This window comes from Malania oleifera, chromosome 7 (assembly GCF_029873635.1).
Source record: "Malania oleifera isolate guangnan ecotype guangnan chromosome 7, ASM2987363v1, whole genome shotgun sequence".
Classification (NCBI taxonomy): domain Eukaryota; kingdom Viridiplantae; phylum Streptophyta; class Magnoliopsida; order Santalales; family Ximeniaceae; genus Malania; species Malania oleifera.
In genome coordinates, this window is record NC_080423.1 from 96,867,105 (window position 1) to 97,011,283 (window position 144,179).

At 37.0% G+C, this 144,179-nt stretch overlaps 1 protein-coding gene and 1 long non-coding RNA gene across 3 annotated transcripts; one reads left to right on the forward strand and one right to left on the reverse strand.

Moving 5' to 3' along the window:
- Positions 1-31,418: 31,418 nt before the first annotated feature.
- LOC131159256 (rhodanese-like domain-containing protein 6) lies at positions 31,419-85,123 on the forward strand. Of its 2 annotated transcripts, none has more exons than XM_058114002.1 (9): positions 31,419-31,629; positions 31,862-32,023; positions 33,560-33,665; positions 33,921-34,104; positions 58,112-58,193; positions 61,198-61,280; positions 80,234-80,366; positions 80,792-80,987; positions 84,147-85,123. In XM_058114002.1, exons 1-9 carry the CDS (start codon positions 31,453-31,455, stop codon positions 84,893-84,895), a joined length of 1,872 nt encoding a protein of 623 aa, XP_057969985.1. In that variant the 5' UTR covers positions 31,419-31,452; the 3' UTR covers positions 84,896-85,123. The 2 variants fall into 2 exon arrangements, with proteins under 2 accessions (XP_057969985.1, XP_057969986.1); XM_058114003.1 differs by having other exon boundaries at positions 80,795-80,987.
- Positions 61,821-63,543, reverse strand: LOC131159257 (uncharacterized). Its single transcript, XR_009137764.1, has 3 exons — positions 63,276-63,543; positions 63,133-63,196; positions 61,821-62,065 (listed from the first exon to the last, which is right to left on the reverse strand). It is a non-coding gene; the product is annotated as an uncharacterized LOC131159257 (long non-coding RNA).
- Positions 85,124-144,179: the final 59,056 nt, after the last annotated feature.

Here is a 144,179-nt window from a genome sequence, read left to right on the forward strand (position 1 = left end):
CAGAACGGCTGACATTCACCGTCATGCCATTTATGGTACCTGGTGCATTGCACGGAAGACAGATACTCCTGCGAACCCTGTTGTTCGATATTCTGGCGATAACCCGAACTATAGTTCTTCTTCTTCTTCCACTATCCTTGTCGAGAACCAGTCTGAGAACTAGAAAATACTGGCCTCTTCCTATGTTCTTGCACCACCTCATCCCCCTAGAGGTCAGCCTCAACTATGATGGATTTATCCACCAAAACAGAAAACTCTCGAATCTGCAACATACCTAGAAGCCTGCGGATGTCCTTCCTCAGACCCTTCTCAAATCTCTAACTCTTCTCATACTCGTTCAAGGTCAAATACTGTGTGAAACAAGATAACTTGATATATCTGGCAACATATCTAATGTAACGACACGAAGAATAATGATATTTAAATAATAAAGAGGGAGGGAAATGGAAACAGTAACAGAAGGAGGCAACCGACTTTGTTGACAAACACAAGGGATTCGTCGACGAGAGTATAAGAAGGTCTCATCGACGAGGGCATGTTTCGTCGACGAGGAGATACCGAGAGGATGTTTTAGGTGATTCTGAATTTCATCGACGAAGGGGAGAGCTCGTCGACAAATTGCTTCTTAGTCTCGTCGACGAGATGACGTGGCTCGTCGACGAAGGCCGAAGTATAAATAGTGTAAACATCGGATTTTTACGCAGAAAATTCAGCAAAATCCTTTCTCCTCTCTCCTCTACGGTCTTTCCCTCTTCTCTTTTCGATTCTGGCCCCATTAGTCGTCGAATCGATGATCTGAGGCCACCACGACGCTCCTGGTGAAGTTCTCTCCAAGTTTACCGTGGCAGATCGTCGGTGGGATCGAGTTGAATTTTTTCCTAGAATCAGGGTAAGGTCTTTTAGTTAGTTTTTGGCCTTTTGGCAATTGTAGGAAATGATGGAGACAAAGAAATAATGATATTCTGTTATGGCGAATGTTGTTTTCACGCTGTTAAGTAGGAAGCCCTGCGGGTGTTTGACCAGTATACCATAGGGGCTTTCCAGTAGTCAGGTAAGGGAAATATACTATGTTAGGAAACCTTTTTACAATTTCAGTACGAACTATATGTTTTTATCAAATTATTATTCAAACTATATATATATATATATATATATATATAGTTTCCATAACTTGATAATATTAATATTTATTTGTGTGACTTGAGTTTATAACAAAATAGTACTATATTTATAGAATTTGTGAATACCATGTTTATAGTTATTAACAGAAGTACCATGATATTTGTATGTTATAGAATGAAAATTTTTTTAGTATACAGTATACTTAGAAATATGCATTTTCAGTAATCTTAGAATAACATGTTTATCAGTACCATAACGCCCCGATATACAGATATTCAGACAGCAGTTCAGTTACACAGAAATTAGATTTTTAGTCAGCTTATTTAGAATTTTAGATAAATTCGATGGGGTTATGGTTATTTTAAAAACCACAGTAAAAACAGTATATTACAAGTATCAATTACCTATATAGTATCAGACCCTGATGGATCAAACAGCAGAGCACGAAACCGTAGCTATAGATATTTAGTTCAGACTGCAACCGCTTTACTTAGACAGTAAGTGGTATGAGGTCGATCGTGCCCACGTTGGGACAGGCTCTCCATCAGATATGGATTGAGGGGGCCGATCAAACTGTCGGAGTTCAGTTGACTTACCTTGGTCAGCCAGCCAAGATAGGTCCTACCTTCGGGCCGCACAACCCTGTCATGAGGGATTAAATCATAACATACAGTCATCCAGGGAAATTTCTCGGATATTATGAGTACTATCAAACTTTCAGGAATAGTAGTATTAATATGAAAAGTAATTTCAAAAAAATTGGCATGTTAAGTTATGTAGTTAATGGTTTTATTATACGTTATGTAATATCAGCATTTTCATATTCAATTATTCATACTATTCTTAAATCAAATTATTTTTACCAAATTATATGTAATAACCCGAAAAAAAATTTAAAATTTTTTCTAAAAAAAAATTAATTAATTAAAAAATTAAAATTAAAAGTAATTATTGATTAGCTAATTAGTTAAATATTATCAAATTAATGTATTAAATAAACAAATAAAGAAAATAGAAAAAAAAAATTATATTTAATTAAAATTATTTATTAGTAATTAATTAGTTAAACATTATTAACTTGAAATAATTAATGTAATTAAAATGATGATTATATATATATATATATATATGAATATATAAGGATATGGTGTGTATATATATATATATATATATATATATATATATATATATATATAAGTATATGTAAGTTAAGTTAAAGTAAAAGTAAGTTTAAAAAAATAAAAAAATAAACCTTAAGGAAGCCTGAAGCTTCCTGTGCAGATTCTGCATTCATCTTTTAGGTTTCATCTCTCTCTCACTATCTACGTCTTCGTCTGCGTCTCCTCTCTCTCTTCCCTTATTTATCGACGGATATTTGACCAATCAGGAAACGGAAGGTACCATTGGATTCCTAGCTCCATTACTGACATTTCTACTAGAGCAGATTTGTCATGGGAACGGCTTAGGCACTGCTCCTAAGGAAAGGTAATTTTTTCCTATTTTCTCAATTTTACTTTAAATCTGCTGTTAAATCGACGATCAGGTACCACCACCAGGTCCTAATCGTCGATATCGTCATTTTGACGTACGTAATTTTTCAAATGAGGTTTTCTAGACCCTACTCCAAAGCGAGAGTGGGATTTGGGAAATTTGGTAATTTGGCTAAATTTAAGGGTATATTTATTTATTTAGGAATTATGGCCGTAGGAAATATTTAAATAATATTTTATTCAGGAATAATTTATTGGAATTAGGAATTTTTTATTCAGGGTCTGGGTGAGCGCCGTGGGTATTTTTCGGGATCCTTGTTGGCGTAGTTCCAGAAATCAGGTAAGGGGAAAAATATATATTAAATCAGAATTTTTATGAATTTAATGAAAAATAAATTGTGTTATAAGTATGTGTAATTTTTCAGTATGGGTAAAATGCCAGCCGTTTAAATTATATATTTTTTAGTTTAGGGTTGTTTATTAGATATGTATATGCGAAAATGAACTGATGAAAGTGGGAAATATTTTCAGGATAATTAAGTAAGAAATGAAAGGTATTTTCAGTATATAAATATTAAATTTTGGTTGACTTATTTTACAACCAGTGTATGAATTTTATTGCTAAATTGTGTGGTATGAGAATCTGTGCAAATTATATGTTAAATGTATGAGATGCAGGCTAAGTAAGTAAAGCAATGAGAATATAATATGATATGGACAATGTTGCCTGTGTATGTTAAATGCAACCATGTAAAGGTACGACAGCTGAAAGCCGGGTTAGCAGATTTATCTCATTTCTATGTGGACTAACTGATGACAGCTAAAAGGAGTTGTGTTAGATTCTAGCGCATTTTTATGTGAACTAACTGATGATGGCTAAAGAGCGGCTGCAGTACAAAGGAATGAAATGAAAATGTTATAAAATAAAATGACAAGGAATGACAATGTAATGAAATGAAATATGAAATGTGAATGATACAAACGGGAAAGAGTCACTTAAAGTGAAATACAAGGAAATGTTAAGTTATGAACATGAAAGAATGTGAATGATTGAATAATGATGGAAAGAATGATGTATTATGATATTAGAAGTATGTATGTACGTAGAACATGTTACGTTTGGGCGGGGCACACTCTTCGCCTGAGGGTTTTCTGAGTAAGGCGAGTGCACTAGTAGTTTCAGATGCGACAATAGCTGCATAACGCACTAGGGCAGAGGGAACCTACTTGTATGGGCAAGTAGAATTCACTATCCTCAGGGCCTTTGCTAGTAAACTATTGTTAAATGTGTGAGTACGAGATCAATTTAACACTTGAGGGCTTATTGAGTAAGGTGAGTGCCCTGATATGCTTAAATTGTGACCTTTGGGTTGTTAAATGTATCATAGCAGAGGGGTGCTACTTGTATGGGCAGGTAATCACCCCTATCATCGGGAAATCTCGCGGGTTAAACATTTGCATGTGTTTGATTAGGATCAGAAAATGGTTTCAGGAAATTATATTAATGATTTGCAAATGATGAATAATATGTTATATATAGACTCATGTTGGCCACACACTGTTTTAATATATATTATTTCTTCCATTACTGAGATGTGTCTCACCCGAATATGAAATTATCTTTTTCAAGAGTTCCCTGAGATCGAGCTTAGAGAGCTCGAGATTTTATAGCATTTTTGGTTAATGGAAAAAGAAAATGGTATATTTTTATGTTAATTTAGATATGTATATTTTATGTTTTATGATTTATGTTTTAAGCTTTATAAGATATGGATGGTTGTGAAACATACTGGTATTAGTGAATAATGTTTTGGAGACATGTATATATTTGAATACTGGTGGATGATTAATTTATTATGGTTAGTAGTTAGAATTAGTAAACTCTGGTATTATGTTTTATGGAGATTATGTTTATGTTTCCGCTGCGTATATTATTGATTTATGGATTATCAGGTATAACGCGTCGGACCCGGATTAAAAGGGTTCGGGGCATTACATTATAGCTCAGTGGCCACACACTAGTAATAACATGTTTCGTCTTACTGAGCATTGGATCATCCCAGTGTTGAATTATTTTTCAACTGAACTAACTAGGTGAACGGAGCAAGCTCGCAGGTAGAGGGGTTGTTGTACTGCCCTTTTTGAGAGTGAGTATTTTTGGGTAGTATTTTTGTATGCCCTGATTTGAGTAGGGAATAGTTTTGAGGAGAACGGTGATTTATGTATAATTTATGGGATATTTAGATGTTCTGGTATTGTAATTTATGTGGTTATATTTATATATGGGGCTTTCCGCTGTTTAGGTTAATGTTTAATATTAAAATTGGGGAAAAGATTTTATTTTTTATTAGCAGGTCGTTACATCTATGCATTGTTAGGGTTCCTTGAGTCAGGCTTGAGAACTCGTCAGCCTTCGCCTCACGAGTGGAAGCTGAGAAGTACCTCTCGAAAAATACCTCCTTGAAGCAGCTCCAAGTCATACCAGATAGACCAGCTCTTTACTTCTCAAGCAAACTCACCACCGTCCATCATATTTCCGCTTCTCTTGCCAACTGAAAGGTAGAATAGAGAACCTTTTGCTGGTCGATGCAGTGCAGAACTTCCAATATCTTCTTGATCTTCTACACCCAGTTCTCTGTTACTATCGGATCGGGTCCTCCCGTAAACGTCAGAGGGTGCATACGGGTGATCCTCTCTATGGTACAACCCGTAGTAGTAGGAGAGTGCTCACGTCTCCCAACACTATTCCCGATCTCCTGCATAACCTGCCTTGTTAAATCTCAAGGCACAAAAGGAGACTCATAATTCGTAGTCCCCTCAGAACCACTATCCAAGTTGTTATCCTCGGGCTTCATTTTGAAAGTAGGATAGGAATCGGTTAGAATTCTTATATCATACATAGTTAACACAATCATTGAAAGCTAATCATGTCAACTACTACTCTCACGGGTCTAGGTCTGTCCTACCACATCGACACAAAACCATCAATGGTTTGCCGTGGTTTTATTGAAATTGTCATTCTAAGAAAAACACAGAACACCGCAAACAAGTACCCGTCTAGCAATAGAACAGCCCTCGACCTACTCTACCCATTTCCTACATCCTATACTCAGGTATGTACACAAAACTATGCCTAACCAAGTCTACAAGACCTAACAACCTGGTTAGCTCTAATACCAAACTGTTATGCCCTGAACCAGCAAATGGGCCCCAGGTGTGATTTTAGTAACCTAATCTCTCTCTGTATCATTTAAAACATACACGATACTACACTGAATGATAGTCCGACCTCATGGGGTACACTTACACCCTATACACATTCACATACGTATCCATATACATCAAATATGCAGCGAAAATATTATATCTAATACATACATCATACCATACCAAAGTCTATACATGACTAAAGTCTAAGGTCCAAAATACCATACATATCTCGGGTGTCTACAAAACCCGATAATGACAACCCGGTTACAAAATCCATACTTACATAAGCACTCTACGTAGCTAACCGACACCCACACTCTCGAACGCTAGGATGCTTGTTTCGGCTACCCGAAGGACCTGAAAAATATTTGTATATTCGGGGTGAGACACCTCTTAGTAAGGAATAAAACAGGTTATATCAGTGTGTGGCATACAAGTGTTATTTCAACATAAAACATAACATGATATAGTTCTAGTATTTTCACAATCTAGTTTAAGTACATACGATACCAAACATATGGTTAGTGTCGTCACACTCAAGCACCCCATACCCTGTAATAACCGAACCCTCACAGTGATATCGTTGCCATTACGGTGTCCACTCACACCCATTGGTGACTAGCCGAAACAAACAGGCGATATTTCACACCCTCAAATATAGAGCTGGACACTCTCGCCCACGGTATTTATTCGAGACATGGCGTTTTCCAACGGTAATTAGCCGTGACGTGGCAAAATTTCACAAAATCTGGAATAATTTTGGAACTCATGTTTCTAAACCCATCAGCGTAAAGTAATTAGCTGCCCCTAGCTATTTTACAAAACCTGAAACATTTTACATAAAACTATTTATTCCACACTTATTTGAACATATACAAATCATATCGTTTTCAATTCGAGAATACAGTTTAATACAAATACAAGTATGGTCATCTCAATACTACAATTTTATACAACATACGATTTTCCAACCGAAATAGAGAGGATACCCGAATCCCCCCATTTTTGCTAAAATAAATAACCCAGAAATCTCGCATTTTCACCTGATAGATTTTCCGAAATAAGTAGCTAAAACATACATACGATCGTAAACTACAGGTTTACCAAACCCGATTTAAAAAATAACTGATATAAATAGAATCCCCTTACCTTTTCCCAAATACCAAAATACGAACTCTACGGCTCCAAAACTACGAACTGAGTTCCCAAAACCTAAACATCCAAGAACTATACTTCACTATAATTCTTACTACTACATATATACCAAAACGAAATTGAAATCAAACCCTTACCTCAGTTTTGGGTCAAAACCCAAAAATCCTCAAAACAACTTTCCGATCCACTAAAAACGTAGGGATTCCTCATTTGATCCACGCAGTAATGTCGGATCGTTGAATCAAGGGACGAACAATGAAGAATCGAAGAGAAAAGGAGAGATTCTGCTGGTTCTAAAGAGAGAGAGAGAGAGTGGGAGAGTTTGAGTTTACTTAGCCTCTAAGCAAAGCAATAGGATATTTATAGCCCCCCTTTTACTAGGTCCAATTCATCTACGAGACGACACTTTCGTCTACACATTTCATCGATGAATCGGTTCCTTTGGCGAGAAACCTTATTCTAACATTTTACAACACATTCGGTATCTCTTCGTCGACGAGACTCTGAATTTCGACGACGAAGAGTATCAGACTCAAAAGCTTAAAAATCATATTTTTTACAAAATTAATTACGTAAGAACCCGACCTGATATATGTAGATTGACTAAATGAAAAAGGGTAAAAAAGTAAAATTAGCAGGCTTCGTCGTAAAAATATGATTTTTAGGCTTTTGAGTTGGGAACGCTGTGGAGTGTCAAAATTGGGGATTATTGTGAGCATCTCAGTAAGTCAGGTAAGGAGAATAAATTATAACAGTGTTTTTATGGAAATTATGGGTTGGAAATATGTATATGATATTTTACCTGAAATTTATTTATAATATAAATATTAGATAAAATTTGTATGGCATATGCATTATGTTGGGAAATGTTTAAATTGGGATAAATGAATTACCCTGTGAAATATGTGATATTGAAATGTGTTATGATATGGGAAGTGAATTGTGGGGAAATGATGAAAGTGAAATATGCAGGAAATGTATTTTTTTGAGAAAATGAAGAAATATGAAATATGTGAATGTGTTTTGAGAAATACTTAATATTTGTGAAAAGAGACATTTATATGATAGAATATGGTGAAATGAATCATGAACTAAGGAAGTATCATTGAAATGATAAAATGTGTTGAGAATACTGATTTTGAAATACGTATATTGCAATGCAAAATTCTGTAATATGAATATGAGGAATGTGAACATGTGAAACATGATGATAAGAAATGTGAATATGGGAAATGAAAATATTGTAATGTTAATTCTGCAATATGAAAATGTGAAATATGATTATGGGAAATGTAAATATGTGAAATGTGAATATTGCACCATTAATTTTGCAATATGAATACTAAATTGTGGGAAATGAAATGTAGAATTCTACACGGGGAATACATATATGTGATGGATGCAATGCTTATACCACATAATGATTATTGGTATGTGGCAGTGAAAACCCTGATGGATGGATCTGGAAACCCTAATGATGGGTTATGATATTGAGAGCATGGTACCATTGCTAGTGGAGTAGTGCAACCACACAGGCTCGTGGAGCATGTGGCGCGACAGTAGGCTGAGTCGTATAGTAGAGTTGTTGTGCCCCCTGAGTTCGGATCAGGGCTTTGGCTGGCCAGTCGTACTACAGACATGAGATATGTGATGATATTTGACCTAATCAGGTCGGCCAGCCACGGTTAGGTCCAGCCTTCGGACCACACAACCCTATTCATGGGGGGAAGCATGATATGGAGTGAGATCCTCAGGGCAGCCTAAGTACAAACACAGATACTTCAATATGGTGACACTCATGAGTTGGATATGGAAATGGAAAGGGACAGAGAATTGAAAATAAAAATGAAAATGGAAAATGGAAATGAACATGAAAATGGGAACAAGAATGAAACGGGAAATGAATAGTGTGAGTTAATAAATAATTAAAGTGAAGTAAAACACATCGCTTGAGGGCTTACTGAGTAAGGCGAGTGCTCTGATAAATATCAGTTGTAGCTAAACCTGAGTTAATCGGGTTAGACTACAAACGATATCAAGGCAGAGGGAAGTTGCTTGTATAGGCAGGTAAGCTTCCCTATTCTCAGGAACTTCACAGGTAAATTTGGGTTATACCGAATGATTTTGGAAATGGAAATAAATGCTTTTTTTTGAAAGCTTATTTTGCATATCTATATGATAGTAAATGTGGAATGGTATATTTTCTCAGAAAATACTAACACTAGTGTGCTTATATGTTATGATATAATGAATCTCATATTACCACACACTGTAGATAATTTTTTCCGTCTTACTGAGATATGTCTCACCCAATCATTTAAATATTTTAGAAAATTGAGATAGACCCGGTGATAGAGCTCTGAGATAGAGAGGAACAGATACCCTGTGTAGTCAGGATAAGTATTTTGAGCTAGGGAGGTTTGATTCCCCTAGAGATTTTGTGGTTGACTTGTATATGTACAGGTGAATGGTAGTACTCTGGTATGTGTATTCGCTGAGAACTGTATGTTATATTTTGATATGACTTCCACTGTTAGAGTTGGGTATGAATGTATACCCGGTACCCTATTGCAGGTCGTGGTATGTATTATGATATTAGTAGTTGGCGTGGTCGATATGTGATGTATGTGGTTATGTATTTTGTGTTTTATAGAAAAAATGGTATGTAAAATCGGGGCATCACACTGCTCGTGGTGTATGAGCAGGATGATTTTATATTAATGGTTTATTTGATTTTAGATTCATATGTTTACTTAGAATTGTGAAGTATACCGAAAAGCATGGTGTGTGATTAATTCATTAATAGTAGAATATAGATAGAATTATTAGTTCATGAATTTTGAGGACAAAATTCTTTTAATTAAGGAAGAATGTAGTAACCCAGAAAAAAAAAAATTTAGATTAATTATTAATTAATTATTATTTTAATTAAATAAATAAATAAATAAAAGGAATAGTGTGGAAAAAAATTGAAATAAAGATATATATTAAGTTATATATATATATATATATATATATATGTATGTAAAGTTATTATATAATATAAGTTAAAGTAGATATATATGTGTATATAGTTAAAGCTTCTTTCTTCTTCAATCCAAATTGAAATTTGGATTCCTGAGACTTGCTCTCTATCAGTAGCTCTCACGCCTCCTTCTCTCTCTCGTCAATTGGCTCTTCTCCACCTTTCCTCTCTCTCTCCCCTCAATTTTTCCATAAATATTCGGTCGATCGAAAATCGGAAAATACCACTAGGTTCAATTCTCCACTACTGATAATTCTACCGAAGTGGATTTGTCATAAAAGCAACATTGGCATATCTCCTAGGATAAAGTAAATTCTCACTCTTACCTCAATTTTTCTCAAATCTTAAGTCAAATTGACGATCGGACACCACCACAAGAATCTAAGGATGATTCTCTACAAGTCTAGTGGAGCGGATTTCTCGTGGGGTCATCATAGGCATAGCTCTAAAACTAGGATACGAGGGTTATTTAGAGATTAATTGTTATTTAATTATTGTAGATTTGGAAATGTTAGAATATTGGGCATTTTGGGGTTGAACTATGTAGTTAGGGTTTTTTTGGAATACAGGATTTGGGTGAGCACTGTAGGCACAATTTTGGGAACCCTGCAGGCATGGTTTAGGAAATCAGGTAAGGGGGAATAAAATTATATCAGTATTTTATTAAGATGAATCGGATATTTACAAGTATATGAAACCTAGTATTTATCTATATGATTTTTACAATAGCTTGAATACTAAAAAATTATGATTTTGTTTAAGGTTTATATTTAGGATAATTGCATATGATATTGAATCCATGTGGCATAAGAACAATTTTTCCTAATAAATTGAATATGAATTATTGTGGTATTTAGGCTTGCATATGAGGATGTTTGTAATAATTATGACATGACGAATGAATTGTTATGTTTGATTCCTGTGTGGACATGTACTGATATGTTGAATTCATGTGTGGAAATGCATTGATGCGTCTGTGTGAATTACCTAGTGTGATTATTCGTATGCATCACAATATAACGTTGGCATGAGGAGGTTGTTATATTGCCTAGATATAAATCATAATATGACGTTGGCAGGTCGAGGAGTTCATTATATTGTCATTTATATGAGGTAGGACATTGGCAGTCCAGAAAAGCTTGTTGTACTGATGTACCACGGGTAGGTCATGGGGATTGGATACTAATGAATAGTGGTGCCAGTGTGGGCCATGTTATATCCTATGTGGACGATGTTATGAATTAAATTTGTGCATATTGGAGATATTATTATAATAAGGTTATTTAGTATTCTGGTATAATGAATGATTTTTAAATCTATTCTAGTGTTATGAGTTAACAATAGGTTCTATTTAGGGTTATATTTCACAAATTTCGACAAAATTTTTATAAGAAGGGGAGAATGTAACGACCCAAAAAATAATATGCAGGTAATTATAAAAAAATTAATTAATTAATATTTATTATTAATTAAATAATATAATATAATATATTAATATATTAATATAATATGATATAATATATATATATATATACACACACACACACACACACAAACATATAAAGGAAGGAGACTTCCCGAAAAAGTCTCCCCCCTTCCCTTTTTCTCTCATCTCTCTCTCTCTCACATCACCTCTCTTTCTCTCACTTAATTTTTCTTACATTTCTTTGTCAAATTGAACAACGAACATCATTTTTGTGTCCCAACTGTACTTTTCAACAATTTAACCGGAGAAATTTCATCATCCGCACACCGTAGGCACCACTCCAACATTAAGGTAAGTGAGTTAGATTATGTCAGAATTTATTTACCAATGTATTCTTGATTTAAATTGATTATGCAAATTCAATTATTTCCATATGTTTGGACTAAATTATACTGCAGGGATTTGATTATATCGAGTTTTTTTTATTATATTTGTGTTAAATTAAATATGTGGATTATTATTATAAGAACTCGAACCTGGAAAATAAAAGAAAATAAATATAAAAGAGAGGAATAAAAGAGAGGAATAAGGTAAGTGAGCTAGATTATGTCAGAATTTATTTACCAATGTATTCTTGATTTAAATTGATTATGCAAATTCAATTATTTCCATATGTTTGGACTAAATTATACTGCAGGGATTTGATTATATCGAGGTTTTTTATTATATTTGTGTTAAATTAAATATGTGGATTATTATTATAAGAACTCGAACCTGGAAAATAGAAGAAAATAAATATAAAAGAGAGGAATAAAGGAAAATAAAGAAAAGAAAGAATTTGGGAAGTCAGAGCCCAAACTGACAATAGTTTTGCAAGCTAGAAGAAAATCGGTGTCGGTTTTGGGTCAAACGGATGAGTCAACCACAAAACCGATGACTGTTTTGTGGGAACATGGGAAACCGGTGCCAGTTTTCTCCTGAGGTGGCTCACCTATAAATAGAGGTGAGCTCATTTTTTTTTTACAAATTCAAAATCCCTCTTTTGGAGCTCTGCTAGGGTTTTGGGTTTCTTGCGTCAAAAGGCTCCTACGGGCTCCCTTGTGCTCTCGGATTGTTCTCTTCTCTTTTGGCTCGCTGGATCTCGTAGTTTCACTGATTCAAGAAGCTAGTGTTTTGAGTTTTTGGTCCATTTCAGTTCCTGTTTCAAAAACAAGTAAGAGGATTAAGTTAATGCAGTATTTTAAGGATTTTAAACCGATGGAAATATGATTTAAGTACGTTAAAATCCTTTTGAAAATCAACCGTTCAAAATGAGCTTTTTCAAACCTACGATATACGATATGATATTTTGAGTATAAATGAACGATGGAAAGCTCGGTTTGAACCTACAAACCATTTATACAGTGTTCTTCTTGTTTGCCTACGAGCTATGTTTTAAATATGGAAAATTGTGTGGCAGGTGAATACTATTTTGAGAGTTATGGAAATACCATAAATGAGAATGTCTGTGAAATATTGTATTGTTTGCGAAACATATTGGAATTGTTTGAGAAATGTAGGTGTTAGCTTTGGTGTATTCCAAAGAGTGGGGGGGGGGGTGAATTAGGTATTTAAAAAGGTTGTCCCTAGGTCAACTAATCTAACAACAACATTACACATGCCTAGGGTCTTTCTATTTAATCATAAACCCAATCAACACATGTACTGCATATAATGAATAAAGCATACAACATACATATGCTGAAAGTAAAAGTGCGAAAAATAAATTTGCGGAAATATAAAGAACACGCACGATATGTTATCGGGGTTCAGTCAACTATGCCTACATCCCCACCTCTAGCTCGCAGGCCCGAGAATTCCACTAAAGCTCACTTAATGGGTGGAGCTGCACCAATTACAACTAGGTCAATTAGCATAGGGCTGACCTCAACCTTTACCAATTCCTCTTGCGGGGTGGAGAAGACCCTAGATCAAATTCACAGGGCTGACCCCAACCTTATCCTTCCAGGCTAGATCAAGCCCCCTCAGGCCACGCCTGAAAATAAAAACAGATAAAGCTTTTTCGTACAATGAAAAGTGCTTCTAATACAAACAGATTTGTACCAAGGACAATCAATCAAATGCACGTCAATAATATAGGAAATGTAAGCTCAGTGATGTGATTTTGTGCAAGCAACACTCAACAAGGTATTATCACTAATATGCTCAAGAGTGTTCTAATCAAGCTATTTATTTGAAACAGTATATATCAAATCTCAATAAATTAGGGTTTAAAGGATGCTACAAATATTCAGACAACTCAGAATATTTTCTTCAAGGAAGTAGGCTCAGGAGTTGTTTGAAAAAATAATAGCTTGTTAAAAATAATTTGCACAACAAAATCAAGTTATAAGAATCTTTGCAATGACAATGCAAAGATCCTTAAGCTAATGAGTTTTTCCCAACACCATATTTATCAAATTAAAATCTGTGGGAAAACTCTTACTTAACTCCCCAAAAACAATAACAATCAATCAAGAAAAACAATGGGAGTATAAGCAACCTCTAATAAGCACTAGCACACTCAATAAGCTCTCACAATGTTAAGATGTATCAAGGGAATGAAGAAATGAGAGTATTTGGGAAAAAATGATTTTTAAAATAGAGAGGATTTTTGCTAATGATTTTTTGCTAATCAGATGATAATCCTCACAAATGAACCCATATTTATAGATCAAGGTGAAATTATAACCGTTTAGGACCCATAGGGAATTCTTAGAAAAGTTTAAAAGCACTTAAGAAATATTAACCCTATTTAATCAATTTAACATCGATAAAAATTTAATTAACCTGAGAAGGTTCGGTTGGCTGAACCAAGGTTCGGTCGCCCAAATAGACTGAGCTTTGAAAAGAATTTTAAAGGGTTCGATAGTCCGAGTCTAAGTTCGGTAGCCCAAACAAAAGTTAGAAACATTTTCTTTGACCTTTGGGTGCCCGGGTCTAGGGTCGGTAGCTCGAACACAATAGTTCGGTCACCCGGGGTATGATTTGAACTAAAATGCTTGGCAGCCTGAGTTGGTGAACTGTCTTTTTCAAAGGGTTCGGGCGCCCGAGGGAGATAGGGTCAAAATGTGTTCGGTCGCTTGAAGCATGGTCAAATTATTGACTTCTCAACAGTTCGGACGCCCGAGGTGATTTGTTCACCTGGGGTTTAGTCACCCGAGGTCTCTCATTTTACCATAATATTTTTCGATTCAATTCAATTTACTCCCCAGATTATGAATGATGACGGGAACTTATCTGTGCATATGTGTAGGGACCTAAGGTCTTTTCAAGGGTCATTTTGAGATAGTCCCAAAAAATCCGACGTCGGTGCCCTAATGACATTCAGTATCCTATGATCAGTCTATGGTCATGTTGAGCTTACAAAACCTACATACATGACATGTAAAGATTATTATAGACCGATATAAATTATTACATACCCAAATAATAAAAATTACAACAAGAAATAATCTTCAGGGTCTTCAGGCTTTACTTCGTGTGCCATCAATTGATTTGCTAATATAAACCTGCACATAAACTTGAAAGCTATCAAATACTAGAGTATTTGTCATTATCAAAACCAGGTGTGACCTATAAGGTCAACAATAGGGATTTTTATAAAAGGGCCAAGGGCCGAGTTTTACCAGAAGGCCAAAGGCCGAAATTTTATTCAGTGGCTGAGATTCGAGTTTTAACTGAGGGCCGAGGCCTGATTTTGTATTAAATGGCGCAAGATCAGGGTTTATAAAATGACATAATTTATGTGAAATGAGTTTAAAGTACAATTTTAATTGTTTACATTGCACGATATGCTCTAAGAACCCTGAGGACCCAGTTGTTATGAGCACGGTACCATTGTTAGAGAGAGTTTCACCAGTTGACCATGTGCGCCCACATTAGACTCGAGAGTGGTATTGGGTGGTCTAGCCGATTGACCCAGGTAAAGGTGTTACATTCCTTGGAAGTACGTACTAGGAAGTGGTAAGGCAATTAGACCCACAAGAGAGCTTGCGGAAGCTTGCTGAGATAGTTAGCAGGGAGTGACTTGGTCTGAGTTGATCCCCCAAGTTTTAGTCTAACCTTCGGGCAGCACAACTTTGACCACAAGGGTTTATACATGGCGTTTAGTTCTAGGGAGAGTCTTTTATGCATATCTGTATATTTATGTAAATGATGTAATTGTTTTCAGTACTGTTTTATACTGTGATAAATGCGCAATGAGTATACATACTATTTTCAGTTAAAAGAGATGTATGATTCTGTATACACTAAAAACGCATGTTGACCACACGTTGTTATTAACTTAATCTTTCTTACTAAGAGGTGTCTCACCCCGTTATACAACATATCTTTTCAAGGAATCCTAGAGATCGAGTTTAGCAGAACCAAGGGGTGGAGACTAGTATAGTTTCTTTTTTAGGGTGTCTACAAGAACTCTAATGTGAGTATTTTATGTTGTAAGCCGCTGGGTTTGTATTGTGGTCATAGAGACCGAGTTAGTTGGCTTATTAGTTTGAGATGTAATATGAGAATGAAAAGACCTTGATGTATGTTGATGGTTGGACTCTGGTAATAGATTATGGAGAATGTTTTATTTATTCCGCTGCATATTTTATGTTATGAGATGGTATCAGGTACACAGACATCACTAAAGTAGCACCTTAGGCCCGCAAGGGTTTGGGGCATTACAGGTGGTATTAGAGTTAGTAAGTTAGGCGGGTTTTAGTTTGGAGGCTTGGAGGCAGATTTCTTTCGATAGTATTCTGTGTTTTTCCTGAAATGACGATTTTAAGAAAACCATGGTAAATTCATCAATGGTTTTGTTTCAGGGTTGAGAGGTAGAAACTTAGAATCTAAGTAGTTACGTTAGGTTAAGTGAGTATGTAATTGTCTCGGAGTAGGGATTAAAGGTTTATATCCTTATACAACTAAGTATGTTCACATATCAAAGAGAGGGAAGGTTGGCGGTTGGCAAACCATCGATGGTTTTGTGACAGGAATTCTTGACTTGTTCTTTTTAAATTGAGAATTTACATGTCATGGTTTTCTTCATCTAATAATTGTGTTCCACATGATAAGAATGAAATATTGAGTTGGTTTCTATTCTATTTACATGATGGACTCCAGGGTAAAAGACGTGAATGTCAAGGGAGATAACCATGTGGACACATCCAGTGAGGATGATGCCGATGCTTTGGCAATGCTGCGCAGTATAGCGCAGCAGGTAAGGAAGGTAACTCGAGAGGATTTTAGAGAGCAGGATCAGCTAGCGGCTAGCAGGGGCTACATGTTCCAGCAGTTCACTCGGACGAATCCACCGGCATTTTCAAGAGGGTCGAACCCGATTGCAGTGGAGGATCGGGTTCAGGTGATGGAGAAGCTACTAGGTGTGCTATAATGTATCGAGGAGCAAAAGGTTCGATTTGCCACCTTCAAATTGGTGGGGGATGCAAAGAGGTGATGGAGATCAGTTAGGCTAGTGGAGGACCAACATCCAGGGTATGTCTTTATTACCTGGAGCTAGCCACCACCGCTTGGCCTCTCCTATCGGCTTAAAGATGGCGAAGAGAACCTTTTGCTCCTCAGTGCAACTCGGCACTGTCAGTTTCTTCTCTATCTCCTGTATCCAATTCTCAGCCATGATTGGGTCGTTACCACTCGCAAATGTAAAGGGTTTTAGGTGACTAAATTGCTCAATCGAACAACCCTGGTTCACAGGTGGGCAGTTATGTCCCTCAGGGTCCCACCTAATCTCTTCCCTGACTTGCTGAGCTATACCTCGTAGTAGTCTAGATGTTTCAATCTCATCTCTGTTGGAAGCCCCTAAATCATTATCCCCTTCAGCATCCACATCTTCACCTCTGGGCTCCATCTTGAAGATAGGACAGAGGCGAGTTTAGAATTTTCATATCTTAACATTACTGGTACAGTTATAAGGCAAAGAAACCAGTTTAACATTCAAAGCCTCAATGTAAACATCTAACACCCAATTAACCTCAATCATCAAATCAACACACTTTAATTACAATTGTTTTTTAGAGACTTATACCTATAATTCAACCATCCTAATCTTCGAGTTCTAATTTCAAGTTCTAGTTTCTCTACTTGGAAACATCACCATCGATGAATTTATCATGATTTTCTAAAACTCGCGATTGATTTAGAAAATCACAAAAGAACATCGAAGGGTTTTTCCCTCCAGGCCACAAAAAAAACTCCAAATTTCTTAACAATATCTTAATCTATCCATTCCTATCCTTATCCTAACTCGAACCTATACTTTGGTATTAATCTGTCCTAGAATCTGCAAAACCTAACAACCTAAAGCTCTAATACCACTTTGTAACGCCCCGAACCCGCCAAGTGGGGCCCAGAGTGTTATATGATCCATTCACCCATCTATGATTCTAAAATACCATTCACACAGCGGAAATAATTAAACACTCTCCATTAAAATACGAGAGTTCTATTCTATACAACTCAAAATGTGTATCCATTCACTTTATATTGCATAACCAGGCATTTAAACATAACCTTTATATATTTCATATCTTACAACTACTTAAAATATCAAAAACTAAACCCCGCCCTAGAGCTTGCTAAGCTCAATCACCTGAAGGACCTGAAAAATTAATAATTTGCTAGGGTGAGACACTTCTCAGTAAGGATGGAACAAATTATAACAGTGTGTGGCAGATGAGTTTTAGTGTACATAAAATATATTTGTTTGTTAATTAACAACAGTATCGGCTAATATACTTATATATAATATACTCACACATACGTAACCAATATTTATAGCGAAGGTTCCCGAAGATTGGGGAGATTACACTCCCCTTTGCTCTGATGCTGTTTGTAACATTGCCCTTTTTAATTTGGGTGAGGCTATAACTAATATTTATCAGGGCACTCACCTTACTCAGTAAGCCATCGAGCGCAGAGTTTTACTTCACCCTAAATATTTATACATTTAAATTCACATACATATATCCACACACACATTCCTGTCACATCGACATAGGATACTCGATAAGTTCACATCCACACAAGATACTACACAAGTTCACATCCAGATAGAATAAATGCACAAGTTTCACCACAATCAACCTTCATTGCTTCATTTCCCAATGACCTATTCATAGTATATCAGTAAAACAAACTCCTCAGGCCTGCCAATGTTTTATCCCATTTATATAAATGACGATATATCGAACTCCTCAGGCCTGCCAACGTTATATTGTGATACATATGAATAACCACACAAACAATTCATCCAAACATATCAATTCATTCACCACAATAATTACAACAAGTTTATTATGAAAAGTTATTCTCATGCCACACGGTTTAAGTGTTAATCATACTTTTACATACTGTAAATAATTAACATACCCCACTCACATTGTTTTTTCGCTGAATATAAATTATAATAAAAAACCATTGTTTTCAAATGCCTAATCCGTTAAAAAAACATACATATATACACAGGCTTATATACTCAAAATTAATCGATTCAAATTTAATAAAAAGCTGGTATAATTTATTCCCTTTACTTGATCCTGGAAATATGCCTAAGACGAGCGGAGGATGGAAACCCTAGCTTTATGAAACCACCGCCGAAACTATTTCGGCAACCCGAGAGAAAAGAGAAAGATGCTCGGGAAGCGAGAGCGGCTTCGGGCGAGCGTAGAAGTGAGAGAGAAAGAGATTTGGAACTTAGAGAGAGGAGTGCATTTTTTTTTGAAAAAACAGAGACCTAACATCTAGTTATAGGTAAGTTGTCCTTGCGTGAAACTGTCGACGGTTTCCTGTAACCATCAACGGTTTGCCCTGTGTCCCCCTTTTTAAAAACTCTCGGTAGTATAAACCGTCGACGATTTTCTAAGAAGGCCTGAAACCGTCGATGGTTTAATGCTGAACCAAACCATCTCCATCCTTTTTCTTGTTTTCCCTTTCCTTTATTTATTTTCCTTTTCTTTTATTTATTTTTATTTTATTTTCTAAGTTCGGGTGATTACATAAACACTCAAATCTAGTGGGCATTTATACATTTTGATTAAGCTAACTACTCTCATATACTTGCATTGTTTGATCTTGATTTTTGAGAGTAAGCTAAAGTATTTTCCATTATTTTTTTTTGATAAATATTATTCGGGAAGAACTCCTCCTTGCTTGTGAATCTTGGCATCTTTATTGCAGGATTCAAAAGCTTGCTTTGTGCTCTTGATAAAAATATCATTTGCAAGTTTAAACCCTAATATCTATTGTTCTTGATATTTGATAAAATATTTTGAGATATTTGCTTAGGGTTTTTAAAGCACCTTTGATTATTTATTTATTTAATATACTATATTGAATCAAAGGTCCCACTCTCTCTCTCTCTCTCTCTCTCACACACACACACACACACACACATTCTTGAGAGTTGACATATAACTTCACATTAGCATCTCTCACATTATCATATAATTGATCTGATTAAGAGATATACTCGATATACTCACTTGAGCATTAACTTTTATCATATTTGAGTGCATTGGTTGTATTGTACTTATTGTGGTACATATCTGCTTAGTGTAAGAAGCATCTCGATTGTATACAAATTTTATATTATCTTATTATATTCTAGGAGAGGCCTGAGGGGGTATTGATCTAACCCATAAAGATTAGGTTGTAAAGGTTGGGGCCACCAGTGTGAATTTGACCTAGGGTTTCCCTTACGCAATAAGGAGAGGGTGTTGTAAACGGTGTCACTCCACTCGTAAGTGAGCAAAGGTAGTGAATCCTTCTACTTGTGAGATTGAAGCGGGGATGTAGGCAGTGTTAGCCGAATCCCGATATCATACTGTGTGTCATTCTCTCTTTTCCTTATACTCTTTATATTTCCGCACTTTGATATATGTACATATATGTTTAATTATTTATTGCTTTGATCATTCTTTATACATGCTTTGAATATTGTGGGTATTGGAATCTGTTTAGAAATACCCTCGGTTGCAATACACTGCCTGTGGACTCGAATTAAACCTATGAAAGTTTTAAAATTCCAATTCCCTTTTGAGAATACACCAATTCCAACACAACCAGTTAGTCTAGTCTTCGGACCGCACAAATCGGTCATGGGGGTTAAACGTGACGTTGCCAAAAAGGAGTTCTTTATACATATTCGTGTATTTATGTGATCATGATCATATGATAGGCTTAAATTATGATTTGAATGAAATTAAGTATATTTGTTTATATGTGGTCCGCTGTTTTACAAATGCGGGTGTAAGAGTTAAATTATTAAATTAAATATTTACAAATGCAATTTTTATTATAATATAATTATTGAATATATTTTTATATTGTTAAACTCATTTTAGCTACACACTGATAATAATCTAGTTCTTACTTACCTAGAGGCGTCTCACCCAATTATTATTATTATATATTTCAAATACCTTGAGGAGCATAACCGAAATTAGAGTAGCGTAGCGGAAGTGCAGATGAGATTATAAAGAGCAGTTTAGATTAAATATTAAATTTGTCATTTTTGTATATTTTAGAATTTCTAAGCGTGAAATTTGTGCATATTGGAGATGTTGTTATAATAAGGTTATTTAGTACTTTGGTATAATGAAATTGAGGTATTCCGCAGTATAAAATTTGGGTCGCTACACTTGGTATCAGAGCAAATTTTCAGTTCACCACACCCTGGGTCATCCAAGCCATTATTATTTGATTCCTTTCAGATGGTCACAGTCAAAGGATGATCCACAAAAGCCGTTCGATTTTTGGCAGCAATAATATTTAAAAAAAATTATTTTTGGGTAGTTATAGGTGGTTATGGATATCTTTGGAGTATTTATAAGTAGATATAAAGGTATTTTTAAAATATAATAGTAATTATAAGGAGATTGTTAGAATAATTATGGATATTTGTAGAAACATTTTGGAAATGTTAAAGTTCAGAACGAAAAAAAAAAAATCTTTTTTTAATAATAGAGAAAAATTCAATAGAATAGGATTTTCTATAAAATTGACTTATAGAAGAGGGTGGGAAATTTTTTTTCATGTTTTATAATTTTATTCTCGAGAATATTAAAAGACCGTCACCTAAGGGGTTGTTTGGTATATTACTATAACAAATTACAAAAAATGAAAATAATGAACAAAAATAAAAAAAATCTAAAACTAGCAACCTATTTGGTTAATATTTATAAAATTTTTAAAAATAACAAAACTTATTTAAAAATGTTCATTTTCATTTTTAAATTAAATAATATTCTAAAATTTTTTTAAAAAATTATAAAATTACAAAATAATGGACATTACAAAATCCTATAATAAAAACAAAACTTATTACTTATGTAACGTCCTCAAAATTTACACCATTTTTTTTAACATATATATATATATATATATATATATATATATATATATATATAACCATTCCTACGCAGTAGATACATAAGTCATACAACCATTTATACCATACAATACCATAACTTTGTATATTCAGACCATAGTCATATAAAACAACTCCCTCTAGTATCACCTACCCCAAAAATACAAAATTCTGTCACAAACTCACTCTATAATTAGGGTAACCAAGTAATCTCTCTATCCGCAAGTCTGATCTGCTCGCCTAACTGGCTCACCTGAAAATATGGTAAAGTAATAGGGTGAGACGACACTCAGTAAGTGGAAATATGCTATTACTAGTGTGTGGCGATCGAGTCCTATAACTATAATAATAGTATTTAAAACTACATGATCTGATAAATCTGTAAAACACATATATCACGTGTATAATAACTTAAAATATTTGTATCATCTGAACTTTCCATCATTCATACTACTAATATCATACTATATACGACAAAAACTGTAAAACTGTATACATATACATATACATAATTGTGCTCTTTCCCTGCGACTTTGTATGTCATGATTTGACCCCTCATGACGGGGTTGTGCGGCTCGTAGGCGGGACTTAACTCTGGTCGACCCTCCAGGTAAGTCATCATACTCTACACTACCTCAGCCCGACCAAACTGCATCCACTCCTAAGCTCGGGACTGGCTGCTACCTCGTCAAACTAGCCCCCTCAACCCAGTGAACTAGGGAACTGCATCCTCTCTGAGCACAATTTGACGGTACCTACACACTATCTGAGATATGTGGTTGCACTCTATTCTGTATATAGCAACGGTACCGTACTCTGTAAACTGTATCTGTCTGTAATCTTTGCATAGGGATCTGATACTATATACATATACTACACTCTTTTTACTATTTTCATTATTTTTCCAAAATAACCATAGCACAATTAATCTGTACTGTAAATACTGTAATATCTGTAGCATCTTGATGCTATAATTGTATGATCTGTTTGTACTTTCTATCTGTGTAATCTGTCTGTATACTCTGAATGTTATGGCATTTAGGAAAACAAAATATTCTGTAATTACTATATATACTGATCTGAATTAACATCTATATATATATATATATATATATATCTGTGAAACTATCTGAATAAAACCGTATACGTTCATGCATTTTCCTGTATAATATATGTGAATATCTGGCTATATCTATATATTCTGTATAACATCATATACTAGGAAAATTGTATAAAATTCTACATCAAATAATATCTACTCAGGCCACACATACTTTATAATCTCATATTCTGTAAAACTACCTAATAATTGGTATACATGCAATTGTAAAATTTCTATTAGCATAGTCAAATCTCCTAGCATAGCATATTTCCCTTACCTAGTTTCTGAAAAGCCCCTATAATATGCTAGCCCTACACCCGCAGGGTTCTCCACTCAACATCCTGAAAACGACATCCCCTAGAACAAAACATCAGTATTTTCCTACACACAACATTTCTTATAACTGCAGGGAAAACATATTCTGAATAAAACACCCTACCCTAAATTTGGGATGAATTTCAAACCACTTCCACTAACGATCAACTCCAGCAATCTTGCAGAGAACTTCACTAGGAGCGTCGTGGTGGCCTTAGATTTTCGATTCAACGAGAAATGGGGCCAAAATCGAAGAGAGAAGAAGAGGGATGCATTTTAGAGTAAGAGAGAAAGAGGAAGATTTACACCAAATTTTGCAAATTAACCCGGGTTTTCACTATTTATAGCCTCGAATTCGTCAACGAGACACGTCATCTCATCGACGAGTCCTTTAAGAAGTTCATCGACAAACCTTCTCTCCTCATTGACGAATTTTAGACCTCCATAAATGCCTTCTCAGTATATTCTCGTTGACGAAACCTATCCTCGTTGACGAGCTTCTCTTGTATCCTCGTCAACGAATCCCCAGTGTTTGTTGACGAGAACCCTTCTAATTCTTTAGGTTATTACCTTCTCCCCTCCTTATAAAATTTCGTATTTACTATATGTATCATCATCTATCATCCTATAGAGGCAAATGGTCTACTTTTTTTATTACTTACCCTCACTTATGGCGGAGGAATACCGTGGTTACAATCTAAGTTATGGGAGATTATACATATAAAACTAAAAGACCACCTACTGACTAATTCAATACATGTACTTGCAAAAGAAAATATAACCTATCTACTTATAATTTACCTGTTTACCACTAAACCTCTTGAAATAATTGCAGGTATTTTCGTCCGATTTCATCATCGAGTTCCTGTGAAGCTTCTTTCATAGCATGGTTCCTCCAAAAAACTTTCACTAGCTGAATTTCCTTCGTGCACAATTTCTGTGTCTTTCTGTCTAAAATATGTACTGGTACTTCTTCATAAGCCAATGAATCCTTAAGTTCTATCTTTGCATAGTTGATGATGTGGGATGGGTCTGGGACGTATTTCCTCAACATGGCAACATGGAATACATCATGTATTCTAAACAGAGCTGGCGACAAAGCTAGCCTATTGGCAACTAACCCTACTTTCTCTAGTATCTCGAAAGGACCAATATACCTAGGGCTCAACTTGCCCTTCTTTCCAAATCTTATAATTCCTTTCAAGGAAGCTATCTTCAAGAATACCTGATCCCCCACATCAAATTCTAGTTTCCAGAAGCAAGTATTTGCGTATTTTTTCTACCGACTCTGTGCTGTATTGATTCTTTCTTTAATTAGTCGGACCTTGTCGGATGCCTGTTGTATTATTTATGGACCTAAAACTCGCATTTCGCCTACTTCATCCCAAAAAAGAGGAGATCGACACCTCCTACCATACAGTGCTTCGTAAGGTGTCATGCCGATACTAGCCTGATAGCTATTATTATAAGCAAATTCGACTAACGGCATAAACTGAGTCCAACTACCTCCAAAGTCAAGCACACAAGCACGAAGCATAGCTTCTAGTGTTTGGATCGTCCTCTCAGCCTAACCATCTATTTGGGGGTGAAACGCAGTGTTGAATGCTAACTGTGTACCCATAGCTTCCTGAAAACTCTTCTAAAATCGTGAAATGAACCAAGGATCTTGATCTGAAACTATGGATATCAGTATACCATGGACATGAACTATCTCTCGAACATATATCTCTGCCAATATATCCATGGAGTAACTGACTTTAATAGGAATGGAATGAGCGGTCTTCGTCAGACGATCAACAACCACACAAATTACATTCAACCCCTATAGTACTGGTGGTAACCCAGTAATGAAGTCGATAGAGACGTGATCCCACTTCCACTCTGTAATAAACAGTGGCCGCAACTACCCTGGTGGTCTTTGGTGCTCAGTTTTAACCTGCTGGCACGTCAAGCACTGCTATACAAATTCGGCTATCTCTTTCTTCATTCCACTCCACCATAAGTATTCTCGCAAATCCTGATACATTTTAGTGCTACTTGGATGTACGGGGTATAGGGATCTGTGAGCCTCCTCCAATATAGTTCTCCTGATCTTAGTATCTGCAGGAACACAGAGCCTAGTACGGAATCGCAGGGCTCCGACATCTGATATGCTAAATTCCACACCCTAACCATCACGCACCCTAGCCATTACCTCTGCCAAGTCTGCATCATTACTCTGAGCTGCTTTAATCCTTTTGTATAGCGTAGGCTGAACCACTAGACGGGCAATGATTGTCTAAGGACTCTCCTCTATTAACGCTATGCTGAGCCTCTCCAAATCCATCAAATATGAGTGCTGAATCTCCATAACTGCTAGTATGGGTCCCACTGACTTCCTGCTCAGAGCATCTGCCACTATATTTGCCTTCCCTAGATAGTAACTAATCGTGCAATTATAGTCTTTAACAAGCTCTACCCACCTTCTTTGCCTCATATTCAACTATTTTTGGGTGAAGAAATATTTCAGGCTATTGTGATCCATGAAAATCTCGTACTTTCCACCATATAGGTAATGCCTCCAAATCTTGAGGGCATACACCACTGCAGCTAACTCTAAATCATGGACAGGATAATTCTTCTCATATTATTTAAGTTGTCTAGAAGCATATGCAATCACCCTGTCATGATGCATCAATACACACCCAAGACCATTCAATGACGCATCACTATATATTACAAATTCATCCTCCCCTGATGGAATAGATAATATCGAAGTTGAAACTAATCATCGCTTTAACTCTTGAAAACTCTGTTCACAATCATTGGTCCAATCAAATTTTACATTGTTCTTCGTAAGCCGTGTTAATGGACCTGATAGCCTAGAGAAGCTATCTACAAAGCGCTGGTAATAGCCTGCCAATCCTAGAAAACTCCTGACTTCCTAAATATTTCCCAGCCTTTCCCAATTCAGTACTACTTTTATTTTACGTGGATCAACTAATATACCCGTCTTAGAGATCACATGATCGAGAAAGGTAATATGTCTTAACTAGAACTCACATTTCTTGAATTTTGCATACAATTTCTTTTCCCTCAATATTTGCAACACCAACCTCAAATAATGTTCATGCTCCTCAATACTCCTAAAGTAGACTAGTATATCATCAATAAACACAACCACAAACTAGTCTAAATACTAATGGAACACTAGTTTCATCAAATCCATGAATATTGTTGGTGCATTAGTAAACCCATATGGCATCACCAGGAACTCGTAATGCCCATATCTGGTTCGAAATGCACTCTTCAAAATATCTTCTGCTTTAACTTTCACCTGAAGGTAACCCGACCACAGGTCAATTTTAAAGTAAACCTGGGTCCCCTGGAGTTGATCAAATAAATCATCAATTCTAGGGAGAGGATATTTATTCTTAACTGTTAGTTTACTTATTTCCCTATAATCGATGCACAATCTCATTGTTCCATCTTTATTTTTTATGAACAAAACTGGCGCTCCCCAGGGTGACACATTGGGCCTAATAAACCTTTGTCCAGCAATTCTTGTAGTTGATCTTTCAATTCTTTTAACTCGAATGGAGCCATACGGTACTGTACTTTAGATACAGGTGTAGATCCCAACAATAGATCTATAGTAAACTCAATCTCACGGTCAGGCGGCAAAACCAAACAATTCTTTTGGAAATATGTATGGAAATTCTCTCACTACTGGTATGTCAGCTTGTCTCAATTCTTCTTTTGGCAATTATTTTATGTATGCGACATGCCCTTGGCAACCACCTTGTAACAATATCCTCACCTGAATAGCCAACACCAGCTGTGGTGAGGCACGTACACGTGAACCCACAAATCTGTACTCTCGTTCATCTAGGGGTCTGAAAATCACTTCTTTATGATGGCAATCTATACTGACATGATGAGTTGCTAGCCAATCCATGCCTAGTATCACATCAAACCCTTGAATATCAAGGACTACAAGATCGGCTAACATCACTCTCTCCTGAATACTTACTAGAAAATTCTGAAGCACTTTCATGCATTTTACCACAGATCCCATCGGCGTACCCATAGATAATTCTACATCTAATAGCTATGTCTCTACCCCAGTTATTCTGACATACCTTGTTGATATAAAAGAGTAGGTGACACCTATATGAAACAAAACAACAATTTTATATGGTAAAGCAATAAAGGTACTTGTAACCACGTCTCCGACTGTCTCAGCGTCACCCGGTGTCAACGCATAAACCCTCGCCGGCGCGGTATTTCTATGCTGATCTCCGCGGGGCCCCTGTTATCCTCCCCGAAATGGCCTAGGAGCTGGTACATAACCTGGTGGCATCTCACAGGATCGAGCCACATGAATGGATCTCCCATAGCGATAACAAACATTCTCCCCCAGTTGGCACTCACCAGGATGTCTCCATCCACATCTAGGACAAATGGCAGGAAGTTGTCCGTCCTGAAATCCACCATGCTTTACCATCTGTTTCTGGCCTCCGCCAGATCTACCTCCTCTCTAAGGGCCTCGACTAGGACCCACCTGAAAACGTGAGGGCGCAGTCTTCTTCTTTTGACTCTGTGTCTCAATCTCCCTAGGTAGACTCTCCTCTGCTATAATAGCCCTGTCAACCAACTCTACAAAATCCTGGATCCTCAGTACCGCCACTTGCCTATAGATATCTCACCTCAAGTTCCTCTCGAACATTTTGACCTTCTTTACTTCATCGGGGACAATATATGGGCAAAAACGCGAGAGCTCGATAAATCTTGCCTCATACTGTTGGACTGTCATCGATCCCTAGGATAGACTTAGAAACTCCTGTACTCGAGCCTCTCTGATTGAGGCAAGATAGTACCTATTGAAGAACACCTTCTTGAGTCGAGCCCAGGTCATCGACACTAGTATAGCCCTCTGCTCCTCCAATAGCCTGGTAGCTGTCCACCACCTCTCGGTCTCCCTCGCCAGTCTATATGTAGCATATAAGACCCTTTGCTCATCGGTGTAGTGAAGTACTGTTAAGATCTTCTCTACCTCCTACACCCAATTCTCAGCAACTATAGGGTTAGCCGCTCCAAAAAAGGCTGGCAGATTCATCTTCATAAATTTCTCCATGGTACATCCCTGAACTGGAGATGGACCTCCCTGCTCTCTAGAGCTCCGCGTTATCTCAGCCATAACTTACTGAGCCATACTATGGAGCACATCATTTGAATCTCCATCCCCTACACCAGAAGGACCTGCTCCATCATCACCATTGGCGTGAGTGCTACTGCCTCCTGGGTCCATCTTGCAAATATGTAGAACACCGTTTCAGAATCCTATTTCCCATACAGACCTAACTTATTCAACTAAAACTTCAAATTCTCTATTAACCATCCCTCATAATCCTAACCCCAAAATCCAATCCTACAACCCAAACACACGACTCGTTGATAGTTTACTATGACTTTCCTGAAATCGTCACCCCAGGAAAAACACAGAAACTACCACGAAATCCTGTATCCAGATCACAGAACAAAACCTCAAATTCTTTTTCCTATATTCCGGTATTGTTTCCCGCTGCACTTTAGAGTCTACAGAACCTAGCAACCTAGACTCTGATACCAAAATGTAACGTTCTCAAAATTTACAACATTTTTTTTAACACACACACACACACACATATATATATATATAACCATTCCTACGCAGCGGATACATAAGTCATATAACCATTTATACCATACAATACTAGAACTCAGTATATTCAGGCCATAGTCATATAAAACAACTCCCTCTAGTATCACCTACCCCAAAAATACAAAATTTTGTCACAAACTCACCCTACAACTAGGGTAACCAAGTAACTTCTTTATCCGCGAGCCTGATCTGCTCGCCTAGTTGGCTCACCTGGAAAAATAGTAAAGTAATAGGGTGAGACAACGCTCAGTAAGTTGAAATAAAATATTACTAGTGTGTGGCGATCGAGTCGTATAACTAAAATAATAGTATTTAAAACTGCATGATTTGACAAATTTGTAAAACACATATATCACATGTATAGTAGCTTAAAATATTTGTATCATCTGAACTTTTTATCATTCATACTGCTAATGTTATACTATATACAACAAAAGCTGTAAAACTGTATACATATACATATACATAACTGTGCTCTTTCCCTGGGACTCTTTATGTCATGATTTGACCCCTTATGATAGGGTTGTGTGGCCCATAGGTAGGACTTAACTCTGGTCGGCCCTCTAGGTAAGTTATCATACTCTACACTACCTCAGCCCGGCCAAACTGCATCCACTCCTAAGTTCGGGACTGGCTGCTATCTCGTCAAACTGGTCCCCTCAACCCAGTGAACTGGGGAGCTGCATCCTCTCCGAGCACTGTTTGACAGTACCCACACACTATCTAAGATATGTGATTGCACTCTATTCTGCATATAGTAATGGTACCGTGCTATGTAAATAGTATCTGTCTATAATCTTTCCATAGGGATTTGATACTATATACATATATACTATACTCTTTTTACTATTTTCATTATTTTTCCAAATTAACCATAGCACAATTAATCTGTACCGTGAATACTATAATATTTGTAGCATCTTGATGCTATAACTGTATAATTTGTCTATACTTTCTATTTGTGTAATTTGTCTGTATACTCTGAATGTTATGACATTTAGGAAAACATAATATTCTGTAATTACTATATATATTGATTTGAATAAACATATATCTATCTGTGAAACTATCTAAATAAAATTGTATACGTTCATGCATCTGCCGGTATAATATTTGTGAATATATGGCTATATCTATATATTTTGTATAACATCATATACTGGGAAAACTGTATAAAATTCTACATCAAATAATATCTACTCAGGCCACACATACTTTATAATTTCATATTCTGTAAAACTACATAATAATTGGTATATATGCAACTGTAAAATTTCTGTTAACATAATAAATCTCCTAGCATAACATATTTTCTTTATCTAATTTCTGAAAAGCCCCTACAATACTCTAGTCCCACACCCACAGGGTTCTCTACTCAACATCCTGAAAACGACATCTCTCAGAACAAAACATCAGTATTTTCTTACATATAATATTTCTTATAATTGTAGGGAAAACATATTCTGAATAAAACATCATACTCTAAAGTTGGGATGAATTTCAAACCACTTCCACCAACAATCAGCTCCAGCAGTTTTGTAGATAACTTCACTAGGAGCATCGTGGTGACCTCGGATTTTCAATTCGGCGAGAAACGGGGCTGAAAATGAAGAGAGAAGGAGAGGGGTGCGTTTTACAGAGAGAGAGAGAGAGAGAGAGAGAGAGAGAGAGAGAGAGAGAGGAAGATTTACGCCTAATTTTGCAAATCAACACGGGTTTTCACTATTTATAGCCCTAGATTCATCGACGAGACACGTCATCTCGTCGACGAGTCCTTTAAGAAGTTCGTCGACGAACCTTCTCTCCTCGTCGACGAATTTTAGACCTCCACAAACCTCTTCTTGGTATCTTCTTATTGACGAAATCTGTCATCGTCGACAAGCTCCTTTTGTATTCTTGTCGACGAATCCCCTGTGTTCGTCAATGAGTACCCTTCTAATTCTTTGAGTTATTACAACTTATGTTATTTAATTGTCATATTTTCAAAATTTTACTTTAGAATAAAACTTTTATTAGACATAACAATTGAAAAATAGTTAAAATATTTTTTAATTAGCTTTATTATTATTTTTAAAATTTATGTATATTTTTATTTTAACTATATTTAAATTTAAATGATCATTTAGTTTTAATTTTAATTTAAAAAATGTGTATAAAATGAATGATTTAATTTAAAAGAACTATTTTTGGATATTAAGGTTACAAAAACAGCTAAAAAACACAAAATTTATTTTTTATTTTTTTATAAATAGAGAAAAAATTAAAAAAAAAAATAAAAAAAAAATAATAAAAATAGAAAATAACAAATTAATAATCGTTTTAAACATGCCCTAAGATTTTGTGCATTTGGGGCATGGATGCGTTGAGACTTGAGAGATGTGGGCCATGTGGCTGACCAAATGCCTCTGTAGTCTTTTTGGTAATTTCACTTGCCTAAACGATGCCGTTTTTCCCCCGCAATTTTCCCCACTTCAACGGATTCATGTCTCTGCTGCTGACATGTTTTCAGCATGGCGAGCGTCGAAGAACGAGATGGGGAAGAAGAACAGCACTACGGCATCCTTCTCTACTACAAGTACGCCCATGTTCCTGACCTCGGTGACCTCTTCTCTTTCTACGATTCCAATTGCAACTCACTCCGCCTTCTGGGTCGCGTCCGTCTTTCACCTCACGGCGTCAACGTTACCGTAAGCTTTCTCGTACCGTACGCGTTTCTATTATTTTTCTTTGGAAAACAACGATGTCTTGTTTCCTACGCGAAAGATTCAGAATCTTTGAATAATCTTCTTGGGTTACTCTTCCTAGTAATTAGTAACTAAAGGGCATGTATAATTTCCCGTTTAAGTTGTTTGATATGTTTTGTGAATTTGTTGTTTGCGTACTGCATCTTAATGTTTTAGAAATTGATGGGGTGATTAGGTTGGTGGGAAGTTATCGTCCTTGGAGAAACACATTGAAGCAGTCAAGTTGAACAGTTTATTCGAGGGGACTGATTTCAAGCTTGCGTCTTGTCATCACCCCTTAAATGATAAAGTTGCCAAAGAATGCGGATTCACATCTCTCTGCATCCGGGTTGTCAAGGTTACTGCAATTATCCTTGCAATTGTCATTATTCTAGTTAAAGCAACCCCCAATTCTTTATTGAATTTGTTTTGTTTTGTTTTGTTGTTTTTTTTCCCCCCTTCCATGGACATTTATCTGTTATGAATAATTTGAAGTTTGGGTGGTGGGCACTAGGGCAATCAAGGCGAGTTTAATTCAACTCTTTTCAATACGTGTGTGCTCTTTGTTAAAAATTTTTCTGTCATTGTGGTTTACCGAATATTTCTTTATACATTGAGAAATCCATCTCTAAATCTCTAATTAAGTATGGCAGCAAAATATTATGGTTTTGTTGCTTCATGTGCATCTCTTGTAAGTGATCACTTTAGAATCCATCCTTGGCTACCGTCTCAATTTTCTTTGTGTAACTTAGATTCCCAAAATCCCAAGTACCCATGTGGATATACCAATATGGTTAGGTATTTATTGGTTACTGATTCAAGAACAGGCATTGACATTCATTGTATCTATAGCTCGATAACTTATTATGCCCTAGAAGATGTCATGTGCAATGCATCAAGAAAAGATGTATTTATTTATTGTTTGATGGAGAATGTAAAAAAGATGAAAACACTTTGTGGTTATGTTAGTAGATTTTTTTTTTTTTTTTCTCCATTAGACATGGAAGGTGTTTCAGAAACTTCTATTAACTGGGCATGATCTGGTCGTCTAGTCTTTTGAAATACACTTGTCATTTATTTTCTCCCTCAGTGTAGATCTGAACCTTGACCATTGACTAGGGATAGTCCTTTTACTTGCCGGAAAACTGGCCTTGAGGTGCCCATTTAGAAATTTATTGACTACTAATTTTAGTCTTTCTTTTCTTGTCATCCTGAAGTTACTAAATTGCATTTTATGCATTTTGTTTTACTCATTAATGCCATTTTTGGTTGTAAATATCTGATCTTAATTAAAGGTGTCTAAATGACAAAGACTTTTAAGGAGTTTCATGCAAAGTTTTCTAAATCTGATAGGACTCATGTGTCTGATGCATACTCTTGAAGGTACTGTTTTTTCTGAACCTATCATGTGTGTGACTGCGCATATGGGTGTGCATTTGTGCGGCTGTGCTTGTCTAGACCATACCGTTGGCTATATCCATCAGTTTTTCCTCACAGTGAATGTTCTCTTATATTTACAGCATTGGCCGAGTAGAAACTATGTTCATGTCTTCTAACTAACATTGCTGTTTTTTTTGTCAATGCTTTACTGAAGTCTGAATTCGTCTATACAATTAGATGGTCAATGGGAGAGACACTTTTGTCTCATATTTTCAGAAACAGTGTTGTTGCTCATAAGCACTTGTTTGTTATGGCCTTTCAAAATTTCTTTATTCTTTTTGCTGTTTTTTGGACTTTGGAGTTAGTATAGCAGTACTGATTTTTACATGTCTGCCCTACCAAAGCTTGAGCGTCTTGACTTTCAGTAATCATGATTGCAATATGCTCAAATCCTTGATTTTCTGATATGGTATTTCTTGTGATATTACTAATACAGATTTTGCTGTGTGCTCAGGAATTGGTTACTTTTTCTTCTCATCCTCTGTTGAAATCCCCAGAAATTTCCAATGCTGGGAGACATCTCTCAGCTACTGAGTTCCATTCTGTTCTTCAGAGTGCTGGTAATTTATCTTTTTGTTTCTATGATTCTCTTCTTGTTAATTGGAGTTATCGTTTGTTTGTACTAGTCAAAAAAATGATTTATAAATTTCAGTTTGACTCATTTCAACTGTAGATCATCATATCAAACTACTTTGTGGCATTTTGTTAATTTTTTCCCCCTTTTCCTTTTTGGTCACTCACTCACTCTGGCTATCAATGATGAAAAATTTCAGAAATTGCAATAGTTGTTTTTCTTTTATGGATACATTTTGTAGGTGATATAGAAAAAGCGAGTCAAAGACTCATTTTATTGGATGCAAGGAATTTGTATGAGACAAGAATCGGAAAGTTCCATACTCCATGCGTGGAAACTTTGGATCCAGGAATCAGGCAATACAGTGATCTACCTTCCTGGATAGATGATAATTCTGAGAGGTTGCGAGGTAGTCATGTCCTTATGTAAGTACTCCTTTTTTTGGTTTATTATCTCATGACTTGAAAAAACTGTCTAACCAGTTGTTGATGCATTGTGCTTGCTATTTTAATTATGAATGATACTTGTGCATATTTTTGCTTGGTTATCCAAAATGCATGCTTTCTTTCTCTCTTCCCCACTTCGGGGTTCTCCCTTTGTTTTCTCTACTCTACTCCTTAGAAATGATGCACAGCAATGTGGTGTTTGGTTGACGAATTCAACACCATTGACTATCAAAATCCCAGGCAGGGCTGCAAATATGATGAGCCGAGGTTTTTCATGTTTAAGTTTGTTCATTAAATTTTTAACCGAGCTCAAGTTCAAGACAAACTCATATCAACAGAGTTCGTGCCAAACAGCCCTTACTATGTTGAAGCTTATTGCTTAAACTTTTAATAAAAATTTAGAGGTTTGAGTCGAGCTTAAACTGAGCTTGAATATACTTAATTCACCAATGTTTGCTACTGAATTTTGGTTAATTTAAATACAAAGGTAAGCTTATTGGATAAATGTACGAAAGGAACATACATAAATACAAACATGTAGTGATTTGGTGATGCTATGATGTTGACCTCCTTCTATTGCACTGGCAACTGCAACTTCTAACTTCTTAGAGTGAATGAGTTTGCAACTCTTGTGTCTTAATTCTCAATGCTCAAAGTAAAGAGTTTGGGTCAGGCTTGTCAAATTTGAAATTCAAGAATTGGGAAAAGAGTGAAAAATAAAGATCAAGAGAGAGTTAGATTAAATGGGTTGTAAATTGACATCTTTATCTTTGCTCGTATTTGGGCCATAAAATGAATCTGCTAACTAGCTTTTAAAAATGCCTAACCCAAGCCTATAAGCGAGCCCAAATGAGCCTATGAATGGACAAATCACAAGCCTATATGAGCAGACCTCAACTTTGTCCAACTTAAGGATACTTAGGAAATAAATAATTGTTTTATCTAAGGTCTTAAATTTCAATTTTGACGCAAATTTCGAAACTCCAAAAGTATGGAAATTTCGACGGAAATTTTTATTTCAATGTCAATTTTGATTTCTATTTGAAAAGATAACGGAAATCAGTAGTGAAGCATGAAATTCTTTGTGAAACTTTAGAAATGGTTAACAGACATTATAAAAGTTTTAGGACTAATAAATTACAAGTTAAATACATCTATGTTGTGTATGAGGTGGAAAAGTTGTAATATAGTATGTGTATCAAACATATTTGTAAGATAATGTGCATTAAACATGTTCAGTTAATACAAATGAATTTCATAAATCATTTGAATATTATTTATTATACAAATAATGATAAGTTAGACATGAATGGTTGAATAAAATGTTGCTATAAGTTTATTTTTTCATATAATTTCAAAAGCACTTGTTAGTCTTTTGTTTCGATAAAAATAAATTAAGAGAGAAATTTCATTTCACTTCTAAATCTCTCATTTGAATTCCGGGGAAATTTCATTGTATAGTTAAATTTTGACAAGTTTCTCTAAAATTTCAAGATTTTGATAAATTTCGGATGATTCGTTAAGATTTTGACAGAAATTATGCAAGATGGAAATCGATTTCCATTTCAATTTCGAGGGTGACGGAAACCGGAAATTTCGACAATTTCGTGGAAATTTAAGACCATGATTCATCATAGGAATAGACCAAGCATGGGAATCCCTCGTCCCAAAAATCTATCAATAATATGCTTCACAGGAATCCTATATTCGTGAAGATCTTGTGTCTTAGTTATCAATATTTTCCTTGAATCACAATGTTAGAGTGTATCTTAGATGTTGCAAACCAAATGCGACATAAGAGCTCTCAGATCTTGTAAGTCTTTGTGTTATTGGTTAATGGTCATTTAGTGCTAGAGCTGTGTGTTTGTAAGTGTGAGCTAGTAGCCTAGTAAGGGTATGATGGTCAGTCTGTAATTTAAATGAGACAATATAAATAGAGAGGGAGATGTATGCTGTGATTTGGTTTTTCCGGTTAACTAAAACATTCTTAATACAGTATCGGAGCATGGCCTGAGGCTTAAACTGTAAGTGTTGCAGCCACCACCAAATTGAGCTTTAAACCTCACAACCTTATGCATAGGCTTGAAACAATTTTGCTGAAAAATATTGGATGACACTGCCAGGACAGAACCATAAAGCTCTGTGAGATTTTGCAAATTGATTCCATGTGCCTCCATGCGAGGCTTCATCAAGCCTCATCTTACATCCAATTTGTCCCCCACATGTTTTGGATCCCTCCATAACCATGATATCAAGTTGTGGGTCATGGTTCAAAGATCAAACCATTTTAGTTCTTCACTTGTGACGCTTTGTTAATGCAGTTAGAGGCTATTTGTCACTGATAGCTGAGTCATTGGGGGCTGTGGCAGTGCCGTGTTAGTGTGTTTGTGATTCGTTTCGGTTGTTTATGTTGTTAGTTGCCGATCTTGTTTGTGGGTGTTGGGTTGGAGTCCATGAACCCTAAATGTATGTTTCCCTTGTTACTGCTGTAGGATGACAATCGTGAAGTTGAATTAAAGTAACTACATAGAGTGATCTAAGGTCGTCATGATTTGTTTGACAGGCCAAGTTTGAACCCTTGTTTTAGTTTGGGCCCAGCAACGACAAATGGAAAGAAGTATTGGTTCATGAAGAAACACTGATGGATTATGGAACTGTATGGAACCAGTAGCATGGGTGGAGATATATTCTAGTAACATGACTCATATATATGCTCTCTCTTGGAGTACTTTTAGCTAAAAGAGGGAGACATGAATGTCAGAGAGTACTTCGTGGAAATGAAGCATAGGCATGAAGAAGTCAACATTTTGAACTCATAATGGCCAATGCCTGTGAGATGCCAAAGCTGAGGGAGCATATGACAAACCTTTGGGTTCGCACATCCTTATAAGTTGAGTTTGAATTGGTCCAGTCCTATATTCTTATTCTTAGTGAAGTGTTTACATCCTTTGCTGACATTTATTCTTGCATACTTGATGCCTCCCTTAATATTTGTTAGAAGATAATATGTTATTTTAATAATTAGGTTGTGTTAATGGGGGTAATTTTTGTCCTTGAGACTTTATTATTATTATTAATATAAGAGGGCAGATCTGGAGCATGTTGACTCCTGGAAACTGCTGCTCAGTTATTTCCTCTTTTTTTCTCTTCTTCTCCCATTCTCTTCTCTCCTTCTTTTCTTCTCTCCTCCATTTCTAACATTACAACATGGTATCAGAGCATTGATCTCCTTCAAATCTGATTTATTTGAATTGCTTTTGATACTCTGTTTTTTGCTTGTTTTTCCTTATCCTTCCCTAATCAGTCCTCAAATATGATTTTCTGGTTGGTTTGAGAGCCGTTTAAGGACACCCTCCCATGGGTTAGGTTGTGCAGCATCCTTGGCAGCAAGTTGTGTGTTCATGGTGATTTGCTGATGTGAACTCAGTTATACTCTGTTTCTTGTATGTGGTTGCTGCTCCTCTTATCACTCTGTTGGTGGGTTGCTGATGATGCTGTTTTGATGACGTGTATTTGTGATTGATTACTTGCAGTCTTGTACTGATTGCTGGTTGGTTTCAATTGGGGTTCAAATATATACTTACTGTTCATCTTTGCCCATGTTTCCAGTTGCTGCCAGCCGTAATGCTTGGAGCTGCTAGCCTACTACCAGTTTGCTTATTAAAGGCCTGCGGTACTTTGCTGCAATCTGTCCTGTTCTTGGTGGTTAATTCCCCCTAGGATATTGTAAGCTTAGTTTTGTGGTCATAGCTGCCTACTGAAGTTCTGAATTTTCTGGATTTTGGAGAGTTTGAACTGTTGTAAGTTCTGGTTCTTTTTTGAAGTCCTGAAAGTGTTATTTGTGTTAGTGTGTGCTACCTAACTGCTCAAGCTCCTTCCTGCGATAAGTCAGCTGTGGATACTACTTCTAATTATGGTAGGGAAAGCTTTGGAGGATGAGGATGAGGATGAGGACGAAGACGAGTACGAAGTTTTGGTTGTGGTTGTGCCAGTGGTACGAGGAGTTTGTCATGACAATTCTTGCATTTGCACACGTTGTGGCAAGGAAAATGATACCATTAATTGTTGTTGGGAACTTGGGATCTCCTTGAGAAACCAACTTGGGCCAACAAGTCTCTTGCAAAAAGGCGATTCTACTATTGACACTATAAACGCACCTAGCGATCCAAGGTTGCTCTTGTTGATGGTTCAGTACACCAATTTCTAGTTTTGGCACTATTCTCTCAATTCCTTCTATTTCTCTTTCGTCTGTGTTATATGTGCCTAAATTTCTCTTGAACCTGCTATCATTTAGTCAATTGACTAAGTCTCATAATTGTTCTATGACATTCTTTCTTTGTTATTTAGGATCTCCAAATGAAGAAGAGGATTGGTGGAGGGCTTGAGAAGGATGGTCTGTATTATTTCAATGGTGGTCATGGTGGGTCCAATTTTTGTCATATAGCTTCCTCAATTTCTACTCATGCTGTTTCTATTGATTAGTGGTATGGTCATTTGGGTCATCAATTCCTTCAAAAACTATGAGTTTACCCTATGTTTAAGTTCGTTTCTCGTTTTGAGTGTTTTGTAAGTCATTTGGGAAAGCATATTAGGACATCTTTTCCGTATAGATTCTAAAGCCAAGTCTCACAGTAAATCATTGTTTTCTCTTATTGATTCAAATATTTGGGGTCCATGTAGAGTCAAGAATTTAATTGGTCATCAATATTTTTGACCTTTGGATGATTTTTATCTTATGACTTGGATTTATTTGTTAAAAGATAGGTTTGAATTCTTGAATGCATGAATTCTTGAATGCATTTACTCAATTCTATGAGGAAATAAAAATTTATTTTGGCATTGGTAGTCAAAATTTTCAATCTGAGAATGCATTTGAATTTGTTAAAAATAAGCTTCAGTCTTTTTGCTTAGCCAAAGGGATATTCATCAAACATCATATGTACATACCCCTCAGCATGGAGTACTTGAATGCAAAAATAGACATTTACTTGACATAGCATGGTCTTTACTCCTTCATATGCATGTTCCTAAAATCTTTTGAATCGATGCTCTTCTTATAGCCTATTTTTTTGCTCAATAGGATGCCCTCAAGTGTTCTAGGGGGACAAATTCTGTTCTTCATCACGTACCTAGAAACATCCATGTTCTCTATTGTGTGTCGTGTCTTTGAGCGCACATGTTTTGTTCATGTTCCATATATTAGTCGATAAAAGTTCTCTCTTCGTGTTGTTGAATGTGTCTTTGTTGGGTACTCGTGAACTCAAAAAGGGTATATATTTCAAAAAGGGTATATATTTTATGATCCCCACAATCATAGGAAATATGTTAGTGCCGATGCCACTCTTATTTTTATTTTTATTTTTTTTTAAAATTTTTTATGAGGGGACACCCTATATTTCCAATGTCGGGTCCTACTTGGATGAATCTATTTTGATTCCATCAACGATTTATGGTCCCCCCCTCTTGTATTGGCCATCCTGTTCCTACTCTTATCCCTCTCAAAAAATCTTCTACCCCTCTTCCAAATCCGTTTGTTATTGATCCAGAAAAACAATTGAAGGCTTATGAATGATGGAAAGCAAGCACAGACAGCCCAACCACTGTGTAGACACCTCCTTTGCCCATCTATGGATAGTTGGATTTGCTCATTACTCACCGGAAAGGTACTCGAGCATGTGCTCAACAATCCTTAGTTGCTTATCCTATCGCTCATTATGTTTCAGTTCTTCACCTTCCTAGTCCTATGCGTTCTTTTGCATTGTCTATTTCCTTAGTTTCTAACTTTCTATACTTTCTTTGCATATTGAAGAACGTGCTAACCTTGGGTGAAGCATGCAATGGATGTAGAAATGGACGCCTTGACCACTCGAGGGACATGGGACTTGGTGGATCTTCCTTCTGATAAGGATTTGGTTAGGTGTTTTAGGCTCTACACCATCAAATGTCTTCCTAACTGCTTTATTGAATGGCTTAAGGCTCGGTGGTTGCCAAGGGGTACACCCAAATGTATGGTATTGATTATTTTGGGACTTTCTCCCAGAGTGCTTGATTAAATTCTGTTCTTGTATTGATCTTATTGGCAGTTAATTTTGATTGGCCTTATATTAGTTGGATATGAAGAAAGCCTTCTTGTATGGAGATTTACAGGAGGAGGCATGCATGGAGCAACCTCTTGGGTATGTGACTTAGTGGGAGGATGGTAAAGTATGTAGGTTGCATAAGGCCATTTATGGTTTTACAGTCTCCTCGAACCTGGTTTGATAAATTTAGTGTTAAAGTGCATTTGGCTTTATTTAGTGCTACTTTGATCATTCGGTTTTTGTCACAAAATGGAGACATTTGTGGTACTTCTAGCAATTTATTTTGATGATATCATCATCATTGGCAGCAGCCATAGTGGGATTGCAAATGTTAAGTAGTGGCTTCAAGAAAAAATTTTCAAATCAAGGACTTGGGTATTTTGAGTTACTTTCTTGGCATTTGGATTGTACGGTGTAGGAAAGGATTGAATCTATCTCAGCGAAAGACGAAAGTATATATTGGACTTGGTAAGTGAGAGTGGTGCGTTGGGAGCTATCAGATGATACTCTTATGGATCCCATTGTGAAGTTGTCTAGGGATGTTGGACTGGGCTTTGAAGACAAACGTCGATATAGGCACTTGGTTGGCAAGTTGATCTACTTGACTATCACTACAACTAATATATCTTTTGTAGTGGGGATGGTGAGTTAGTTTATGGAAAATCCCAAACAACCACATTGAGATGCTGTTTGTAGGATTTTGCAGTATCTCAAAGGCTCTCCTGACAAAGGTTTGGTATATAAATGTAATAGAAATTGTGAGATTGTGGGATACTCTGATGTAGATTGGATTGGATCTGTTGATGATTGAACGTCTACTACTATATATTATTTTTGGGAGGTAATCTTTGTTACTTGGCGTATCAAGAAACAAACTACTATAGCGAGATCTGGTGGAGAAGCGGAATATCGAGCTATGGCTTATATTGTGAGTGAGCTTATGTGGCTGAAGTCTCTTATGTTAGAGATAAGATTCTTGGTAATGAAGCAGTAGATGTATTTTGTGATAATCCAGCTGCCATTTATATTGCTAGCAATCCAGTATTTCATGAGAGGACAAAGGACATAGAAATTGATTGTCATTTTGTGAGTGATGATGTGTTGAAGAAAGTCGTGAGGACTCCTTTTGTGAAATCTGTCAAGCAGTTAAGCGATGTTCTCTTGAAGCCTTTATTTAGGCCCACCTTGTCTAATGTTTGTTACAAGCTGGGGTTAGGTGATATTTATAAAACTCTAGCTTGGGGGGGGGGGGGGGGGAGTGTTAGAAGAGAATATGTTATTTTAATAGTTAGGTTGTGTTAACGGGGTTATTTTTGTCCCTCAGACTTTATTATTATTAATAGTATGTAAGAGGGAAGACCTGGAGCTGTACGTTGAGTCCAGGAAACTGTTGCTCAGTTCTTTCCTCTCCTTTTCTTCTCTTCTCCGCTTCTCTTCTCTCCTTCTCTTCTTTTCTCCTCCATCTCTAACTTTACAACTGTATTCATTCTTAAGTTTTGAGTTTTGATGCTCCAAACTATTATTCTGAGTAGTTTGGTTTTGTTTGTGTTTTTTGTCTTTTTTCTTTTTATACAGGTGGTGGTTCTGACTATCATTCAGTAGTAGTAGAACTTCTCTAGGTGGTTCAAGTAATTGTGGAGGAAGGAATAAGGGATGGATGTGGTAAAGATACGCAACACAGGTTTAGTTGTTGGGGATGCGGGTGTCATACAATTGAGCAATAGTAGAATCGTCATGGAAAGTCCCTATGTGTTGCCAATGCAATCACCATAAGTTCCACAGTTCTACCCCTAATGGTTTAACCATTGGCATTGTATTATATCTATTTCAAATTTTCAAAGGAGGAGTATTCCAAGTTTTTGAAGTATCAAGCATCCCAAGAAGCTTCTTTTCCCATCGCATCTTTTGTGGTCGTGTAACCCTACAATCTGTTTGTCATGATCAATCTGCTGCTTGATCATATGGCATGTATAACCAACCTCTTTTCTGCCTTTTGGCCTACATTGCATTACTTTCACTAGTTAAGGAAATATGGACAGTAGAAGATCCTACTCCTTTGGTTTCCCTTTCTTCATTTGTTTTTATGTTCTTTTCCCTATAATCTCAAGTCCATAGTAAGATTACAAAATCAATGAATGGTTTCATAACTTTCTTTCTTCATTTTGTTGTTATTTAAGATTTGAATATGATTTGTGAAGGGCATGGGGCTGATCCACTATGAGTTGATATCTCCTTCAATTGCTTGCGTTGCTGCTGTTATACCACTTCAAAACTTCAAAACCGCTGTTTCTTGTCCTTTTTTGGACAAGTTAGAACCATAGATTACTACTTTTTAGTTTGGATATCACTATTGTTTGCTTCCCGAGTTAATAAACATGCCTTTCAAGTTTCATGTTAGTTTGTTATGATGTTTGAGGTCCAAGTTGTCTTGCATCAAAGTTGGGTTTTAGATTTTGTTATTTGTCAATGACTACTTGATGATGACTTGGCTTTATTTGATGGAAGTTTCTTCTGAGATGTTTAATTTCTTTTGTGCTTCTTGTTATTGTGAACACCATGACAATTTATCAAAAATATAGGAGAAAAGTTTCTCGTTTTGTTATCCATCGTATGTATGTGGGCGGTGTTTTTCTTTTTGGGTTGAAAGCAAATTTCGTGAAAATTAATTTTTGGCCTTAAAAAAATTCAATTTTTCATACATTTGGGTCCAATTATTAATTGGTTAAAATTTCCCTACTTTTGATTCAAAAATTGCGTTAGGATCTGGGATAATCTAATTAGTTGATTTTGAAGAGTTTGAAAATTAGTTTCGAAACGGGGATTAATTGATTTCTAAAAATCTCAGTTTTATCTTTAACCTCAAAATCATTTTGAAAAATTAAAATTACAATTTTTGGCTCCTAATCTTCCGAATTGATAAGTTTATTATGAATCCAAATCATTTTCAAAAATTAAAATTCAAAATTTTGGGTCCTAACTTCCAATTTGATAAGTTTAATATGAATTCCATTGATTTCAAGTTATCTGATTTTGGAAAATTTAAATTTATTCCTTTAAGTTTGGAATTAATATTTAATCAACCATTGAATTTAAGGACTAAGATTATTCTAATATGGACAATCTAAATTAGCTTGTAAAGTTTTTTAATTAGATTCAAAATGGACTATTTATTTGGATTGGAATTAAAATTAGTCAGACCCAAACTAAGACCGAAATCAAATTCATACTCAAATCTAAAATTCATATCTGAACCTACACCAGAAATCACATCCAAGTCCATACCCAAATCAGAAATCAAGCTCAAATTAGTCCATGCTCGTAACCAAAAATGAAATCATGGAAATAAATTTTTTTTTTAAAAAGAAGAAGAAATGGGAAGAAAATAACAATAGAGTAGAAGTATTGCTCTTCATCCCCTTGCACACATGAAATCGTCTTTCTTAACGAATTACCAACCCATCCTTCACTAGTAAGGAACTCCACCATCACCTTCTCCAATCAACTTCCTAGGATTTGTCTATGAATAGACTTGGGGATGGAGAAAAAAAGGGAGACAAGAACTAGAGGGGAAGGATCCTTGCACCACAAAATTAAGAGAGCGAGGAATACATATGATCCTTTTAACAAAATCAAAGCCCAAAACTCATGCAATTAGATTCACAAAAACCAAATCGAAGCAAAGAGAAACAAAATGAAAGCTTCATTAATATGAAATTCATAGACCCAAACCAAATCCTTCACAAAAAAATTGATTTTTGCAAAAAAAAAAAAAAAAAAAAAGAATAAAAGAAGAGAGAAGAAGGAGAAGAAAACCAGAGCTTATCTACACAGCAAAGTCGCCATTGTGTGTTGCTGACGAAGCTCCGTTGCATCTCATCATTCGCATCTCCATCATCGATGCATTGCCATCACTGTGTGTCATGAGCCAAGTATTTCACACCTTTGTGAAGGGCCGTGTGTTGCCAGCTAAAACACTCTTACTTAACTAGCTAGCCAAAAGTTTACCATGATTTACCAATAGAACACATTTATAGCAGTTGAATGAAACATAAGTGGAAGTAGTAAGCAATTCATGAAAGTAGTGGCAAGCAAGAGGTAAACATCGAAGAAACGTAATTCATTAAAGCAACACCTTTGTTAACCACGCATATCTAGCGAGGGAGGCAAGTAGGATACATTTACAATGACTAGTGAGTTTTAGAGATTGATGAACACTCATCCTCCCCTAAAGAGCTTTATATGCAAATCTAGCTTTAGCACTAGGAAACATTAAACTATCTAAGGAGTTATACTCCCATTTTTATCCTAGGACAGATATACCTTTAAGAAATAAACCTACACTAGTATATAAATGATGGTAATCCATCCCACACACATGAGACAAGCGGTCATAGGCAAGCATAATGCTGTGAACAAGCTTGGATCGTGACGCTTCCCAACTTATGCAGTCGACGTCCTCATAGACTTTGACGTTAAGTACTCTTCAACTTTGTCCATGAATGGTTGCATATCTTTCCCAGAAATCCAGCTGATTTATTTGTCTCTAAGGCCTTTCTACTTCACTAAGAGCTCATGCCACTTCTTCTTTGATGATGTGAATTCTCTGTTTGCAAGGATGACTTCAATTTATTTTTTGTTAGGTTGCGTTGTCTTCATTGATGCTTGGGTTGGCTGACTTCTGCCTAGATCTTCGGTGTGGGCATTGCATGGCTTGAGGTAACTAACATGAAACACGAGATGCACTTTCATCCAAGTCGGAGGGTTAGTCTTATAAGAGGCCTTCCCAACCTTGGCTAAGATGGGGATTGTTCCTTTGTATTTGCGAAGTAGTCTTCTATCTAGACCTTGTAGTGACCTGATCAATTCAGGATTAAGCTTAATAAGCACCAAATCACCCACATTGAAGTGCCACGGTCTTCTCTCTTGATCTGCCTACTTCTTTATCCACTTTGAAGCTTTCTCCAAGTAGGCTTGGGCAATCTTTGCCTTTTGCTTCCATTATTTGGTGAAGATGTATGCTCTAGGACTCTTTCCTTTGTATGGTTTGTCCACTGTGTGAGGCAACAATAATTGTTGGCCTATAACAAGCTTAAAAGGACCCTTGTTGGTTGTTGAGCTCTGTTGGGCATTGAAACAGAATTGAGCCACATCAAGTAGTTGCATCCAATTCTTTGGTTGGCGTTGATGAAATGGTGCAAGTACTATTCTAGTAGCCATTTGAATATCTCCGTCCGTGCGTTTGTTTGTGGATGATAACTCAAAGAGATGTCAAGTTATGAACTAAGGATTCTAAAAAGTTTTGTCTAGAAGTTGCCGGTTAATCTTGAGTCGTTGTCATTGTTTATGTCTTGGGGAACACCCCAATATTTCACAATACGTTTGAAAAACAATTGTGCCGTCTTCTCTGCTGAACAGTATTTTGGTGCGTGTATGAAGGTACCCTACTTCAAAAACCTATCTATGACCACGAGTATAGACTCAACATCTCCCACGTTGGGTAGGTTGGTGATGAAGTCTAGTGAGACACTTTCTGACAGTTTGGTTTGTATTGATAGTGGCTCCACCAACCCTTGAATCATCTTTTGCTCCACCTTGTCTTGTTGGTAGGTGAGACAAGTTTAGGTGTAATTGATCACATCATTATGTATATGCGACCAATCATATCTTTGCTTTAGTAGTGCCAAAGTGCGATGCCATCTTGGATGTTTGACCTAGATGGTATCATGACACTCTCTCAGCAGTGTCTTCCTTAGAACATCAGCTTGTGGCACAAAGAGCCGGTTATCATGGGTCATCAACAATCTATCTTCCATTAAGAACTGCGTGCTTTGCTCTCTTCCGTTAGCCTCATAAGGTTCTAAGCCACTGGATCTTTGGCAAGGTTCTCCTGGATGCGCTCCAACATTGTTGTGGTAATTGTACTTATCGTTAAGTGAGTTGCCATCTGTTCAGCCGCTAGCGTAGTCTTCCTGCTCAGTGCATATGCAACTCGGTTCATTCACCCGCCTAGTGCTCAAATGAGAAATCAAACTTTGCCAAAAATTCCTGCCATCAGCATTGCTTGGGCGATAACTTTGGTTGTGTAAAGAGGTGGCTAACATAAGAGTTATTTTTTTTTCACCATGAATCTCGATCTAAGTAGGTAATGTCGCCACACGTGGAGACAATGGATCACCTTCACCGCTAGCATCTATTTCTCTTGAGCTGTGTACTTCCGACTTCACTAAGCTTATTGCTCTCATATGCAACAGGATGTCCCTCCTATAACAACACTCCTTTAAGGGCGTAGTTTGATGCATTTGTCTGTACCGGATCTCTCATCATGGCATCCTTCAAGTTTTCAAAGATTTCTTGGCAATTTTTTGTCCAGTTCCACCCTTGCCTCTTTTTTCATCAACTCAGTTAAAGGAGTAGTTCTCCTTGAGTACTCCTGCACGAACTTTTCATTGTAATTGGCAAGACCAAGAAAGGAACGCAGCTTCTTCACTGTTGAAGGGATCTTTCAGTCTTGAATGGCTCTTACCTTCTCCATATCTATTTTGATATGACGTTGTTCAATCATATGTCCAAGGAATTTTATGCTCCGTTGAGTGAATGAGCACTTCACTTTCTCCGCATACAGATTGTTCTTCTTTAGCCCGTCGAACACCTTTGATAGATGCTTTTTATGTTCTTTTAGAGTTAAATGTAGACAATTTAGTTAACTAGGTATACCATGACAAACTTGATGAGGTACTCAGAATGTTGTAGGCGTATTCATTAGCCCGATTGGCATCACCAAGAACTTATATGTTCCTTATGGTGTTACACAGGTCATCTTCGGTCCATTCCCATCTATTATCCTCACCTAATAGTAGCCTGACCTCAAGTCAATTTTGGTGAAGTACTTTGTATGACTCAACTGATAAAATATATCTGCAATTAGTGGAACATTGTACTTGTTGTACATTGTCACCTTGTTGAGCGTGTGGTAGTCCACACAATTTGTATGCTCCCATCATGTTTCCTCTAAAACAACATTGGTGCTCCAAACAGTGCTTTGGAAGGACATATATATTCCACTTCCAACAATTTGTCAAGTTGTTTTCTTAGCTCTGCTAACTCTGGAGGCGCTATCCGGTATGACCCCTCAGCAAGTGGCTTCAATACTTGGAACAACTCGATCTCATGCTCCACAATCCATTTTGGAGGCAAGCTGTGAGGTAGCTTCTCTGGCATTACAACTTTGTACACTTTCAGCACTACGTGGATGGTCGTAGGCACCTACTCTTGGCCTATTTCATCTACCACAAGCGTGGCTAGATACGTTATTTCACCCCTCCTCAATCCTTTCTTGAGCTGCATAGTAGAAAGGAACTTCTTGTCGTCGCCTTTCTTTACAACAACTTGTGCCATGCAAGGGTGCTCTCCTGTCAAATAAAGGTTGCTTTTGTCTAACATTGTACTAAACATTCTCAGGAAAGAATTGGGTCTTGACTTTTCTCTTCAAGTCCACCCATATGAATTAATGACACAACGTCCATTCTCACTCTCATCGTACTTGGTAAGTTACCATAGTTTAATGTCACAGACCAAGTATATGGTTGCAGTATTCATTTTCATCTGTTATGAGTCTGTCCTTATAGCATGAAAGTACTGCTCCATATGACCATATCAAACAAGAAGTTTTCCAACTCCTTGGCAGCATGGGCATCCCTAAACGTTTTGGGTTTTGGAACCTTGGTCCTACCAAACTTCGGAGTGTTAAGAGTTTCCTATAGCAAGAACCATCAAGTTCACCTTTGCAGTTAGATCAAACCATCTAAGCCTGCAAGGTCTTTACTATGTGGTGGAGGCCCTTTGACAATTCCACCATGAAACTCTATTAATGCTTTTGTGATCCCTCCAATTTATCAACATGTTTAGCAAGTTGGTTCGTCTCTATGGCCACATTGTTGGTTGTCTCAACCTGTGTTGCTAGCATCTCAATTCTTTTGATATTGGTTGGCATGATCTCTTACCAAAGCTTCACAATCCCACAACAAAGGCAATTGAATTCATGCAACAATTAATCGAGAAAGTGTCTCCAAAGAATTAAATGCCATTTTTCTATAGGAAAAATATATCTCATATCTCATGGCATTTAATGCTTGCAAGACACCTATCCTATATATATTTATATGGCTAAGTAACACCTATCCTATATATATTTATATGGCTCTGTATATGTACAAATATATATATATATATATATATAAATGTATTATATACATATGTATGTGTATATATATTCATATATGTATATATATGTATACGTGTGGATGTGTGTATATATGTATGTTCCTATTATGTATGTGTGTATATATTAATATAAATAATTAATATATATATGTATGTATGTATGTATGTATGTATGTATGTATGTATATCTATCTTTAGGTGGGTCTGTGATTTTATACATGTGTATATATGTACATATCTTTATATATATATGGGCGTGTGTGTGAGTTTTATACATGTATATACGTGGGGTGCACCCACACCCACACACACACATATATATATATATATATCCATGTACTTATCTATGCACTATATCTTTGTGTCATTATATATATGTGGATTTGTGTGAGTTTTATACATATTTGTATACGTGGGGTGTGTGAGTTTGCACACACACGCTCACGCACACACATACACACCTACATACACAATTGTGTATTTATGTAAATATGTGTACCCATCCATGTATTAATTTCCCCATTTGTTCCTTAATCCCCCTAACATACTAGCTTACTTCTTCATGACTTTGCTCGGTTCCTATCATTCTACTCTCCATTTGCTCATCCATAATTCTAGATTGACGTTGAGTATTGTATGGATGTTGGAGGATCATCCCAAAGGGCTCTATTGTGGAGAATTTTACACAACACTACCCTTTACAGCATTGAAGTATACTATTTGAGCAAACACTGCATTGTTGGTGTACTTGAGTTAGAATACTTATGACAAATGTGATGCATGAAAAACAAAAATAACTTTGCCAAAGTTATGAAAAATCCCAGAATGACCCCATTTCATTCATAGCAGATTCATAGTATATTGATGAGTCCAAAATGTTTTGTAGTTTTCCAAAAAGAAAACATTTTCTCTCATCAATAAATGTAATAGAAACAAATTTTCCCTATATACTTAGTGGAACAAACCGAACCATCATAGCTCTTGGCACACTTCACTAAGGATCCTAACAATCTCTGGGTCAAAATATCTCTAGCTCTATTGGCAATTCCCCTAGCTTGTTGGATGAACTCATACATCTATTGATCAAGTATTTGGAATTTCAACTTCTAGTATTGTGTCCTCTATATATGGAAGGACTTCCTCGTACATGGTTTCAAGCTGGTTATATAAGATTTCCCATTATCTCAATCTACCCATAAGGGTCTATAGGACCTGAGTCTTTTCTTTGTTTTCTTTCTCGGAGATCTTCAGAAGTTCTTTTTTAAGTTCTACCTCATCTTGAAGCCTCCTCACTCCCTTGCTTAGAGCAAAGATTTCTCCTTTAGTCTATAGGTGTATTTCCTCTCATTGTCTGGCCATTGGGATACTAACAGAACCTTTGCAAACTCGTGTAGGTGCCAAGAATGAGTGCAAGTTTAGTTAATTATGCAACAAAAGGTTGGGTCAAAGGCCTTCATTAATCCCGTCAGATTCTATTAATTAGAGCTATTAGTGGTACTCCTAGGATTAATACCACCCTTTAATCCCTAACACATGACAAACAAGTAGTCAAACCAAACGATCACACAATAAAGCGGACGAAAATTAGGGTCTGCAGTGAAGGATGAAGCTTCTGTTCCAACCAAAGTAGGTTCCGAATTATGGGGTTGTATCTGAGGCTCTATCCTTTCCTAGGGAAGAGAGCTAAGGTTGTGTATGTGTGGTTTAAGTTCTATATTCTGTTTATGTGAGGTTCCAAGAAAGCTTCCCATCCTCCACCATTACAAAGCTCAGAAATGTTATGACCTTAGCAGAGTGATTTGCGTGCCCATTCGGAGACTTGCCTCACGGGAGCTAACGCTACTACACTCCTGTCTAATCTTAGATGGTAAAGCTCGAGTATAGGACTAGTGCGAGTTTGTGCCTAATAAAGGTTTGAATCCTCACCCAAAACCATCACTTGCATGTATCACATACAGTCATCATATTACACAAGCAAACATATAGAATTGCAGCGGCATGTAAATAATGCAAAAAACTAAAATTATTGTGCACGACTAAAGAAAATAGAGGAAGTCATATATGATTATTCAACATATCAAGGAGAATTATACAAATGCAAGCACACAAATGCTAAAAATCTAGAGAAATTAAGGGTGGGTCATTTTATTTAGTTTTGGGATTACAAAAAGTCAATTAATGGATTGACTCTAATATCCTTAGCAGAGTTGCCTAGTTATCACAACGTGCCGACCGTGAGAGGGGGCCTGATCGCCTCGACTCGAGGATGGCGAGGGCTTAGATTTATGTTTTTGTTTAGGTCAATGGAGTCGCTACTAACCTATAATTTTCTTATCTAGGTGGGGTTAGATCACCTAATTACTACCAATTAAATGGTCTCTAGGCTGAACATATGGACCAAAAAATTGATTGTCATAGTTTGTGTAACTAGAGTCAGGTTCGGGAGTTTAGTTATGTGAGGGGAAGGCACTAGCACTCCTTACGCACCCGTCCTATAGTCGGTTTCTAATTAACCTAAGGTTATCCCAATATGAATCCAAGTGCCTTTAATTACCTCATATTGGGTGATTTACTAGCCTTTCAATATTTTCCTTTGCACCCATCTAAATGTCGTTTAGAAGTCCAAAGTTCAGCCAAGAAAATGGGTAAAAAAAATAGATTGAAAATGCTCCCTTTGTTTCTGAATAAAAGTTCAAGATTTTTAGAAAATTTTTGAGATTTTTCGGGCAATTTTTGACATCAAGGGGTATTTTGGTCATTTTTGAAAAGTTGGTAGCATTGTTTGAAATTTTCAATTTTTTGTTCTTTTTCTTTGCGATTTCTATTTTGTGGAATTTTCTTTTATTTACTGCTTTTTTTATTTTATGATGATGAAAGAAAGATAAAAAAAAAAGAAAAAAAATAAAAATAAAAATAAGCAAACAAAAACAAAAATGTATGAAAGGGTCTCCTCTACACTTAAGTTGCCGACTTAGTAAAAGATTTAACAACATGCCAAGCCAAAAGTTAATAGGAAGATTTCATTAAAAATAAAACACATGCACACATGCATACTTAAAATATATGTACAAAAGAAATCCCAATCAACTGTTATATTGTACACACGTATCCATGATTCCACACACGTTTATATAGATACGTAAGGATAATAAGGATATAGTACATATTGATATATTTAACTATTTATATAAAAACTCACGCACCCCCTCATGTATATAGAAATATGGGTATAATACATGGATAGGTACACAAAAATACATAAATACAGAATTGTGTATGTGTGCGTGTGTGCAAACTCACAGAGCCCACATATATAGGTATGTATAAAACCCACATATATAGAGTGATACATAGATATATTGTGTAGATAGGTATATACATACATACATATATACATACATACAATATATACTCATGCACACACACATACACGTGTGTGTGTGTGTGGGTCACGTGTGTCTGTGTAAAAACTCATGCACCCCACGTGTATACACGTATAAAACTCACAGGCCCCACATATATGAAGATATGTAGATATATACTAATGTATAAACTCACACACCCACCTAAATATAGATATACATATATATAATATATTTATATATATATATATGTATAATATCTACACATATATATAATTGGAATATACATATAAACACACACCCACACGTATACATATATGAATACACACACACACACACACACACACACATATATATATATATATATATATATATATCCGTAAACACCCACTCACGTATAGAAATATATATATTTATATGTATACATAGCTGTATAAATATATACAGGATAGGTGTATTGCAAGCATTAAATGCCATGAGATAGGAGAGATGAGATATATTTTTCTTTTAGAATAATGGCATTAAATTCTTTGAAGACACTTTCCCATATGTCTCTCCAACCTTTTTTCACTGCCATAAATAATTATTTGAATTTTCCAAAATAGCCCATAAATTAAAATATCTTTTAATGGATATTAAAACCCAAAAAGAACAAGAGTCTTTTGGACTCTTCGTTAAGGCAAAGAAAAAAAAAGGGGGGGGGGGGGGGGAGGATAAGGGGGCAAAAGGTTCATGTATAGCAGAGAGAGAGAAGGAGAAAAGGGGAAACACCTATAGGCTTGAGGGTGGTGCGATCGGCAACAGTGCGATGTATCATGAGCGAAGCTTGTGCAGAGCATTATGCTTGCTTGTGACCGCTTGTCTCATGTGCCTAAGATGGGTTTTCATTATGTATATACTAGTGTAGGCTTATTTCTTAATGGTATTTCTGTCTGAGGGTAAAAATGGAAGTAGGGCTCCTCGGACAGTTTGATGTTTCCCAGTGCCAGAGCTAGATTTGTGTACAAAGCTCTTTAGGGGTGGGCAAGTGAGTATTCAATCTGTAAAACTCACTAATCATTGTAAACGTGTATAGCCTACTTGCCTCCCTTGCTAGATACATATGGTTAATGGAGGTGTTGCTTTAATGACTTATGTTGTTTCAATGCTTACTGCTTGCTTGCCATTGCTTTCATGAAATGCTTCTTGCTTCCGCTTGCATTTCATTCAACAACTATGAATGTGTTCTTTTGGTAAACCGTGGTAATCTTTTGGTTGGTTAAGCAAGAGTGTTTTAGCTAGCGCCACACAATTCTTGACAAAGGTGTGAAATTTTTGGCTCGTGATTGTGGTACCAAGTCCCGATTAATTGTTGCTTGAATTCAGTTGCCTTTGTTGTGGGATTGTGAAACTCTAGTAAAAGACCGTACCAACCAATATCGAAAGAATTGAGATGCTAGAGGTATAGGTTGGGACTACCAACAAAGTGGCTGTAGCCATAGCCCGACTTGCTAAATGTGTTGATGAATTGGAGGAATGACAAAAGTATCAACAGAGTTTCATGGTGGACTTGTTAGAGGACCTCTACCACATAGTAGAGAAGTTGTAGGCTTAGATGGTTTCATCTGACTGCGAAGGTGAACTTGATGGTTCTTTCTATAGGAAATAACACTCTTAGAGTTTAGCAGGACCAAGGTTTCAGAACCTAAAACGTTTAAGGGTGCTCGTGCTGCCAAGGAGTTGGATAACTTCTTGTTTGGTATGGAGCAGTACTTTTGTGCTATGAGGACGTACTCAAAATCGATGAAAATGAATACTGCATCCATATACTTGGTCATTGACATTAACTGTGGTGGCATACCAAGTGTGATGAGACTAAGAATGGATGTCATGTCGTTAATTCATGGGCAGACTTGTAGAGCAAACTTAAGGCCCAACTCTTTCCTGAGAATGTTGAGTATAATGTGAGATGAAAGTTAAGAGACCTCAAGCACAATGGGTCAATTAGGGAATATGTGAAACAATGTTTTACTTTGATGTTGGATATCTGGGTCATGTTGGAGAAGGAGGAGTTGCTTTATTTTTTAGAGGGGTTGAAATCGTGGGCAAGGGCGAAACTTCCTATACAAAGAGTTCAAGACTTGTATATCACACAAGATGCCGTAGGACGCTTGACTAGTTATGTTGGAGAGAATTCTTCAACATCTAAAGAGAGTGACGTGGGTGGAAACAACAAAAAGTATTTCATGAAAGGCAAACCCAACAGTGGGGTGGCCAACATTAAGGCATCAACTTCAAAGGAGGTGTTATAATCTTGATCATTCAACGCACCCAACGGTAAGGGTAAGATGACACGATCTTATGTTGAGGCCCTTATATAGTTGCTGAGTGCCCTTACAAGTCATCACTCAATGCCTTACAAGTTTCTATCGTAGAGGGGGCACTAGAGGATGATGAGGATGAGGATGAGGAGTATACCTCGAGGATGGGTGCAATGCGGCAAGTGAATGCATTGGAAAGGTAGACAAAAGAACCAAAAATTACACTAGCAAAAGGGTTGATGTTTGTTGACTTGAGGATCAATGTGAACTACACATGTGCTATGGTTGATACCAATGCTTCCCATAACTTTGTTTCACAAGCAGAAACAACGAGACTTAATTTATCCTTGTAGAAGGATTCAGGACACATGAAAGCAGTTTAGCTCTGCAGCTTGGCCTACTCTAGGAGTAGCCAAGCAAGTCATTGGGAAGTTTGGATAGTGGGCAGGACATACGAATTTCAAAACTGCCATTGGATGACTTCCAAGTCATTCTTGGAATGGAATTTCCAAGGGAGACTAAGGCAATGCCAGTGCCTTTTGCTGATTTCCTTTGTTTGATGGGAGAGCACCCTTGCATGGTGCAAGTTGTTTCAAAGAAAGGTGACGACAAGAAGTTCCTTTTTTCTATGCGACTTAAGAAAGGATTAAGGAGGGGTGAACAAACATATCTAGCCATGCTAGTGGTAGATGAAGCAGGCCAATAGCTACGAACATTCAAGCTGTGTTGAATAAGTACAAAGTTGTAATGTCAGAGAAGCTACCTCACAACTTGCCTCCATGATGGGGTGCAGAGCAAGGGATCAACTTGTTCCAAGGAGTTAAACCCCTTGCTAAGGGGCCATACTAGATGGCACCTCCAGAGCTAGCAGAGTTAAGAAATCAACTTGATGAACTGTTGGAATTGAGATATATACGTCCTTCCAAAGCATTGTTTGGAGCACCAATGTTGTTTCAGAGGAAACATGAGGAGAGCATACGAATGTGTGTAGACTACCACGTGCTCAACAAGGTGACAGTGCGCGACAAGTACCCTATTCCCTATTCCCCTAATTGTAGATCTGTTTGATCAGTTGAGTCATGCAAAGTACTTCACCAAACCTGACTTGAGGTTAGACTACTATGAGGTGAGGATTGCAAATGGGGGGAAGACGACCTGTGTGACGTGGTATGGGACATATGAGCTCTTGGTGATGCCATTCGAGCTAATGATTTTGAGGTCAAAGATAAGATTGAGATTTTTAGAAATCAATTAATCCTTGCCTCAAAACCGATTTTCAAATTCTTAAAAATCAATTAATCCCCTACTCTGTTCTCTTCTCAAATGCTTCTCACTGCCTCCTTGTAAATTTAGATGTGTGTCCTTTGTACATGAGTTAACTCTTAATGGATAAGTTGGATCCTCATTCTATCAAATGTATTTTTTGGCACTCTTGTGCTCAAAAGGGATATCGCTCTTATAGTTCTATGTTGTGTCACTTCTTTTGTTTATGCTAATGTTGCCTTTTTTGAGTCTACACCATACTAATTTGATTCCATGAGCCCTATTGACCTTGATGAGTCCCTTATTTTACGTAGCTTTTTTGATTATGGCATGTTGTCTCTGCCTAGTCATCCTCTTTCATCTTTATCTAATTTTTGCATCTTCATGTAATTTAAGTCCTTTTGGCCGCTTGGGTTATGCTATGTTGCTGGTATACACACGATAGCAGCTCAAAGGAGGAGAGCTTCGTCTAGCTCTTTACATCTGCACCTTTGGTTTCATAGTTTGATGATTGAGCTTCCCATGATGTTGATCTTCCTATTGCTGTCTAGAAAGGTAAATGCACTAGTATAGAGCATCCAATCTCTAATTTCATTTGTCATGATTTCTTGTCACCCTTATATTACTGATTTGCTAGCACTCTATTGACTCTTTCTCGTCTCAAATTTGTTTTTGAAGCCCTACTACATTTGGTTGGTGGACTTCAATAGTTGAAGAGATGTGTGCATTATAGTATAATGACACTTGGGAACATGTACCTCTTCTTGCTAATAATTTGATGTTTGCTGTCAACGGGTGTATGATGTGAAGTTCAATCTTGATGGTTCATTGTCTTGTCCAAAAGGATATACTCAAGTGTGCGATTTGGACTACCTTGACTCATTGTCTTTAGTCGCCAAAACTACCATAGTTTGTTCATTAATCTCTTTAGCCACCACATGTCATTGGCCTTTGCATCAATTAAATGTGAAGAATGCCTTCTTACGTTGTGATCTTCAAGAGGATGTCTATATGGAGTGACCACTTGCAATGGGAGTCAGCATGGGTTTGTTGTCTCAATAAATCATTAGATGGTCTAAAACAATCCCTGAAAGAATGGTTTGGTGGCAGTAGTGCTTGAGTGTGACCTTTAGCGGTGTACATAGAGCATCCTGAATTCTATCACTGTAGTACTGCTGGTAGGATTTTGCATTGTGTGTGTGGATAATTTTGCCATTATTGGTTATTATGATCAAGGTATCCAAAGCTTGGAGTATTTTCTATCAACAAAGTTATAGACTAAATATTTGGGGCCATTGAAATACTTATTGGGAATAGAAGTATCAAGATCTCGTATTGAGATTGTTTTCATACAGAAGCATGTTTATTTAGATGTGACTGAATTGCTGGTATCCAAACTCATTGATAAAACTATGGATCCTAGCTGCTACTTAGTGCTAGATGTCAGTTATTTGTTGGCTGACGTTGGACAGTAATGGGGACCATTGGGAAATTAATATCTGACATTCACTTGATGAAACATATCTTTCGCAATAAGTGCTGTGAGCTAGTTTCTTGATTTTCCTTAAACAAGTCACTGGCGTGCGTATCCTAAGATGCCTCAAAAGTGCACTTGGAAGAGGCCTCTTGTATCATGATCAGAATCACTCTTGCATTTAGGGTTATAGCGATGCAGATTGGGTTGGGTCACCCTGTGATAGAAGATCCACAATTGGATACTGTGTGGTTGTTGGTGGTTACCTAGTATCCTTGAAGAGCTAGAAGCAAGCTTTTGTGGCTCGATTGAGTGCTTAGTCAGAATATAGGGCCATGGCCCACATTACAAGTTAGTTGGTTTGGTTGAAGAACATTTGGAAGAACTTGATTTTCCATGTTCGCAGCCTAAGAAGTTGTTGTGTGATAATCAAGCTGCTATTATCCCGTCTTCCATGAGTGGACGAAATGCATTGTTTCTTAGTTGCTCAATATTCTGATCCATTTAGCGTTGCTGGTCTTCTAGGTGTTCTATATAACTTTACTTTTTAAGGGTATTCCATGATTGCACAATGTGCTGCTGAACTACTCCATTTTACCCTCCCTGCTTTAATGTTAATTATTACATCTTCAAGTTCTCCTTCAGCTTGCATAATAGATCCTAGGTGTCAAAATCTATTAGTGCTATTAAATATGCCTAAATGTTTTTTTCAAAATTAATTAATTGATATAACCATATTGAGTTTAAAATTTGCGTATTGTTGTATCGGTGTCATTGTGTATCTGCGACGCATGTTGGCGTCCATGCTTCTTAGGGTAGGAGGTGGCATGTTTCATACACACACAATGTGAGCATGTGCCTGCCTAAACATGGGGAGAAATATAAGATGATATTCATAAATAATATGTGGATATTGCTCATTCCATGTGTCCTACTTTGCATTACAAGCATTTCAACTTTCAAGGGCTTCATTAATCAATTTCTTTTTGTTTGGATGAAATAATTCTATTGTTTTCTTTAATACACATTGTCTGTGATTTATAATCTGCTCTCAGTCCCTCATCTTTGCCCTTCCAAAAATAACATTCTTGCTTCATATAATTAATTCAATCAGCACTTCATGTTCTTAATTGACAAACTGCATCTTGTTAAATTTTATTTTAATATATATATATATATATATATATATATATATATATATATATTTGAAAATCTTGCATTCATACATATAGTGCCTTCTACTTGTTCATTTTTATGTTATTGTTCTTCTATTGGTTTGTGTCACAGGTACTGTACAGGAGGAATAAGGTGTGAGACAGCATCTGCTTACATTAGGTCAAAAGGTGCTGGTTTTGAGAATGTATTCCAGGTGAGCTCTCATGAAGAAGGAGCTTATTCTGGTTAAGTTTACTGTATTTTTTGATTCTCGTTTTTGTGGATGTCTGCAATTCAAGTGTTGTTTCTGAAGCACGTAAATGCAAGAAGATGACAATAGTGGATGTGGGATTTCGTATATTACTAGTAAATATGTCTCATGCGTTGCACGTGATTGCATCTAAATAATTTAAAGTAATATTGGTAGATTTTTTATAATGTAGTTTAGACATTTTGAGGCAAATTAAGAATATATTGTTTAGAATTCTCATCAATCAAGTGTTGGATATATGTTGGAGAAATACGAATGTGTGCCAGTGTTACGAATATTTCAAGAACACTAACATGATATGCTTATAGAAGCGCTGGCACTACATAATTTTATAATAACTAAATATGATACTTATCACATATAATACTCTTACTCTTTGAAATTAAACTTGAAAGATAGACATGTGTCACCTAAACTTAGGAGAACTATTTTATTCTTATTTTATTATAAAATTGCAACATAATTATTTATTTTTAGTCTATATATATATATATATATATATTTCTAACAAATTGATAATACTTTGTTGTAACTAACTTTGATTTGACATTTATAATGTTTTTACTATAGATTGCATTGTTCATAAAATTAAAATTTTAAAAGAAAAAACTTATATAGGGGTTCAATATATCATATGAGAAAGTTCTTATGTATATGCAAAAAATTAAACAAATTTAATACTTGTTTATTATGTATAAATTAGTAGGCAGTACATGGATAATGTTTTAAAAGACGTGTACATGACAAACTATTATATGATGTGTATGTGTAAGGTATGTTAAAAAATCAAGAGTATTATTGTCTAAAGATATATATATATATATATATATATATATTTAAATTTTATAAAATTTAAATGCAATGCATGCATGTGAAATGAGAATTCTAAGCTGGATGAGTGGTATAACTTTAAAAGATAAATTAAGCAAAGTTCGTGGTAAGTTACACATAGCACAAAGATAAGGGAGGGGAGACTTAAATGGTTTGGGCATCTGCAATGTAGCCGAATAGTGCACCTATGAGGAGGAGTGAGCTAGTTATTGTTAGTGGCAGTAGAAAGAGAAGGGTAGACCTAAAATAATTTGGAATGACATAGTAAATAAACCCGGAATTGTTAGAGGAAATTGCCCACAATCATGTAAATTGACGAAAAAAGATTCGTGTAGATGACCCCACCTAGTAAGAGTTGAAGTTCAATTTGTTGTTGTCATTGTTGTTGCATGCATGTATGTGAAACCTTTTTGCTGAAATTTGTTGGTTTGTTCTTACTGAAACTTTATAAACTCTTTCTATTGCTGTGAGCCGTGCTGTTGATTTACAAAATATTGAAGTAATGTTTAATTTACATCCTAAAGTGGCGAAAGGGGTATTAAACATCTCTGTAAATTTTGATTCAATAACTAGAATCTTTATAGCTGCTATTCTTTGTTTACTTAAATGATCAATCAGCGAGTTTTTTCTAATTTCAAAAAATTTTACATTCTTTATCTAGAATATGCTTCTAGACCTATGGTTTTATTCTTAATGTTTATCTTTCACAAGTTAGATTTATTATTTATGTGAACAATAATTTTATATAATATGATTTTAATTTATTTTTTTATTAAAAATATTTTATCTTAGTTTTAGACGATAAGAATATTTTTGTCCACAAAATAGTTTACACTATTTTTAATGTCATACTATTTTTAATGTAATAATTCTCAATAGCCAATAAGTGAGTTTCTTCTTATCACGAATAAGTTATACTGTTGTTATCTAACAGACATTTTCAGATCTATGATTTTATTCTTAATATTTTCTTTTAGAAATTAGATTTATTATTCATGGGACTGATATTAGAATTTTATCTGATCTTAGGTAAGTTTAGGGGTGGTTTGGTGTCTGTCAAAATTATGAAAACGAAAAACCAGCAACAAAAACTAAAACTAAAAACAGAAACTAATAACTAAAACCCAACGACCTGTTTGGTTAATATTTTTAAAACAAAAAAAATTAAAAACTCGATGAAACAAATGCTCATTTTTTTCCTTGAATCAAATAACAATTAAAAAATATGATTGAAATAATAAAACTACAAAATAAATTCAAATTAAAGACAAAATAATTCAAATTAAAAACACTATGATAAAAATAAAACTATTCTAATTATTTTACTCAATCATCTTTCAAAATTGACTTTACAAAAACAATCTTATTGTACATGATAATGGAAAAATAGTAAAAATATTTTTGTAAATGGCTTATATTAATTTTTTGAAAATTCTGGACATTTTTAATTTTAATTATATTTTAAATTCATATAATCATTCTATTTTGAATTTAATTAAAACAAGACATAAAATTAATTATTAAATAAAAAGAAGTATTTCTGGATTGTTTAATATTCTTGCAACAAGTTGTCAAAAAAAAAATTAAACCATAAAATCTTGTTTTTCAGATTAATTGCAAACAGCTAAAAAGTGAGAATGTAAACTAATAACGTAAACAAACACCTTTTCATAATTTGTTTCTTTACTGTTCATAAATGAAAACGGAAAACAAAAAACATATATGATACCAAACAAGCCCTTTGATTTTAAAGAATATTTTGTTTGGTGCGCAAAATGATTTACACTATTTGTACTTCTATGTATAATATAGATTGTAGAATAGAACTTGTTTGTAGCTGAATACATATATGGGAGAAAAACCTTGAAGATTTCTGTTTTCTTTTATATTTTGTTAGGTAAGTGTGTACACACCATAACACTACATGTATGTTAACAACAAGGGTAGCTGAACCATAGCCATCCATAGGGGGCCAAGGATAAGGCTCTCTGGGCCACAAGCTTATGCCCTTAACTTTTGAAGAATTTGTTGTATGCTGACCTTGTTAATATTGCTCCATGGAAGTTAGGCTAATGCATGATGATGACAATTTCCTTGTAATATGGGTATATTGCAGTTGTATGGTGGAATACAACGTTATTTAGAGCAATTTCCAGATGGTGGCTTTTTCAGGGGAAAGAATTTTGTTTTCGATCATCGGTATGGGTTTTCAATCCTAAAATGCCTGCTTTTATTTTAAGTTCTTTTTTATTTTTATTTTTTTGATAACAAAAGAAGAGATTTCATTGATAAGAAAAGAATTTCACAAAGGAGAAAAAGACTTCTTCCTTCAAAATTCTGGAATAATTCAGAAAAAATAACTAATGAAACAAAAAACTGGGAAAAGCCAAAAGCAGGGCAAAAGATTCCCCCATTCTTTGCTGAACCTCCAAAAAACTAACTCCCTTAATGCAACTGAAGCCAACACACCATAAAGAGGCCAGGTAATGATCCTTCTTCCAGACCAGCTGTCAATTCAATTTTCTTCCTGTTAATTGTTATTTAGTCATTTAGCATTATTATTATGTGTTAGAGTTATGTTAGTAATAAGTGTGTGTTAGTAAGGTATTATGGTCATTGGTATTGTAACGACCCGGCCCTTTACACGGACTCAGGTGTCACTCACATACATCAAATACCTATACCTGTTCAAGATATGGAAACAACCCGCCCTAAACAGGGACATACGGGTGTAAAACATACATAATCATGATGTAAATGTCGCGGAAAAACATAAACATCCATTGGGATTACTACTAGCCTTATACCAGAGTTCACTAATACATCCATAATTTACATACATTCGGACTTAGAGTAATCGTCATATTACAACCCTCCAAAAAGGACTTTCATCAAGTTTAGTACAAAAATTTAGATGCTTACGTAAGCTAACCAAAATAACCTCCCTAGTCCTTTTATCTACTAGGACCGACGCACGGATGGACCTGAAAACAAAGGTTGTAAGATAGGGTGAGACACCTCTCAGTAAGGAAGAAGGAGTTACAACAGTGTGTGACTGCATACATGCATATTTTCATTCAACATCTGGAATATAAATCAAATATTTTCAATACAGTAATGCATCAGGTATATCATTATTCATATTACAAAATTCTCACATCTGTCTTTCGACCATTTAATGATTTATCAGATGACCAACAGCAAAATATCCCTATAACCAGTTTTATCCCGTGGCTCGGGTTGTGCACTGGTACTCGTCCAATGCCCTGTTCGTGCAGACACTGCCGAGTACCTACATACGATCCGACTGCCTCCATTGGCCCAATATCAGCCAATGGTTTCACCCTGCTAGCCGACCATCTTGGTACCCACATCGTTTAGTACGTGTGGTTGCACTTGTACATCTAGCTACGATATCGTGCCGTATCATATAACAGTAGTTTATTTCAACTCTGCAAAGAAAGTATTTTTCAACCCTCCCGGGACTCTCAAGCTGTGGTTCCGTGTATCATAAATTCAATTTATACAAATATGATTTTATCTCCCATAATCTATATCAATAGTATAGAAATAATTCCAGCGGGTTCAAATCGGCGTCTTTGCACCTGGTTTACCCCTCTTTGTTTACTGATGCGGCTCGGTGTATCACCAGCCTCTGTTTATCACATTGTCAGTATAACAAATTGAAATTTCATTCCCATATTCTATATCAGTAGTATAGAAAATACATTCATTTTCATTTCAACATATATCACACAAGTTTAATACAAAAACCCGCTAAATGATAGAAATTCAATATACATAGTTTAACTAAATAAATAAAGGAATCGAGCCTCTCCTACTATAGTATAAACACAAATAATGATGTTTGTAAAATTTGGAGATCATACGTCGAAATCCTCGTTTTTACCAAAAACCGTGAAATCGTCAAATCGGCATTTCTACGCGGTAGAATTTCACAAATAAGCATTTAAATCATACATAATAACATAAACTAGTTTTTTAGCGGTTTAGTTTTCCAAAATAGCTGTTGTAATCAAGTTCCCCTTACCTTATATTCAAAATGAAACTTCGTACGAAAACGGTCCAAAACGACAACTCAAGATCCCGAAAACCTAAAACCACAGAACATAACCTTACTATGTTTTCTACTGCTATCCAAATATCCAATCAAAATTAGGATCAGATTCCTACCTCGATTCTTGGGAAAACCCGAAACTCTCCGAAACGACGATCCGATCCACTAAAAGTGTAGAGTTTTCTCTTCTGATCCACGCAGTACCCTCCGTTTTTGGAAACGGATGACGAACGGCGAAGGATCTTAGAGAGAGAGAGAGAGAGAAAATGAGAGAGAGAGAGAGAGAGAGAGAGAGAGAGAGAGAGAGAGAGAATGAAAGAGAATAAGAGAATTTATAGAATAAATCCTTGAGAGAGAGAGAGAGAGAGAGAGAGAATGAGAGAGGATAAGAGAATTTATAGAATAAATCTTTACTTAGCCCTTAAGTAATCTAAATAAATATCTCCTCCAAGATATTTATATATAAATATCTCAAAATATCTTCTCCAAAATATCTTCTTTTTTTTTTTTTTTTTTTTGTGTCGGGTTACTACAATCTCCCCTCCTTATAAGAATTTCGTCCCCGAAATTCACCAACTGATACCAAACGTACTCTACCTTACATCAGAGACCTACAGAAGAGTCGGCAGCCACCCTCAAAGCAGCTCCGGCGCGAAGTTATTATCTACCCTCGCTTATGGCGGAGGAATACCGTGGTTACAATGTGATGCTTCGGAAGATTACACACACAAAACTCTCCCGAAGACCATACCACCTATACTACTATACATAATTACATACCTTCCGAAAATAACTGCGGGAACTTCTGGCGTATTTCTGACTCTAACTCCCATGAAGCTTCCTCCACTGTATGGTTACGCCATAATACATTCACTAGCGGTATTTCCCTAGTCCGTAACTGCTGAACTTTCCGACCTAATATCAGTACTGGTACCTCCTCATATGATAAAGTCTCATTGATCTCTAGAGGTTCGTAACTCAGTACATGTGATGGATCTGGTATATACTTCCTCAATACAGACACGTGAAATACATCATGAACTCGGGATAATGCTGGAGGTAAAGCCACTCGATAAGCAACCGAACCTATCCTTTCAAGGATTTCAAAAGGCCCGACATACCGAGGACTTAGCTTCCCCTTCTTCCCGAATCTCATCACCCCTTTCATCGGAACGATTCTCAAGAATACCATATCTCCTATTTCAAATTCCAACTCTCGCCGACGAGTATCAGCATAACTCTTTTGTCGACTCTGAGCTGCTTTAATTCTTTCCCTGATCAATGCAACCTTTGCAGAGGTCTGCTGAATCAGTTCTGGACCTAGTATCTGCCGCTCACCTACCTGATCCCAGTACAACGGAGATCGACACCGACGACCGTACAAAGCCTCATAAGGTGCCATCTCTATGCTCGCCTGGTAACTGTTGTTATATGCAAATTCAACAAGCGGTAGATATCGTATCCAAATATTACCAAAATCTAGTATACAAGCCCGCAACATATCTTCTAACGTTTGAATAGTTCTCTCCGACTGTCCATCCGTTTGTGGGTGAAAAGACGTACTGAACATCAATCGCGATCCCAAGGCATCCTGTAAACTTTTCCAAAAACGAGATGTAAAAACGCGGATCTCGATCTGAAACAATAGATATAGGAACACCATGGAGTCGTATCACCTCCTGCACATAAAGTTCTGCCAGCTTATTCAGAGAGTAGCTGACTCTGATTGGAATGAAGTGTGCAGTCTTCGTCAACCGATCTACTATAACCCATATGGCATTCTGCCCATGCATCGCCGCAGGTAAACCCGTCACAAAATCCATTGAGACATGTTCCCACTTCCACTCAGGGACGTCGAGTGGTTGAAGTGGTCCTGCCGGCTTCTGATGTTCTGCTTTAATCTGCTGACATGTCAGGCACTGTTCTACAAATTGGGCGATCTCTCTTTTCATATTAGACCACCAGAAAGATTCCCTCAAATCCCGGTACATTTTCGTACTACCAGGATATACAGTGTAGAGCGAACGGTGTGCCTCCTCTAGAATAACCCGTTTAATCACGGCATCATTCGGAACGCAAACCCTGCTGCGGAATCTCAGTATCCCATCACCAGAAATACTGAAGTCTGGCTTTAAACCATTCCGAACTCCTTCTATAACCTCAACTAACTTTGGATCCTCTTTTTGCGCTACACGGATCCTCTCTTGTAAGGTCGGTTGCACCACCAAGCTGGCAAGGACAGCCTGATGATTTTCTTCTACCACTTCCAAGCCCAACCTTTCCAAGTCCATACAAATTTGGTGCTGAACTCTAATCGCTGAAACAGACGCATCAACAGACTTCCGACTCAGAGCATCAGCTACCACATTAGCCTTTCCTGGGTGATAGCTAATAACACAGTCGTAGTCTTTAATCAACTCTAGCCACCTGCGTTGTCTCATGTTCAGCTCCTTCTGGGTGAAAAAGTATTTAAGACTTTTATGGTCAGTAAAAATCTCGCACTTTTCACCATACAAGTAATGCCTCCAAATTTTTAATGCAAATACTACCGCTGCTAATTCCATATCATGTGTCGGGTAGTTCTTCTCGTACTCTTTAAGTTGCCGAGAAGCGTAAGCAATTACTCTGCTCTGCTGCATTAGAACACAACCAAGACCCTTCTTAGAGGCGTCACTATAAATAACGAATCCACCATCCCCTGAAGGAATGGTCAGGATTGGAGCAGTAACCAGTCGCCGTTTCAGCTCCTGGAAACTCAACTCACATTCCTCAGTCCAAACGTACCTCACGTTCTTCCTCGTGAGTCGCGTCAAAGGACCTGCTAAACTGGAGAACCCTTCTACAAAACGACGGTAGTAACCTGCAAGACCTAAAAAGCTTCTTACTTCCTGAACATTCTTCGGTCTCGCCCAGTTCACTACTGCTTCAATCTTACTCGGGTCCACAGATACACCTTCCTTGGACACGACGTGACCAAGAAACGCAATCTGCTCTAGCCAGAACTCACACTTCTTCAATTTAGCATACAATTTCTTATTCCTAAGCATTGGCAAGACAAGCCCAAAATGCCCCTCATGCCTGCAGCGCTCCTAGAATACACTAGGAGTCGTCCATAACCATAACCACGCCGAACCGGTCTAAATATCGTGAAAGACCCTGTTCATCAATCCATAACGCTGCGGTGCCTTAGTCAAACCAAAAGGCATAACCAACCATAAATTCTAATGGCCATACCGAGTTCGAATGCCGTCTTTATGAATTCCTTCCACTTTCACCTTCAGCTGGTGATACCCAATCGTAGCTCAATCTTAGAGTAGATCTGCGTTCCTTGAAGCTGGTCAAACCGATCACGATTCGAGGTATCCGGATATTTATTCTTTAATGCGTCACCAGTTTTCAGGTTCTCTGTAGTCGATGCACATCCTCATCGACCCATCCTTCTTCTTACAAACAAACCGGGAGCTTCCCCCAGGAGAAATCCTAGTACGACATGTACCCCTTGTCTGAGCTCCACCGGAAGTTGTTTCCTTCTTCAGTTCTTTCAATTCAGCTAGAGCCATAACGGTCCGTACTTTCGATACGGCGCGTACCTAACTAGCTCTAACTATCGCGATTCCACTTCCCTATCTGAGGGTAACCCTTGCAATCCTCTGGAAGACACGTCAGGGAACTCGCACACTACCAATTTGTTTTTCAACTTATTTTTTTTCAATCAACACGGCGTATCTTTCAACAAACGCCAGACTACCCTTGCGCAGCCATCTAGAGTATCCTCTCTATCTTTCAAAAGCTGAAAGAATTCGCTGGTGGTAGACGCAACATCACTACGACCCCTGGAATTGAATTCCATTCCTTCCTTCTCCCTGGTGGTTTAAAAACAACACCTCCTCTCTCGCCTGCGGGCCATCAATACTAGCATAAACTACTAGCATAACTGCGACAACTAGTCCATCCCAAGGTATATCAAAAACCATCATGTCATAGACACTTAGGTGAACTGGTAGTATTCTTCCCTGAATTTCCTCCACAGGAATTATGGACTATAAACTGACTACCAAAACAACTACACCCGACTGCAGACCCCAGACGGCGTAGTTCACTACCATTCATAATCCAACAGTTGCAACCTCCACCACATAATTTAACAAAATTACGGGAAATAAAAGAATGCGTAGCTCCAGATCAAAAAGTACTATAGATTCTGAAAAACACATAAATAGTGCCTGTGTACACGTCACCAGCGTTCTCAGCGTCACCAGATTCAAGATATACCCAGCCTGGGCGTACCCCCCTGCTGACTACCACCACGCTGTGTCGGATCAGTCCTCTGTATTGCTTCTGTTTTACTCCATGCATCATTCCTCTTGCCTCGGACAGTCTCTCATCTGATGTCCTTGTCTACCAACAAATCCCGCTACAGGCTCCCGTAGACAACCAACCTGCCCCTGGTTTTTCTTACCACATAAAGCGCAATGTTGAACACTTGCGGCATTCTAGGACGTGCCACCTACTATTTTTCTCCATTTACTCTGTCCTGCCCCCGATGAATATTTAGGAGGCGCTGGCCTCTTCTTCGTAACCTGAACCTCTGCATCCTCTAGTAACACTCCTCTGCTACCGTGGCTTATCAACCAACGTAGCAAAATCCTGTAACTGCAGAATCGCCGTCTGCTTTACGGATCTCGCTCCTCAGACCCTCTAAACTTCCAACCTTCTTTGCTTCATCAGGAATCCACGAAGGAGCAAATCGGACAGCTCCTGGAACTTGTCATGCGTACTGCTTGTAAAAAAAAAAAAAAAAAAAAAAAAAAAAAATAGAATTAAAAAAAGAAAAAAAAAAAAAAAAAAAATAGAAAAAAAAAAAAAAAAAAAAAAAAAAAAAAAAAAAAAAAAAAAAAAAAAAAAACAAAAAGAAAAAAAAAAAAAAAAAAAAAAAAAAAAAAAAAAAAGAAAAAAAAAAAAAAAAAAAAAAAAAAAAAAAAGAAAAAAAAAGCACTGTCAGTGACCCTGCTTCCAAATATAATGCCTCCATTTTTCTCGCATTTCCGATTCTCATTGTGGGTGGCCGGCAATAACGTTCAAAGAAGAGCCTTTGAAAATCGGGTGCCCATGTCAACTATCGGTATCGGTCGGTGCTCCTCCATCTGCTTTAACATTGCCCCCACTCTCTTCACACCTCCACACCCGCCAACTAAAAAATTGAACGTGGCGAGGTGACTTTCTTTCTTCCTTTTCTTCTCTGCTTTTCATTGCAGTTTTAACACACCTAGATCTTCTCGTCTCCTGGATCCAATTCTCACACCACTGAGCTGTAAAACGCCCACAAAAGCAGATGGCTCAATCTGGTGAACTGCTCAAATAAGCAACCCAACTCAGTCATAGGAACGATCCTGCCCTCTATCGTGACGCCCTACCTCAGCCATACGCTGCTGTGCGAATTCACTAACACACTAGTAGAGAGTCGTTACCGGCATCCCTCGGGGCCTGGCATCCTCACTACTACTCCTGCCAGCCCATCTATTGGCCTTGATATCCCTTGATTCCATCCTGAACATTACGAGAATTCATAGAAGGTAATAGCCTAAGCTCAACTAACACTATCCATACTATAGACCAGTTCTTCTTAAATCACATCCTAATAATCGACTGTATCCTACCCTTAATTTAACTCCACTCATTTCTAACTCAAGTTCTGCTCGTTCCACTGGAAACAAACAACCATCAATAGATTGTCCATGATTTTCCTGAACCCTTCGAATGATCCAGAAAAAAACACAGAAGTCTGCCAATTGTTTGCATCCTCCTAGGTATACAAAACAAAACTCAAGGTCATATCCATGTCCTATACCCTGGTATATTCTTCTAGACGGTAACAACTAGCAACTCTTAGTTTAAGCACATATCCCTAACCAACCAGGCATCATAAATCAAATCTTAACTTCCTCCGACTGTCTACGGGGGCTCTGATACCAACTGTAACACCCGGGCCCTTTACAAGAACAACGGACTCAGGTGTCACTCACATACATCAAATACCTATACCTGTGCAAGATATGGAAACAACCCGCCTAAACAGGGACATACGGGTGTAAAAAATCATAATCTGATGTAATGTCGGCGGAAAAAAAACAAAACAGCCGAGATCCATTGGTATTACTACTAGCCTATACAGAGTGTGTTCACTAATACATCCATACGTTTATCATACATTCGGACTAAAGTAATCGTCATACTACTACAACCCTCCGAAAAGGACTTTCAATCAACATCAAGGTTAGTACAGAATTTAGATTGCTTACGTAAGCGTAACCAAAATAACCATCCCATAGTCCTTTTCTCTACTAGAGACCGAGCGCGGCGGATGACCCTGAAAACAAAGGTTGTACGATAGTGTGGGACAAGACCTCTCAAATAAGGGGAAGAAGGATTTACAACAAAAGCAGTGGTGTGACTAGCATACATGCATATTTATCAGTCAACATCTGGAATATAATCAAATATTTGTTCAATACATTAATGCATCAGTATATCATTATTACATATTACAAAATTCTCACAGTCTTGTGTCTTTCGGACCATTTAAAAGTATGTTATCAGATGACCAACAGCAAAATATCCTATACCAGTTTTTTATTCAATCGTGGCTCGGGTTGTGCACTGGTACTTCGTCCAATGCCCTGTCTTGCCAGACACTGCGAGTACCTACATACGATCCGACTGCCCCATTTGGCCACCCATATCAGCCAATTGTTTAACCCTGCTAAGCCGACCATCTTGGTACCCACATCGTTTATTAACTTGTGGTTGCAACTTGTCATCTAGCTACGATTCGTGCCGTATCATATAACATAGTTTAATTCAACCTCTGGCAAAGAAAGTAATTTTTCAACCCTCCCGGGTCCCTCTCAAGAGGCTGTGGTTCCGTGTATCATACATAAATTCAATTTATACAAATATGATTTTATCTCCCATAATCTATATCAAATAGTATAGAAATAATTTCCATTCCAGCGGGTTCAAATCGGCGTCTTTGCACTGGTTTTACCCTCTTTTGTTTTACTGATGCGGCTCGTGGTACACACACCCCGCCTCTGTTTTATCACATTTGTCAGTCTAACAAATTGAAATTTTCATTCCCATATTCCTATATCAGTAGTATAGAAAATACATTATTTCATTTCAACAATATCACACACAAGTTTAATACAAAAACCCCGCCTAAAGTGATAGAAATTCAATATACATGTTTAACTAAATAAATAAGGAATCGCCCTCCCTACTATAGTATAAACCAAATAACGATGTTTGTAAAATTTTGGAGATCAACGTCGAAATCCTCGTTTTTACTCAAAAACCGTGAAATCGTCAAATCGGCATTTCTAACGCGTAGAATTTCACAAATAGCATTTAAAATCATACATAATAACATAAACTAGTTTTTTAAAGCGTTTTAGTTTTCCAAATAGCTGTTGTAATCAAGTTCCCCTTACCTTATATTCCAAATGAAACTTCGTACGAAACGGTCCAAAACCAGAAACTCAAGATCCCTAAAACCTAAAACCACAGAACCTAACCTTACTATGTTTTCTACTGTCTATCAAATATCCCATCAAAATTAGGATCATATTCCTACCACTCGTTCTTGGGAAAACACCGAAACTCTCCCCCGAACGACGATCCGATCCACTAAAGTTGTAGATTTCTCTTCTGATCCACGCAGTACCCCTCCGTTTTTGGAAACGGATGACGAACGGCGAAGGCATCTTAGAGAGAGAGAGAGAAGAGAAAATGAGAGAGAGGAGAAGAGAGAGCGAGGAGCGAGAGAGAGAGAGAGAATGAAAGAGATAAGAGAATTTATAGAATAAATCCTTGAGAGAGAGAGAGAGAGAGAGAGAGAGAATGAGAGAGGATAAGAGAATTTATAGAATAAATCTTTACTTAGCCCTTAAGTAATCTAAATAAATATCTCCTCCAAGATATTTATATATAAATATCTCAAAATATCTTCTCCAAAATATCTTTTTTTTTTTTTTTTTTTTTTTTTTTGTGTCGGGTTACTACAGGTATTGTACGTGACATATATTATAAATAGAGGGAGAGACCTATCATCGAAGTTGGGTCTTCCATTTTACCCAATTATTCAACATGGTATCAGGGCATGCTTCTGAAACCTAGACGCTAATTGTTACAATCACCATCAAAACCAAAGCATAAAACCCTAAATCCACTGCATGTTTACCATCATAGAAGAATTTCCAGCAACACTATAGTCCTAGAAAGCAGCCAGCAGCTGCTAGAAGTCAGACCCTGAAAATATCCTGGGTGAACTGCCAGTTCAGGAACACAAAATTTACTATAGATTTTGCGAAAAACAACGCCATAGTCACCGACAGACACTGCCGATCTTCCCCCAACTGAAATCCCATCTCTAGGAAGTGCCCCATGCGCTCTCATGTGCCAGTTGAAGGCTCCCAGGACCGACCCCATGGGCCGGCGCGTGAAGCTACTTTCAGGCATGCTTTTTTACCTGAAATCATCCAGCAGATCGAATCCCTCTATAAACATGTTGATGGAGTTTTGCATGATGTTTTTTATCCAAAGATCTCATATATTTTAATTGCTTATGTGCGGCATCCGAGGAATGGTTGTTTGATGCTTCTTGAAGCTCTTTATCAATGGTTACTGAGTTTATTGGGTCTGAAACAGTGGGATTTGCTGTGTTACTGATTCAATGTTTTAATTCCTTCCATATACCGAAATATCAAGCTGTTGGGCATGTGCTTTGGTCAAAGATCCAATATTTGTTTTGGCCATGCACCTTGGTAATTCGTTAGTTGTTGTTTGGTGTTAGTAAAGGTCATTGGTGACTCTCTTGGAGCAGTGGTAGTGTTCATAAGCTGTTTTTTGTGAGGCTTTGGCAGTGTTATGTAAATTGGTGATTTTTCCATGGTAGTTTCGGTGGTTTTCACCTCTCCAATTGTTCCAGTGCTGTGTGCTGGTCATAAGCTGTTTTTGTGAGGCTGTAGCGGTGTTATATAAGTTGGTTGGTGATTTGTCTGTGGTGGTTTCTGTGGTTCACCTCTCCAATTGTTCCAGTGCTGTGTGTTGGTTTATTGGGGCTGCGTTTGAGTTTCTTGGTGCTGTGGTAGCCTTGTACTGATTTATTTGTGACTCAATTCATGGTGGGTCACCTCATTTGTGGTTGTTCCGATTGTTCCAACAATTAATCTTGTTATCATTGGTCTAAGTTTGTGAGTGTTGAGATGGAGTTCACATATCCCAAAAGTATGGTTCCCTTGTTAGTCACTTGTTTGAGTAGACTGCGTATTGTGACTATATCAGAGGAAGAGTATTCAAGGTTTCTACAGTATCAATCATCTCAACAAGCATCTTATCACATTGTATCATTTGCCCAGAAAAGTAATCCTACAATCTATATGTCATCTGGTATCTTTCCCACTAGTCCTTGGGTTATCGATTTTGCTACCACTGACCATATAAGAGGTGCAACCAACTTTTTTTTTGACCTCCAGTATCCAAAAAATCTACCTCAAGTTACCTTTGCTGATGGGTCCACTATTGTTATTAAAGGGATAGGAATAGATTCTACTCCTTCCATCTCTCTTTCTTCTATTTTATATGTTCTTAGCTCCCCTTTCAATCTCATGTCAGTTAGTAAGCTTACAAAGTCACTAAATTGTTTTGTCACTTTCTTTCCTGATTCTGTGCTTTTTTAGGATTTGAAGATGAGGAAGAAAATTGGCATAGGATGTGAGGCTCATGGGTTTTACTTACAACTTACCACTTCAAATCCATTGTTGCCTTGGTTATCTATACTTGGACAAGTTGAAAAAATTAGTTTCTTACATTGAGTTTTGTGTCTAATCTTGTGTGTGAGTCTTTTCAATTGGGAAAACATTTTCGCGTTCCTTTTGCTTTTTGGGTTAACAAACGGGTGGTTAGTCCTTTCATGCTAGTCCATACCCATATTTGGGGTCATAGTCATGTCTCGACGAAGTTGGGGTTTTGGGACTTTGTTACATTTTTGGATGACTACTCCAGGATGACTTGGTTATATTTAAGGAAAGCTTGTTTTGAGTTGTTTAATATCTTTTGTGCCTTCTATTCTCGAATAAAGACTCAATTTGATATGCCAACCAGGATATTTGTAGTGATAATGCTAAGGAGTACTTCAATACCTAATTCACTACCTATAGCTATATGACTAATTCTGGTATGATCTATCAGTCCTCTTGTGCCCACACTCCACAACAAAATGGAGTTGCAAAGAGGTAAAAGAGACATATGCTTGAAGTCACTCATAGCCTATTGTAACAAATGAATGTCCCCAAAGTTTTTTTGAGTGATGTTGTGCTCACAGCTTGCACCCTCATCAATAAAATGCCATCTTTTACCCTTGGTGTTAAAATCCCATATTTAGTTATTTTCCCCAAGGCTCCTTTGTTTTTCCTTCTTCCTCGTATATTTGGCTTTGTGCCCTTTATCAATTAGTTAACTTTAGAAACAGATAAGTGGGATCCTCGTGCTACCAAATGTATATTTTTGGGATACTCCTATACTCAAAAGGGATATCGATGTTATAGTCATACCTTACATCGATTCTTTGTCTCTGCTGATGTCTCATTTATTTTTTTGAGTCTACACTGTACTATTCTGATTCCTTGAGTTTTGTTGACCTTGATGAGTCCTTTCCTCTACCTTGCCCTCCATATCCCAGCCTATTATCTGTGCCTAATCCTTCTAGATCTTCTTTCAATTTGAGTCCTTCTCACTGCTTGGATCATCCCAATTTGTAGGTATACACCCGGAGACTCAAGGGAGGAGAGCCTCCTTAAGCTTCTAGTATTGTGCCTCTAGTTCCCTCGTCAGATGATCTTATTTCCCATTATGTTGATCTTCCTATAGCTATTCAAAAAGGTACGCACTTGTACCCAACATCCAACCTCTAACTTTGTTCGCTATGATTTTTTGTCATTCGTGTGTTTCGTTAGTACTTTATATTTTGTTGCTCTTCCAAAATATTTTTTTGAAGCCTCATCCCATTCTGGGTGGAGGACTACAATGGTTCAAGAGATATGCGCACTACATGATAATGATACTTGGTATTTGGTACTTCTTATGCTTGATAAGTCTGTGATTGGTTGTCATTTAGTGTACAATGTGAAAGTCAATCCTGATGATTCCGTGGCTTGTTTGAAGGTCTGCTTTGTTGCTAAGATATGTACTTAGGTGTATGATATGGATTATTTAGAGTTTAGACACATTCTCTTTGGTTGCTAAACTTAATTCAGTATGTTTGTTCATCTCTTTAGCACTACTTGTCATTGGCTTCTACATTAGTTAGATGTCAAAAATGTTTTTATGCATGGTGATCTTCGTGAGGAAGTATATGGAGCAATCACCTACGTTTGTTGCTTAAGGAGAGTTAGGCTTAGTGTGTCGGCTTAAGAAATAATTTTATGAATTAAAACAATCTTTGGTTTGGCCATTTTAGTGCTGTAGTACTTGAGTTTGGCCTCCAATGGTCTGCAGTAAATCACTCTATATTTTTCGTCATACTCCATCTGGCAGGATTTTGGTTATTGTATATGTCGGTGGCATTGTGATCACTGGTGACGATGATCGAAGCATCCATAACCTAAAGCTTTTCCTATAGAGTAAATTTTAGACCAAGGACTTGGGACCTTGGAGTGCTTCTTAGGTATAGAAATATTGAGATTTTGTATGGAAATTGTTTTGTCACAAAGGAAGTATGCTCTTGATCTTTTAGATGAGACAGGGCTGTTGGGATCCAAATTTGTAGATACACGCATGGATCCGAATAGTAAGTAAGTGCTAGATATGGGTGATTTATTGCCTAACCTAGGTTGGTATTGGAGACTTGTTAGAAAGTTGAATTATATAACAATCACTCGACTAGATATGTCCTTCGCAACAAGTGTTTTGAGTCAGTTTCTCGATTCCCTGAGAACAAGTCACTAGGATGCAGTAATTCACATTTTAAGATATCTCGAAGGTGTACCAGGGAGAGGTCTCTTATGTTAGGATGAGGGTCGCACTCATATTTAGGGATATGCAAATGCAGATTGGGCCGGGTCACCTTCCGACTGAAGATCCACAATCAGGTACTGTATATTTGTCGGTGGTAAGTTAGTGTGTTGGAAAAGTAAGAAACTTAGAGTGGTGGCCAGGTCAAGTGCTAAGTTAGATTATAGGGCTATGGTGCACATTGCATGTGAACTTGTTTGGTTGAAGAACATTTTCAAAGAACTAGGTTTCCCACATTCTTAGCCTATGGAGTTGATGTGTGATAATCTAGCTGCTATTCATATTGCCTCCAATCCGATCTTCCATGAGCAGACAAAGCATTTTGAAGCTGATTGCCACTTTGTTCAAGAGAAACTTATACAAAAGCTCATTACAACCACTCACGTGAAGTCTAAGTTTCAGCTTTTTGATTTGTTCACTAAAGCCTTGGGAGGTGCTCATGTGAAATTCATTTGTAACAAGTTAGGAGCATATGATATATATGCTCCAGCTTGAGAGGGGGGGGGGGGTGTTATGGTTATTTAGTCATTTAGCATTATTATTATGTGTTAGAGTTATGTTAGTAATAAGTTTGAGTTAGTAAGGGTATTATGGTCATTTGTATCGTACTTGACATATATTGTAAATGAAAGGAGAGGCCTATTATTGAAGTTAGGTCTTCCATTTTACCCAATTATTCAACACTCCTTATAAAAATCCGTGCATTGTGCTCCAACCATAATCTCCACAGCACTGCAAAAATGTTGCATTTCCGAAAGTGCAGCCCTCCCCTTCCTTATTCCAAACCCTTCAAAAGAAATAGAGAACTATTCCTCCACCGAGCAGGGCTAACCTAAGATTCTTCCATGACACCAAATAACTTATTCTAGATTCTCCAAGCATAATCACAGTTTAAAAACATATGAGGTGCCTTTTCAGAATTCAAGTTACAGAGCTCATAAACATATGCAGACGAGGCCTTCAAAGGTCTCTTTATGTGTTATTAGTATTGATTGTATTAAGCACAGTCATCCACATGAAAGCCTTGATTTTTTTTGGTTTTGGGAAGGGGGGGGGGGGTTGGTCTTGGTCTTCCAAACAAATGAATATAGGGGAGAACAAGAATTGGAAAGGATAAAAAACTCAAAAAAATGATTTACAAGAATACACCCCTGCATGATCCAAAGCCCAAGACCAATTGTCCCTAGCTGAAGAAATATGACAATCATTAACGACAACAAGGAGGAAAGTTCCAACAAATCTATACTATTAAGTGATCTTCTGAAATGCAAATTCCAAGAAACCAGAGGGTTACCTGAGTCAACCACAAAGAAGGAAATCATACTATTCTGCCTTGAGCTCAAACAAAAGAGGTGAGGAAAATATGTGGCTAAAATATCATTCCCCAACCCCAGATCTTTTCAAGAGCGAATCTGAGAACCTGCCACCACCACATATTTAATTTGAAGAGTAAGGGATAAATATGAGAAATAGATCCCCATGGGCTCTCTGATGAACTTTGCGAACTAACATCGGTAACCCACCTATTCTCACTCATCCATACTTCTAATCACTCTATGCCAAAGGGAATGATCTTCTAGGGGAAAATGCCATAACCATTTGGTTAAGAGGGTGATGTTTTTAGGCACCGATTTTCCAAGACCCAGCCCTCCCTTCGGTTAAGACCTGCAAACCTCTTCCCACCTTACTAATGATCCATAAGAAATCTCTCATAGTTAACAGATTTTATCTTCTTCTTCTTCTTCTTCTTCTTCTTCATAAATGGGCCTGATAATACAGATATTGGAATTTTCATGATAAAATAATTTATTAGAAGCCAATCCCTCTGAAACCGCAATGATGCAGAACAGTAATTGGATTCATTGCCAATAGACTTATTGAGGGAAATAGAGTTGGGGAGCAGGGTAGAGGAAGGAGGGAGAAGACAGAGGAAGGAAATACAAATGCAAACACATGTTCAACTTCTCCACTTCAAATTCAAAAACTGTATTTACATGATGTTGTTGACGCACCAAATTATAGGAAAGCTAAAATACAGGAAATTACTAATGAACCCTAAAATACACATATATTACAAGCAAACCCAGACACACATAAGTCACTAGAAATTAAACTAAGGAATAATAATTACTACTTAATAACTAAAAGCAAATTTGGGTTTAGTACCCAACAATTCCTCGATACAATTCTCCTGAATCAGTCTCCAACCAGGGTCCACCCATGTTTCAGATTTTTGTTCCACGTCAAGTCTACCCCATTTGAAATTTCAGCTTGAATTTTTTTTAGAAGTTGGAGGATCAAAATAAGAAGCAATGAACTTGGACTCTTTGAAAGATGGTGCTCTGGGGACGCAAAAAATTTGGAAAAGAAGAGCTTAATTGAAAATTAGCCTTTATAAACAAATAGAAAATGACAAACTCCACAATAAGAATGTTTTGAAGACATTGGATGTCTTCAGGAACATAAATTCATTTGCTCGTAGTGTCTTCAAGTTGGGAAACTTTGATATGATCAGATATTGCCAGAATCATTATCACCATTGGTTGCTACAACATGTTTCAAGATTATCTTCTTACCATTATACTGAGAGACATATTTGTATGCCCTTGAGTCAAGTCATATTATCCAACCAAAGAGAACCAAGGTGCATTGGCCAATATTTATGGGTATGATATCAGTCCAAATATTATCAAAATAGTCACCTGTTTGGATAGGAACCGATCATGTTTCACTAACTTGTAAATTAGTGTTTTCAATCCAGCAAATCTTATTAGGCTTTGGGTGGGGTCAAGATGAAGCTACATACGGTGGAAACATTTAATTACATTCATAGGACATCTTCATCAATGATGATTTTGCTAACATTTTTACATGCTTGAGAAAGGTTTGAAAAAAGGCTCACTAGTGTGCCTAAAGCATGATGACAGGAATTTTCTCCCAATAATTTGTCAGAATGTTGTTGGCAGGTCTGCTGATGTGGCAGATCTGCTGGTGTGTTCAATGATTCGACCGATGACATGGCAGAAGATGTCAACTTGCCCATCAGCTGATGTAGCGTGAAGATGTGTCAGTATGCTTGGGTTGAAAGAGGTGGTCTGGGTTTAGTGAAAGAATGACCTGGTTATTTAGTGTAAGGGTTTTTTTTTTTCCTAATATAATAATTAATAAATTTGAGTGGGGCTCAGATTATTACCAAGGCAAAAACGTGTTGGTGATGTTCCCTGGAAAAATGTATCTAGAAAACAAAGGGGCAGAGCTGCAGAGATGTGAAGGAGATAGAAACCTGGGAAATCTGCTGATGGTACAATCTAATTTCAATTCAGATCAAAATATCACTCATAGAATCAATTTATTGCACTGGACAAAAAGCTTTCGGCTGCTGGAATTCAGTGTCATGGGTTGGCTGCAGTGGGGTGATGTGTCCATTGCGAGGGTCTTTCAGCAATGGTATTCTGGCTGGAGCTGATCAGGGTCAAGGAATCCAATGGTGGTGGCAATATGTCTACAAAACTCCAGCAAGACAGATTTTGAAGGGATGGTGTCAGTTAAAATTTCAGCTGATGTATGAGGGCTCTCCGGTCATCAAATGGCGACAAAAAGTTTTGGATTGCAGCTGGTCGGAAAGTTCTGTCACTGGTAGTGTGGAGGTGTTGTGAAATGATTATTGAAAGTGGTGTTTGAAATAGAGGCAGTGGCTGTAATGTCTGACAATTCTGCTGAAGATGAACATCATTGCAGTGCTCTCTGACTCTTGTGTATGTTGTGATGGCTTGATTTAAAGTGATAATGGGAAATAATGTTGATTGCAGCCAGACGACCTGGGTAATTTTTTTGACCCAGTACTTGTGAGTGTGTTGCAGCAGACAAAGAATGTGGGAGAGAACTGATACTGCTCTAGTGTTTTTTCCCTCTAGGTCTAATGGAGGCTCACATTGGGGCTTGGGCCTGGCTACACAGCGGTAGGTAGTCTAGATCCCATCCCATGCCCCTTCATTCCTCCCAAGATTCGAACCCGGGACCTCTAGCATTGAAGCTCCAGTCTATAACCACAGGGATGTCCTTTAGGGGACAAATTGGTTCTGCTCTGATACCAAATGATACAGAGCAGCAGTTGGAGTTGATTCCAGTAAAGAAATAATGAGAGAAATAGAGAAGATATGGGAAGAAGAGGAAGAAGGAGAGGGACAAGGGAGAGGGAGGAAGGAGATAGTAGGGGGTAGCCCATGTTTAACTTCTCCAATTCAAATTCACAAACTGTGTTTACATGATGTCCAGATACTAATGTTTAGGATAGACTAATAAAATAAATCGCAAATAGACCCCTAAAAGAAACATCTATACAAACTGACCCCTGATACACATAAGCTTGCTACAAATTAAACTAAACACACAAAATAAATACAAATTAAATAAACATGTTTGGGTAGGACCAAAATCCAATTCTTTCGAATCAGCCTCCAACAAGGGTCTGCCAATTCTCCATCACTCACTAATTAGCCAAAAAGATTGGTTAAAAATTAGTCTAAACTGCTTCTTCATGTTGTTGCATTTGGAAGAAAATAATTACAAGTCTGTATTCATGGGTTTAAGCAGTTTTGTATTATTTAAATGTAATAATAAAAAGCAAAAATGTGGCAACATTTATTTCTGCATTTAGAAGATCTGAACTTCTGCTGCTGTGTTTGATAGACTAGGAATGATACACATTACAATATGTGGCCACTAGAATTGGCTTCAACTTCAAGTTATAAATTTATAATGACAACCATTCCCCAAAATCCAAATCATAGATTCATAACTTCCTGCATATTTTAGTGGTTTCACCTGACAGACTTTCCTAAAGATGCTTTTTCCTTTGAAAAGCATGCTGACCATGAGTCATGATAAGGCTTTTTTTAGTTAAGTTGCATTGTTCAGTAATTATAAAAGCCAAAAGACTGCTGAATTAAGAAGGCAATTGGTGAAAATTGAGTGTTGACCCTTACTTTTTTGGTTCTGGCTGTAGGATGTCAGTTGGGAGCACAGATGCATGTGTTATGGGTGCTTGCCTTCTGTGTGCTTCTCCTTTTGATGATTATTCTTCACGTTGCCGATGTACCTACTGCAGAATGCTTGTTTTGGTCTGTGATGGTTGCCAGGTAAACTAATAATAAATTTTTTTAATCACTATGTACAGTGTATCAACTTATTTCCCCTTTTTCTGGCATGGTAGGGTATAATTTGCCATTTTAAATATAAAATTATCATGCAAGCTACCAAAGTTTATGTTTTAGGGAAATTTTTTATTAACCTTTTAATGTTTTAAATTTATCTTTAGAGGAAGTTCTAAATTTAGGAATGGTCTAATGCATCATTTTTCATTGTATATGGTGAGCATAAGTTGATAAAAGGAGAAAAAAAGATGATAGTATCCCATATTCACATGGTATATGAAAATTGATGCTTTAGATTTTTTTCCCTAGAAAGAAGGGAAAATATTCCAATTATTAAACTTTTATTTTATTGAAACTATTGACGATCTCATTAATTTTGCTATATTTCTGAATTTTGTTATTGCGGGCAGCAGAAGAAAGGTTTCCTATATGTTTGTGAGCTATGCCAGAAACACTATGAAGGGTCAGTTATATCAATTGATTATAACAACACAATTGTATCAGCTGATAATGGCGAAAATAAAACAATGTCTGTGGCGATGGAGCTTGAAGCTGTTTCCATGTCAGATTGTATCGCACGTGCACCTGAATTCCTACTGCAACATGGTAAGGTCTGTTATCCATGTCACTTTAAACAGCTTTGCACACATCTCAGATCATGAGTAGTTATTGTATATTTTAAATTTCTTGCGGCGCATGTTAGCACAGATGAACAAACATTTGCTGCCTCATCTCTCACACACACCTCTGCAAATTGTAGGACTGTTTGATTTCACCTAGTTTGGGATTCATCTGCTTGAACTTTGGTGGCTTCTCAACCTGGATTAATCAGTTCATGGACTTCAGGAGCTAACTGCAATTCCTAAAGATCTCAAGCTCATGTACCACTGCAAATCCAGCAATACCTCCACTGGACATGGTCCAAGGGTCAAAATAAACTGAGAGCACTCTTCAAATCACTGCAGAAAGACAAACCTAATGCAATTGTATTTCATATCCTTATCTTTGGGAGGAAAAACCCTGGTTAATCCCCAAGAGAACATCTTCAAATTGTGCACCGATAAATGGTTGGATGCTTTGATTGAGAAATTCCTCAGAAAACCTCCCGCTTTTTATATGTAAGCAATGTGATCGATAAGATATGGAAGAGAGTGGGAGAATTCGAAATCCTTTCCTTCTCTTCAGGCTCGTCTTCAAATTCACAGACCAGGCAGAAAAGAACTGGGTTTTGGACAATGGTCCCTGGTTTATTGGAAATAACCCCCTCTTCCCAAGGCAATGGGATGCAATGTCGGAGCTTGACTCCATCAGGCTCGATGAACTCCCAATTTGGGTTAAATTCTACAATGTGCCCTGTGTACTGGACAACTGAGGGTCTCAGGTACATAGCCTGTGCAGTAGGCAAGCTCCTCTACCTGGACTCGTACACAAAGCAGATGAAAAATCTCTCCTTTGAAAAAAATCTGCATTGAAATTGATGTGAAGGACAAATTAACATAATTTGTGGATCTCAAACTCCCAAATGACAACTCCTTTACAATAGATATTGAGTGCTCATGGAGACCAACAAAATGCAACAACTGCACTTTGTTTGGCCATACTGAAAAACAATGTAAAAACAAGGAAACTTGGAAAGAGAAAGACAATGAACATGAAGCCAATGGGGAACTTAACCCTGAAAATGAAGAGAATGAGTCTGTAAAGCCTGCCCCCTGATACCCAGGGTGTTACAACCACAGAAGCCACTACTGGCCATTATTAGAGACCCAAAAGCTCAAAGCTCCACCCAGGGGTGGAGTGAAACCTAGAGGACTTGTGACTGGTCGTGGCATCAAGTCTTTGAAAGAATGGGGAGGTGCAATGATAATCAAACTGCTGTGGCACATCAGTCCATTTCTAAATTGTTCCTTTGGGTCATATTGATACGCTTGCAAGCCAAGGCATTGCAGCTTATGGGCAGCAAGTGCCACAGGAGGCTGCACCTGGACTTGGAAGAAAATCCTCCAGGCTAGGTGAAGTGCATAGCCCTTCATTAAACACAAATTTGGCTCAGGTACATCTTCATTCATCTTCTTGACAACTAAGCAGCCCCTCAGCCTCCTCGTTGATTACTTCAGAACTCACTTGCCCATTGAACTGGGCCTTCCCTTGATAATCCAAACTAAAGGTGCTGATTCATGATGACCATTGGGAATGGTCAAGACCTTTTAGTGTGCTGCAAATCAGAAACTGCCCAAGCACAACATACCCCAACGCTCATTTATAGCTTGGCTGGCTGTAATGGACAATCTCACCTCACTCGAATAGCTGGCCTCAGGCGGGAAAGCTGCACATCCCCTTGGCCAACCCTGGGGTACTGAACCAGAAATCCAGAACCACCGTTTCTTTAGCTCCCTGTCATAGCACAGGTAATCAATGGTGTGTGTTCTACACTCAACATCCCAAGACAACTCCAAGGCTGGAACCAAGCTATAAACTGGCTTTCTTCCCTTGGAGGCACCTCAACTAAAGAATTGTACAAACAGGCATTGAACTTGGTTACATACCACTCTCGGAGAGCAACTGTTTGCTCTATGTGAAAACCATATTCAGCCCCGAAGCATCCATCCAGAAAGTATGCTTTGACATAAGAAACCTTGGCAGGGGGTTTTGAGAAAATTAGAACTGACTGATACTCTTGGAAGTCCTAATTTTTTATGGTTATGGAATTGTGTACGTAGCTGTTTTCTTTACGTTTGTCTGTACATTTTTCCTTGACAATAAAATATGCTTCATTTATTTGCCCCCAAAGAAAAACGTTCACTGTCATTGTTTTACAAGGCACAATTGAGGCTTGCTGCAAGACCAGAGATGCCCAAAACATCCCAAGGCCTAGTCTAAGATACCAAACTCCTGAAAGGCGAAGACATAATACAACAATACTGACATATTTGTGCCAAATGTGCACTTTCTAGGTTGAAGCTTATGCATATTGGGTTGGTGAATTTCAAGTTAAATTTAGTTAGTGAATTAGGACCAACAAATTTAATCAGATGTATATATAAAAAAAATATTAAAAAAAAATGTTTGAATCTGAGTGACTCCCTAAACTATTGAACGTAAGCCTTTTCAAAACAATTTAGATTTGCATTTTCAATCCTGGATACAATATGAGCTTTATAATGTTAGGCTTATCACATAGCATGGTCTACTTGAGTGAATTTAAGTTTGCATGCTTTTATGAACTGTATTTGATTTTTTTTTTTGTAATTTTACTATTGTTTTATTATTATTATTATTATTATTATTATTATTATTATTATGTAATTTATTTATGTATTTTTGTATAAAAAAATAAAATTCCCCAAAGGCTTACGCCTCAAGGCAGGCTTACACCTTAACTCATAAGCCATAAAATGCTGCGCATTACTCCCTCGCCTTTTAAAACACTGTTCATGTTGGTTTTAGAACCTTCTTTCTTTTATGGCTAACTGCTTGGAGAATGACTTTAAAAGATTTTTATTTCATTTTTCCAAAAAATCTCCATTTATTTGATGATTAATTTACAATTGTTATTTAGCATTAGAAATTCCACTATCCTGAATGTATGAGTTGAAGAGTGTGTATTCGAAGTTTTTGCACTTCCACTCTCCAGGAAGCCCCTCTCTTTCTCTCTCTCTCTGTCTCTCTCTGTCTCTCTCACACACACACACACACTTACACACGCACACACACACACACACACATTTTCCATAGTTAACATCAGAAAAAGCTAAATTTTTGCAGGTACAGATCCCTCAAGGAAACTGAGAATCTTATGCTTGCATGGGTTTCGACAGAATGCATCCAGTTTTAGAGGAAGAACTGCATCACTAGCAAAGAAACTCAAGAACATTGCTGAGTTGATTTTTATTGACGCCCCTCATGAGTTACCTTTTATTTATCAATCTGGTCCAACAGAGCTGCATGGTAATTGTAGATTATCTTTATTACAACAAAGTCCCCCACCATTGCAGAACTGCAGGAGAAAGTTTGCATGGTTTGTAGAACCCAATTTTAAAGGAATAAGTGGAAATGATTGGAAGATGGCATGCAATCCATTTGATCCTCTCCAGTACGAGCAGCAAACTGATGGATTTGATGAATCTCTCAAGTATTTGAAGACTGTCTTCTCTCAGATAGGCCCATTTGATGGGGTCTTGGGATTTTCTCAAGGAGCAGCTATGGCTGCACTGTTATGTGCACGAGAAGGAAGGTTAGCGTATGAAACTCGTGTTAGGTTTGTGATTTTGTGCTCCGGGTTTGCTCTTAATTTAGCACAGTTCGAGCGTGGATCAATCAAATGCCCTTCCCTTCATATCTTTGGCAATGACATTGGTAAAGATAGGCAAATATCAAGCGAAGCTAGCCGAAATCTTGCTTCGTTCTTTGAAGATGGCTGCTCTGTAATTATGGAACATGATGCTGGTCATATAATCCCCACTCGATCTCCGTATATTGATGAAATCAAAGATTTTCTTCGACGCTTTACTTGATATCCCATTTTTGGAGTTTAATGTGCTTTGATGTTCCACCTTTGACCCTAAGAGATTCATTGATTTGTGGAGTTCTTTTGCTGTTCCCGCATTATGTAGGTCTAAACTTTACACATGGTCACATCATGAAATGCGTCCTTGTAATGGTTTTCTTAGGTGTTCTAGCATAATTGTACCTTTTATAGTTCATTTTTCATTTGCAAATGAACACGCCAATTTTTGATACAACATGCCTTTGTTTCAATTTTTATATTCAATACGTCATGGGAAGTTGCAAATTGCAGTCCTTGTAGGGACTATACCATAAACAATTCAAAATGCTGAAATTTTCCTTATTATTATTAGCAGTGGATGAACATGATCATAGGAAACATTCTTGTAAGTGATAGTACTCGAGGTTCAATTTAAGCCACCATATCCCGGGAGTAGCTACAGGACCATAATATATATATAGAGCCATATATAGGCAAGACTGAAGTTGTTTTAGGCCCCATATTAGGCCTAAATTTAGTTGGTCTTTCATAGTTTGTAGCAGGAATGAGCTGCTGTAGATATGCTTCCAATCGGTTTTAACAGACGCAAGAAATCTTGTGCATTATGCTTACATAGGTGTTAGTGGGAAAAGTCGATTCAAACTCTCAGCCTTTATAGCGACGGGTGTGATGCAGCTAAGATGTTGTTTGATGAGGATGTTGATTTTGTAGTTGTGCCAATGTGACAATCAAGAGGAGAACATAGTGACTTAAATGATAACTTCTATTAGGTTTCAATGGAATTGGGGGAATAGGAGAATTCTTGAATTGCATTTATGAAGCTAAGATGTTCTTCGACTATATTAGCATTATAAAAGACACAAGTAAAGAATGTGACATACAAACTAAAGTGGGGCGCTAGTCAGTTGTTGGTCAATCGATCAAAACAAGACAACTTGTAGTAACATGACAACGGAATGAGGTGATCACTCTTGACTAGATTCTTGCGTCCATATTAAGAACAATATCTATTTCAAATGCTGCAAAATGTGAAGTGGGTTCATCCATTTTACTTCTCACAATAACCTAGTAGAAACGAAGACTCAATGAGTTGCAAAGTGTGATAGTCTACATCTAGCTAATACGTCTTTACATATGCTTTGGATGCTAGATAGGGTGTATAATATGACTTTGAAGTTGTAGATGTATTTGGAAACTCAATTTAAAAGTAGGTCAATTCCTCATCAACTTCTTGTGCAACCAACGCAATGGGTAAAAGGAAAGCAAGTTGCAAAAGCCCAGCCTAAGCCATCTATTATTGGAACATTTAGGTGGCAAAAGCGTGGAAGGGTCCTTATGCAAAGCAATTGTTGATGAGCACTTATGTTATCAAGAATATATGCATAGATCCCACAAGATCCCAAATATAGAAAGAGGAAGAGATAAAAGAGAAGTTAATGTAGTTATACCTAGAAGATGATCCTAAGCGAAAAGGTGGTCAATATGAACTATATGTTGATCCAATTTATGTGCAAGATGAGGAAAAAGAAGCCTATTCCTTAGTGGTTTGAAGATTAATGTTGGCGGAGCTTAAGCAGGAAGAAATAGAGGACCCCATGTGATGCCCTGAACCCGCAAATGGGCCCCATGTGTGAAATAGTAACCTAACCTGTCCTTGTATCATTTAAAACATACATGATACTACACTGAATGAGGATTCGACCCAGTGGGGTACACGTACACCCTATACACATTCACATACATATCTAGACTCATCAAATACGCAGTTAAAATGTTCTTTCTATATATACATCATACCATACCATAGTTTATATATAACTAGAATATACATTCCCAAAATACAATACATACTCCAGGTGTCTACAAAACCCAACAATGACAACCCGGTTACAAAACCCATAATTACACAAGTACTCAACGTAACTAACCGACACCCATGCTTCTTGATGCTAGGATGCTAGTTTCGACTACTTGAAGGACCTGAAAAACAGTTGTATATTCGGGGTGAGACACCTCTCAGTAAGGAAGAAAGTAGGTTATATTAGTGTTTGACATACAGATGTTATTTCAACATAAAACATAACACGATACAGTTTCAGTATTTTCACAATTTAGTTCTAGTACATACGATACCAAATATACGGTTAGTGCCGTCACACTCAAGCAAACGATACCCTGCAATAACTGAAGCCTCATAGTGATACCATGCTAATACGGTCTCCACTCACACCTATCGGTGACCAATTGGAACAAACATGTGATATTTCACACCCACGGATATAGAGCCGGACACTTTCGTCCATGGTAGTTAGCCAAAACATGGCTTCATCGTACGGTAATTAGCCGCCCCTAACTGATTTACAAAACTAGAACAATTTTGGAACTCATGTTTCCATACCCATTAGGGTACGGTAATTAGCCGTCCCTAGCTGTTTTACAAAACCTGGAACATTTTACATACAACATTTCATTCCACACTTATTTGAGTATACAACAATCATATCATTTTCCAGTTCAAGAAATACAGCTTAATACAAATACAGGTACGGTCATCTCATTACTACAGTTTTATACAATATACGACTTTCCAACAAAAATAAGGATGATACCCGAAACCCACAATTTTCCCAAAAATTGTAACCCGAAAATCCCGCATTTTTACCCGATAGATTTTCCCAAATAAGTAACCAAAACATACATACGATTGTAAACTACAGGTTTACTGATCCCGATTTCAAAAATAATTGATATAAACAGAATCCCCTTACCTTTTCCCGAATACCAAAATACGAATTCTACGGCTCCAAAACTAAGAACCAAGTTCCCAAAACCTAAACTTCGAAGAACTATACTTCACTATAATTCTTACTACTACATATATACTAGAACGAAACTGAAATCGGACCCTTACCTCGGTTTTGGGTCAAAACCCAAAAATTCTCGAAACGAAATTCTAATCCGCTATAAACGTAGAGATTCTCCTCTTGATCCATGTGGTAACGTCGGATCGTTGATTCCGACAACAGACAACCCAAAATCCTAGAGAGAGAGAGAGAGAGAGAGAGAGAGAGAGAGAGAGAGAGAGAGAGAGAGAGAGAGATAGAGAGAGAGAGAGAGAGAGATAGAGAGAGAGAGAGAGAGAGAGGGAGAGAGAGAGAGTTTTGATTTCTTCCTCATTAAGCAAGTGAAAAAAGATATTTATAAACCTTTCACTTGGCCATCCTCATCGACGAGACGGTGTCCTCGTTAACGAGTCGAAGAAGGAGGTTCGTCGACGCCAAGGTGGCCTCATCGATGAGCCTGAGATTTTAGGATTTCCCAAAATCTCTCTGGATCTCCTCATCGACGAGCTACTGAATCTCGTCGCCAAGCTAAACAAGAGGCTTCGTCGATGAGCAAAGAAGCCTCATCGACGAGCCCTGCAGATTTTTACCTTTTAAATTTTCCTTCTCTTTTCCTCATTTATTTAATACACCTATCTCGGATCGGGTTGTTACAACCTTCCCTCCTTACAAAAATTTCGTCATCGAAATTTGTATCTCTTATTTACCAACTCAACTACATACCCAAACGCATACCCGACTTTAGAAAGGGCCGGCGGCCACCTACATAGTAGTCCCATCCCAAATACATACATACCCTCACTTATGGCCAAGGAATACCATGGTTACATACATAAACTGTCTCGGGAGTTCATAATATTACAAAACTCTCATAGAGACTAACCGCACATCATTACTATAATAGCAGAATATTACATACATACCTACATACTCATTCCGATCCTGCTACCAAGCTACTACTCAAAACAACTGTGGATGTTTCCGGCGTATTTCCGTCTCTAACTCTCAAGAAACTTCCTTAACCACGTGATTCCGCCAGAGTACCTTCACTAACGGTATCTCCTTGGTATGCAGCTTTTGAACTTTACAGTCCAGAATCTGAATGGGTATCTCTTTATATGCCAAAGCATCCCCAATCTTTAAAGATTTGTAACTAATCACATGCGATGGATCCGACATGTACCTCCTCAACATAGATACGTGGAATACATCATGGATTCTCGAAAGCGCTGGGGGTAGTGCAATCATGTAGGCCATCGGACCCACTCGTTCCAGTATCTCGAATGGTCCGATATACCTCGTGCTTAACTTGACCTTCTTCCCGAATCTCATCACTCTTTTCATCGGAGCAATCCTCAGAAATACTTACCCCTACCTCGAATTCCAACTCACGGCGGAGAATATCCGCGTAACTCTTCTGCCGACTCTAAGCTGATTTAATCTTATCCCCGATCAAACCAACCTTCTCAGAAGCCTGTTGTATGAGTTAGGGGCCCAACATCCGTCGTTCACCGACCTCATCCCAATACAAAGGAGACAAACACCTCCGACCATACAATGCCTCGAAAGGTGCCATCCCGATACTAGCCTGGAAGCTATTGTTATAGGAAAACTCCACCAATGGTAGAAACTGAATCCAACTACCATCGAAGTCTAATACACACGCCCGTAACATATCCTCCGAGATCTGTATCGTTTTCTTCGACTGTCCATCAGTCTAGGGGTGGAACGCTATACTGAAGGTAAGCTTTGTCCCCAGTGCTTCCTGTAAGCTCTTTTAGAATTGAGAAGTGAACCTCGGGTCTCGATTTGAAACAATGGATACCGGCACCCTGTGCATTCTGACTATCTCTTGCACGTACAAATCTGTTAGCCTACTAAAGAAGTAGCTAACTTTCATCGGTACAAAGTGAGCAGATTTGGTCAATTGTCCACGATTACCTAGATGACATTATGCCCATGTAGTGCTGGTGGTAACCCAGTGACAAAGTCCATGGAAATATGCTCCTATTTCCATCCGGAATACTCAATGTCTGCAACGACCTTGCTGGCCTCTGATGTTCAGCTTTCACCTGCTGACACGTCAAACATTGCTCCACAAATCAAGCAATCTACTGTTTCATGCCACTCCACTAGATGGACTCGCGCAAATCTTGATACATCTTCGTACTACCCGGACGTACCGTATACAAAGAATGATGCGCTTCCTCTAGGATCGTCCTCCTTATCCCCTCGTCGTTTGGAACACACAACTTGATCCCAAATCTCAGTACACCTCCCTCAGAGATGTTAAAATCTGCAGCCAACCCTTGCTGCACTTTCCTTACAATCTCAACTAACTCTGCATCATTAGCCTGCGCGACTTTAATCCTCTCAAATAATGTCAGTTGGATCACCAAGCTAGTAATGAAAGCCTGATGATTACCATCCACCAAATTCACGCCAAGAATTTCCAGATCTCGTCTGATATGATGCTGACCTACTACTGCATATACTAATGCGTGCTCTGACTTTCGACTCAATGCATCAGCTACCATGTTAGCTTTCCCCGGGTGATAACTAATGGTGCAATCGTAGTCCTTGATAAGTTCCAGCCACCTCCTCTGCCTCATGTTCAACTCCTTCTGTGTGAAAAAGTATCCGAGGCTCTTGTGGTTCATGAAGATCTCACACTGTTCACCGTACAAATAGTGTTTCCAAATCTTCAACGCATATACTATTTCTGCCAACTCTAGATCATGCGTAGGGTAATTCTTCTTGTACTCTTTGAGTTGTCGAGAAGTATAAACAATTACTTTCCCCTGTTACATTAGCACACAACCTAACCCTTTCAGTGATGCGTCGCTATAAATCACAAAATCACCATTCCTAGATGGAATGATTAAAACCAGAGCAGTGACCAGTCGGTGTTTCAACTCCTAGAAACTTTGCTCGCACTCGTTAGTCCAATCAAATCTCACACCCTTCCTCATTAACTATGTTAGAGGGCCAAATAACTTAGAAAATCCCTCCACGAACCGCCGGTAACACCTAGCCAGTCCTAGGAAACTTCGAACATCCTACACACTCTTCGGTGTCACCCAATCAACCACTACGTAAATCTTACCAAGATCAACTAAGATACCACCCTTCGACACTTCGTGGCCTAGAAACGCGACCTCATTTAGACAAAACTCGCATTTCTTCAGCTTAGCAGACACCTTCTTTTCTCGTAAAACCTGAAGTACCAACCTCAGATGGTTTTCGTGCTCTTCCGAACTCTTAGAATGTACCAGAATGTTGTCAATAAACACTACCATGAACTGATCTAGGTATTCATGGAAAACTCTGTTGATTAGGTCCATAAATACTGCCGGAGCGTTAGTCAACTCAATGGCATAACTAAGAACTTGTAGTGACCGTATCTGGTTTGGAAAGCAGTCTTTGCAACATCTTCAGTCCTAACTCTCACTTGATGATACCTTGACCACAGATTAATCTTTGAAAAGACCTGCGTTCCCCGCAACTGGTCAAATAGATCATTTATACAAGGCAACGGGTATCGATGATTCACTGTTACCTTGTTGATCTCATGATAATCAATGCACATTCGCATAGACTCATTCTTCTTCTTTACGAACAATATTGGAACTCCCCAAGGCGAAACACTAGGTCTAATAAAACCCTTGTCTAGTAGTTCTTGCAACTGCTCCTTCTTTAGACCCTTCTCGAACCTCCGATCCTTCTCATACTCGTTCGAGATCAAATACGGCGCGAAACTAGATGACTCAATATATCTGGCTGCATATCTCTACACCATCAGGGTTCCTTGCGTCAGTCTTGAGAACTCATCAACCTTCGCATCACGAGTAGAAGCCGAAAAATATTTCTCAAAAAATACCTCCTTGAAACGGCTCCAAGTCATACCATATGGACTAGCTCTCTGCTTCTCAAGCAAACTCACAGCCGTCTACCATCTTTTCGCTTCTCCTGCCAACTGAAAGGTAGAATAGTGAACCTTCTGCTGATCAGTGCAGTGCAGAACTTCCAATATCTTCTTAGTCTTCTACACCTAGTTCTAGGCTATTATTGGATCAGGTCCTCCCGTAAGCGTCGGAGGGTGCATGTGGGTGAACCTCTCTATGGTACAACTTGCAGCGATAGGAGAATGCTCACGTCTCCTAATGCTTCGCTCGATCTCCCGCATAACCTGCCTCGTTAAACCTCGAGGCACAGAAGGAGACTTGTCACTCGCAGTCCCCTCGGAACCACTATCCAAGTTGTTATCCTTGGGCTCCATTTTGAAAGTAAGATAGGAATCAGTTAGAATTCCTCTATCGTATACAGTTAACGCAATCATTGAAAACTAATCATGTTAACTACTACTCTTACGGGTCCAGGTCTGTCCTACCACACCGACACGAAACCATCAATGATTTGCCGTGATTTTACTAAAATCATCATTCTAGGAAAAACACAGAACATCGCCCTAGCAACAAAACAACCCTTGACCTACTCTACCCATTTCCTACATCCTATACTCTGGTATGTACACATAACTACGCCTAACCAAGTCTACAAGACCGAACAACTTGGTTTTGCTCTAATACCAAGCTGTCATGCCTTGAACCCACAAATGGGCCCCAGGTCTGAAATAGTAACCTAACCTGTCCCTGTATCATTTAAAACATACATGATACTACACTAAATGAGGGTTCGACCCCGTAGGGTACACGTACACCCTATACACATTCACATATATATCCATACTCATCAAATACATACCAAACTAGAGTTTATACATAACTAGAATATACATTCCCAAAATACAATACATACTTCGGGTGTCTACAAAACCCAATAATGACAACCTGGTTACAAAACCCGTACTTACACAAGTATTCAACGTAACTAACCGACACCCATGCTTTCGAAAGTTAGGATGCTTGTTTTGGCTACCCGAAGGACCTGAAAAACATTTGTATATTCGGGGTGAGACATTTCTCAGTAAGGAAGAAAGTAGGTTATATCAGTGCGTGACATACAAGTGTTATTTCAACATAAAACATAACACGATACAGTTTCAGTATTTTCACAATTTAGTTCTAGTACATACGATACCAAATATACGGTCAGTGTCTTCACACTCAAGCAAACGATAGCCTACAATAACTGAAGCCTCACAGCGTTATCATGCTAATATGGTGCCCACTAACACCCATCGGTGACCAGCTGGAACAAACAGGTGATATTTCACACCCTTGGATATAGAGTCGGACACTCTTGCCCATCGTAATTAGTCGAGACATGGCGTCAGCATATGGTAATTAGTCGCCCTTAGCTGATTTACAAAACATGAAACAATTTTGGAATTCATGTTCCTATACCCATCAGCGTACAGTAATTAGCCGCCCCTAGCTGTTTTACAAAACCTGAAACATTTTACATACAACATTTCATTCCACACTTATTTGAGTATACAACAATCACATCGTTTTCCAGTTCGAAAAATACAGTTTAATACAAATACAAGTATGGTCATCCAATTACTACAGTTTTATACAATATACGACTTTCTAACAAAAATAAGGATGATACCCGAAAACCTCAATTTTTCCAAAAATTGTAACCTAAAAATTCCGTATTTTTACTCGATAGATTTTCCCAAATAAGTAACCAAAACATACACACAATCGTAAACTACAGGTTTACCGATCCCGAATTCAAAAATGACTAATATAAACAGAATCCCTTTACCTTTTCCCGAATACCAAAATACGAACTCGACGGCTCCAAAACTACGAACTAGGTTCCCAAAACCTACACATCCAAGAACTATACTTCACTATAATTTTTACCACTACATATATACCAGAACGAAACTGAAATCGGACCCTTACCTCGATTTTGGGTCAAAACTCGAAAATCCTCGAAACAAAATTCTGATCCGCTATAAACATAGAAATTTTCCTCCTGGTCCATGCGGTAACGTTGGATTGTTGATTTCAGAAATAGAAGGCCCGAAATCCTAGAGAGAAAGATAGAGTATTCAAGTTTTAGAGAGAGAGAGAGAGAGAGAGAGAGAGAGAGAGAGAGAGAGAGAGAGAGAGAGAGAGAGAGAGAGAGGATTTTGATTTCTTCCTCATTAAGCAAGTGAAACAAAATATTTATAACCTTTGACGCCGCCATCCTTGTCAACGAGACAACATCCTCGTTGACGAGCCGAAGAAGGAAGTTCGTCGATGTGACGCCCCGAACCCGCCAAGTGGGGCTCGGGTGCCACGTGTTCCAATCACCTGTATCTGATACCATAATTAACATGCACGTAGTGGAACATAAATACTCAAATAAATACCTGAGTTCTATATAATAACCCCAAAACGAACACTACAACATCCAGATATCCGTATCCACAACCATTATTTAAAACGTAACCCAGTACAAATGTATCTGTATATATATACCAGTATCTCACAATATCCCCAAAAAGAAACCACACAAAACAATCCCAGTCTAGGCCTTCAAACCCGATCTCTAGAAGAACCTGAAAATTGTTAATCCACTAGGGTGAGACACTTCTTAGTAAGGGTGGAATAAATTATAACAGTGTGTGACAAATGAGTTTTAATATTTACATATCAAAATAAACTGCTTCTCACATAATATCAATAACAATTGAGAAAATGTACCATTAATAACATTCCTGACATCTAATGTCATACACACATCCAATATGCACAAGCACATAATTTTTATGCAGGCGAAAATCCCCAAGGATAGGGAAGATTACCCGCCCATACAAGTTGCTTCCCTCTACTCTGGTACTAAAAACTACCTACCAGAGCACTCACCTTACTGAGTAAGCCCTCAGGTGAAGTATTATCTCGCCGCCAATACACACATCTTTATTATTTTAAAGACGAAGGTTTCCAAGGATCGGGATGTCTACCCACTGATACAAGTAGCATTCCTTTGCACTGATACCAAGAAACTACCTAGCAGAGCACTCGCCTTTCTCAGCAAGCTCTCGGTGGTATGTTTACCTTGTCACATGCACACATATGCATTCACAATATGCTATACCATTATTTTTATGCTATAATTAAATTCACATGCACACAACACATTCACACAGGAATCATGCATCTCATATTTCATCTTCCAAAGTCCTCAGTACGTGGCCCACACAGAGCAACTGCGTACATGTCAATACGTGGCCCACATAGGCACCTACGTACTTCTTATCTACACGTAGCTCACACAGGCACCACTACCCACACAGGGTACATAACATGACCCACACAGGCGCCATTATCCACACAGGATATAACGTGGCCCACACAAGCACCACTACCCACACAGGGTACATAACATGACCCATACAGGTGCCATTATCCACACAAGATATAACGTGGCCCACACAGGCACCACTCTAACTTTTGCAACACGTGGCCCACACAGGTACTACTATTCACCAATATCCAATCCTCATGATCTACCCGTCGTACATCAGTAGAACAAGCTCCTCGACCTGCCAATGTCCTACCCCATATAAATGACAATATGAAGAGCTCCTTGACATGCCAACGTCACATGATGATTTATGTCTAGGCAATATAACAACCTCCTCATGCCAACGTTATATTGAAATGCATACGAATAACCACACCAGTTAGCTCACGCAGACGCATCAATGCATTTCTATACAGGAATCCAACAGATCAATACATTTCCCACACAGCATCCTAACAGATCAATACATTTTCACACAGGAGTCAAACATAACAACTCATTCATCATGCTATAATCATTCCAAACACTCCCACATGCAAACCCAAATACCACAATAATTCATATTCAATTTATTAGGAAAAATTGTTCGCATGTCATACGAATTTAATATCATATGCAATTATCCCAAATATAACCTTAAACCAAAATCATCATTTTTCCAGTAATCAGGCTATTCTGAAAATCATATAGTTAAATAATAAATTTCATATGCTCCTAAATAACTGGTTCGCCTTAATAAAATACTGATATAATTTTATTCCCCCTTACTTGATTCCCTGAATCACGTCTGCAGCGCTCCTAAAATTATACATGTGACGCTCATCCAAACCCTGATTCAATCAAATCAACCCCAATAAAATATTATTTTAACATTTTCTAATTTACAATAATTAAATAATAATTAATTTCTAAATAATCCATTTATCCTAATTTTGGGGCTATTTTTACAACGACCCCACAAGAAATCCGCTCTGTTAGATTTGTAGAGAATCATCCTTAGATTCTCATGGTGGTATCCGATCACTCATTTGACTTAAAATTTAAGAAAAATTGAGACAAGAATGAGAATTTGGCTTATCCCAAGAGATATGTCCACGTTACTCCTATGACAAATCCACTTTGGTAGATATGTCGGTGGCGGAGAATGGAGTCTAGTGGTATTTTCGGATTTTCAATTGGGCGAGAATCCATCTCGAAATCGTAGAGAGAAGAGGAGTAGAGAGTATGAGTTGAGAGAGTTTTTTTTTTTTTTTCTTTCTTTTCCTTTCTTTCCTTGGTGTTCTGCGCGTGAATCTTTTTTTTTTTTTCTTCTTTCTTCTCCTCTTCCTGCTTTCTCCAGGAAACTTAGCCTTTAAGTTTTCCTTTTTTTTTTTTCCTTTCCTTTATCCATACTTTAAACTTTTATATATACTTATATAATCCTCAAATTTCTTAATTTAATTAATTTTCTTAATAATAATTAATTAATTAATAATTTTTAATTAATTTTTTTAATTATTATTATTATTATTATTATTATTATTATTATTATTATTATTATTTTTAGGTCGTTACAGTCGACGCCAAGGTGGCTTCGTCGACAAGCCTGAGATTTTAGGATTTCCCAAAATCTCTCGGCATCTCCTCATCAATAAGCTACTGAATCTCATCGCCAAGCTAAACAAGAGGCTTCGTCAACGAGCAAAGAAGCCTCGTCGACGAGCCCTGCAAATTTTTACCTTTTAAATTTCCCTTCTCTTTTCCTCATTTATTTAATACACCTATCTTGGGTCGGGTTCTTACACTCCACATGCCATAATATTTTTGAGAAACGATGCAAAATCAATTAGAACATCTATGATTTTATCAAAAATAGTAGAAGCAACAAGAGTATAGCGTATAGAGACATTGTAAAAAATCTTGACTGTTTAACTTGAATGCTACTCACAAAGGTAAGGATAGTGATAATGTAGTTATTAAAAGATGCATGCGATGATAATTACTCCTGGCCTTCTTACTATTATGCTCACTCTAAACCAATCAAATATAAAGAAAAACATTTTTGTTGGTTTTATCTCTAGTATTTTATGTAGATGTGAAACAAGTTCTACTCAGCTATGCGCTTGTGGAGAAATTAGGATACAATCTTGACTGAGACATTAATCATCATATGGATTTCTTAGACTAGTTACCTATAAGATTACCACCCATGCTGGAAACACAACCCATATTGACCTTGCTTCTAGAGTTACTTTTCTAAACCTACTCTAATAAGCGAAAATTTAAAAGAGTATGAGTCCTTATGCAATACTTGCATTGTTCATCTTGAAAAAGATGGTAGTTGGAAAATATGTAAGTAGAAGGGCTAACAACAAGATTGTGTGGGAGAACATGTGATGTTGGACAACATCAAGGATCTACAACCATAAGAGAATTTAGGAGAGGAGAAAGGGAGAAGAAAAATAAGTGGGAAGAGAGGTCATATATGGGGAGATCACATATTAACTTCTCAATTCAAATTCATCAACAAAAACAACTTCTACATGGCTTTGCACACTATTTATAAGAAAGCCACTAGTACATGAAACTACACGTATGCCCTTAAAACTACATGAAATTATAAACATACCCTAAAATGCACAAATATTACAAACAAGCCCCAAATGCATATATCTCATGTTTCGAGAGGCTGTAGATTCAGATTTGTATTGGATTTGATAAGATGTAAAATAAAATTATATTGAAAACTATCCAAATCTACCAAAATTCAAATTCGAAATCTGTATCCATGCTCCCAAACATGATGATAATTCTATACTAATTAAACTAAATAAACTATTAATTAAGTCTAACAATGCTTGTCCCAATTCTTTTTATATATTCTCCAACTAGGGTTGGCATTGCTTGGTTAACCTAATCATGCCTCTTAAACCATTTACCAAACTCAAGTTTCAATTTGCCAAAAAAAGTGAACTGAAATCGAACCATTTCAAATGGTTAACTGAAATCTAGCTAACTATTTCTAGACCAACATCTAATAATTATGAAGTCTTAATTTTTTCACTACGAAGTCTTAATTTTTTTTTTTTTATGCATTGTTATTTATTTTATGATAGCAGCACATTTTGAGGATAAATTTCAAATTTTTTTATTCATAATCATTCTATTCATATGAACAGACATTTCAATAACCACAGGTCAACTTAGGTATTGGCCTTTACAAGCATCGAGCTAAAAGGACTTAACTCTCAATTATTCTTCTCCTTTCCCGGAACCATAATTTGGATTTTGATAGAGAAGAACTCAGCAACCTCAAATCTTAATACCTGAACATAACAGCCTCAAAAGTCGCTTTTATTATTTTTGGAATTTATTCTTCCAGTTTTCAAAAATTCATAAAATTTTACGCACATGTATGTCCACTATTTTTTTTTTTTAAAAAATTATTTTAAATTCTCTTTATTTTGTTCAGTGCATGTCTTCTGAATCCTAACATTTGTGATCAGCTTGAGATTTGGATTTCTCTTATAATTCATTTTAACCTTTTTTTTTAAGTGGGATGTACTGGGTCACAGTGTGAGACACACCCAGCATCGGTAGCTATAGTTATTTTAGTGAGAGATTGCAGATATACACAGACAAAAATGCTTTGAAGTATTTCAACAGTGATAAAAATTTGAGTAGGTCAAATGTTCACCAAGTCTCCTGCTTGCAGCAGTTCAAGCAACACATCAATGACTAATGCACTTAGTTGGCAAGCTTCCCTTCTAGTCACTATGCCATCATTAATAGGGGAATTTGATGGTTTAAATTTAGTTACACAAAAAAAGATGAAGATTTTTCATGAGAGGTGGCATAGGTGCCCATCAAATTGGCTAGCAGGATTAATTATTTTCCTAAGTGGGTTTCTTTGTCATTTGGTAGAAAGTTATTTGGATTTCTTGTTAGGTCTTCCACGAACTCAGCAGATATGAATTCTACTTTTGTCGTGGCTGAAAAATATTTGAAGATGGTGCACTTTCTACCATATAAGATGACCTTAGATGCACATCCTATAATCAGATAAGTCTTTCGTGAGCTAGCTTGACTATATGGAGTCCCCAAGTTCACTACATTTGATCGAGACTAGAAGCTCCTAAGCCACTTATGGAGGATTTTGTGGGATGATTGTTTCAAATTGACTTTAGTATCATTGATTCAATCCTTAAAACCAATGGCAAGTAGCGAATTGAACTCTTAGCAATATCATTTGATGCCTTTACAATAATGAGCCGAAAGAAATCACATCATAGGTTTCATATAGCCAAGTTTGCCCACAACAATATGGGAAACTTAATTGTTTATAGGTCTTATTTCTTACCAAAGATCCCAAGTATAGTATCGCGAAAGAGCACGATTAATAGAATCTTTACAATTCAATTTGAAGTCACATAGAAGCCTGATCAGAAAACGGACAAGTATTGTTTCAAATTGACTTTAGTATCACTAATTCAATCCTTAGAATCAATGACAAGTATTAGGGGAGCTTTGTGGTATTTTTAAAATCTCAGAAGAGGTTCCTGTATTTTTGGCAAATCTCAAGAGAAGTCAATGTATTTTGCTTTATTTTAGTTTTTTTTTAATAGAATTGAGGTAAAAAATTTATAATATTTTAAGAGTGATCTTATTTCGTAGACCTAATTTTATTATTCAAAAATTTATCAATCATCTAAAAGAGTATTAAATATTCTAGAACATATGATCTTACACATTTGACTTTTAAATTTTAATTTTCACCTCATTCTTGTTCTCAAGAAACCCTATGATTGACTTGCGATAATATTAATTATTCTAATTTTGATACTTTAAAATACTCTTCGCTTTCACTTCATCAGATTTACATGGGTTAATTTTCTACCAATGACTGATGTAGACCCAAATGTTAGAAAAAAAAAAGAAAAGAAATATAAATAAGATTAGATGAGGTTCCAAACAATACTTACTCCATTCTCTTTTTAAAATCCAAATGTGTTGTAACTAAAAAAAATAATATCCTACAAACAAAGTTAGCCACACTCCACCTTCTAAAAAAAAGTCCTTACTACGTGCCAAGAGATTAGAATGAAAATTACAGAACTTATGACCTATCTACTCCATTTATATTTTATTCATATAAACGTCATCAAATTAATTATTGGCACGAAACTTGAAAAACAGAATGTATAAAAGTCAAATGAATGATTAATTTATGCACCACATAATCCAAACACAGCACTAGCAATTAATTTATTATTGAAGTATGTAATCATGCAATGTAAATTAGATTAATTTAACCTATAATTTTAATGTTAATTTTTTTTATAAAATGTAATATTATATAGGAGACCTCCCCCTCTACGTGTCTGTGTATCTGTATTTTAGATGTTACATATGTGATAAATATGTTTTACATTCATTAATATCAGACATGTAAAAAGAGAGATCCATTTTAAGTATATGTATAATTCAAAAAACATACACATGCACATAAAGAAAAAGAACTCCTATATAATTTCTCGGAAGAGACCCACATATAAAAGATGTCTTATGTGAAAATTCTATTATAACCTAATTTATTCATACTTATATATGATATCATCTTTCACTAGAACTAGTCACATAAAACTTTAAACAAGAAGTGATTCGCTCGTGATCATAAATTATATAGTCCTTGATCAATACTTCACCCTATAAACAACCCACATCTAGTGCATGCTCGCGCGCATTTTATATACATAAAATGTTTTTGAATATGCATCTCACTTTCCCACTAGAATAATATGTATACTCTATTGTTGATACTTTATTTTGTCTGGGGCCAATATAACAAAATTGTACAAATTTTATTCCAATAAAATAAAAACACAGAAAAAAGAAATTTTTTTTTGAAATACAAAATTGAATTTCACATTAAAAGCAAAAAACAAAAAAGAAAATAAAAAATAAGAGTAGGGAGTCTAGGTTCTTCAATTCTCCACGCTGACACCTGCATACACACATGGAAGAATAAATAATTAGGAAATCAGTAATAAAGATTGAACGATATGTTTCTTAATTTGGTTGATCCATTTTTTTTTTTAAAATTAATTGAGCAAGTTTAAATGATGATTTATGCTCATCAATGCTCTCAAGCCTATAAATGGAAGTTTTTTGAGAAGGATAGTACACACATAGAATAATAAATTATTAAGAAATTAACAATAAAGTTTGATTGATATGTTTTCTGATTTGATTGATCGAGTTTAAATGTTGATTTATCAATCAAATTTAATGCTGATTAATGCTCTCAAGCCTATAAATCGAGGCCTTTTGATTCACATAGACACAATCACAGTGAGAAATTGTATAGAAAATTATGAGAAAATTAGAAAGTTTTGATTGAGGGTGAGCTATAGAGCTTGGGAATTGGAAATATTATGAAGGAAAAGGAAGAATTCAGAGAAGTATAGATAGAGGTAGTTGGAGTTCATGAATCAGAACTTGAATATTTGAGGACTGCAGAGAACTAGAATCAAATAAGAATTGAAGGATTGACATTGAACTTAAAGACAGAAGGAGTTTTGTTCTGAAATTGACCAGTTATTTTGACTCGTTGACCCAAGTTCCGACCCATTGGACTGGATCCAACTCGTTGACCTATAACCCATGACCCGTTGGACAGGATCGACCCATTGACCCAAAACTCAAGTCCATGTTAGATTTGGGTCCATTGACCTATTCGTCCAATAGCTACTATAGTATCCTAAAATAAATTGAGCCCAATCCAGATAGTTTGTTCCAGCTCAATTAGGTAGTTAAAGCTTATAATCCCAAAATGAATTAGGTTCAACCTAATTGATTTTTCCTAAGCCTAATTCCCAAATCAAGTCTAGACCCAAAGCTTAAACTAAAAGCTATCTAGTCCAATTATTTGAACCAAATTAATTTAAGCCCAAAATTTCAATCTATTGATTGTTTGGCTCACAAAAAAATTTGGGAGAAACTTTCTAGAGAAAAAAAAAAAAAAAAAAAGGTTAACACATGGTAGGTGACGTCACCTTGGTATGGTGAATTAAAAAATAAAAAGGGAAATAAAGTGAACCACATGTCATCACTGTGGACGAACACATGGTTCACCAAGCCCAATTAGATTGAACTCGATTTAGACCAGTTAAACTGGTCTGATTTCTAAACCACTAGTTTTATTTATTATATTTTTACTTTGATATTTAATTTTTAAAAATTGGAAAAAAATAATAAAAAATAATAAAGAATCAGGGAATCTATTTTAAAAATTAGGAAAAAAATAAAAAATATTTGAGTTATTTTGACTCAAATAATAAAAAAATGAAAAAAATTAAAATGCCAAGAAAAAAAGACTTTAAAAATCTTATAAAATTTTAGAAAAATGTTGAAAAATTTTAGAAAAATTTTATAAAATTTTGAAAAAAACTATGGGAATGTTTTAAAAAATTTCTTGTTAATTTTATTTGATTTTTGTGTGTGTGCATCCTAATGATTTAACAAAAGGTAAAAAGGTATTTCAGACCTCACCTATATTAGTTATGAGGGGAGAGTTTATCTAATAAGATCCCCTCATTTGGAGACCTTATTAGATATTCCTAAATCACACTTTTTTTTTTTTTTTTCATTTTTCCTTTAAATTTTTATTTATTTATTTTAAAGGAGTTAATCAAAGACCATTAAATTCAATTTATGGATAATTCATGATTAGTTAAGTACTATTTGTAGAACAGGTGTGTTGGGGGGGTTGATACCTTCCTTTCACATAACTAAACTCTCGATCCCAACTCTGGTAAAAGCAGATAGAGACTATTGGTTCCTTGACCTAAGAGTAGTCTAGAAGACCAATCAACAAGTAGTAATTAGGTGATCTAATCTCGCCTAAGTAAATAACATGTTAGTGGCAACGCCATCAAATTTCAATATTATTATTTCTCGCCATTCCAGACCCTTTCTTTGGGATGTTGTGATAGTTAGGCGACTCCGCTGGGAATATTAGAGAGTCGAACCATTAATTAGTTATGAATTATCCAAATATGAATTCAATGATCTTTTGATTACTCCATGATACTTTGTTTGTAAATATGGATGATTGTTGCATACTTGTACATATTTTGCCTGTATATATAATTCTTATATGCATGTTGTGTATGATTGGATACACATATGCAAAGTTTGATGATATGTGGGGATTAGGGAAATAGGCTAATTATGTGAGCACATACGTTTTCACAAGCCTCCTGCTTGGGCTTTACCCTTTAGGAATAGATAGGAGTGTAGTACCATTAGCTCTCATGAGACAAGGTCTTTGGGGGCGCATGAACCACTCCGCTTAGTTTGTACTTTGTCCAAGCCTATTGGGTGAGGATAAAGGACATGTTGGGAGTCTTTTGTTTATAGGAAATAGAGCTTAAACCTCACATATTTAACTTTAGCTTCCTCCCTTAGGATAGAACTTTAAAAAAACCTATAAGTGATAAATCCATGTGGGGTTGGGACAAGAGCTTCATCCTTCTTCATATGACTTAGTCCAGTCTTTTGTTGTATATAATTTTGAGTTCCTTGGTGTGGTTCCCTGCATTCTGCTTCCATTTTAGACATACACACTATTTAGTCAAAATTTTGGAAAGTCCCAAATCACCTTATGGACAACTGAGTAGTGGTATACAATAAAGAGGAAATGGAGGTTCACTAATATCCTAGAGTTTGTCAAAGTCATCAGAAAAGTAGTTGAATTGAAGGAATTGAGGTGATTGAGGAATGAACTGAAGGGCAATCGGGTCAAGTTGGTGCGTTAAGTGAATTTATCCTCCCAAATCTCCAACCATTGAATCCTCAGGAAGTTTCCAGTCTTCAGAAGGGACTTTTAGTTTCCAGGTCTTGCCCTAAAAGGTGTGGTAGTTAAAAAAAAAAGCATGACTATAGGGAAAGGTATGGCTAAGGAAAGATTTATTAGGTTCTGAATTGAATGCGTAGCAGATGGGACAATTCTTAAAAGTCAACAGAGGAAAATAAATGTGTCTGCAAATTGAGGAAGATAACTAAATTCTTTTAAACTAATAAGATTGTATTTCAAAAGCTGTGTTGATTTGGAAATTTTCATTAGGTGATAAGGTTTTTCCAAGAACTTTGGCAAAGTAGTTGTTTTAGGTTGCATTGCATTCATGCATTTTGTTAGCCTTAGTGGCTAAAGTATCCCAATCTAGTAGGTTTTGATGATAACAACCCATTAGTGACCGTTAGGACTAACCAACCTAGGCACTCTAGTTCAGTATAGGACAACAGGTCATTATTAGAGCAAGCACAAGAACAAGATGAATTTCAATGAAGCAATGATCAAAGCTTGCACAAGGATGACCCAAAGAACAACCAAACGAAGCCTATGTGAAGTTATATGTATATATATTGGGTTGTGTGTGAGGTAGAAACTTCTTGTAACTCTTGTGTTTATGATGTTAGTAAGAATAACTTAGCAAGAGATGAGCAAATGCATGTGCATCTAGTTCATACTAGTTTAGAACATTAAAATGAGTTTTCATATGCATACCAATTCATACTAGTGCATAAGATGTCAAAATAAGCTTTCAAATGTGTTCACTTCAACAAGACATCTTATATTTGGTTGGAACCTCATTAGGACAAGTTTAAATCATCATTAGAACAAATAAATTTCATATACACTTGTCCTAGCATGGGCTAATTCATTAAAAGGACTTATTAGTATGAAAAACAAGGGATTAATCGACTATTGGGGTGTATTTGTCAACTAATAAAACCAGTAAGCCCAATTGAGCTTCTGCCCAATCAAATCGTTGATGAATGGGCACGACTCATCGACAAATGGTATTTGAGTCATCAACAAAAAATTCCAGTAGCATATTATGTTTTTTAGCCTAGGTCACTTGTTGACAAAAAGAGGTAATTCTTCGATGAATGCTGGTCATTTGTCGATGATTAGGTGCAATTTGTCGACGATTAACATTGAGAATTGAACACCAACGACCAAAAAATGGCTAGTTCTCCAGTCAAACAAAAGGGTTTCACTCCCAATGGTCAAATAACGACTACTTGAGGTTCTTGGCTGTTGGCCTTACAAGGCTTAACATCTTGTTTTGATGCTAACAAACAAGTAGAACTTAACATGCTTTGTTTAGGTGATGTATTTTCAGGACTCAATGATGAATGCAAGGTTAAAGAATTCATGAAAGCTTATATTTCAAAGAAGGATGATTTATATCAAGCTTGAAGTATGGATCAAAAAGATCTTGAAGAGCATGAGGATTAAAGATAATTTGATGAAAGCTCAAAGAAAAGATTGAAAACTCAAAGATGATGGAAGAACAAGATTGAAGATCAAAGGATTAATTTTTTTTTTTTAAGGATGTTCTAAATGTAAGTACTTCAAGTTAGTTTTGAGTATAAATTGATTTGAAGCTCTCAAGAAATTCAGAAATATATTTTTTGAAAAACTCTAAAGAATACTTTTATAAATCAATGAAAAGAAAGGGTTTTTGAAATAGAAAACTTTTTTAAAAAACAGAAGGGCCAGGTGACTGTCATATTGTGGCAGGCGACTACCAAATTAGTAAATGATTTTTTCAAAGAGATAGTAGCAAGACAGGCGACTGCCTAAACATGCCAGGCAACTGCCTTGGTTCTGGCAAGTGACTACCAATGTTCTGTATTGTGAGTTTGTTCTATGACAGATGACTGCCAAGTCGTGGCAGGCAACTGCCACTCGAACGTTGGCTTAAAAACTCTCAATGGGAAGATTTTTTAAACAAAGTTTTTGGACACTATTATTTTAAAAAACTTGGAAACTATTTTAAGGAAACTTTGGGGGTAAGGAATTGCTTCTAAACATCTATAAATAGCCCCAATCTTCAAAGGTTTGAGACAACCAAGCAATTCTCAAGCAATCAAAGTTCTCAAAGGCTCTCAAACTTTCTTGTGTTCAACCACTGAATTGCTACTGATTGAAATTCCGAAGTAAAACTTTCAAAGTCAAAATCTTTCATATTTTGGAAGATATTTGGTGATCCATATTGAGTATTGAGCTTCAAATTCTTTTATATTTGAATTACGTTGAAGTATTATTGTACTGAATGTTGTACTAACCTACTCTACTGTGAGAGTATTTTCTTGTACACAAACTCTTCTTTATCTTGGTTCTTTTTCATAGACGATTCAGGGTTGGAGAATCGTTGGACCAAACGAGGGAATATCATTTGGAGAGGCGGGCTCTAGCCTAGTGAAGGAGTGTTTGAGCGTGGGGTATCACTTGTAAAGGTTTTGTTCCACCCATCAACGGAACAGGTTTAGTGAATCCTTTGGTGGTTTGCCAAAGGTGAGGATGTAGGCTGGGTATAAGCCGAATCTTGTAAAAATCCCCGTCTCACTCTCTTTTTCCCTTACTCTTTATTTTCAGCACATTTAAATTGCATGGATGGTTTAATTGATTATCATATATACTACGTAATATAGAAATCAAGTAAACTTGAAGTTTAATTTTGATTTGGGTTGCAAAAACTAAAAGGGAGTACGTTGGTTAAACCATATCTTGCGGAAATCATACGGGAGTACGTTTCTTGGTTAAACACTCAAAGATAAATTAACTAAAAGTTTATTTGAGTTCTAAATATTTGGAAAGAGTGATTGGAATTTATATTGCACATCATATTGAAGAAGCAAATTCATTTATACAGGGCTTTACATCAGCAAACATAAATTTTCATTCACTACAGGGCTTGGTTCAAATTTGGCTAATATAAACAAACAACCATCTTAAGTTTTATATTACATAAGTGCTATGTATTGGCTTGGTTGTTTGCTTTCTAATTATAGTTGATTGGTTTGGTTGAATGATTGGATGTTTGTATGGTTAAGGATTAAATAAAAAAAACTAAGTTTTTGAGTGCTTAACAAATTAAACAAACAAGTCACAAATTGGTTAAAAGAAATAAAATAAGTTTAAGAATTATAAAAAGGAATTAAAAGAAATTTTTTAAAAGCCAATTCACCCCCCTCTTGGGAAGCTATTCCTAATTTCATTGGCTATAAATATGAGCTATTAAAATGAATTTGACAACCCTTTGAAGCATTATTAGTGAATATTTGATTTGTGCATTCATTCAAGGTTTTCATGTTTGCTCAAAGCTCTCTTGCACCTTATTCTTGTTATATATCATTTGCTCAAGAGAGTGGTGTGAGGATTTACTTTGTATCATTAGCTCAAGAAGGAGCATCTTCTGTATTCTCTTCATTTTCTATTGATTGATTGTGCGATTGAAGGTTCATGGTGAACCAATTGTAAGGAGGTTCTTGGTGAACTCCTTGTTGTAGCTCTTGGTGAGCAGTTGGGATTGCTTCCTGATTTGTAAAGGCTTCTCCTTCTTGAAGGGATATTGGATAGTGGATTTGACAATCCTTGAGTTGGTCTCAAGGCGCGGACGTAGGCTTGGTGCCAAACCACGTTAAATCTCGGTGTTAAGCTCTTCTCCCTCTCATTTACTTTATTTACTTGTGTTGTTTACTTTTCAATTTATTGTGATATAAATCACTTGTATCTTGCCAAGATTTATGGTTTTGTAGAAAAATACATCACCCGAGAAAGTTGTTTATTCACCCCACTCCAGACACACTCTTGGGCCGACACATTTCATGCATAATCATGCATGCATAGTCATAGCCAATGCGTCCTTGCTTATATTTGAAGTTTCTTGCAAAAATAAGGTGTTAGAGTGGTAGAACAAGAAATATAACAGAATCTTGGGGTTAATATTGAGTAAAAAAAGTCAATTTTGTATCCTTACAACACTAGACGAAAGGCCAGAATCATGGGTGAGCAGTTGGAAAACCGCATGACGGGTCTAGAGCAAAGCCACGAGGAGGTAAGTTAGGATGTTTGGGAAATTAAAGCACATATGAACAAGTTAATGGATATGATGACCACTAGAAACAAGCTAAAAACTGCAAAAATTCTTGAATCTGTGGTTAAAGAAGAGCCTTTATTTCCACCAGGATTCGCACCTGACTATAAACAACCCATGAATGCAACAACTGATTACACATCCATTCATTTCGACGACACCAGTTTCAGGGGTCCCATAAATGGGAAACACAAAACACTGCTAATTATATTCCCTGATTTTGGAGAGAAGGGAATAAACAGAAAAGAAACAAAGGAATAGACTCCTAGCTCGAAAGTTGATCGTCAATATGAGGTACTAGAGGAACGTTTGTGAGCTATGGAGGGAACAAACATGTTCGGGTTAGTGGATGTATTCGACCTTTGTTTGGTGCCTAATGTAGCTCAACCTCCAAAATTCAAAGTCCCAAAATTTGAGAAATTTAATGGGTCCAAGTGTTCATTAACTCATTTAAGGGTGTATTGTCAGAAAATGGCTGCACATTCTAATAATGATAAGATGCTTATCCATTATTTTCAAGATAGTTTGACTGAGGCAACTATACGATGGTATATTCATCTGGACCGAGCAAAGATTCGTACTTGGAAGGATCTAACTCATGCCTTCATAGCACAACATTGACATGTGTTTGAAATGGCTTTAGATAGTTCGAATCTTCAGAATATGGAGAAAAATTCAAATGAGACATTCAAAGAGTATGCATAGCGATGGAGAGAAATAGTGGCACAAGTGCATCCTCTAGTTGAGGATAAGAAAGCAATCTCCTTATTTGTTAATACTCCCAAAGACCCCATATTTTGTTCATCTTATTGGAAGCACTCACCGAAATTTCACTGATTTAGAAACTAAAAGGGAAAGAATTGAAGGTGCATTTTAGATAGGAAGGATGAGCAACTCTAAGCAAGGGGCTAAGAAAAAAGATGAGGAGGTACAGACAATACAATATCACCCTTATCGAGGAAGTAATGCCAAATGGAAGAAAAATGTTCAAGTCCTAGAAGGAAAACTTCAAGGGGAGAAAAAAGGAATAGAAATTCAGCCTATCCCAATGACCTACATATAATTGTTCCCATAGTTGATGAAAAGTCAATTGGTTGCCCTAGTACTAGGAATGTCAGTACAACCCTTGGCCCTTTAAGTACAAGGTGCATGCTTTGAGGGATGTAAGGTGGTTGTCTTTTGATGAGAAAACCAATATACATGGTAATCCATTGCCTAACCATGGTGGATCACACTGAAGGGAAAGTAGCAAAGATATGAAGAAAATATGCACGTGTTAGGTTAGAAGATTGATTGATTATTAACTCTGAGAGTGGAACAACATGATACTAAAGTGAGGGTGAAAATCTGGATTAAATAGATTAGATGTGTACCTAGTGGCTGGTGAAATCAATGAAATTCTTCACTCTTGTAATAAAAGGACAACATCCCATAAAGCTTTTTTGTTCAAATTATTTTGAGTGTTAATGAAATAAAATGCATTTTAGGTTTATCTTTGTTGCGACGTCCCGGACCCGCTAGAGACCACTCTAGCAAATGGGTGCGGTTGCGAATTGGGAAAATGGATGTGTGATTTTGAAAATGTGATTTTCGTGAAAAAACAATGTGTGATGGAGTTACCACTAACCTTTTGGAGTGCGGTTAGAAAACTTGATTGCTACCCCCTTAGGGGTAGAATCGGTCTGCGTCACCAGAGTCAGGTTTGGGAGTACGGTTATGCGAGGGGAAGGTATTAGCACCCCCTACGCGCCCAGTTTTACGAACGATACTAGATTAATTAAAAATTATCCCAAAATAAATTTAATAAGCCTTTAAAAATTACTCCCTTCTGAAAATCAAATAAAATATACAAAACAGATACTATATAGGTATTCCCTCAGAACCGGGGCAATCCAATACTTCGAAGAGTCCATACCCTTTGTTGCAATCATTAGGATGGGAAAATCGAGAAAATCAGGTACAAAATACTATTCCGGGAGGTTTTTGGAATTTGTTCGTGATGGAAATGAATTTCTGGGCCTAAAAATATTTTCGTAATTTTTTTAAGTGTGAAAATATTTTTCCAGAACTTCAAAATAGCACAAATAAAATTAAGACAAAAACCATAGAAGTCAAAGTTGGAAAATATTTTGGGATTTTCCAAAAATTTTGAGATTTTTTTGTGAATTTTTGTGAACTTTTCAAACATTGAAATAATAAAATGAAGAAGAAAACCAGTGCCAACCGGTTTGGGAGGGGTGGACCGGTCAAACGTTGACCGGCTCGAGGGAAAACCAGTTTAAGGTCTTGGTCGAGACCAGTAGTCAACACGCGTTGCCTTACATGTGGGTTGTGTGTTCAGGTGTATGTTAGAGTGCATGAATATGTGTGCATGTGCGTGAGATGTGGGCATGTGAGTTGTGCGCATGGATGTGAGTGTGGGCATGTGCGTGAGTTGTGCGCATGGGTGTAAATATGGGTGCATGCATGGATGAGCACATGCATGGATGTGTGTGCATGTGCGAATGGGTACATGCGTGAAGGTATATGCATGCATGAATGCGTACATGCATGTGGGTGGTGTGAGCATAGTGTACGTACATGCACGAATGCCTGGCCATGAGTATGTGTAGACATAGGTGCATGTATGAACGTATGCATGCATGTGCATGAGTATGTGAATGTGTTGTGTACGAATGAATGTAGGTTTGCATCTAACATGAGTGTGAATGTGTGAGTTTTGCATTAACGTATGCATGCACGTATCATAAGCATGTGTGTGAGTTTGTATGAATGTGCACATGTGCATGTAACCAGAGTATGTGCGTTTAAGAGTGAATGCATGCATGCATGAACGTGCATGACTAAGTGAATGTGCGCGTATGAAGGTGTTGAGTGCATGCATGTATATGCATGTGTGTATGTGAGTGTTACGTATATGCATATATGTATGTGAATGTGTAACTATGTGAGTTTGTGGATGTGTACATGTATGTGTGTGTGTGTTTATGCTTGTGTATGCATGTATGTGTGTGAGTGTGAGGGTATAAGTATGGAATTATTTTCAAAGATGGCTTAAAATTTTTTTGAGAATTTTTCCTTATTTTTATAGATTTTTGGGTAATTTTTTTGAATTTTTATGACCAGTCTAGAGAGAACCAGTTTAAGGCCTGGTCGGGCCGAGTGGATATGTGGCAGCATCCAAGTAGGGGATGCATTCAGGTGGAGGATTGGTTGTGTGGCTCCATCTCGGGCGTTCAAGGAGAAAGGCAATCTAGTGGCTGACAGCGAGCAGTCACAATCATTAATGCGCAGGGGCAAAAATGGCCACGTGTCACGTGGCGTGCAGGAGCGTGTCTGCCTTGGGAGATGATTACTGCCAGCATTAAACGCCAGGGGAAGGGCTTGCCATGCGTCACCATACGCGCTAGAGCGTGCAGGGATACTGAAGAGATCAACGGTTGCGATGAACGCGCAACATTTCAATTGATGCCAGGTGTCACTGAACAAGCATTGTAGCCATTCTTAACCATTAATGAAGGTTAGGGATCTAACAACGAGGATTGAGCACGTCAGAGGGGCTGGCGCTGGTGGAATCATGGATGTCCACATTGACCTCCATCGAATGATGAGTCAGGGGTGCTGATGTTGATGAAATCATGGCCATCCGTGGTTTTTGTGAGGTGTGAAAATCCAACGGTCCTGCCACCAGCATTGATGGTGAGGGGATAGACTCCGCCACATGTCGTTGGGTGTGCGAAGGGTCAGGTCTGCTCACATTGAATGTCTTGACACCCGCCATATCAACCGTTGATGATAGCCAAAGATCCGACGGCCTAAAAGGGGGTCCATAGGTTTCAATCAGATGGATTGAAACCTGCCACGTGTTTTAATCCTGCGAACCCGAGGCATCTCATATTTAAACCAAAATTTTTTGTTTGCTTCATTTTTCACTCTTCCTTGAAAGCTTCCTCTCTCTTTCTCTTTCTCTTTGTTCCTTCTCTTTAGCTTTAACTTCGCCCCTCCTCATTTCACCTCTATCCAGCGAGTTCCAACCCAAGTAGATCTCCTTCTCCCTCAAGCTCCGTCTTCTTGATCTTTATTTTCTCTCTTTCACTGTCACTGCCATTGCTTCCATTGTCAGACCTTGGCATAGACCCGTCCACAAAATCCCAAGGCTTCTGACCTTTTGAGATCATGACCATGCTCGCAGTGGAATCGAGTCTGGAGATTTGAGTTGGAACCCTTGCTTCTTTGTCACCGGAAGATGTGGAGTCGGGATCATAGAGGGATTCAGAAAATCGAGATTGGGGCTTGTGTTGTGGCTGCCATCAAACTTGTTCTTCATTGCTTCGATGAACCGGTCTCGAAAGATGCAACAGCAACATGAGATAATAGGAAGTTTGATGGTGAGCAAATGAACATGTCCATCGCTGGATCTTGCAACTTTTCTTGACGATGGAAGAGCCAAAATTCGATTGAACTAGAGAGAGTAAATAGAGGAGAGGGAGAAGAAGGAGGGTGATATCCCGATGGTGAGCCTGGGAATCGGAAGGTGAGATCCGGAGGGGAAGCCCAAGAAGAAAAATGACAAAATGGAGAGTGGGAGATGGATGGATCTACTTGGGTTTTGTCGGGAAGATGGTGAACAATGAGAATGGAGTCCTTTGAAAGCTAAGTGTTTTCTTTCTCCCCTTATTAGTTTTTTTGTTGATTTTTATTTCTTGGTTATTTTGGTTGTGAAATCTGAGGGGTGTGTATGTGATTTCTAGTTTGTAATGTTATATTTGTGATGATTCTGAATGCTATTGTGTGTTGGTGATCTTAGGATTAGGGTTCCTGTTTCACAGTCAGGGTGGAAGACGAGTGGTCTCATCTCCACCTAGTGAACAGTGCTTGGGTTGACTCATATGAGTCACCCCGGGTGAGTTGGGAACTGGGGTGAGCCACATGTGGACTAAATCCAGATTTTGAAAATGGTCCTGATCAATTTTTAAAGAATAGGCTTGAAGGTTTTGACAAATAGGCTCACCCCGGGGCTAACCTTAAAAACATGGCTTGGGTAATTTTCAAGAAAATGGTGTTGGCCTAGTTATATTTTCAAAACAGGGCTTGAGTTGGGCTTTTTAAAAAAACTTGGTGGGTCGGGTCATTTTAAAAATACGGGCCCAGTTAATCTTTTTTAAAACAAAATGGGCCAACCTGTTGGATTTTGGAACAGGGCCTGCACTGGATTTTAAAAATGGACCAGCCCGATAACTTTTTAAAACAAGCCTGAAGTGAAGTTTAAAAATAGGGTCGGCCCAATTACATATTGAAAATAGAATGGGCCGGGGGGATTTCAAGATAGATGGGCTTTTACTTCAAACTGAACCAAGCCTGGGGTTTTATCTTTAAAAATGGGCATGGGCTTGAGAATTTAAAACACATGTGGGCTGGGTGTTTTGGAGTACAAATCGAGATTTGAGGGACTCATCTAGGGGGTTTCAGTTCGGGTTGTTCAAACCCGAATGAAGGTCGGAGTCTGTGGTTCGGGTCTGGTGAGTATGGAGAGATTCAAACCCGAGTTCGAGTTTGGATATGGGGTTTGGGTCTGATCCTAGGTTCAAAACCTGAGAGAGGGGAAGGGCACCTACTCTCAAATCACACCCATTTGCATGAATTGAAATAAATTAAAGCGTGCGAAATTAAGAATTTACCATCTCTTGCTCTCCTCCGGTCTTCTTTTCCTTTCTTTGTGTCAGATTGTCTACTTTGGTAGTTTGGTTGAGGCTCTGAGTGTCAAATTTCCTGCTTCTCCGCCCTCAACTTCTACAGGATCTCCTTAATTCTCTGTTACTCTCCTAATCCTGCAATGTCTCCATTCTCCTTCTAATTTATCTCCCTCTCTCAAAGTTTCTATAGATTTTTCTCCGCTCTCCTTTTCATTCTTTCTGGTTTTTTCTAATCTCTACAGAGTACTTCTATACTCTCTCTCCACAACTCCCTTCTCTAACTCACTTTTTTCTCAATTTTGAGAGGGTATTACTACTTTTTGAGAGCGATCCTCTATTTTCCCAGCATTCCTTTTTTTCCCTCCCTCTGTAGTGTGCGAGCCTCCCTATTTATAGGGAGGCTGAGGAGCTCAATTGGGGCCAAATTTCCCCTTTAACAGAATGAGGAATATTTTCTTTAACAGGTGTCATTCTATGTGAATTTCCATTTTCCAATTTTCGAATTTTCTCCTAACTAACTGATTCTTTTGGTGCGCAAGGTGCTTGGTGTTCCAAATGGAAGTGGGAGAATGGACAGTAGGGCATCTGCTTTTTTTATTATTATTTATTATTATTTTAATTTTGCAATTTTCTTTTGTTGCTAACTACCTCTTCCATTTCTTTCTTTTGTGTGCAGGTGACTGGGGAAAAATCCAACTGGCAAACCAAGAGTGGAGGGCATGAGATCTCTTTTTTGTATTTTTTATGTATTTATTATTTTCTTTATGAATGTATCCCCAAGTTGCCCCTCTTGCAACCATTACTTGTATACTCTTGTATTTGGAACTCTTTTTCTATTTTATTTTATTTATTTTTGGTATGTATGTCATGTTAATTCCTTTGTGTATGCCCTATTTTATGTCCTACACTGCCTGTGTGCCTAGCACTGCAATTGTACATGTGCCCCCCTCCCCTTCCAATAAAATGTGACCTCACCTTTCTAATATTTCAACTGCAATTCCAAATCACATTTAGAAAATTTTGTCCCTAAGAAAAACTTGATAATTAAAAATGACTTTAAGACCCCAACTAAAGCTTCTGACTCTTAAAGGACCCACTCAATTAAAAATTTTCAGATCCTTATATCTAAAACTCAATTTTTAAACCAAACATGACTTAATTTTGAAATTCATCATGGAACCCTGACTTTGAAAACATCATCCAATCCAAAGAGGGGGATATTTGTGGGACCTCTAATTTTGCAACTAGCATGATTTCCAACTCAGAAATGAAAGAAATAAAAGACTTAACTTAAGGACCTTGGCTAAAAGTGAAAATTTAAAATTCATTCGGATCATCGGGATCAATTTTGGAAAGATGAAATTGACTTTTAAAACCGAAAGGGTTTATTTTAAGCATGTTTGCTTAAGGAAAGAGATTAATTTTGCAACTAAAGAAATTTTTGTAAAAGGTCAGTGCAGAGAGGACTCAAAACTTTCCTAGAATATCAGGACTTGACCTGAAATAGTAAGACTATTTTGAAATGACCTTGATTTCGAGAATGGGATTCTAATTTTGAAAAGGACTTAAAATTGAAACTACTAGAACTCTAATCAGTGTTAAAGTCAATTTTACTACACCAAGTGTTTTTTTTAAAAAAAGGTCTGGTAAAAATTAGGGTGTAACGACCTGAAAATTCTTACCATTTATATATATATATATATATATATATATATATATCTCTGTGTGTGTGTGTGTGTGTGTATCTACATCCATACCTAAGCAGCGAGAACACATATTATACAACCATTCACATATATACTATACAATACCAGAATTCAATATATATAGACCATAGCCATACAAAAATGTCCCTCCAGCATCATCTACAAAAAAATATACACAACCCTGTCAAAAACTCACCTTATAACCAGGGTAATCAACTATTCTCTATCCGCGAGCCTGATCTGCTTGCCTAACTGGCTCACCTGAAAAATGTTAAAATAATGGGGTGAGTCGACGCTCAGTAAGTGGAAATATGCTATTACTAGTGTGTGACAACTAAGTTAAGGGTACTTTTAAATAATAACTAAACTGTAATGCAACAAATAATTTGTAAATCATATCTTTCTTTCTTAATTTAAAATATATTGTATTGTCTATATTTTCTACTTTTCTTACTGATAATATCATACTATACTCATCATATACTGTAAAACTGTATACGTATACATAATTGTGCTTTATCTCTGGGACTCTATACGTCATGATTTGACCCCTTATGAGAAGGTTGTGTGGCCCGTAGGCGGGACTTCATCTGGTCGGCCCTTCAAATAAGTCAATATACTCTACACTACCTTAGTCCAGCCAAACTGCATCCTCTTCTAAGCTCAAGACTGACTACTACCTCGTTAAATCGGCCTCCTCCACCCAGTGAGCTGGGGAGCTGCATACTCTCCGAGCAAGGCTGACGGTACCCACACACTGTCTGAGATATGTGGTTGCACTCTATCTGTATCTAGCAACGGTACCGTGCCCTGTATTCTATATCTGTACTGTACCTGTCTGTAATCTTTCCACAGGGATTTGATACTATATACTTATATGCATATATACTCTTTTATTGTTTTCTTTATGTTTCCAAAATTACCATAATACTATCTTTCTGTACTGTAAATACTGTAATCTTTGTATACTATATCTGTAGCATCTTGATGCTACCTCTGTATATCTGTCTGTATACTTTGTCTATATACTCTGTTTGTATACTCTGTATGTTATGGTAATAGGAAACATGACATACTATAACTCTGTATATACCATTCTGTATAAAGCTGTGGTATATATATACTGATATGAATAAAGCTGTATACATGTATATATATATCTATATCTGTATATTCAGTATAGTATGATACATTATAAAAACTGTATAAATTCTTTATCACATGAAAATCTACTCAGGCCACATAAACATTTAAACCCATATTCTGTAAATACTGTATAATAAACTAGAATAAATATATGTCTATGAAATATCTGACAGCATTATGAAAACTCCTAGCATAACATATTTCCCTTACCTTAACTCTGAAAAGCCCCTATAAAACTCTGGCTCTATACCGGCGGGGTTCCTAGCTCAACATCCTGAAAATAAAATTCCCCAGAACAAAATATCAGTATTTTCTTACCTACAACATTTCTTATAACTGAGGGAAAGACAAATATTGAATAAAATGCCTTACCCTGAGATTGAGATGAAATCCAACCCAACTTTTCCAATGATCAGCTCCAGCAAACTTGCAAAGAACTTCGCCAGGAGCGTCGTGGTAGCCTCAGATCTTTGATCTGGCGAGAAACTGGCCCGAAAACGAAGAGAGAAGTGAGAGAGGGATGTACAGAGAGAGAGAGGAGAGAGAGAGAGCAGCATAGAAAATGGATAAAAATTCGGTTTTTAGTTTTTTATAGGGCCAGATTCGTCGACGAGACACGTCACCTCGTTGACGAATTCTTCAGTAAGTTCGTCGACGAACCCCTGTATTCGTCGACGAAATTCAGAGTAGCCTAAAACCGCCTCTCAGTATTTTCTTGTCGACGAACCCCTATATTCGTTGAAAAATTCTTTTATGCACTCGTTGACGAACCCCTGTATTTGTCGACGAATTCTGGCAATTTATTGAAATTATTATTATTATTATTATTATTATTATTTCCAAAATGCGATGTCGTCGACGAAGTCTACTGCCTCATTTTGTTCTTATTTCCATTTTCCTCTCTCTTTAATATTTAAATATCAGTATTTTCTGGGTCGTCACATAGGGTGTCTACAATCTCATCACATTATCCTTTAACTATCACCTTTCACTGAATTTTGTCTATTTTTACTTGTATTTTGTGCAGTGATATAGGGAATAGTTTTCCTAGTGTGGAAAACCTGGAATTGATAATTGGTTTTGAGAGTCCATTTTAATGGGGCAAAAACAAAACCAAAAAAATAAAAAATGAAAAAAATAAAGAAGAGAAAAATGTAAAAAAAAATCCTAATTGGTGCTTAGTGGAGCCGAAAGAGTATATCAATGATCCATGGTGATCCTCGTGAAAAAATGGACTCCGAATTATGAAGGAGCATATGTTGTAAAGAAGACCTTTTCAAAAGGAGCTTTGCTGCTAGTTGATATGGATGGAGAGGATCTACCGCACCCTATCAATTCAGATGCAGTTAAAAAAAGTATTTTGCTTGATGTATTGAGTAGCGCTTAATGAAATTAATGAATAAAGTTCCTTGAATTTTTATTCATAATTGTGGTTAGTGTTTTAAGGGTATGATTGCGTTCTGATCAAATAATGGGTGACCATCTTTGGCCGGCTTGTAATAACCCCAAAAAGGGCTATACAAGATTAGTGGAGTGATTTTCAAAAATAAAAAATAAAAAATAAAAAATAAATAATTAATTGAAATTATAAAAAAGAATAATTAAATATATTTTTATTTTTATTAATAAAATATATTATTATTAATATTAATTAAATATTATTATTATTATTTTATATATATTATATACATATTATTACCTCTTGAAGCTTCTGCTTCAGGAGGGTTTCAAAAGAAAGGAAAAGAGAGATCCAGAGAGGCATAGCTGCGCAGGAGCCCCAGGTGCTTTCTCTCACTTCTCCTTCTCTCTCCCTCTCTCCTTAGTTCCGTAACGGATTCTCTCCTGATCGAAAATTGGAAGATACCGTTGGACTCCATTCTCCGCTACCGTCATTTCTACCAGAGTAGATTGATGGTAGGAGCGGCGTTGGCGAACCTCCTAGGGTAAGCTAATTTATGCTTTTATCTCAATTTCTTGCAAATTATAAGCTCGATTGACGATCAGACACCACCACGAGAATCTAGAGATGATTCTCTATAAGTCTAGTGGAGCGAATTTCTGGTGGGATCTTCGTAGGCATAACCCCAAATTTGGGATAAGGGGGTTATTAAGGGGCTTATTATCATTTAATTAGTATTAATTTAGAAATTCTAGAATATTGAGCATCTAAAGTTGAAGTAGGATTTTTGAAATTTAGGGTCCAGGTGAGCGCCGCGGGTGTAATTTGGGGACCCCGCAGGCATAGTTTAGGAAATTAAATGGGGGTGTTAAATGTTAGTTTAAATGTTAATTTGGGTTATATTGAGCCTAGGGAAGGATAATTGGGTATTATTTTTGGAGAAATGAGTTAATTAATCTGGGAAAAATGTAAATTGTAGGATTTGAGTTTCGGGAGCCAAGGGTGTAGGATTTGTGGTTTTAACGAGACTCATAGTAAGTCAGGTAAGGGGAATAAATTATGGCAATATTTTTAGAATTACTGTTTGAATTAATATGTGAAAATGAATATATGGTATTTTGACTGAAAATTATTATGATATGAATATTAGATAAATTGTGTGCCATTTGAGTAATGTTAAATTGTGATATTTTGGAATATGAAATGAATATATTATGAATATTAGATGAAAACCGTGTGGCAAATGACGTATATTAAAAAATGTGAAATATAACGATGAGTATTTTCTAAGAAAATATTGAAATGAGAATTATTGAAGTGATTAGTAGAAAATAATAAAATATGATATTTATATGTGAGTAAAAGTGATTTGTATGAAAAATGAGATTTTGCGAATTACTGAAATGAGTATGTGAAATATTGAAATACGTGAAACACGATATATATTATTATGAGATGATGAAATGTGCATAGAAAATGATGAGAACATTTATATTGAGATGAATTGAGATATACTTGTATGAGATTAATGATGTATTTTGATATGGAAATATGAAAATGGAAATTATGAATACTGCAATATGAAATTGAAATGTGATTGATGAAATGCCAATACCGTATAATGATTGCAGGTATGTGGTAGTGAACCTTGATGGATGGTTATGGAAACCCTAATGATGGGTTGTGATATTGAGCACAGTACCGTTGCTAGTGGTGTAGTGCAACCACACGGACTCTTGGAGCATGTGGCGTGATAGTCAACTGTGCCATTTTGTAGGGTTGTTGGGCCCCCTAAGTCCGGGTCAGGGCTATAGGTCGGCCAGTCGTACTACAAAAGCGATATGTGATATGATATTTGATCTAATCGGGTCAGCCAACCGCAGGTAGATCCAGCCTTCGGGCCGCACAACCTTGACCATGTGGGGAAGTATGAGATGAAAAGAAAAAACCTCAAGGTAGCCATGAGTTATAGACGTGATGTTGGTACTAGGTACCAGGGATACTTATGAGCTGGATAGTGAAATGGAATGGAAAGTGAAAGAATGATAAAATTGGCTAAAATGAGAAATGAAAGAAATAATGGAAATTGAGAATTAGAGAATGATAAAATTGGGGAAATGGAACCGTGTGAGTTAATAATATAAATAATTAAAGTGAAGTGAAACTCTCCACTTGAGAGCTTACCGAGTAAGGTGAGTGCCTTGATAGGTATCAGATGTGGCCATACCCTGTTACATAACATGTTAGGGCAGAGGGAAGCTACCTGTATGGACGGGTAATCTTCCCTATTCTCAGGAATTTTGCGGGTAAATATGTGTTGGAATGATTTAATTTGAGAAATGATTTTAAAGCTTATAAAAGTTTGTGTTGTATATCTATATGATTATGGGAATATGTTTATCGGTATATTTTTCTCAGATGAAATGTTGATTTGAAAAGTAAAGTGTGTTATAACTGAACTCATATGGCCACACACTGTAAATAATTTATTCCTTCTTACTGAGATGTGTCTCACCCAAATTATCTAAATTTTTTAGGGAACAGAGATAGGCCAGGCGATAGAGCTCCAAGACTATAGGGAGCAGAGACCTTGACACACAGGGTGAGTTTTTGGACTAGGGGAGGTGTAATTCCCCTAGAGCTAGGTTGTTTTTGAGTCTTTGATGGTGATGTGTGTATGTATATATGTGTTTGTTGATACTTTGGGTACTGTATTCTGACTATTGTGTATATACCATCTTCCGCTGTTAGGTTGTATAAATGAAATAACTTTTTACCTGGTACCTAATGCGGGTTGGGTATTATAAATGGTAGTAGGGTTGTTGACGTGACTGATTTGTGAATGTTGTTGATGAAAAATTTTTTTTACGAAAATCGGGGCGTCACATGACTAGTATTCCAAAAAGAACCAAATAATGCATTTATCATTTGAGAATCTATTTGAGCCTGAATTTAAATTGAACCAACTTTTTCTTAAAGTTAGTTTACTAAAAATTTAACTTAGGTTTGGGTCCCCTAGTGTTAGGCAGTTCATTTGAGGTAATGGTTACTACTTAAAAATAGCAGGCCATCTTTCTACTACCAAAAAGAAAATCAAATAAAAATCTCTTACTAGCCCTGTTGAGCTTGAAGAATATTTTTGAATACACCGTTAAAGTATCACCCCCCACATTGGGGCAATTTCAAGAAGATTAACATAAAACCCCACATGAATCCTAAATAAGAAGGGAAACCAAGATCCTTTTTGTCATGACCCCAAAATTCTGCTATATATTTTTCACATAATAATAATAGTAACTCTAATACCGTAAAACATATACAAAATCAACCCGGACCCCAAGGAAACCGAGGATACACCTATTTATACATACATGTCAACTATGCAATGGAAACCATAATATACTTAACCTTATATACAATACCAGAATTCTACTGTATCCATAAATACACATAAACATCCCCAAAAGGGGCCATAATGACCTAAGGATTACAAAAAATCCATCCTGAACTCAACTCGACTACTTACCCTTCAGCCAGGGTAGCAATATCAGCCTCCTCTATCTCAGAGCTCGGTCTGCTCGTCTATCTGATTTTCCTGAAATGTTTGTATTTATGGGGTGAGACATCTAAGGTAAGGGAGATAGATTAATATCAGTGTGTGACAACATGAGTATTATTGTATTATAACATATACCGTACATGTTAAACTGTATCTGATAAGTAAGGAAAATCTGTACATAATTTAACTGCATTTAATAAATCAGGTAAAACTATTCTTTATAAATCTGAATAAATCATATTTCCATATAACATATGTCATACTAGATTTCTATAAACATATAAATTATCTGCTATATCTGTATAATATTGAAATCATACCCTGAATGGATAGCTAACTGATGTCATGTATTAACCTCATATAACTGGGTTGTGCGACCTGTAGGTCAAAACTGATAAGTATGTAAGTACGATTGACTTGCCCAGCCTAATCCGAACTGCTAGGGGGGCACACTACTCTTCCCTGATGCTCAATCGACTATCCAACTCCCACACTCTATGTGAGATGTGTGGTAGCACTACTTGAACTGATAGCTATGGTACTGCGCTCTGAATCTAAATTAAGTCATCCTGGTTCTACTATCATATAATATATTTCATAATACTATTATATAACTGTTTCATAATTCTATATAACATCTGTAATGATAATATTTCCTGAATAACTGTTATAACATATCTAGTCACAATATCTGGGCAGGCTGAAATATCATGGCATCTGCGCCGGTTGAATATCACAATATATTGAAAATATAATTTCTGTTCAGTTTATAGTTTTGCTAAAAATTGTCATCGAATCATGTTTGTTCTGTGAAATCATAAATATTCTAAAATATCATTATTCACAGTAAAATTTATACTCATGCCACACATAAGTGAGTACTACACTATGATGTATTATCTAGTCGGGAAAACATATTTTATTCACAAAATAATATTAAATCTGTTTTCAGGGTTTCCTCAGTTCAACATCAGTATTCCAAAAAATTGTATTAAACCATATATAAATTTCTGAATCAAATACTGTATATTCAATAATTAATTTTCTAAAAATACTTGACTTAATCTATCCCCTTACCTGTTTCCTGAGAAGCCTACTAAACTCTAAACAACACCTGCGGCGTTCAGAACTTCAAACCTTGAAATTGCATCAACCTCAGTTTAATCAACTCAACCCCCAATACATTTATCATCTAATACATTTTATGGATTCACATATTCCAACTACTCATTTAAACCCTAAAATAGCTTACTTACTCTGATTTTGAGATGGTGCCCAAGGACCCCAAATCAACAATCTACTCTTGTTATCTTGTAGAGAATCACCCCTAGATCATCATGGTAACTTCTGATTGTCGATTTGGGCGAGAATCAGGCCAAAATTGAAGAAAGAAGGGGGAAGAAACCGAAAGTTAGAGAGAGAGAGAGTGAAGAGAAATGAAACCCTTGCTGAAAATCTGATTTGAACCTTTATATGGACGGTTGTCCACGTGGCCTCGTCGACAAGACACATGTACTCGTTGATGAGCTGAAGAAGGGCGTTCATCGATGAAGAATGTGTTCGTAGACAAGTCACAGAAGGCTGATCATTGATGAAGACAATGGGTTCATCGATGAGTCCCTGCTGATGCCCCTTTTAAATTTCTTTCTCTTTCATTTCCTTTTCCCTTTTTTCCTTTATCATTGTCATTTATTATATTTTCGGGACTCTACACCTTTACTAAAAAAAAATGATGAAGAAAAGTCATGAGAGGCATACTTCATAAGTGATCCTTGACTAATGTGACCTTTGATAAAATTGATAATTTTGAGCTTTATTTAATCATTTTCTTCTTTAACCCATACCCATTAGAGTCCAAAAGGAAAGTCATGACTTGATTGGTATGTGCCAGTACCTCAAATGAATTGTCAAGCCCAATAGAGTTTAAACTATGTTATGACCTGATCCTAATAAGTCATGTAGGCATCTTGTTCAGAGAACAAGTTTGGTTAATCTTTTGCACCACTAGGGGCATAAATGTCATTTTGAAGAGGGGTTTTTGAGCCTTAGTTTCCCTATTGTTCTAGAAATTTGTATCCTTAACCTATGTTTCGTTTTGTGTCTTAAAGTCTACCCTAAGATTGGAATACTGATCAAAATACCCAATAAGACACTAATAGTAATTCAAGATGGAAATTCCAAAATGGGCTATGGAATACAAATCAAGAAGGTACCAATGAAAGTTGGCATCATATTTACAGTGGAATAGTATAGAAGTACGTGGATGCAGTAGATGGACAGAGTCGATTATGCTCGTTCCTATAAAGAAAGCAAGTGTGGGTAATCAAGAAGAAGAAAAATTTGAGGTGGTTGCCCATTGATTTGACTCCCTAAGTTAACATCAAAGCTGCATGGAATTAGAGTACTGGTAAAGCCACAACCTGTTAAGCAAGCATGGAAACAGGTAAATAAATAGGTTTGAGCATGTCATTTGCATCTTTAATGAGATTGTGTTATCTGATTGCATTTTTATTCATTTAATTTTAAAATTATTTAAACATCAAAAACACATTTCTTGAAACTTTGAAGAAAATCTAGCGAAGCATTGAGTCAAGTTGAATAATTGGGTCACAAGTAGCCTTGGGCAAATAACATGCCAAGTTTTGGGAAATAATTTAGGGGCATTCACATAAGATAATGCAAGTGGTATTTTCTGCATAAGATTATCATTTCTTGAACAAGGGCATCATTGGAAAAACATAAGTTTTTTCTCCCTAGATTGAAATTTGAAAAACGTTGAGTGAAATCGAGATATAGCAAAGCTGAGTTTCAGAGTATTATCTGTTGATTGGATAAGGTGTTGGTTCACAAACCTACCAGAGGAAGGAAGTTTTTGTATCTTCATGCATTGCTTGCATAGCATCCGTGATGCCCCAATTTTCATACCATTTTTTTCCAATAAATAATAAATCAATAATACTTAATCATCGGCCACGTCAGAATCTCTGATATCGTATCAGCATAACCCGACCCGAATTGGGATACTGGGTAAACAATCATATTTATATAAACAACCCTATCAACAGAAGATAATATAAACAAATCATTCAGAATACAAATAACCAGAATACTAAACATCATATTCATATATATACATTCATATCTAACACATCCCCAAAAACCAACCCAAACTCTAGGGGAGCATACATCCCTAGTTCAAAACACTCACCTTGACTATCAGGGTACCAACTCCCCTCTATCTCAAAGCTCTATCTGCTGGTCTGTCACGGTTCCCTAAAATATTTAGATATTTGAATGAGACACATCTCAGTAAGATGGAATAAATTATGTATAGTGTGTGGTAGTATGAGTTTCATCATATCATAATATATATTCATTTTAGTGATAATACCATATAAGAAAAATAAACCAATTATTCTCATAATCATATAAATATAAAACACAAGCTTTTAAAAGCCTTAATTTCATTTTTCAACTCATTCACATGCAACCCATGTTTATCAGCAAAAGCTCCCGAGGATAGGGGAGATTACACGGACATATATGTAGCTCCCTTCTACTCTGATATCGTTTGTAACCTTGCCCGATTAACTCGGGTGTGGCTACAACTTTTCTCTTTCATTTCCATTTCATCATCTAGCACATGAATATTCTCGGTAACCAATACATCCGCATCTGTAACTCATGACTACCCTGAGGATATTCTCTCCACACCATGGTTCCCCTCATGGTTGAGGTTGTGCGGCCCGAAGGCTGGATCTAACCACGGTTGGCTTACCTGGTTAGATCAAAATAGGAAGTCCATCCATGCATCTGTAGTACGATTGGCTTGCCATAACCCTGGTCCAAATCGAGGGGAAAAACTACCCTTCTCACTAGATCAATCGACTGTCTACATGTGATGCCCCGATTTTTCATACAAATTTTTTTTTCTCAATATCAATAATAAATAAATAATCATGTCATAAATCCACAAATCGGCTACGCCAACAATCCTACTATCATTCATACGACCCGACCCGCATTAGGTATCGGGTAAAAAAATATTTTATTATACAACCTAACAGCGGAAGACAATATACACATATCAGTCAGAATACAATACCCAGAGTATCCATACACACATATACACAATACTATCTCATATCAAAAAAAACAATACAACCCTAGGAAATCATACCTCCCTAGTCCAAACTCACCCTGTATATTAGGGTCCCAGCTCCCTGTGATGACGGAGCTCTACAACCTGGCCTATCTCTGTCCCCTGAAAAATTTAGATAATTTGGGTGAGACACATCTCAGTAAGAAGGAATAAATTATTTATAGTGTGTGGCCATATGAGTACAATTATAATACACTTTACTTTTCAAATAACCATTTCATTTGAGAAAATACACTGATATACACATTCTCATAATCGTATAGATATACAACACAAGCTTTTATAAGCTTTAAAACCATTTATCAAATTCAGTGATATCCAACACATAATTATCCACAAAGTTCCTAAGAATAAGGAAGATTACCCGCCCATACAGGTAGCTTCCCTCTACCCTAACATGTTATGCAGTTGGGTATGGCCACATCTGATACCCATTAGCACACTCACCTTACTCAGTAAGCCCTCAGGCGGAGAGTTTTACTTCGCCTTAATTATTTATATTATTAACTCACACGGTTCCATTTCTCAATTTTATCATTCTTTTTTTCTCAATTTCCATTCTTTCTTTCATTTCTCAGTTTAGCCAATTTTATCATTCTTTCACTTTTTGTTTCCATTTTACTTTCTGGCTCATGAGTATCCTCGGTATCAAATACCAACATCGCGTCTGTAACTCATGGCCACTCTGAGGATCTTTCTATACACGCCATGTTTCCCCCCATGGTCAAGGTTGTGTGGCCCAAAGGCAGTAACTAACCGCGGTTGACCGACCCGGTTAGATCAAATACATATCACATATTGCGTCTTTAGTATGACTGGCTGACTTATAACCCTGATCCGGACTCAGGGGGCCCAACAACCCTATACAATGGCACAGTCGACTGTCACGCCACACGTTCCAAGAGTCCATGTGGTTGCACTAACACTACTAGCAACGGAACTGTGGTCAATATCATAACCATCCAACAGGGTTTACCACCACATACCCACAATCATTATGCTGTATTGGGATTTTATCATTCATATTTCACGTATTTCCACATTTCTCATTTTCATATTGCAGAATTAACATTGCAGTATTTTCATTTCACATATTCACATTTCAATATTAGTATTCTCAACACATTTTATCATTTAAATGATATTTTCTTAATTCATAATTCATCTCATCTCATACTATCATATACATATCTTATTTCACAATTACTCAATATTTCTCAAAACACGTTTCCATATTTCACCTTTCTTCATTTTCTCAGAGAATACATTTCTTGCACATTTTACTTTCATCATTTTCCCACATTTCGATTCTCATATTAAAACACATTTCAGTATCACATATTTCACAGGGTAAACCATCTAACTCAATTTAAACATTTCTCAATATAAATCAAATGCCACACAAATTTCATCTGATATTTATATCATAATAAATTTCAAGTAAAATAACATACGTCATTTTCACATATTTTTCAACTCATAATTTTCATAAAAAAAAAAAAATTGTTATAATTTATTCCCCTTACCTAGCTTACTAAGAGTCTCACTAGAATCCCAAATCCTACGCTCTTGGCGCCCGAAATTCAACTCCTGCAATTTGCATTTTCCCTAGATTAATTAATCTATTTATCCAAAATAATACTCATCTAGCCTTCCCTAGATTCTATATACCTCAAATTAATATTTAAATTATTATTTAACACCCTTACTTAATTTTCTGAATTTTGCCTGCGGGTCCCAAAATTACACTCGCGGCGCTCACCTGGGCCCTAAATTTCAAAAATCCTACTTCAGCCCCAAAGGCTCAATATTTTAGCATTTCTAAATTAATGCTAATTAATTAAAAATAAGCCCCTTAATAACCACTGTACCCCAAATTTGGGGTATTGGCTCGACACCCCCACGAGAATTTCGTCCCGCTAGACTCGTAGAGAATCATCCCTAGATTCTTGTGGTGGTGTTTGTTCGTCAATTGAGCTTATATTTTGTAAGAAATTAAAGAAAAAAGGGAAATTGGCTTACCCCACCACCGATTCGCTTTGGTAGAAATGACGGCAGTGGAGAATGGAGTCCAGTGGTTTCTTTGGATTTTTGATCGAACGAAAATCCGTCATAAAATTGTGGAGAGAGAGAGAGAGAGAGAGAGAGAGAGAGAGAGAGAGAGAGAGAGAGAGAGAGAGAGAGAGAGAGAGAGAGAGAGAGAGAGAGTTCAGAGCTGCGTAGAAGTAGGAAGAGAAAAGAAAAGAAAAGAAAAGAAAAGAAAGAAGAAGAAGAAGAAGAAAAGGTGGGGAGGGGGGGTTCCTTATAAAAATTTCGTCCTCGAAATTTGCCATTCCTCTATTTCCCTTCCTTAGCGTAAATACTTCCAATTTTTATTAATTACCCTCACTTATGGCGAAGGAATACTGTGATTACAATGAGGGTTCTGGGAGATTACAACTTTTCCAAAATTCTCACAAAGTGATTCATATTTCAAAATTAAAAACCCTATCTATCCTACGTTACACTATACAAATAAAAACTACACAATATTATTCTTTTCACTTGATTGGCTCAACTCTAAACTCTACTGAATAAGTACGGATATCTCTGGCGCATCTAATCCTCTAGTTCCTAGGAAGCTTCCTCAATGGCATGGTTGCGCCACAAAACTTTTACCAGTGGAATCTTCTTCGCGCGTAGCTCCTGTTCCTTCCAGTTAAGAATCTGCACTAACACTTCCTCATAAGCTAAAGTATCACCCAACTCCAGTGTTTCATATCTAATCACATGGGAGGGGTCTGGGACCTATTTCCTCAGCATAGAAACGTGGAATACGTCATGGATCCTAGATAGGACCGGTGGTAATGCCAAATGATAGGCAACTGGACCCACTTTCTCAAGAATCTCGAATGGTCCAATATACCTAGGGCTCAGCTTACCCTTCCTCCCGAACCTCATAACACCTTTCAGCGGTGCCACCTTTAGGAATATGTGAACTCCTGTGTCAAACTCTAATTCTCGCCGACGAGTATCAGCATAAATCTTCCGTCGGCTCTGCACTGTCCTCATATTGTCTCTGATGAGTCTTACTTTATCCTGAGTCTGCTGTATCAGCTCTGGCCCCAATACCTGTCTCTCTCCAACCTCATCCGAGTACAATGGGGATCGACGCCTCCTGCCATAAAGCGCCTCATATGGTGCCATCCCAATGCTGGCCTGGTAGCTGTTGTTATATGTAAACTCAACTAGTGGTAGATACTACATCCAACGACCTCCAAAGTCCAGCACACATGCTCGCAGCATATCCTCCAGAATCTGTATCGTCCTCTCTATCTGCCCATATGTCTAAGGATGAAAGGTTGTGCTGAATGACAACTAAGAACCCATGGCCCCTTACAGACTCTTCCAAAAACGAGATGTGAACCGTGGGTCTTTATCTGAAACTATGGATAGTGGGACGCCGTGGAGTCTAACTATCTCCTGGATGTAAAACTCAGCCAATTTGTCCATGGAGTAGCTAACTCTGATCGGCAAAAAGTGGGCAGTCTTCGTCAGTCGATCCACCACTACCCAGATAGCATCCTATCCATGCAATGCCGGCGGCAATCCTGAAACTAAATCCATCGCTATATGCTCCCACTTCTACTCAAGAATGTGAAGTGACTACAATGATCCCGCCGATCTCTGGTGCTCAGCCTTCACTTGCTGGCACGTCAAACATTGATCCACATACGGGCTATCTCCCTCTTCATGTTGCTCCACCAGAAGGACTCTCGAAGATCCCTGTACATTTTAGTGCTACCTGGATGTACAGTATATAGGGATCGATGCGCTTCCTCCAGAATGACCCTCTTGATCTAAAGATCGGCAGGAATGTATAACCTGGTACGGAACCTTAACGCTCCATCATATGAGATGTTGAACTCTGGTTCCTGACCATCCTATACCTTTCTCATAAGCTCTACTAGTTCTACGTCATTACTCTGGGTTGCTTTAATCCTCTCCTATAGAGTCGGCTGCAAAACCAAGTCAGCAATGAACGCCTGGTGATCACCCTCTACCAACTCCACACTAAGCCTCTCCAGATCCATCTGGATCAGATGTTGAATCTCCACTGTAGATACAGATGAATCCACTAATTTCAGGCTCAAAGCATCAGCGACCACATTAGCCTTTCCTGGGTGGTAGCTGATAGTGCAGTCGTAATCTTTTATTAGCTCTAGCCATCTTCTCTACCTCATATTCAATTCCTTCTACGTGAAGAAATATTTTAAACTCTTATGGTCAGTAAATATCTCACACCTACCCCCATATAGATAGTGCCTCAAAAGCTTCAGTGCATAAACAACCGCCGCCAACTCTAGATCATGGGTAGGGTAGTTTTTCTCATATTCTTTCAACTGTCGTGAGGCATAGGCTATCACTCTCCCTTGCTGCATCAGCACGCATCGGAGCCCTTAATGGGACGCATCACTATAAATTACGAACCCCTCATCAACACAGGCACAGTGATGTGTCGTTGCTTCAATTCCTGGAAGTTCTATTCATACTCATTAGACCACTTAAATTTCACTCCCTTCTTGGTTAGTTTGGTAAGTAGGTCTGACAATCTAGAGAAGCCCTCAGCAAACCTGCGGTAGTACCCAGCCAATCCCAGGAAACTCCTAATCTCGTGCACTTTCTTTGCTCGTACCCAGTCTACTAATGACTCAATCTTACTCGGATCAACATAAATACCTCCCCTGGATATAACGTGTCCAAGGAAGGTAACCTGTTCCAGCTAGAACTCGCACTTCTTGAGCTTTGCATAAAGTTTCTTCTCTCGCAATACCTGAAGCACTATACTCAGATGCTCCTCATGCTCCTCTGGGCTCTTTGAATACACCAGTATATCATCAATAAATACCACCATGAACTGATCCAAGTACTGGTGAAAGACCCTGTTCATCAAATCCATAAACACTGCAGGAGCATTCGCCAACCCAAACGGCATAACTAGAAATTCATAATGACCATACCGTATTCTGAATGCCATCTTTCGAAACATCTTCCACCCTAACTTTCACTTGATGGTACTCATAGCGTAAGTCTATCTTTGAAAAGATCTGTGTCCCCTGTAACTGATCAAACAAATCATTGATACGCAGGAGCGAGTATTTATTCTTGATAGTTACTTTATTTATTTCTTGATAGTCGATGCACAACCTCATCGAGCCATACTTATTCCTTACAAACAAAACAGGTGCTCCCCAGGGTGACACACTAGGCCGAATGAACCCCTTCTCTAATAGTTCCTGCAACTGCTCTTTCAATTCTTTCAGCTCTGCCGGTGCCATTCTACACGGCGCCTTCGAAATCGGTGCTGTCCCTAGAACCAGATCAAAAACAAACTTTACCTCACGATCAGAAGGTAGTCCCGAAAAATCCTCAAGAAAAACATTAGGAAAATCCCTCACCACTGGGATATCCTCCCCCCTCAGCTCCCCTTCTGATACAACCTTCACATAGGCTAAATATCTCTGACAGCCTTCTGATAGCCATCTATGCGCCTGAATAGCAGATAATAACTGAGGTGGGGTGCGCACACGTGATCCCATGAATCTATACTCCTGTCCCTTTGGACGTCTGAATACTACCACTCTCTATTGGTAATCAATGATAGCATAGTGGGCAGCTAGCCAATCCATACCCAAGATTACCTCAAACCCATGCATGTCTAGAACCACCAGATTAGCCAAAAAAAACTTCCCCTGAATATCCACTGGACAGTCCCTGACTACCTTTCTACATACCCTTACAGCCCCAGTCGGCGTAGCAACAGACAAACTAATTTCTAACTACTGAGGCTCAAACCCACACAATTTAACATAATCCCGGGCGATAAAAGAATGAGTCACCCCAGAATCAAACAAAACAGTAGTTTTAAATGACAGTATTGAAACAATACCTATCACCACATCTCCTGCAGCCTCAGCATCTCCCGGCATCAGTGCATACACTCGTGCCGGAGTAGTATTCCTTTGCTGTCCAACTCGAGGTTCCTGATAGCCTCCTTTGTATGGTCTAGGAGCAACCATTACCGCTGGTGGTGCCTGACAGTTTCTCGCGATATGTCTAGGCTGATGGCATTGATAGCAAACAACCTTTCTCACTCGGCACTCTCTTGGGTGCCTCCTCAAACATCTGGGACATGGAGGGAGCATCTGTCTGCCCTGTATTGCTCGATCTCCTCCTCCCTGTCGTCGTCCTCCTCAGCCATCAAATCTCCTCCACGGCCCTCGACTGGGCCCTGCCTGAAAATTAGAAGGCACAGGTCTCTTCCTTTAGCCTTGGGCTGCTGCGCCTCTCTGTATGCTGCTCTTAATCACCGCAGCTCTGTCCACTGTCTCCGAGAAGGTCTGAGCTCGGAAACCTACCACCTGCTCATAAAAATTTTGCCTCAGGCCCTCCTCAAACTTCCTCGCCTTCCTCTCCTCATCTAGCACCATATACAGGACGAACCGGGATAGCTCAAAAAACCTCGATGCATACTGCTGCACCATTATAGATCCCTGTGTCAGATACAGAAACTCTGAAACCTTCCCACTCCAGACCGTAGTGGGAAAGTACCGCTTGAAGAAAATCTCCCTAAAGTGACTCCAAGTCATCGCTATAGGATCCGACCTCTGCTCCTCCAGTACTCTCGCTGACCTCCACCAGCACTTTGCCTCTCCAATCAATTTAAATGTGGCAAATAACACCCTTTGCTCATTTGTACATGAGAGGACTGCCAGTATGTCCTCCATGTCCTGAACCCAGTTCTCTACTACTAGTGGGTCCACTCCTCCAGCAAAAGATGGGGGTCGCATACATGTGAACTGCTCAATCGTGCTGCTCCGCTCCCCCGAGCTCCTGGTCATCTTATCCATCACCTGCTGAGTGATACTATGTAACACAGCGTTAGGGTCTGCACCACCCATATAGGAAGATCCTGCTCCATCACCTCCCGCATTCGTGTTACTGTTCCCCGGATCCAACCTGCAAAGGAAACAACTAATCTCAGCATACAATCACTATCACGCAACCTATACACTACAATAACTCATAAATTATTCCTCTATCCACATCCTAAATCCCCATTTAAGATTTAGTCCTACCACTTAGAAACAAGACCCAGCCGTAGTATCCATGATTTTCCTGAAATCGTCACCCCAGGAAAAACACAGAAACAACCCCGATACCCCTGTCTCTAGGCCGCAAGATTGAACCCTAAATTCTCACCTCATCCTCAAACAACCACTAACTCACATTTCAATCTACTCATCACCTATTTTCCTCAAAATCTACTCCTATACTCTGGTATTGTATTCCGCTGTTAAGTAAAGTCTACAGAACCTAGCAACCTAGGCTCCGATACCAAACTGTGATGCCTCGATTTTTCATACAAATTTTTTTTCTCAATATCAATAATAAATAAATAATCATGTCATAAATCCACAAATCGGCCACGTCAACAATCCTACTATCATTCATACGACCCGACCTACATAGGTATTGGGTAAAGAGTTATTTTATTATATAACCTAACAGCGGAAGACAATATACACATATCAGTCAGAATACAATACCCAGAGTATCCATACACATATATACACAATACTATCTCATATAAAAAAAAAAAAAAAAAATACAACCCTAGGAAATCACACCTCCCTAGTCCAAACTCACCCTGTATATCAGGGTCTCAGCTCCTTATGATCACAAAGCTCTACAACCTGGCCTATCTCTGTCCCCTGAAAAATTTAGATAATTTGGTCGAGACACATCTCAGTAAGAAGGAATAAATTATTTACAGTGCGTGGCCATATGCGTACAATTATAATACATTTTACTTTTCAAATCACCATTTCATTTGAGAAAATACACTGATATACACATTCTTATAATCGTATAGATATACAACACAAGCTTTTATAAGCTTTAAAACCATTTATCAAATTCAATGATATCCAACACATAATTATGCACGAAGTTTCTGAGAATAAGGAAGATTACCCGCCTATACAGGTAGCTTCCCTCTGCCCTAACATGTTATGCAGCTGGGTATGGCCACATCTGATACCCATCAGAGCACTCACCTTACTCAGTAAGCCCTCAGGCGGAGAGTTTTACTTCGCCTTAATTATTTATATTATTAACTCACACGGTTCCATTTCTCAATTTTATCATTCTTTATTTCTCAATTTTCATTTTTTCTTTCATTTCTCATTTTAGCCAATTTTACCATTCTTTCACTTTTCGTTTCCATTTTACTTTCGGGCTTATGAGTATCCTCGGTATCAAATACCAACATTGCGTCTGTAACTCATGGCCATCTTGAGGACCGTTCGATACACGCCATGCTTCCCCCCATGGTCAAGGTTGAGCGGCCCAAACGCTGGATCTAACCGCGGTTGGCCCACCCAGTTAGATCAAATATCATATCACATATTGCGTCTTTAGTATGACTGGCCGGCCTATAACCCTGATTTGGACTCAGGGGGCCCAACAACCCTACACAATGGCACAGTTGACTGTTACGCCATACGCTCCAAGAGTCCATGTGGTTGCACTAACACCACTAGCAACAGTACTGTGGTCAATATCATAACCATCCAACAGGATTTACCACCACATACCCGCAATCATTATGCGGTAATGGAATTTTATCATTCATATTTCACGTATTTCCACATTTCTCATTTTTATATTGTAGAATTAACATTGCAGTATTTTGATTTCACATATTCACATTTCAATATCAGTATTCGCAACACATTTCATCATTTAAATGATATTTTCTCAGTTCATAATTCATCTCATCTCATACTATCATATACATATCTTATTTCACAATTACTCAATATTTCTCAAAACACGTTTCCATATTTCACCTTTCTTCATTTTCTCAGAGAATACATTTCTTACACATTTTACTTTCATCATTTTCCCACATTTCAATTCTCATATTAAAAAACATTTCAGTATCACATATTTCATAGGATAAATCATCTAACTCAGTTTAAACATTTCTCAATATAAATCATAAATCACACAAATTTCATTTGATATTTATATAATAATAAATTTCAAGTAAAATAACATATGCCATTTTGAAATATTTTTCAACCCATAATTTTCGTAAAAAAAAATTGTTATAATTTATTCCCCTTGCCTGGCTTACTGAGAGTCTCGCTAGAATCCCAAATCCTACGCCCTTTGCGCTCGAAATTCAACTCCTGCAATTTGCATTTTCCCTAGATTAATTAATCTATTTCTCCAAAATAATACTCATCTAGCCTTCCCTAAGCTCCATATACCTCAAATTAATATTTAAACTATTACTTAACACCCCCGCTTAATTTTTTGAATTTTGCCTGCGGGTCCCAAAATTACACCCGCAGCGCTCACCGGCGCCCAAAATTTCAAAAATTCTACTTAAGCCCCAAATGCTCAATATTTTAGTATTTCTAAATTAATGATAATTAATTAAAAATAAGCCCCTTAATAAACGTACCCCAAATTTGGGGTTTTGGCCTGACACCCCACGAGAATTCCGTCTCACTAGACTTGTAGAGAATCATCCCTAAATTCTCATGGTAGTGTCCATTCGTCAATTGAGCTTATATTTTGCAAGAAATTAAAGAAAAAAGGGAAAATGGCTTACCCCAGGGGATACGCCTTCGCCGCTCCTACCATCGATCCGCTCCGGTAGAAAATTCGTCACGAAATCGAGGAGAGAGGGAGAGAGAATGAGAGGAGAGAGAGAGAGAGAGTTCAGAGCTGCATAGGAGCATGAAGAGAAAAGAAAAGAAAAGAAAAGAAAAGGAAAGAAGAAGAAGAAGAAGAAAAGGTGGGGGGGTTCCTGTGCCAAATTTAAAGAAGCATCTTGAAGCTTCAAGCTTCAGGATGGCTACTTTAATAATAATAATAATAAAATATTTAATTAATATTAATAATAATATATTTTATTAATAAAATAAAAAATAAATTTTAATTATTTTCTTTTTCTTTTTTCTTTTTTTTTTGGTCTTTAAAAATCCGATTAATTAATTAATTAATTAAATTAAATTAAATTAATTTTTTTTTTTTTTTGGAAATCACTCTACTAGTCTTCTATAACCCTTTTTGGGGTTATTACACTACACCACAGTCACCGTGAGACCGTGTGGTTGCACTAACACCTCACTAGCAACGATACCATGCTCAATATCAACAATCGTCCATCAGGGTTCTCATTTCCACATTTCATCATTCACATTTCACATTCAAATTTCAATATTCATATTACAACATTCAAATTGTAATATTCACATTTCTAGTGTTCACATCTCAGTATTCATATTTTTCAGAATTCTCATTGCAATTTTTACATTTCCAGTATTCACATTTCAACATTCACATTATAGTATTCACATTTTCATATTCATATTCCAGTATTCACATTTCAACATTCACATTCCAATATTCACATTTTCAGTATTCATATCTCATCTCATAATGGTATATATCACATTTCATGTATTTCAACATTTCTCAATAAAACAGTTATATATTCCACTTTTCAACATTTTCCATGTTTCCAATCTCATATTATCCAAGTTCAGTATATAAAACATAACTGGTTTCCATTATCGTCATTTATGCATAAAACCTTTCAATAAATATATATCATAGGCTTATTATTCTTAGTGCAAAACACACTCCCGATTTCAAACACATTTCTAGAACAAATCATATGCCACACAATTTTATCTAATATTCATATCATAATAATTTCAAGCAAAATACCATACTCACGTTTTCACGTATTAATTCAATCAATAATTCTCAAAATAACTGTTATAATTTATTCCATTTACCTGACTTACTGAGAGGTCAGTTAAAAGCCCAAATCCAACGCCTGCGATGTCCGAAACTCAAAATCCTAAAAGTCACATTTTTCCCAGATTAATTAACTCATCTCCAAAAATAATTCTTATTTAACACCTCCTAGGTCCTGAATACTCTAAATAGCCCATGAAATCCTAAAATAACTTACTTACCTTGATTTTAGGATGGTGCCTTGGAACTCCAAATTAAAAATATGCTCTGGCTAAGTTGTAGAGAATCTCCTGACAAATCTCGTGGTGGTTCTCGATCATTATTTCAGGCTATAACAAAGCCGAAATCGAAGAGAGAGAAAGGGAGAGAGGTAAAACTGTAGGTTAGAGAGAGAGAGCGAGAAGAAAGAGAAATCACGCTGAAAAATGAGGGTTTTGCTATTTATAGGCCGGCATTCGTCGACGAGTTCAAGTGATTCGTCGATGAACCCATGAAGGCACTTCGTTGACGAGGAGGTTGGTTTGTCGATGAACCTGAAATTTCTTGAAATTCCCGGACTTTTGGTATCTTCTTATCGACAAGACACGTGTACTTCGTTGACGAAACTTATAGGGACATTTGTCGATGAATCCCTGCTGATCCCCCTTTTTCCTTTTCCCTTCTCTTTCATTCCTCTTCTTTATTACTTTCATTAATTTAATTTTTTGGGTCTCTACATTCTCCCCTCCTTATAAAATTTCATCCTCGAAATTGCTATTCATCACCATTTCATCCTTATAGAAAACATCTTAATTTTATAATTACCCTCACTTATGGTGGAGGAATATCGTGGTTATAGAAAATGGATTCTAGGAGATTACAATCACGTACAACAAAAGAAAACTCCCCCTAAAACCATCCATCATCAAAATCTTAACACTACCTATCGTATACTATACAAATCAAAATACATATCTCATTATTTACTTCCTTTTTCTCAATTTAACCCTGGGATCCATCGAACAGGTGTGGGTATTTTTGGTGCATCGGTTCCTCTAATTCCCAGGAAGCTTCCTCTACTGTATGATTGCGGCATAACACTTTTATCAGTGGAACCCTATTTGTACGTAGCTCTTGTTCATTCCAATCTAAAATATGCACTGACATCTCTTGATAAGATAAGGTATCATCGAGCTCCAGTGCCTTATAACTATTCATATGGGAGGGGTCTGGGATGTATTTTCTCAACATGGAGACTTGAAATACGTCATGGATTCTAGTCAAAACCAGTGGTAACGCCAACCTGTAGGCAACTGGACCCACTTTTTTAAGAATCTCGAATGGTCCAATATACCTAGGGCTCAGTTTACCCTTCACCCTAAATCTCATAACTCCTTTCAGCGGTGCCACCTTCAGAAATACATTATCCCCTGCATCAAACTCTAACTCTCGTCGCCGAGTATCTGCATAGCTCTTCTGCCGATCCTGTGTTGTTCTGTTCTTGTCTCTGATGAGTATGACTTTATCATGAGTCTGTTGTATCAACTCTGGCCCCAAAATCTATCTTTATCCAATCTCATCCCAATATAACGGGGATCGACACCTCCTCCCATATAACACTTCATATGGTGCCATCCCAATGCTGGTCTGGTAGCTTTTATTATAAGGAAACACGATCAGTAGCATGAACTATATCCAATTGCCTTCAAAGTCTAGCACACATGCTGGTAGCATATTCTCCAGTATCTATATCATCCTCTCCGTATGCCCATCTGTCTGAGGATGAAATGCTATGCTGATCGACAACTAAGAACCCATAGCTCCTTGTAAACTCCTTCAAAAACAATATGTGAACCATGGGTCTTGGTCCGATACGATGGACACTGGCACACCATGGAGTCTAACTATTTCCTAAATGTACAACTCTGCCAGTCTGCTCAAGGAGTAGTTACTCTGATAGGCAGGAAATGGGCAGTCTTCGTCAGTCGATCCATGACTAACCAAATGGTGTCTTGTCCATCTAATGTTGGCGGTAATTCTGTGACAAAATCCATAGCTATATGTTTCCATTTCCACTCAGGAATGTAGAGTGACTGCAGTGATCCCGTTGGTCTTTGATGCTCAACTTTCACTTGTTAGCATGTCAAACACTGCGTTACAAACTTGGTGATCTTGCTCCACCAAAAAGACTCGCGGAGATCCCTATACATTTTAGTGCTACTAGGATGTACAGTATATAGGGATCAGTGCGCTTCCTCTAGAATGACTTTCTTAATCTTAGGGTCGGCAGGTACACACAGTCTGATACGGAACCTCAAGGCTTCATCATCCGAGATACTGAAATCTTCCTCCTAACCATCCTGTACTTTTCCCATGAGCTCTACTAACTCTGCATCACTCCTCTAAGCCGCTTTAATTCTTCCCTGTAGGGTCGGCTGCAATATCAGATTAGCAATAAATTCCTGATGATCGCCCTTTATAAGTTCCACACTGAGCCTTTCTAAATCCATCTAGATTGGATTCTATATCACCTCTGCAGATACTGATGCTCCCACTGATTTCCGGCACAAAGCATCAGCTACCACATTAACTTTTCTTGGGTGGTAATTGATGGTGCAGTCATAATCTTTTATCAGCTCCAACCATCTCCTCTGCCTCATATTTAGTTCTTTCTATATCAAGAAGAACTTTAGGCTCTTGTGATTAGTAAAAATCTCACACCTACCCCCATACAGATTATGAAATACAATCTTTTGTAAAACTTATTATGCATGATAAATGCAAAGTTTCTCTTTTGAGTCTTCACTAGATCTATATTTTTGCTTATAGTTTCTCATTGCCTTAGTATTTATATGTTTTTGATGATATCTTACTCTTTTTGATTGATGTCAAAATGGGGAAAAATTTTGGGCAAAAATTGAGCATAATACTGCATACTTAAGTTGATATATTGGTATTTGATCTTGAATGATGTGATTTTGATATATGAGCATGATAATGATATTGAAATTAATATTCAACTTGATCTTGATATTGCAAATATTGTTAAGTTGATGCTTATTGTAAGGAGAAGTCTTTTTAAGACTAACTCAATTTTTTACTCCTTATTTGTCATTATCAAAAAGGGGGAGATTGTTGGCCTTACAAGGCTTAACATCTTGTTTTGATGATAACAAATCAGAAGAACTTAACATATTTGGTTAAGTGATGATGTGACAAGACTCAAGAAAGAGAATATAAGGTCAAGTGCTCACAAAGATCAATGAAAGCTTATACTCCAAGGAAAGATGATCAAATGAAGCTTAAAGAATATTAAGGCATGGATTCAAAGATGATCAAATGAAGTTTAAAGGGCATGGATTCAAAAATGATCAAATGAAACTTAAAAAGCATGAATTCAAAGATGATCTAATAAAGCTTGAAGATCATGAGAGCATGAATGAGAACTTGCTAAAGTATATTGAAGCTTGAAGACAAGATGGAGTCAAAGCAAAAATATCATGGAAGACTTCAAAGCTTAGAGTTGTAGGTTTTAAAAAATATGATGTAAGTACTTCACGTTTTTAAATATCTTATGGAAATATGTTGAAAGTGATTTTAGGGGTAATTATGGATTTAGAGATCTTATTTCAAAACACCAGAAAATGTTTTATAAGAAATCAAAGCAAGAGAGCAAAAAGGATTTTTGAAAACTAAAATGAAAAATCTGAATTTGGTTTGCCCAGACGACTGAGATGCACCCTCAGAAGACTGAAGATGTACCTCAGAAGACTAAAGTTCTACTTCAATCTACTGAAGAATTTCTTTGGAAGACTGAAGAATTAGTTTAGTTTATGAAAGATTTTTCTAAAGGAATACAGAAGAGGCAGTACACCCTCAAAAGACTAAACCCTCAGTTCAGTCGTCTGCTCTGAGACTTCAGAAGACTGAACCCTCAGTTCAGTCTTTTGACCCTGTGTCCAGTTCAAATTTTTTAGTGTGTTAAGGAACATCAGAAGACTGAACCCAATACTTCAGTCGTCTAAACACTTTTGACAGTTAGAAATTTTAAATGTTTTACATTTCAAATAAATGTTTCTTGTGCCTCAAAATTTATGAAAACTTGGGAGATACTCCAAGTAATCTTGGGGACCACGGAATTACTTTTCTAAGCCTATAAATACGTGGTTTTGCAAATCAAATTAAACCAAGAATTGAAAAATTAGTTTCAAAGTTGAAAGCATTCTTGCTCTTTCAAAGCTCTCTCTTGCTCACTTATTGCAAAATCTAATTTACTGAGAATACTGAAGTGTTGATCCATCCTACTCTGATTTCTACTGCTGATACTCATCTAGAGAACGATATTGGTGAAATATTACAAGAGTTTCAATCTTATTTCAATTTGATATTTGAATATTGAAGAATCTAGTATTTGAAATTGTACTAATCTGCTCTATGTGAGAGTATTCTTTTACGCAGAAAGTATTTCTTGTTTCTTGTAATTCTTGGATGATTCCAGGTTGTTGGATCGTTGACCGAGCATGGGGTATCGCTTGGAGAGGCATTACTCTAGCCTATTAAAGGAGTGAACTAGCGTGGGGTATGCTCTAGCCTATTGAAGGAGTGTTTGAGCATAGGGTATCACTTGTAATGGTTTGTTCCGCCCGGAAAGGAATGGTATAGTGGAATCCTTAGGTGGTCTTTGCCTAAGGCGAGGACATAGGTTGGGGATAAGTCGAAACTCGTAAAAAATGTGGTTTCACTCTCCTTCCTTACTCTCTTTAAATTCCAACATATATTAACTGCAAGGTTGAATTTAATTTTTGATTATATACACTGCGTGTAACGCCCCGAACCCTTAAACCTGGGTCTGGTGCATTATACTTGATCATATCCTCATAAATCATATTCCATAACATACGCAGAGGAAAACATGATCATAATCTCCATATAACATAATACCAAAGTTTACTAATTCTAACTACCAACCATAATAAATTAATCATCCAATAGTATTCAATTATATACATGTCTCCAAAACATTATCCACTAATACCAGTATGTTTCATAACTATCCTTTCATAACTGAGTTAAAACATAAAGATATAAAACATAAAATATACATATCAGAATTAACATAAAAATATACCCTTTTTCTTATATCTTTCAAAAATGTTATAAAATCTCGAGCTCTCAAAGCTCGATCCTGAGAAATCCTGAAAAAAATGAATTCATATTCGGGTATATTTCAGTAAGGGAAGAAACAATATATTAAACTCAATATGTGGCCATCATGAGATTATACATATCATTTTATAATATTTACAAATCATTAACATAATTTCCTGAAACCATTCCCTGTTCCTAATCAAACACATGCAAATGTTTAACCCACAAGATTTCCCAAGGATAGGGGTGATTACCCGCCCATACAAGTAGCACCCCTCTACTCTGATACTTAGGCAACCCAAAGGTTGCAGTTAAAGCATACAAGGACACTCACCTTACTCAGTAAGTCCTCAAGTGATAAATTAATCTTAAACTCACACCGTTCAACAATAGCTTATCGGCAAAGGACCTAAGGATAGAGAAATCTACCTGCCCATACAAGTAGGTTCCCTCTGCCCTAGTACATTATGCGGATACTGCCACATCTGTAGCTACCAGTGTACCCGCCTTACTCAGCAAGCCCTCAGGCGAAAGGTACGCCTCGCCCAATCGTAACATGTTCTACGTACATACATACTTCTAATATCATAATACATTATTCTTTTCTGTCATTATACATTCATACATATTCATTCCTGTTCATAACTTAACTTTGCATTCGTTTCACTTTAAGTGACTCTTTCCCATTTACATCATTTACCTTTGTCATTTCATTTCATTGCCTTTGCATCATCATTTCATTGCATAACATTTCATTTCATTACTTCGTACTAGAGCTGGTCTTTAGCTATCATCAGTTAGTCTACGTAGAAAAGTGTTAGATCTGCTAACACAGCTCCTTTTAGCTGTCATCAGTTAGTCTACACAAAAGTGTGCTAGATCTGCTAACATGGCTGTCTTTTAGTTATCTTACATTTATATGATTGCATTTAACATACACAGGCAACATTGTCCATATCATATTTTATTATCACTATTTTACTTACTTAACCTGCATCTCTTACATTTAACATATATTTGCATAGATTCTCATGCCATACAATTTAACAGTAAAATTCATATATTGCCAGTGAAATAAGCCAACAAACATTTAATGTTTATATACTAAAAATACCTTTCATGCCTTACATAAATATTCTGAAAATATTTTTCCACTTTCATCAGTTCATTTTCGCATATACATATCTAATAAACAACCCTAAACTCGAAAAAATATAACTTAAACAGTTGACATTTTACCCATACCAAAACATATACACGTATATATAACACAATTTATTTTTCCATTAAATTCATAAAAATTCTGATTTAATATATATTTTTCCCCTTACCTGGTTTCTTGAATTACGCCAACAGGGACTCTGAAAAATACCTGCGGCGCTCACCCGGACCCTGAAATTAAATTCCTAGTTTCAATAAATTATTCCTAAATAAAATATTAATTTAATACTTCATAGGCTTTTAAATACCCAATAAATAATTATCTCCTTAAATTTAACCAAATTCTCAAATCTCACTCTCGCTTTGGAGTAGGACCTAGAAAATCCCAATTGGAAAATTACCTACGTCAAAATGACGATAATGACGACTAGGACCCCGTGGTCGTGTCCGTTCGTCGATTTAACCACATATTAACGTCGAAGTTAAGAAAATGGAGAAAAATTACCTTTCCCTAGGAGCAGTGCTTAAGCCGTTCCCATGAAAAATCTGCTCCAGTAGAAATGTCAGCAGCGGAACTAGGATTCCCACGGCACCTTCCGTTTCCCGATTCGTTGCAAACTCGCCGGGTAATTGAGAGAAGAAGAGAGACGGAGATGAAGGTGGCTGGCGCGCTCGCAGGAAATATTTTCAGAAGGGGGGGGGGGGCGTGTAGCTCTGACTCTTCTCTTTCTTCTTTCTTCTTCCTATTTCTTTCTTCTTTCTTTCTTCTCTTCTTATCTCTTCGGTCAGATTCTTAACTTTACATATATATATATATATATATATATATATTTATATATATATATATATATATATATATATTATTTTAATTATTATTATTTTTAAATCCAATACAATAATATTTAATTTAACAACTAGATATTTAATTATTTAATTTATCTTAAAATAATTTAATTTCTTTAATTTTAATTTAAATTTTTTTCTTTTCCCACGTCATTCCTTTTATTTATTTATCTGTTATTTATTTATTTATTTTTTTAAATTATTTTAATCTTTTTAAATTTTTCGGGTCTTTACACTGCGTGGATTGGATACTAAATAAACCAAAGATTAATTTGATTTTAGAATTTGCGAAAACTGAAAGGAAGTACGTTGGTTGATCAATACAAATTGCAGAAACCATAAGGGAGTACGTTGATTTGTTAACACCCAAGACTCATTAACTGAAAGTTTATTTAATGTCCAAGTTCTTGGAAGGAGTGTTGGATTTCATATTGTGAATCATACTGAGAAATCAATTTCATTCAATACAGGGCTTGAAACAAACTCATATATTCACAGGGCTATAAAAGTTGAAACTTGTTAAAAACTTACCATATCTTAATTGGGTATTGTATGGTTGATTACTTTAATTGAAGATTGGTTGGTTGAATATTTAAGTTGTGTTTACTTGTGGTGTGTTAAGTTTTG

Excerpts from the sequence above, each read along its gene's own strand:
- LOC131159256 (XM_058114002.1), top strand. The coding sequence starts at position 31,453 with ATGGCGAGCGTCGAAGAACGAGATGGGGAAGAAGAACAGCACTACGGC. Across the intron at positions 33,666-33,920 it reads TTCTGTTCTTCAGAGTGCTG|GTGATATAGAAAAAGCGAGT; the intron begins GTAATTTATCTT and ends TACATTTTGTAG. Across the intron at positions 80,367-80,791 it reads TGGTCTGTGATGGTTGCCAG|CAGAAGAAAGGTTTCCTATA; the intron begins GTAAACTAATAA and ends TATTGCGGGCAG.